Source organism: Coregonus lavaretus (assembly GCF_964263955.1).
Source record: "Coregonus lavaretus genome assembly, contig: HAP1_SCAFFOLD_499, whole genome shotgun sequence".
Taxonomy (NCBI): domain Eukaryota; kingdom Metazoa; phylum Chordata; class Actinopteri; order Salmoniformes; family Salmonidae; genus Coregonus; species Coregonus lavaretus.
The window spans coordinates 232,501-350,000 of NW_028161407.1; the positions used below are offsets into that span (position 1 = coordinate 232,501).

At 44.5% G+C, this 117,500-nt stretch overlaps 5 protein-coding genes across 11 annotated transcripts in view; all 5 read left to right on the forward strand.

The window, feature by feature from the left end:
• Nucleotides 1-15,357, forward strand: part of fip1l1b (FIP1 like 1b) — a 36,527-nt gene extending 21,170 nt beyond the window's left edge. For 3 of the 6 annotated variants that reach the window (XM_084195284.1, XM_084195288.1, XM_084195286.1), the window contains 7 exons: nucleotides 198-249; nucleotides 603-658; nucleotides 1,477-1,500; nucleotides 9,352-9,438; nucleotides 11,243-11,363; nucleotides 14,052-14,312; nucleotides 14,757-15,357. In XM_084195284.1, the coding sequence (XP_084051410.1) occupies nucleotides 198-249; nucleotides 603-658; nucleotides 1,477-1,500; nucleotides 9,352-9,438; nucleotides 11,243-11,363; nucleotides 14,052-14,312; nucleotides 14,757-14,898 (743 nt within the window). In that variant the 3' untranslated portion in view covers nucleotides 14,899-15,357. Of the gene's footprint in view, nucleotides 1-197; nucleotides 250-598; nucleotides 659-1,476; nucleotides 1,501-9,351; nucleotides 9,439-11,242; nucleotides 11,364-14,051; nucleotides 14,313-14,756 lie in introns of all 6 variants that reach the window. The other 3 variants (XM_084195283.1, XM_084195287.1, XM_084195285.1) reach the window with 1 other exon arrangement.
• Nucleotides 15,358-29,865: 14,508 nt separating this feature from the next.
• On the forward strand, nucleotides 29,866-76,479 carry LOC311120716 (protein NLRC3-like; the record flags this gene model as incomplete). The annotated part of the gene is made up of 10 exons (XM_084195294.1): nucleotides 29,866-29,981; nucleotides 68,619-68,785; nucleotides 68,925-70,806; nucleotides 70,890-71,063; nucleotides 73,295-73,468; nucleotides 73,548-73,721; nucleotides 74,247-74,420; nucleotides 75,292-75,338; nucleotides 75,475-76,030; nucleotides 76,452-76,479. 10 exons carry the CDS (start codon nucleotides 29,866-29,868, stop codon nucleotides 76,477-76,479), a joined length of 3,492 nt encoding a protein of 1,163 aa, XP_084051420.1.
• On the forward strand, nucleotides 30,242-37,612 carry LOC311120704 (protein NLRC3-like; the record flags this gene model as incomplete). Its single annotated transcript, XM_084195276.1, has 8 exons — nucleotides 30,242-30,404; nucleotides 30,536-32,327; nucleotides 32,411-32,534; nucleotides 33,406-33,455; nucleotides 35,474-35,647; nucleotides 36,002-36,175; nucleotides 36,875-36,921; nucleotides 37,050-37,612. Exons 1-8 carry the CDS (start codon nucleotides 30,284-30,286, stop codon nucleotides 37,610-37,612), a joined length of 3,045 nt encoding a protein of 1,014 aa, XP_084051402.1. The 5' UTR covers nucleotides 30,242-30,283.
• LOC311120711 (NACHT, LRR and PYD domains-containing protein 1 homolog) lies at nucleotides 40,806-45,805 on the forward strand (the record flags this gene model as incomplete). The annotated part of the gene is made up of 5 exons (XM_084195289.1): nucleotides 40,806-41,066; nucleotides 41,226-41,351; nucleotides 41,517-41,649; nucleotides 43,328-43,357; nucleotides 45,519-45,805. The coding sequence occupies exons 1-5, from the start codon at nucleotides 40,833-40,835 to the stop codon at nucleotides 45,803-45,805; spliced, it is 810 nt and encodes a 269-aa protein (XP_084051415.1). The 5' UTR covers nucleotides 40,806-40,832.
• A 1,611-nt stretch (nucleotides 76,480-78,090) lies between the features above and the next one.
• Nucleotides 78,091-82,595, forward strand: LOC311120709 (NACHT, LRR and PYD domains-containing protein 1 homolog). Of its 2 annotated transcripts, none has more exons than XM_084195281.1 (7): nucleotides 78,091-78,361; nucleotides 78,706-78,965; nucleotides 79,125-79,250; nucleotides 79,415-79,547; nucleotides 79,633-79,662; nucleotides 81,828-82,110; nucleotides 82,510-82,595. In XM_084195281.1, the coding sequence occupies exons 1-7, from the start codon at nucleotides 78,271-78,273 to the stop codon at nucleotides 82,514-82,516; spliced, it is 930 nt and encodes a 309-aa protein (XP_084051407.1). In that variant the 5' UTR covers nucleotides 78,091-78,270; the 3' UTR covers nucleotides 82,517-82,595. The 2 variants fall into 2 exon arrangements, with proteins under 2 accessions (XP_084051407.1, XP_084051408.1); XM_084195282.1 differs by having other exon boundaries at nucleotides 79,418-79,547.
• The last annotated feature ends 34,905 nt before the right edge of the window (nucleotides 82,596-117,500 follow it).

Consider the following 117,500-nt stretch of genomic DNA (forward strand, 5'->3'; position numbering starts at 1 on the left):
GATATCATATTCATAATGTGGTATAGACTCAACAGTTACAATGTATCAGTGTGGTTATATCATATTCATAATGTGGTATAGACTCAACAGTTACAATGTATCAGTGTGGTGATATCATATTCATAATGTGGTATAGACTCAACAGGTACAATGTATCAGTGTGTTTGTCTTGATGGTAACACTGTGTGTGTCTGCAGGTTTCCCCCCTCCCAGCGGCCCCCCTCCCTCTCTCATCCCCACTTTGGACAGGTAAGACCGCTCCACAGCTCCACCTTGTAGACATGACCCCTAGATTGACCCCTAGCCTCCCCCCCCTCTATGTACTTGTAGAGATCTAAGGCTGCGTTTACACAGGCAGCCCAATTATGATCTGTTAACCAATTATTTACAACAACAAAAAGCTGATCTGTTAAATAGCATTAGCACATTGACTGGAAGTCTATGGGTATCTGCTAGCATGCTAATGCTATTTAACATTGGCTCCCGAAATATCCATTTAATATGATTGATTGGATCAATATGTAATTGTCGTCTAAAGTATAGGATGATATGATAATGAGGACTTTGATATATTGAACTTTCTTTTTTTTTTTTTTTTGCAGTGGCCATCCAGGTGGATATGATGGACGTCCCGTTCCACCATACCCCTTCCCCACAGGTAGGGGGCGACAACACACCTATCACTTTCAATCTATATTATATTATATAAATCTGTCCAAAATGGCTCACTATGTAGTGCACTACTGTTGACTAGGGTCCTATGGGAATTGGGCACCATTTTCGGATGAGGCCTCACTCTCAATCACTTTCAATTAATAATATGTTGTTATTATATTAAATTGTATTAAATCAATCCATTTGCCTCATTTAGAAACATATAGACTGAGTCCCAAATGGGACCCTATCCCTGGCCTATAAAATGCACTTGTTTTAAGCAGGGCCCTTAGGACTGTGGTCAAAAGTAGTGCACTATATAGGGAATAGGTTACCATTTGGGAAGCAACGTTTTATTGATATTAGGCGCCAGTATTGCAATACTCGTTAGTATCGTGGCAAGGAAACCGAACACGAAGCGGTTTTAACTTCTTTAGGAAAACAGCCCTGATGTTGGAAACAAACATCATGTTGTCATCCAGAGTCACATTTATTTATTTTCTAAGCTAAAGCTCAATATTTTACATCCAGCGGGTTGTTAAAGGACCAAACAGTTTAGTCTACTTCCTGTTTTTGCTCTGGAAAAAATATTACGATACTGGTATCGTCCCGGCCCTAATTGATATGGGAAGTATTGTAATTCCATGTGTAAGGTTTTTAGGTGGGTACACAAAGGTTTTTAGGTGGGTACACACTGAAATGCACACACACACACACACACACACACACACACACACACACACACACACACACACACACACACACACTGAAATGTACACACACAATATTGTAATAATCTCATCATTGTTTATTGTCCCTCAGGTGGCTTCCCTCCTCCTATGACAGGTATATCCTCTTCCTCCTCCTCACTACAGTATATCCTCCTCCTCCTCACTACAGTATATCCTCCTCCTCCTCACTACAGTATATCCTCCTCCTCCTCACTACAGTATATCCTCCTCCTCCTCCTCACTACAGTATATCCTCCTCCTCCTCACTACAGTATATCCTCCTCCTCCTCACTACAGTATATCCTCCTCCTCCTCACTACAGTATATCCTCCTCCTCCTCACTACAGTATATCCTCCTCCTCCTCACTACAGTATATCCTCCTCCTCCTCCTCACTACAGTATATCCTCCTCCTCCTCCTCACTACAGTATATCCTCCTCCTCCTCACTACAGTATATCCTCCTCCTCCTCACTACAGTATATCCTCCTCCTCCTCACTACAGTATATCCTCCTCCTCCTCACTACAGTATATCCTCCTCACTACAGTATATCCTCCTCCTCCTCACTACAGTATATCCTCCTCCTCCTCACTACAGTATATCCTCCTCCTCCTCACTACAGTATATCCTCCTCCTCACTACAGTATATCCTCCTCCTCCTCCTCACTACAGTATATCCTCCTCCTCCTCCTCACTACAGTATATCCTCCTCCTCCTCCTCACTACAGTATATCCTCCTCCTCCTCACTACAGTATATCCTCCTCCTCCTCCTCACTACAGTATATCCTCCTCCTCCTCACTACAGTATATCCTCCTCACTACAGTATATCCTCCTCCTCCTCCTCACTACAGTGTATCCTCCTCCTCCTCCTCACTACAGTATATCCTCCTCCTCCTCACTACAGTATATCCTCCTCCTCCTCACTACAGTATATCCTCCTCCTCCTCACTACAGTATATCCTCCTCCTCCTCACTACAGTATATCCTCCTCCTCCTCACTACAGTATATCCTCCTCCTCCTCCTCACTACAGTATATCCTCCTCCTCCTCCTCACTACAGTATATCCTCCTCCTCCTCCTCACTACAGTATATCCTCCTCCTCCTCACTACAGTATATCCTCCTCCTCCTCCTCCTCACTACAGTATATCCTCCTCCTCCTCCTCCTCACTACAGTATATCCTCCTCCTCACTACAGTATATCCTCCTCCTCCTCCTCCTCACTACAGTATATCCTCCTCCTCCTCCTCACTACAGTATATCCTCCTCCTCCTCCTCACTACAGTATATCCTCCTCCTCCTCCTCACTACAGTATATCCTCCTCCTCCTCCTCACTACAGTATATCCTCCTCCTCCTCCTCACTACAGTATATCCTCCTCCTCCTCCTCACTACAGTATATCCTCCTCCTCCTTACAGTATATCCTCCTCCTCACTACAGTATATCCTCCTCCTCACTACAGTATATCCTCCTCCTCCTCCTCACTACAGTATATCCTCCTCCTCCTCCTCACTACAGTATATCCTCCTCCTCCTCCTCACTACAGTATATCCTCCTCCTCCTCCTCACTACAGTATATCCTCCTCCTCCTCACTACAGTATATCCTCCTCCTCCTCCTCACTACAGTATATCCTCCTCCTCCTCACTACAGTATATCCTCCTCCTCCTCCTCACTACAGTATATCCTCCTCCTCCTCCTCACTACAGTATATCCTCCTCCTCCTCACTACAGTATATCCTCCTCCTCCTCACTACAGTATATCCTCCTCCTCCTCACTACAGTATATCCTCCTCACTACAGTATATCCTCCTCCTCCTCCTCACTACAGTATATCCTCCTCCTCACTACAGTATATCCTCCTCCTCCTCACTACAGTATATCCTCCTCCTCCTCACTACAGTATATCCTCCTCCTCCTCACTACAGTATATCCTCCTCACTACAGTATATCCTCCTCACTACAGTATATCCTCCTCACTACAGTATATCCTCCTCCTCACTACAGTATATCCTCCTCCTCCTCACTACAGTATATCCTCCTCCTCCTCCTCCTCACTACAGTATATCCTCCTCCTCCTCACTACAGTATATCCTCCTCCTCCTCCTCACTACAGTATATCCTCCTCCTCCTCCTCACTACAGTATATCCTCCTCCTCCTCACTACAGTATATCCTCCTCCTCCTCACTACAGTATATCCTCCTCCTCCTCCTCACTACAGTATATCCTCCTCCTCCTCACTACAGTATATCCTCCTCCTCCTCACTACAGTATATCCTCCTCCTCCTCACTACAGTATATCCTCCTCACTACAGTATATCCTCCTCCTCCTCCTCACTACAGTATATCCTCCTCCTCCTCACTACAGTATATCCTCCTCCTCCTCCTCCTCACTACAGTATATCCTCCTCCTCCTCACTACAGTATATCCTCCTCCTCCTCCTCCTCACTACAGTATATCCTCCTCCTCCTCCTCACTACAGTATAACCTCCTCCTCCTCCTCACTACAGTGTATCCTCCTCCTCCTCCTCCTCACTACAGTATATCCTCCTCCTCCTCCTCACTACAGTATATCCTCCTCCTCCTCCTCACTACAGTATATCCTCCTCCTCCTCCTCACTACAGTATATCCTCCTCCTCCTCCTCACTACAGTATATCCTCCTCCTCCTCCTCACTACAGTATATCCTCCTCCTCCTCCTCACTACAGTATATCCTCCTCCTCCTTACAGTATATCCTCCTCCTCCTTACAGTATATCCTCCTCCTCACTACAGTATATCCTCCTCCTCCTCCTCACTACAGTATATCCTCCTCCTCCTCCTCACTACAGTATATCCTCCTCCTCCTCCTCACTACAGTATATCCTCCTCCTCCTCCTCCTCACTACAGTATATCCTCCTCCTCCTCACTACAGTATATCCTCCTCCTCCTCACTACAGTATATCCTCCTCCTCCTCACTACAGTATATCCTCCTCCTCCTCCTCCTCACTACAGTATATCCTCCTCCTCCTCACTACAGTATATCCTCCTCCTCCTCCTCCTCACTACAGTATATCCTCCTCCTCCTCCTCACTACAGTATATCCTCCTCCTCCTCCTCACTACAGTATATCCTCCTCCTCCTCCTCACTACAGTATATCCTCCTCCTCCTCCTCACTACAGTATATCCTCCTCCTCCTCCTCCTCACTACAGTATATCCTCCTCCTCCTCCTCACTACAGTATATCCTCCTCCTCACTACAGTATATCCTCCTCCTCACTACAGTATATCCTCCTCCTCCTCCTCACTACAGTATATCCTCCTCCTCCTCCTCACTACAGTATATCCTCCTCCTCCTCCTCACTACAGTATATCCTCCTCCTCCTCCTCACTACAGTATATCCTCCTCCTCCTCCTCACTACAGTATATCCTCCTCCTCCTCCTCACTACAGTATATCCTCCTCCTCCTCCTCACTACAGTATATCCTCCTCCTCCTCCTCACTACAGTATATCCTCCTCCTCCTCCTCACTACAGTATATCCTCCTCCTCCTCCTCACTACAGTATATCCTCCTCCTCCTCCTCACTACAGTATATCCTCCTCCTCCTCCTCACTACAGTATATCCTCCTCCTCCTCCTCACTACAGTATATCCTCCTCCTCCTCCTCACTACAGTATATCCTCCTCCTCCTCCTCACTACAGTATATCCTCCTCCTCCTCCTCACTACAGTATATCCTCCTCCTCCTCCTCACTACAGTATATCCTCCTCCTCCTCCTCACTACAGTATATCCTCCTCCTCCTCCTCACTACAGTATATCCTCCTCCTCCTCCTCACTACAGTATATCCTCCTCCTCCTCCTCACTACAGTATATCCTCCTCCTCCTCCTCACTACAGTATATCCTCCTCCTCCTCCTCACTACAGTATATCCTCCTCCTCCTCCTCACTACAGTATATCCTCCTCCTCCTCCTCACTACAGTATATCCTCCTCCTCCTCCTCCTCACTACAGTATATCCTCCTCCTCCTCCTCCTCACTACAGTATATCCTCCTCCTCACTACAGTATATCCTCCTCCTCACTACAGTATATCCTCCTCCTCACTACAGTATATCCTCCTCCTCACTACAGTATATCCTCCTCCTCACTACAGTATATCCTCCTCCTCACTACAGTATATCCTCCTCCTCACTACAGTATATCCTCCTCCTCACTACAGTATATCCTCCTCCTCACTACAGTATATCCTCCTCCTCACTACAGTATATCCTCCTCCTCCTCCTCCTCACTACAGTATATCCTCCTCCTCCTCCTCCTCACTACAGTATATCCTCCTCCTCCTCCTCACTACAATATATCCTCCTCCTCACTACAGTATATCCTCCTCCTCCTCCTCCTCACTACAGTATATCCTCCTCCTCCTCCTCCTCACTACAGTATCTCCTCCTCCTCACTACAGTATATCCTCCTCCTCACTACAGTATATCCTCCTCCTCACTACAGTATATCCTCCTCCTCACTACAGTATATCCTCCTCCTCACTACAGTATATCCTCCTCCTCACTACAGTATATCCTCCTCCTCCTCCTCCTCACTACAGTATATCCTCCTCCTCACTACAGTATATCCTCCTCCTCACTACAGTATATCCTCCTCCTCCTCCTCACTACAATATATCCTCCTCCTCCTCCTCACTACAGTATATCCTCCTCCCCCTCCTCACTACAGTATCTCCTCCTCACTACAGTATCTCCTCCTCCTCCTCACTACAGTATATCCTCCTCACTACAGTATATCCTCCTCCTCACTACAGTATATCCTCCTCACTACAGTATATCCTCCTCCTCCTCCTCACTACAGTATATCCTCCTCCTCCTCCTCACTACAGTATATCCTCCTCCTCCTCCTCACTACAGTATATCCTCCTCCTCACTACAGTATATCCTCCTCCTCACTACAGTATATCCTCCTCCTCACTACAGTATATCCTCCTCCTCACTACAGTATATCCTCCTCCTCCTCCTCACTACAGTATATCCTCCTCCTCCTCCTCACTACAGTATATCCTCCTCCTCCTCACTACAGTATATCCTCCTCCTCCTCACTACAGTATATCCTCCTCCTCCTCACTACAGTATATCCTCCTCCTCCTCACTACAGTATATCCTCCTCCTCCTCACTACAGTATATCCTCCTCCTCCTCCTCACTACAATATATCCTCCTCCTCCTCCTCACTACAATATCTCCTCCTCCTCCTCACTACAGTATATCCTCCTCCTCCTCCTCACTACAGTATATCCTCCTCCTCCTCCTCACTACAGTATATCCTCCTCCTCCTCCTCACTACAGTATATCCTCCTCCTCCTCCTCACTACAGTATATCCTCCTCCTCCTCCTCACTACAGTATATCCTCCTCCTCCTCCTCCTCACTACAGTATATCCTCCTCCTCCTCCTCACTACAGTATATCCTCCTCCTCACTACAGTATATCCTCCTCACTACAGTATATCCTCCTCCTCCTCCTCACTACAGTATATCCTCCTCCTCCTCCTCCTCACTACAGTATATCCTCCTCCTCCTCCTCCTCACTACAGTATATCCTCCTCCTCCTCCTCACTACAGTATATCCTCCTCCTCCTCCTCACTACAGTATATCCTCCTCCTCCTCCTCACTACAGTATATCCTCCTCCTCCTCCTCACTACAGTATATCCTCCTCCTCCTCCTCACTACAGTATATCCTCCTCCTCACTACAGTATATCCTCCTCCTCACTACAGTATATCCTCCTCCTCACTACAGTATATCCTCCTCCTCACTACAGTATATCCTCCTCCTCCTCCTCACTACAGTATATCCTCCTCCTCCTCCTCACTATAGTATATCCTCCTCTTCCTCCTCACTACAGTATATCCTCCTCCTCCTCCTCACTACAATATATCCTCCTCCTCCTCCTCACTACAGTATATCCTCCTCCTCACTACAGTATCTCCTCCTCACTACAGTATCTCCTCCTCCTCCTCACTACAGTATATCCTCCTCCTCCTCCTCACTACAGTATATCCTCCTCCTCCTCCTCACTACAGTATATCCTCCTCCTCCTCCTCACTACAGTATATCCTCCTCCTCCTCCTCCTAACTACAGTATATCCTCCTCCTCCTCCTCACTACAGTATATCCTCCTCCTCCTCCTCACTACAGTATATCCTCCTCCTCCTCCTCACTACAGTATATCCTCCTCCTCCTCCTCCTCACTACAGTATATCCTCCTCCTCCTCCTCCTCACTACAGTATATCCTCCTCCTCCTCCTCCTCACTACAGTATATCCTCCTCCTCCTCACTACAGTATATCCTCCTCCTCCTCACTACAGTATATCCCCCTCCTCCTCCTCCTCACTACAGTATATCATCCTCCTCCTCCTCCTCCTCACTACAGTATATCCTCCTCCTCCTCCTCACTACAGTATATCCTCCTCCTCCTCCTCCTCCTCACTACAGTATATCCTCCTCCTCCTCACTACAGTATATCCCCCTCCTCCTCCTCCTCACTACAGTATATCATCCTCCTCCTCCTCCTCCTCACTACAGTATATCCTCCTCCTCCTCCTCACTACAGTATATCCTCCTCCTCCTCCTCCTCCTCACTACAGTATATCCTCCTCCTCCTCCTCCTCACTACAGTATATCCTCCTCACTACAGTATATCCTCCTCCTCCTCCTCACTACAGTATATCCTCCTCCTCCTCACTACAGTATATCCTCCTCCTCCTCCTCACTACAGTATATCCTCCTCCTCCTCCTCACTACAGTATATCCTCCTCCTCCTCCTCACTACAGTATATCCTCCTCCTCCTCCTCACTACAATATATCCTCCTCCTCCTCCTCACTACAGTATATCCTCCTCCTCCTCACTACAGTATATCCTCCTCCTCCTCCTCCTCCTCCTCACTACAGTATATCCTCCTCCTCCTCCTCACTACAGTATATCCTCCTCCTCCTCACTACAATATATCCTCCTCCTCCTCCTCCTCACTACAGTATATCCTCCTCCTCCTCCTCACTACAGTATCTCCTCCTCACTACAGTATCTCCTCCTCCTCCTCACTACAGTATATCCTCCTCCTCCTCCTCACTACAGTATATCCTCCTCCTCCTCCTCACTACAGTATATCCTCCTCCTCCTCACTACAGTATATCCTCCTCCTCCTCACTACAGTATATCCTCCTCACTACAGTATATCCTCCTCCTCCTCCTCCTCACTACAGTATATCCTCCTCCTCCTCACTACAGTATATCCTCCTCACTACAGTATATCCTCCTCCTCCTCCTCACTACAGTATATCCTCCTCCTCCTCCTCACTACAGTATATCCTCCTCCTCCTCCTCCTCACTACAGTATATCCTCCTCCTCCTCCTCACTACAGTATATCCTCCTCCTCCTCCTCCTCCTCCTCACTACAGTATATCCTCCTCCTCCTCCTCCTCCTCCTCCTCACTACAGTATCTCCTCCTCACTACAGTATCTCCTCCTCCTCCTCACTACAGTATATCCTCCTCCTCCTCCTCACTACAGTATATCCTCCTCCTCCTCACTACAGTATATCCTCCTCCTCCTCACTACAGTATATCCTCCTCCTCCTCACTACAGTATATCCTCCTCCTCCTCACTACAGTATATCCTCCTCCTCCTCACTACAGTATATCCTCCTCCTCCTCACTACAGTATATCCTCCTCCTCCTCACTACAGTATATCCTCCTCCTCACTACAGTATATCCTCCTCCTCCTCACTACAGTATATCCTCCTCCTCCTCACTACAGTATATCCTCCTCCTCCTCACTACAGTATATCCTCCTCCTCCTCACTACAGTATATCCTCCTCCTCCTCACTACAGTATATCCTCCTCCTCCTCCTCCTCCTCCTCACTACAGTATATCCTTCCACACTACTATAACGTCTGTCTCTGTCTCCAGGTGGCTACCCTCCTCCTATGCCAGGTGCAGTGTCTCCATGGCCTCCTATGATGGACCAATCTAAACAGTGGGACTACTACCCTCCAGGTAAACCAGTCTAAACAGTAGGATTACTCCCCTCCAGGTAAACCAGTCTAAACAGTGGGACTACTCCCCTCCAGGTAAACCAGTCTAAACAGTGGGACTACTACCCTCCAGGTAAACCAGTCTAAACAGTGGGACTACTACCCTCCAGGTAAACCAGTCTAAACAGTGGGACTACTCCCCTCCAGGTAAACCAGTCTAAACAGTGGGACTACTACCCTCCAGGTAAACCAGTCTAAACAGTGGGACTACTACCCTCCAGGTAAACCAGTCTAAACAGTAGGATTACTCCCCTCCAGGTAAACCAGTCTAAACAGTGGGACTACTCCCCTCCAGGTAAACCAGTCTAAACAGTGGGACTACTACCCTCCAGGTAAACCAGTCTAAACAGTGGGACTACTACCCTCCAGGTAAACCAGTCTAAACAGTAGGATTACTCCCCTCCAGGTAAACCAGTCTAAACAGTGGGACTACTCCCCTCCAGGTAAACCAGTCTAAACAGTGGGACTACTACCCTCCAGGTAAACCAGTCTAAACAGTGGGACTACTACCCTCCAGGTAAACCAGTCTAAACAGTGTGACTACTCCCCTCTCTAGGTAAACCAGTCTAAACAGTGGGACTACTACCCTCCAGGTAAACCAGTCTAAACAGTGGGACTACTCCCCTCTCTAGGTAAACCAGTCTAAACAGTGGGACTACTACCCTCCAGGTAAACCAGTCTAAACAGTAGGATTACTCCCCTCCAGGTAAACCAGTCTAAACAGTGGGACTACTCCCCTCTAGGTAAACCAGTCTAAACAGTGGGACTACTCCCCTCTAGGTAAACCAGTCTAAACAGTAGGATTACTCCCCTCCAGGTAAACCAGTCTAAACAGTGGGACTACTCCCCTCCAGGTAAACCAGTCTAAACAGTAGGACTAATCCCCTCCAGGTAAACCAGTCTAAACAGTGGGACTACTCCCCTCTCTAGGTAAACCAGTCTAAACAGTGGGACTACTACCCTCCAGGTAAACCAGTCTAAACAGTGGGACTACTCCCCTCCAGGTAAACCAGTCTAAACAGTAGGACTAATCCCCTCCAGGTAAACCAGTCTAAACAGTGGGACTACTCCCCCCCTCCAGGTAAACCAGTCTAAACAGTGGGACTACTACCCTCCAGGTAAACCAGTCTAAACAGTGGGACTACTACCCTCCAGGTAAACCAGTCTAAACAGTAGGACTAATCCCCTCCAGGTAAACCAGTCTAAACAGTGGGACTACTCCCCTCCAGGTAAACCAGTCTAAACAGTGGGACTACTACCCTCCAGGTAAACCAGTCTAAACAGTGGGACTACTACCCTCCAGGTAAACCAGTCTAAACAGTGGGACTACTACCCTCCAGGTAAACCAGTCTAAACAGTAGGACTACTACCCTCCAGGTAAACCAGTCTAAACAGTGGGACTACTACCCTCCAGGTAAACCAGTCTAAACAGTGGGTCTACTCCCCTCCAGGTAAACCTAAACAGGAGCGTGTATAGACAATGTATTACTTTAATGTGATCAGCGGTAGATCTGAGTAATAGCAGATCTGATTGAGCTGACATATGCAGCGGTTACCGTGAATGTGGTCTCTGTAAACACAGGAACATTGCCTTTAAAAGGGTCATAGCCGACAAAGCGTGATCAGATTGAATCCCAGCCTTACTCTCTGTTAGTCAGCACCTGTCAGCTAATGTTTTTTTTTTTTACTAGTGACCAATAATCAATCAATCAATAACCAATCAATCAGTCTGACCTGATGTTCTTTCCTCTACTAATTCCCACCAGGACCAGGACCAGGACCCAGACTGGAGGACAAGAGGGAGAAGGGGAGAGAGAGACCCAGGGAGAGACCACATGAGAGGGAGAGGGAGAGAGAGCACAGCCCCTCCGCTATGGCTTACAACAGGTTAGTCAAGGACACAGTGACTACGGGTTAGTCAAGGACACAGGGACTACGGGTTAGTCAAGGACACAGGGACTACGGGTTAGTCAAGGACACAGTGACTACTGGTTAGTCAAGGACACAGGGACTACGGGTTAGTCAAGGACACAGGGACTACGGGTTAGTCAAGGACACAGTGACTACTAGTTAGTCAAGGACACAGGGACTACGGGTTAGTCAAGGACACAGGGACTACGGGTTAGTCAAGGACACAGGGACTACGGTTTAGTCAAGGACACAGTGACTACGGGTTAGTCAAGGACGCAGGGACTACGGGTTAGTCAAGGACACAGGGACCACGGGTTAGTCAAGGACACGGGGACTACGGGTTAGTCAAGGACACAGTAACTACGGGTTAGTCAAGGACACAGTAACTACGGGTTAGTCAAGGACACAGTAACTACGGGTTAGTCAAGGACACGGGGACTACGGGTTAGTCAAGGACACAGTAACTACGGGTTAGTCAAGGACACAGGGACTACGGGTTAGTCAAGGACACAGGGACTACGGGTTAGTCAAGGACACAGTAACTACGGGTTAGTCAAGGACACAGGGACTACGGGTTAGTCAAGGACACAGTAACTACGGGTTAGTCAAGGACACGGGGACTACGGGTTAGTCAAGGACACGGGGACTACGGGTTAGTCAAGGACACAGTAACTACGCGTTAGTCAAGGACACGGGGACTACGGGTTAGTCAAGGACACAGTAACTACGGGTTAGTCAAGGACACGGGACTACGGGTTAGTCAAGGACACGGGACTACGGGTTAGTCAAGGACACGGGGACTACGGGTTAGTCAAGGACACGGGGACTACGGGTTAGTCAAGGACACGGGGACTACGGGTTAGTCAAGGACACGGGGACTACGGGTTAGTCAAGGACACTGTGACTACGGGTTAGTCAAGGACACAGTAACTACGGGTTAGTCAAGGACACAGGGACTACAGGTTAGTCAAGGACACAGGGACTACGGGTTAGTCAAGGACACAGTGACTACGGGTTAGTCAAGGACACAGGGACTACAGGTTAGTCAAGGACACAGTGGCTACGGGTTAGTCAAGGACACAGTGACTATAGGTTAGTCAAGGACACAGGGACTACAGGTTAGTCAAGGACACAGTGGCTACAGGTTAGTCAAGGACACAGTGACTATAGGTTAGTCAAGGACACAGTAACTACGGGTTAGTCAAGGACACAGTAACTACGGGTTAGTCAAGGACACAGGGACTACAGGTTAGTCAAGGACACAGTGGCTACGGGTTAGTCAAGGACACAGTGACTACGGGTTAGTCAAGGACACAGTGACTACTGGTTAGTCAAGGACACAGTGACTACTGGTTAGTCAAGGACACAGTAACTACGGGTTAGTCAAGGACACTGTGGCTACGGGTTAGTCAAGGACACAGTGGCTACGGGTTAGTCAAGGACACAGTGACTACGGGTTAGTCAAGGACACTGTGAGACATGAAGCCAAGGTCAGTGTTCTGCTAACTGTATATCTTCCCCCACTGTCCCTGTCCCCATACCGGGCTCCAACCAGTGGTCCTCTGCTCGCAAACACAAGTGACCGCATTCCTTGACAACGCACAAACCAGCTGAGCTATAGAAAAATATTGAATTCGATTGCTAGCTGTGGATTGCGCTCACGGCACGTTCTTAACTCCGTTACAAGGGCCCTATAAAATCTGGAGACCGCGGACGGGATCACAGAATCCAGACGACAAAACTGAATTCAACAATATTTAAAAAATGTATTCTGCTAAATATATTGAACATTTAAATTAATTAGCCCAAGTTTATCAGAAGATATTAGCGGAGTGCATCAGTGATTCGTATTTCAACTGTCTGAAGAAGAATTATCCGTCTGTGTGTGAGGTGCATACGTAAAAATGTATGCACACATGACTAAGTCGATTTGGATAAAAGCGTCTGCTAAATGGCATAGTATTATTATATTATTATAGGTGCATGCAGCTACCATTTTATGTAGCCGTTAGCCATGATGCTAATGAAAAATATTCTGGTAGTTGGAAAGTTTTTCTCCCAAAAAACTCTCAATTAAATGTTAGCTACAAAAGTAGCCTGTGCTTACCTGGCAGAATCATATCATGATTTATTTGCATCAATCCAGTGCCGATTTGTTTAGCAAACTCTACTATCACATGGGCGCTACAAAAACACAGCTAACAACAGCCTCTTGCTAGGTGGGCAATGGAATTAAAGGATAACTACAACCCAAAAAAATACAATAGAAAAACATGACCAGACCTGAAACGTGCTCTCCTGATGTGGTTTAAGCATTGTTGTGGACTTAGAACAATCCAATTGAGTTGTTGTTCTATTAAAGTGTGGTTTTTGAGAGAACCTGAAACTGAGGTAAACTGAAACCTGGAAAAACAGAACAGAACGGAGAACACAGAATATGAGAAGAAACAGATTTTCACGGACCCTACGTTACACATGTACACGTTAACACACAAACACACATTCAGACGCATGCATGGTCACACACTATCTCTTCCAGTTTCACATATTCTCTACCATGAGAGAACAACATCTGTTTAACAACGACCAACAGATTGAACAGTGAGATGAGTTGTTTCAATCAAGAAAAGCCGATTTTTTTATAATCATGTCTGGTCTCCATAGTGACGAGGAGCGGTACCGCGGTTACCGTGAGTACCAGGCGGAGCGTGGCTATAGCAGCGGTGACCGTGGCGGCGGTGACCGTGGAGGCGGTGACCGTGGAGGCGTTGACCGCGGCGGCGGTGACCGTGGAGGCGGCGACCGTGGCAGTGGTGGCGGAGGGGGAGAGCGTCACAGAGAGAGGTCGAGCCGTGAGAAGGAGGAGAGACACAGAGAGAGAAGACACAGAGAGAAAGAGGAGGGGAGACACAAGTCATCACGCAGGTACGTTACACACACACACACACACTATTTCACCTCTTTGTTGTCTCTCTGAATCAGAATAACAACTGTCTTCCTTTCCTCCCCTCTCTCTCTCCTCCCCCTCTCTCCTGTCTCTCTCTCTCCTCCTCCTCTCTCCTGTCTCTCTCTCTCCTCCTCCTCTCTCCTGTCTCTCTCTCCTGTCTCTCTCTCTCCTCCTCCTCTCTCCTGTCTCTCTCTCCTCCCCCTCTCTCCTGTCTCTCTTCCCCTCTCTCCTGTCTCTCTCTCCTCCCCTCTCTCTCCTCCCTCTTCTCTCTCCTCCCTCTCTTCTCTCCTCTCTCCCCCCTCTCTCTCCCTCCTTCTCCCTCTCTCCTCCCTCTCTCCCCTCCTCCCCTCCTCCCTCTCTCCCCTCCTCCCTCTCTCTCTCTCCCCTCCTCCCTCTCTCTCTCTCTCCCTCTCTCTGAGCAGTAGCAGCAGGAGGAGACATGATAGTGAAGAAGGAGACGGTCACAGGAGACACAAACACAAGAAGAGTAAGAGAAGCAAGGAGGGCAAAGAACCTGGTGATGACCTGGGAGGAGACCAGGAGAACCAGGACACCATGGAGTGATGGAGAGAACACCCTCCTCCCCTCTCTGTCTCTCTTCATCTCTCTATCTCTGTCTACCTGGGAGGAGACCAGGAGAACCAGGACACCATGGAGTGATGGAGAGAACACCCTCCTCCCCTCTCTGTCTCTCTTCATCTCTCTATCTCTGTCTACCTGGGAGGAGACCAGGAGAACCAGGACACCATGGAGTGATGGAGAGAACACCCTCCTCCCCTCTGTCTCTCTTCATCTCTCTCTCTCCCTCTATACATCTCTTCCTCTCTCCATCCCTCCCTCAGAGCACTGCTGTAGTTGATCATGCTCAGAGATTGTTGTTGTTTACCTGTTCCCTTCGTAGTCATGATGATCATAAACGACCCTCATCTTCTTCTGTCATTTATTTTCGTCCATCTTGTTTCTTTACTAAACACCTCGCTGAAAGATGTCAAATTGTTGAATAAAAAAACAAGCTTTTGATAACTTCTGTGTGTTGGGTGGTCAGTGTGTGTGTGTGTGTGTGTGGCTGGGTGGTGTGTGTGTGTGTGTGTGTGGCTGGGTGGAGTTTGTGTGTTGTCTTTGCTCTTACTTCCACTGACTGATAGAGGGTTAATTACAGCGCTGCTCAGGGGCTTGTGGGTTAACTAGACTGATAGAGGGTTAATTACAGCGCTGCTCAGGGGCTTGTGGGTTAACTAGACTGATAGAGGGTTAATTACAGCGCTGCCCAGGGGCTTGTGGGTTAATTAGACTGATAGAGGGTTAATTACAGCGCTGCTCAGGGGCTTGTGGGTTAACTAGACTGATAGAGGGTTAATTACAGCGCTGCTCAGGGGCTTGTGGGTTAACTAGACTGATAGAGGGTTAATTACAGCGCTGCTCAGGGGCTTGTGGGTTAACTAGACTGATAGAGGGTTAATTACAGCGCTGCTCAGGGGCTTGTGGGTTAACTAGACTGATAGAGGGTTAATTACAGCGCTGCTCAGGGGCTTGTGGGTTAACTAGACTGATAGAGGGTTAATTACAGCGCTGCTCAGGGGCTTGTGGGTTAACTAGACTGATAGAGGGTTAATTACAGCGCTGCTCAGGGGCTTGTGGGTTAACTAGACTGATAGAGGGTTAATTACAGCGCTGCTCAGGGGCTTGTGGGTTAACTAGACTGATAGAGGGTTAATTACAGCGCTGCTCAGGGGCTTGTGGGTTAACTAGACTGATAGAGGGTTAATTACAGCGCTGCCCAGGGGCTTGTGGTTTAACTAGACTGATAGAGGGTTAATTACAGCGCTGCTCAGGGGCTTGTGGGTTAACTAGACTGATAGAGGGTTAATTACAGCGCTGCTCAGGGGCTTGTGGGTTAACTAGACTGATAGAGGGTTAATTACAGCGCTGCTCAGGGGCTTGTGGGTTAACTAGACTGATAGAGGGTTAATTACAGCGCTGCTCAGGGGCTTGTGGGTTAACTAGACTGATAGAGGGTTAATTACAGCGCTGCTCAGGGGCTTGTGGGTTAACTAGACTGATAGAGGGTTAATTACAGCGCTGCTCAGGGGCTTGTGGGTTAACTAGACTGATAGAGGGTTAATTACAGCGCTGCTCAGGGGCTTGTGGGTTAACTAGACTGATAGAGGGTTAATTACAGCGCTGCTCAGGGGCTTGTGGGTTAACTAGACTGATAGAGGGTTAATTACAGCGCTGCCCAGGGGCTTGTGGGTTAACTAGACTGATAGAGGGTTAATTACAGCGCTGCTCAGGGGCTTGTGGGTTAACTAGACTGATAGAGGGTTAATTACAGCGCTGCTCAGGGGCTTGTGGGTTAACTAGACTGATAGAGGGTTAATTACAGCGCTGCTCAGGGGCTTGTGGGTTAACTAGACTGATAGAGGGTTAATTACAGCGCTGCTCAGGGGCTTGTGGGTTAACTAGACTGATAGAGGGTTAATTACAGCGCTGCTCAGGGGCTTGTGGGTTAACTAGACTGATAGAGGGTTAATTACAGCGCTGCTCAGGGGCTTGTGGGTTAACTAGACTGATAGAGGGTTAATTACAGCGCTGCTCAGGGGCTTGTGGGTTAACTAGACTGATAGAGGGTTAATTACAGCGCTGCCCAGGGGCTTGTGGGTTAACTAGACTGATAGAGGGTTAATTACAGCGCTGCTCAGGGGCTTGTGGGTTAACTAGACTGATAGAGGGTTAATTACAGCGCTGCTCAGGGGCTTGTGGGTTAACTAGACTGATAGAGGGTTAATTACAGCGCTGTTCAGGGGCTTGTGGGTTAACTAGACTGATAGAGGGTTAATTACAGTGCTGTTCAGGGGCTTGTGGGTTAACTAGACTGATAGAGGGTTAATTACAGCGCTGCTCAGGGGCTTGTGGGTTAACTAGACTGATAGAGCGCTGCCAGTGACACCAGTGTTAGTAACAGACATAGGAAGGCATAGAGACTACATAAGGTGACATAGTGCTATATAGTGAGACCAGGTACTTAGACCAGGTGTTAGTCAGACAGTCAGAGACACAAAAAGAATACATCGAGACTACATTAGAAGCCATAAGGGATACATAGACTACATTAGAAGCAGTAAGGAATACATAGACTACATTAGAAGTCGTAAGGGATACATAGACTACATTAGAAGCCATAAGGGATACATAGACTACATTAGAAGCCATAAGGGATACATAGACTACATTAGAAGCAGTAAGGAATACATAGACTACATTAGAAGTCGTAAGGGATACATAGACTACATTAGAAGCCATAAGGGATACATAGACTACATTAGAAGCCATAAGGAATACATAGACTACATTAGAAGCCATAAGGGATACATAGACTACATTAGAAGACATAAGGGATACATAGACTACATTAGAAGCCATAAGGAATACATATACTACATTAGAAGCCATAAGGAATACATAGACTACATTAGAAGCCATAAGGGATACATAGACTACATTAGAAGACATAAGGAATACATAGACTACATTAGAAGTCGTAAGGGATACATAGACTACATTAGAAGACATAAGGAATACATAGACTACATTAGAAGCAGTAAGGAATACATAGACTACATTAGAAGTCGTAAGGGATACATAGACTACATTAGAAGCCATAAGGGATACATAGACTACATTAGAAGCCATAAGGGATACATAGACTACATTAGAAGACATAGACTACATTAGAAGCCATAAGGGATACATAGACTACATTAGAAGCCATAAGGAATACATAGACTACATTAGAAGCCATAAGGGATACATAGACTACATTAGAAGTCGTAAGGGATACATAGACTACATTAGAAGACATAAGGAATACATAGACTACATTAGAAGACATAGACTACATTAGAAGCCATAAGGGATACATAGACTACATTAGAAGCCATAAGGAATACATAGACTACATTAGAAGACATAAGGGATACATAGACTACATTAGAAGACATAAGGGATACATAGACTACATTAGAAGCCATAAGGGATACATAGACTACATTAGAAGCCATAAGGGATACATAGACTACATTAGAAGCCATAAGGGATACATAGACTACATTAGAAGCCATAAGGGATACATAGACTACATTAGAAGCCATAAGGGATACATAGACTACATTAGAAGCCATAAGGGATACATAGACTACATTAGAAGCCATAAGGGATACATAGACTACATTAGAAGCCATAAGGGATACATAGACTACATTAGAAGCCATAAGGGATACATAGACTACATTAGAAGCCATAAGGGATACATAGACTACATTAGAAGCCATAAGGGATACATAGACTACAGTTAAAGTTGGAAGTTTACATACACTTAGGTTGGAGTCATTAAAAGTTGTTTTTCAACCACTCCATACATTCTTTGTTAACAAACTATAGATTTGGCAAGTCGGTTAGGACATCTACTTTGTGCATGACACAAGTAATTTTTCCAACAATTGTTTACAGACATATAATTTCACTTATAATTCACTGTATCACAATTCCAGTGGGTCAGAAGTTTACATACAGTAAGTTCACTGTGCCTTTAAACAGCTTGGAAAATTCCAGAAAATGATGTCATGGCTTTAGAAGCTTCTGATAGGCTAATTGACATCATTTGAGTCAAGGTGTACCTGTGGAGGTATTTCAAGGCCTACCTTCAAACTCAGTGCCTCTTTGTTTGACATCATGGGAAAATCAAAAGACCTCAGAAAAATAATTGTAGACCTCCACAAGTCTGGTTCATCCTTGGGAGCAATTTCCAAATGCCTGAAGGTACCACGTTCATCTGTTCAAACAATAGTACGCAAGTATAAACACCATGGGACCACGCAGCCGTCATACTGCTCAGGAAGGAGACGCGTTCTGTTTCCTAGAGATTAAGGTACTTTGGTGCGAAAAGTGCAAATCAATCCCAGAACAACAGCAAAGGACCTTGTGAAGATGCTGGAGGAAACAGGTACAAAAGTATTTATATCCACAGTAAAAACAAGTCCTATTTCGACATAACCTGAAAGGCCGCTTAGCAAGGAAGAAGCCACTGCTCCAAAACTGCCATAAAAAAGCCAGACTACGGTTTGCAACTGCACATGGGGACAAAGATCGTACTTTTATGAGAAATATCCTCTGGTCTGATGAAACAAATATATAACTGTTTGGCCATAATGCCATCGTTATGTTTGGAGGAAAAAGGGGGTAGCTTGCAAGCCGAAGAACACCATCCCAACCGTGAAGCAAGGGGGTGGCAGCATCATGCTGTGGGGGTGCTTTGCTGCAGGAGGGACTGGTGCACTTCACAAAATAGATGGCATCATGAGGAAGGAAAATGATGTGGATATATTGAAGCAACATCTCAAGACATCAGTCAGGAAGTTATAGCTTGGTCGCAAATGGGTCTTCCAAATGGACAATGACCCCAAGCATACTTCCAAAGTTGTGCCAAAATGGCTTAAGGACAACAAAGTCAAGGTATTGGAGTGGCCATCACAAAGCCCTGACCTCAATACTATAGAACATGTGTGGGCAGAACTGAAAAAGTGTGTGTGAGCAAGTTACACCAGCTCTGTCAGGAGGAATGGACCAAAATTCACCCAATTTATTGTGGGAAGCTTGTGGAATTGGCCACACCTAATGTTTTTGCCAGCTCTCTGATGGGTTTGTTTTACTTTTTCAGCTTTATGATGTCTTGCTTCACTGGCAGTGACAGCTCTTTGGACTTCATATTGAGGGTTAACGGCAACAGATTCCAAATGCAAATGCCTGAAACTTGAAATCAACTCTAGACCTTTTTATCTGCTTCCTTGTAAATGAACTAATGTGGGAATAACACGCACCTGGTCATGGAACAGCTGAGCAGCCAATTGTCCAATTACTTTTCAGTTCATATTCATTATTCAAAATGTCAACTCCAACATGCTGTGGTAGACAGCTGAACTACTAATAACTTGGTCAATGTCCAAATATCTATGGACCTGACAGTAAGTATTCAGACCCTTTACTCAGTAGTATGTTGAAGCACCTTTGGCAGCGATTGCAGCCTTGGGTATGACGCTACAAGCTTGGCACACCTGTGTTTGGGGAGTTTCTCCCATTCTTCTCTGCAGATCCTCTCAAGCTCTGTCAGGTTGGATGGGGAGCGTCGCTGCACAGCTATTTTCAGGTCTCTCCAGAGATGTTCGATCGGGTTCAAGTCCGGGCTCTGGCTGGGCCACTCAAGGACACTCCAAGACTTGTCCCTGAAGCCACTCCTGCGTTGTCTTGTCTGTGTGTTTAGGGTCGTTGTCCTGTTGGAAGGTGAACCTTGGCCCCAGTCTGAGGTCCTCTGGAGCAGGTTTTCATCAAGGATTTCTCTGTACTTTGCTCCTGTCGTCTTTCCCTCGATCCTGACTAGTCTCCCAGTTCCTGCTGCTGAAAAAGATCCCACAGGTTTCCTCCAGACGTGACGCTTGGGAATCTTGTTTCTCATGATCTGAAAGTCCTGTCGTGCATTTTACTGAGGAGTGGCTTCCATCTGGCCATTCTACCATAAAAGCCTGATTGGTGGAGTCCTTCTGGAAGGTTCTCCCATCTCCACAGAGGAACTCTGGAGCTCTGTCAGAGTGACCATCGGGTTCTTGGTCACCTCCCTGACCAAGGCCCTTCTCCCCCGATTGCTCAGTTTGGCCGGGCGGCCAATACATAAAGGCTACATTACAAGCCATAAGGGATACATAGAGACTACATAGGCATACATAAGGAATACATAGGGTGACATGGGTAGTGTGACCATGCTGGAGGTGTGTTACTGTATTCTACAGTCTTCTATCAGGGTAGTGTGACCATGCATAACCTGCATATTTGCAGTGTTGACCCTTCTTTTTCAAGACCTCTGCAATCCGCCCTGGCATGCTGTCAATTAACGTCTGGGTCACATCCTGACTGATGGCAGGCCATTCTTGCATAATCAAATCAAATCAAATCAAATTGTATTGGTCACATGCGCCGAATACAACAGGTGCAGACATTACAGTGAAATGCTTCCTTACAGCCCTTAACCAACAGTGCATTTATTTTTAACAAAAAAAGTAAAAATAAAACAACAACAAAAAAAGTGTTGAGAAAAAAAGAGCAGAAGTAAAATAAAATAACAGTAGGGAGGCTATATATACAGGGGGGTACCGGTGCAGAGTCAATGTGCGGGGGCACCGGCTAGTTGAGGTAGTTGAAGTAATATGTACATGTGGGTAGAGTTAAAGTGACTATGCATAAATAATTAACAGAGTAGCAGCAGCGTAAAAAGGATGGGGTGGGGGGGCAGTGCAAATAGTCCGGGTAGCCATGATTACCTGTTCAGGAGTCTTATGGCTTGGGGGTAGAAGCTGTTGAGAAGTCTTTTGGACCTAGACTTGGCACTCCGGTACCGCTTGCTGTGCGGTAGCAGAGAGAACAGTTTATGACTAGGGTGGCTGGAGTCTTTGACAATTTTGAGGGCCTTCCTCTGACACCGCCTGGTATAGAGGTCCTGGATGGCAGGAAGCTTGGCCCCAGTGATGTACTGGGCCGTACGCACTACCCTCTGTATTGCCTTGTGGTCGGAGGCCAAGCAGTTGCCATACCAGGCGGTGATGCAACCAGTCAGGATGCTCTCGATGGTGCAGCTGTAGAATTTTTTGAGGATCTGAGGACCCATGCCAAATCTTTTCAATCTCCTGAGGGGGAATAGGCTTTGTCGTGCCCTCTTCACAACTGTCTTGGTGTGTTTGGACCATGATAGTTCGTTGGTGATGTGGACACCAAGGAACTTGAAGCTCTCAACCTGTTCCACTACAGCCCCGTCGATGAGAATGGGGGCGTGCTCAGTCCTCTTTTTTTTCCTGTAGTCCACAATCATCTCCTTTGTCTTGGTCACGTTGAGGGAGAGGTTGTTGTCCTGGCACCACACGGCCAGGTCTCTGACCTCCTCCCTATAGGCTGTCTCATCGTTGTCGGTGATCAGGCCTACCACTGTTGTGTCATCGGCAAACTTAATGATGGTGTTGGAGTCGTGCCTGGCCATGCAGTCATGGGTGAACAGAGAGTACAGGAGGGGACTGAGCACGCACCCCTGAGGGGCCCCCGTGTTGAGGATCAGTGTGGCAGATGTGTTCTTACCTACCCTTACCACCTGGGGGCGGCCCGTCAGGAAGTCCAGGATCCAGTTGCAGAGGGAGGTGTTTAGTCCCAGGATCCTTAGCTTAGTGATGAGCTTAGAGGGCACTATGGTGTTGAATGCTGAGCTGTAGTCAATGAATAGCATTCTCACGTAGGTGTTCCTCTTGTCCAGGTGGGAAAGGGCAGTGTGGAGTGCAATAGAGATTGCATCATCTGTGGATCTGTTGGGGCGGTATGCAAATTGGAGTGGGTCTAGGGTTTCTGGGATAATGCTGTTGATGTGAGCCATGACCAGCCTTTCAAAGCACTTCATGGCTACAGACGTCAGTGCTACGGGTCAGTAGTCATTTAGGCAGGTTATCTTAGAGTCCTTGGAGTTTGTCAGAATTTGTGGGTTTTTGTTTGTCCACCTGCCTCTTGAGGATTGACCACAAATTCTCAATGGGATTAAGGTCTGGGGAGTTTCCTGGCCATGGACCCAAAACTCAGATGTTTTGTTCCCCGAGCCACTTAGTTATCACTTTTGCCTTATGGCAAGGTGCTCCATCATGCTGGAAAAGGCATTGTTCGTCACCAAACTGTTCTTGGATGGTTGGGAGAAGTTGCTCTCTGAGGATGTGTTGGTACCATTCTTTATTCATGGCTGTGTTCTTAGGCAAAATTGTGAGTGAGCCCACTACCTTGGCTGAGAAGCAACCCCACACATGAATGGTCTCAGGATGCTTTACTGTTGGCATGACACAGGACTGATGGTAGCGCGCACCTTGTCTTCTCCGGACAAGCTTTTTTCCGGATGCCCCAAACAATCGGAAAGGGGATTCATCAGAGAAAATTACTTTACCCCAGTCCTCAGCAGTCCAATCCCTGTACCTTTTGCAGAATATCAGTCAGTCCCTGATGTTTTTCCTGGAGAGAAGTGGCTTCCTCGCTGCCCTTCTTGACACCAGGCCATTCTCCAAAAGACTTTGCCTCACTGTGCGTGCAGATGCACTCACATCTGCCTGCTGCCATTCCTGAGCAAGCTCTGCACTGGTGGTGCCCCGATCCCGCAGCTGAATCAACTTTAGGAGACGGTCCTGGCGCTTGCTGGACTTTCTTGGGCGCCCTGAAGCCTTCTTCACAACAATTGAACCTCTCTCCTTGAAGTTCTTTATGATCCGATAAATGGTTGATTTAGGTGCAATCTTACTAGCAGCAATATCCTTGCCTGTGAAGCCCTTTTTGTGCAAAGCAATGATGATGGCACATGTTTCCTTTCAGGTAACCATGGTTAACAGAGGAAGAACAATGATTTCAAGCACCACCCTCCTTTTAAAGCCTCCAGTCTGTTATTCTAACTCAATCAGCATGACAGAGTGATCTCCAGCCTTGTCCTCGTCAACACTCTCACCTGTGTTAACGAGAGAATCACTCACATGATGTCAGCTGGTCCTTTTGTGGCAGGGCTGAAATGCAGTGGAAATGTTTTTTGGGGATTAAGTTCATTTTTATGGCAAAGAGGGACTTTGCAATTAATTGCAATTCATCTGATCACTCTTCATAACATTCTGGAGTATATGCAAATTGCCATCATAAAAACTGAGGCAGCAGACGTTGTGAAAATTAATATTTGTGTCATTCTCAAAACTTTTGACCACGACTGTACACTATATATCTATAGCGATTTTTCTGTTGGTCTGTGTGTCGGTTGTTCGGTCGGTCGGTCCGTCAGTATGTTTTTGTCTGTCTGTCTATATTAATTCCCAGTCTGTGTGTCTGTCTGTATTAATTATCTCTCTCTCTCTTTATAGAGCTCTGTCCAGAATTCTGTCCACTACTGGCCTGCCATGCAGACTCTTAAAGGGACCTGTTGGTCTTTATGTAGATACAGTCCCAGTGATGATGAGGATCACATATTATCTCATTGAGAAGGTGGATGTTGGTAATGTTCAGTGGGGAATCTGGTAGACTGGATTACTGTAAAAGTACTATGAGACATTTTAAAGGCGCTATGGAATAACTATCTTTAAAGTAATGACTCGGGACGACGGTTGTAATATGAAAGCTTATTTGAATAATACTTCACGTTACATTTGACCACTTTAGATTCTACAAAACTATCAAAGAAAGTTGCTAGCGAAAGCCAGGCTTATCACTTGTCACTTGCTCATAAGTGGAGCATTTTCGTTCTCACTTCCACTTCCTGTCGCAAAGCATTCTGGTAATTGCAGTCTAAGACGCAATATGCAGAAATAGCTCCACCATTTGCATTGTCGCTAGATTTCAGATGGTTCATCTAAACAAGTCATGCAGAGTATAGAGAATCATTGTACCATCTGAACCACTGAAATATATTTTCAATAAAACCCATGTTTTTATTTAGTTTCAGCTGTTTGAAGCTAAAACAAAACCGAGAGTAAAAAAAAAAGCCTAAACTAAAGTTACGGACGTGAAGCAGAGAAATAGCACACGTATCAGACTGGCTTTCAACCAGAAGACAGATCTATAACTGACGTGAATTTTGGTCGGGTCGCCCACAAAGCTACATATTGCGCTTTTAATTAGTTCGTGAGGAAGAGAATTCCAGACCGACATTGAGAAATTAATTTGGCAAATTACCTGGGTGTCTTGGATGTTGGAAATGTTAAAGGTACAGTTGGAAATCTGGTGGACTGGATTACTGGAAAGTACCATGGCTGTGTTTTCACAGGAAGCCCAATTATATATATATATTTTTTTTTTCACTCATTGGTCTTTTGACCAATCAGATAAGCTCTGAAAAAGATCCGATGTGAAAAGATCTGATGTGATTGGTCAAAATATCAGAATTGTGCTGCCTGTGTACACGCAGCCTAGGAAACCTTTTGAATGGCATTATTCTAGGTGAAATAGGCCCCACACACCACAGGAGGCTGGTGAAGGGAGGACGGTTGATTAAAAATGGCTGGAATGGAGTGAAAGGAATAGAAACCATATGTCTGATGTGTTTGATACCATTCCATTCATTCTGTCCTCCCCAATTGAAGATCCACCAGCCACCTGTGCCATACACACTCACGTTGTACAGCTGATGTAGGCCTACAAAAATGTGTTAATTTGAATCATGTTATTCTGGCTCATCCTTTTTCAAAGCTCTCCTCCAGGGCCCCCAGGAGGTGCATGTTTTAGTTTTTGGTCCTAGAACTAACACCTTAGATTTAACTAATTAACTTTATCATCAAGCCCTTGATTGTTTTTGTATCGGGTGTGTTAGTGCTAGGGCCATTTTACATTTACATTTTTTACATTTTAGTCATTTAGCAGACGCTCTTATCCAGAGCGACTTACAGGAGCAATTAGGGTTAAGTGCCTTGCTCAAGGGCACATCGACAGATTTTTCACCTAGTCGGCTCGGGGATTAGAACCAGCGACCTTTCGGTTACTGGCACAACGCTCTTACCCACTAAGCTACCTGCCGCCCTATTTTATGTTGTATCTACCTGCCCAGGGACTACAGTTGAAAACTAGCTAGCTGGCTAAATCTGACACCTTTACTGAAATGTTGATTGATGTGCAGCATCCCGGTCAAATACATTTTCAATAAATGAAATGAAGAGGAATGGAATGTATTTATGAGTCTGTGAGTTGGTCTTTAATAAGTGTGATTAGTTCAATGTAACATCATATACAGTGAGAGAAAAAAGTATTTGATCCCCTGCTGATTTTGTACGTTTTCCCACTGACAAAGAAATGATCAGTCTTAATCATAATTTTAATGGTAGGTTTATTTGAACAGTGAGAGACAGAATAACAACAAAAAAATCCAGAAAAACGCATGTCAAAAATGTTATAAATTGATTTGCATTTTAATGAGGGAAATTAGTATTTGACCCCTCTGCAAAACATGACTTAGTACTTGGTGGCAAAACCCTTGTTGGCAATCACAGAGGTCAGACGTTTCTTGTAGTTGGCCACCAGGTTTGCACACATCTCAAGAGGGATTTTGTCCCACTCCTCTTTGCAGATCTTCTCCAAGTCATTAAGGTTTCGAGGCTGATGTTTGGCAACTCGAACCTTCAGCTCCCTCCACAGATTTTCTATGGGATTAAGGTCTGGAGACTGGCTAGGCCACTCCAGGACCTTAATGTGCTTCTTCTTGAGCCACTCCTTTGTTGCCTTGGCCGTGTGTTTTGGGTCATTGTCATGCTGGAATACCCATTTACGACCCATTTTCAATGCCCTGGCTGAGGGAAGGAGGTTCTCACCCAAGATTTGACGGTACATGGCCCCGTCCATCGTCCCTTTGATGCGGTGAAGTTGTCCTGTCCCCTTAGCAGAAAAACACCCCCAAAGCATAATGTTTCCGCCTCCATGTTTGACGGTGGGGATGGTGTTCTTGGGGTCATAGGCAGCATTCCTCCTCCTCCAAACACGGCGAGTTGAGTTGATGCCAAAGAGCTCCATTTTGGTCTCATCTGACCACAACACTTTTACCCAGTTCTCCTCTGAATCATTCAGATATTCATTGGCAAACTTCAGACGGGCATGTATATGTGCTTTCTTGAGCAGGGGGACCTTGCGGGCGCTGCAGGATTTCAGTCCTTCACGGCGTAGTGTGTTACCAATGTTTTCTTGGTGACTATGGTCCCAGCTGCCTTGAGATCATTGACAAGATCCTCCCGTGTAGTTCTGGGCTGAATCCTCACCGTTCTCATGATCATTGCAACTCCACGAGGTGAGATCTTGCATGGAGCCCCAGGCTGATGGAGATTGACAGTTCTTTTGTGTTTCTTCCTTTGCGAATAATCACACCAACTGTTGTCACCTTCTCACCAAGCTGTTTGGCGATGGTCTTGTAGCCCATTCCAGCCTTGTGTAGGTCTACAATCTTGTCCCTGACATCCTTGGAGAGCTCTTTGGTCTTGGCCATGGTGGAGAGTTTGGAATCTGATTGATTGATTGCTTCTGTGGACAGGTGTCTTTTATACAGGTAACAAACTGAGATTAGGAGCACTCCCTTTAAGAGTGTGCTCCTAATCTCAGCTCGTTACCTGTATAAAAGACACCTGGGAGCCAGAAATCTTTCTGATTGAGAGGGGGTCAAATACTTATTTCCGTCATTAAAATGCAAATGAAATTATTACATTTTTGACATGTGTTTTTCTGGATTTTTGTTGTTGTTATTCTGTCTCTCACTGTTCAAATAAACCTACCATTAAAATTATAGACTGATCATTTATTTGTCAGTGGGCAAACGTACAAAATCAGCAGGGGATCAAATACTTGTTTCCCTCACTGTAATATGCATTGTAATCAGTCTGTTTTGGGGTTTGCAGAGTCATTGTATATCATTGGTTACCCATCCTATCATGTTACCACACAGATATGACCGTCTAGCGTCCTTCTGCCAAACCTGGGTGTTGTCACAGGGCCCTCTCTTGGTAACACCTGCAAAATATCACTAAATCAAATCCTGAAATAAAAGAATAAAAACCCACTTTTACCATATAGAATATGAATTTATGGGCTGAATACTTGTATTAAGTGTATGAAGACTTTATATGACGTAAATATGAACATATAATATAAAAACCTATACGTGTTGAACGCGACGACCGTGTTGAAATAGGAAGCTGTCTACATTTATAAGGAAGTAGTCTACATTATATAAGGAAGTCGTCTACATTATATAAGGAAGTAGAAGAACGGTCGAAGAAAGAGGTTTGTAGCATTCTTTTACAATTGAATGTAGAATGTAGCATTCTTTTACAATTGAATGTAGAAAAGTGTTTTTGAGAAGTTAGACTATTATAGAGAGGTGATTTAGGGGGTAAAACATCCGCAGAATTGTAAAGTTATTACAATACTGATTTTAACTTTCAAGATTGATCATTTTAGGCTTATATGTTGATTCATATTGATTAGCCTAATCAATATGATCCGATGTGATGTTATAGGCTATGAGGTAGGGAATGATTGTTATAGGCGATTGATACTACATTATCGTGATTACTATCCGCGTGATCCCCAAGACGGTCGAAACGTTCCGTTCTTTCAAATCCTGAAAGAAGACGTGCGTCGGAACACTGTTGCTGAAGAAACTAGTCCGTCTCGTCAAGTCGGTCAAGTAAAAGTGACATGCAACAATGGGCATATAAACTATGTAAATGTTGACTAAATCAGTGTTTCCCAAACTCGGTCCTGGGACCCCCAAAAACCAACACGTGCAACCAGGGGGGCCACGGGACTGAGTTTGGGAAACCATGGACTAAATCAAAGTTAAGTTGAAAAATATTTCTGGTGATGCAGATCTGAAAGAGGGGCGGTGGTCCGTTTTGGTCACTGCAGGTGCGCTCGATATAGCTTGATCGGCGCCCCGATGCGCATTGAATCGTTGTCGACTTACCTTTTCTCTGAATGCAAGTCCCGGTGCACCGGGCGAGAAACTGTTCGCACCTCAAATGAACCCAAGCAGTGCATCGGTGTATTCACTAAACGATACGGGGAGGGACCTACCTGAATTTGAAATCTCCTTGTCGTTTACCTACGGTTTGTACGGTGTGAACTATTGACCCCAGCTCAGGCTCAATCAAACTTTTCCATCTTTGGACATTTTCCTGCATAACAAACGTGTCACCATGTAGGCTACTACTAAACCAGAACAAGAAACAGTGGTGTGTAGGCTGTATTCTCTTAAAGGGTTAGGAAGAAATACCTGTCAATGTCTGTAATGTCTTTTAGTTGTGTTTGGACCCCAGGTGTTATGGAGTCAGCTAATGGGGATCCAACCAGGTAGACTAGCTGTTGTTATGGAGTCAGCTAATGGGGATCCAACCAGGTAGACTAGCTGATGTTATGGAGTCAGCTAATGGGGATCCAACCAGGGAGACTAGCTGTTGTTATGGAGTCAGCTAATGGGGATCCAACCAGGTAGACTAGCTGTTGTTATGGAGTCAGTTAATGGGGATCCAACCAGGTAGACTAGCTGTTGTTATGGAGTCAGCTAATGGGGATCCAACCAGGTAGACTAGCTGTTGTTATGGAGTCAGCTAATCGGGATCCAAATCAAATTAATAACATATTGGACTGTGCATGTTTAAATGCAACATGAAGTCTCTGTTTGAACTCTGACCACAGACAGTAAAAGTGTTGTCATTGTTAATGTTCGGAAATATTGACTGTTCTGTTATTTCTTAGTGTAGCTAAGTGAGCAGTGACTCGAAAATGAGTCTCTCTGGGGAGAGAGAGGAGGAGACCACTGCCTCTAAAATGAGTCTCTCTGGGGAGAGAGAGGACGAGACCACTGCCTCTAAAATGAGTCTCTCTGGGGAGAGAGAGGAGGAGACCACTGCCTCTAAAATTAGTCTCTCTGGGGAGAGAGAGGAGGGGACCACTGCCTCTAAAATGAGTCTCTCTGGGGAGAGAGAGGAGGGGACCACTGCCTCTAAAATGAGTCTCTCTGGGGAGAGAGAGGAGGAGACCACTGCCTCTAAAATGACTCAAGACACCAGTTCTAAAAGGTAAGAGATTAATTGTAAAATATACAGTTCTCTTAAAAATATCAAACTAATGAAGAGAAAAGTGTTCACAAATTACATCAAATGTAGGCCTATATCATTCATTTAAAAGGCCAAACACAGATTTACCAATTGCAGACTGTAGCTTTATAAAGAAACATCAGGACTTCTATGAGTTCAGCTATACACTTGTTGAAATGATGTAGATGAGGTACTGATGGGATATTGATGAGGTGATCTGCCTCCCTGTTTTGTTCAGTGTCCAGAAGCCCAGAGCAGAGTCACCTGCCCCCAGCCTGCTATCAATGAAGAGTGATCAGCCACCTGCTTTCAGCCAGGAACCATTACCAGATGACAATAAGGAAGTGGAGAGTTTGGACAGTGAGGATGCATTAAAGATCACACACAACCTTCTGGACAGAAGAAGTAAGACTGTGTTTCATACAATATTACAAAGAACGGGACAAAGGCCGCTCTAACACACACACACACACACACACACACACACACACACACACACAAACTTATGAGTCCCAACTCTCATTGTTTTCCTACAGGTCATACTCTTCTGACAGTCCAACAAGACATTAAGGCTAAACTGAAACACAAGTATCAACACATATCTGAAGGAATTGGAAACCAAAGTCTGTTAAAGGACATCTACACAGAGCTCTACATCACAGAGGGTGGAAGTGGAGGGGTCAATAATGAACATGAGGTGAGACAGATAGAGATGGCATCCAAGAAACAAACCACACAAGAGACACCAATCAAATGCAACGACATCTTCAAGCCTTTAGCTGGACAAGACAAACCTATCAGAACTGTGCTGACAAAAGGAATCGCTGGCATTGGAAAAACAGTCTCTGTGCAGAAGGTCATCCTTGACTGGGCAGAGGGAAAAGCAAATCAGGACGTTCATTTCATGTTTCCTCTTCCTTTCCGTGATCTGAACCTGAAAAAGGACCAATACAGTCTGATGCAACTTCTTTCCCACTACTTCTCAGAGCTGAAAGAGATTGACAACATTGAAGATGCTGAAACCAAAACTGTTTTCATTTTTGATGGTCTGGATGAGTGTCGACTTCCTCTAGACTTCAAAAACAATGAGAGGTGCTGTGATGTCACGAAGCCAACCTCAGTGGACGTGCTGCTGACAAACCTCATCAAGGGGAATCTGCTTCCCTCTGCTCTCCTCTGGATAACCTCACGGCCTGCAGCAGCCAATCAGATCCCACCTGAGTGTGTTGACCAGGTGACAGAGGTACGAGGGTTCAATGATCCACAGAAGGAGGAGTACTTCAGGAAGAAAATCACAGATCAGAATCTGGCCAATGAAGTCATCACCCACATAAAAACATCAAGGAGCTTCCACATCATGTGCCACATGCCAGTCTTCTGTTGGATATCAGCCACTGTCCTTGAGATGATGCTGAAAGAGGCAGAGAAGGATGAAGTCCCCAAAACTCTGACCCAGATGTTGACACACTTCACGCTCATCCAATTCATTGTGAAGAACAGAAAGTACAACAAAGTCACAGAGACAAACCCAAAGGAACTGTCTCAGTCAGACAAAGAGATGATCCTGAAACTGGCAAAGCTGGCTTTCCAACAGCTGCAGAAGGGCAACCTGATCTTCTATGAGGAGGACCTGAGAGAGTGTGGCCTTGATGTCACAGAGGCATCAGAGTACTCAGCATTGTGTACAGAGATCTTTAAAGAAGAATCTGGGCTGTACCAAGAGAAGGTCTACAGCTTTGTGCATCTGAGCATTCAGGAGTTTCTAGCAGCAGTGCATGCTTTAGAATCATGTCTGGACAAGAAGGAAAATGTTTTTTCCACCACTAGTGAGGATGAAGATGAGGAGTCAATCCAGTTGTCTGACTTACACAGGAGAGCAGTGGACCAGGCCTTGAAGAGTGAGAATGGACACCTGGACCTGTTCCTCCGCTTCCTTCTGGGTCTCTCACTGGAGTCCAATCAGAATCTGTTACGAGGCCTTCTGACACAGACAGGAAGTACAACACAGAGCAATGAGGAAACAGTTGAGGAAACAGTCTGGTACCTTTCAGACAAGATAGAGGAGGAACGTTCACCAGAAAGGATCATCAACTTGTTCCACTGTCTGAATGAACTTGGTGCCAACTCTCTAGTTGAAGAAATGCAAACCTCCCTGCGATCAGGAACTCTTTCAGAAACAGAGCTAGAACCTCACCAATGTTCAGCCCTGGCCTACCTGTTACTGATGTCAGAGGAGGTGCTGGAGGAGTTTGACCTGAAGACATACACCACATCAGAGGAAGGTTATCAGAGGTTGCTGCCGGTAGTGAAAACCTGCAAGAGAGCACTGTAAGTTCTGTTATTGAGTTGCTGTTTACAGTATCATTATTCTGAAGGATTTGTATATCTAACAGATGATCTCCTCTCTCCAGACTGGCTGGCTGTAAACTCACATATAAATCCTGTGAGACTCTGGCCTCAACTCTGCAGACACCAAACTCCCCCCTGAGAGAACTGGACCTCAGCTACAATAACCTGAGAGACAGAGGAGTGAAGCTGCTCTGTGTTGGACTAACCAGTCCACTCTGCAACATACAGACACTAGTGTGAGTTAAATATCTTCAGTATGACTTATTATGTGGATGCTTTAAACATTATTTGAACGACTTAGTAAATATGCAGAAACATACATAAAATGTGATAAATATATCAAACTAAGGTAAATGTCTTGAGTGAGTTAGTATGTTTTTGACGTTGGTTAAACATGTGTCCTTCTGTTATTGTCTTAATGCATCTCATTATTCTTAAAGCTTTGCATATTTAACAGTGTATCACTATATCTCCTCTCTCCAGACTGGCTGACTGTAAACTCACATATGAATCCTGTGAGACTCTGGCCTCAGCTCTGCAGACACCAAACTCCCCCCTGAGAGAACTGGACCTCAGCTACAATGACCTGGGAGACAGAGGAGTGGAGCTGCTCTGTGTTGGACTAACCAGTGCACTCTGCAACATACAGACACTAGTGTGAGTTAACTATCTTCAGTATCCACTGTGAGTGTTTATATATTATGTATGTAGTTAGTATGTGTATGTTTTTAACATTATTTGAACGTCTTAGTAAATATGCAGAAACATACATAAAATGTGATAAATATATCAAACTAAGGTAAATATCTTGAGTGAGTTAGTATGTTTTTGACGTTGGTTAAACATGTGTCCTTCTGTTATTGTCTTAATGCATCTCATTATTCTTAAAGCTTTGCATATTTAACAGTGTATCAACATATCTCCTCTCTCCAGACTGGCTGACTGTGAACTCACATATAAATCCTGTGAGACTCTGGCTTCAGCTCTGCAGACACCAAACTCCCCCCTGAGAGAACTGGACCTCAGCTACAATGACCTGGGAGACAGAGGAGTGGAGCTGCTCTGTGTTGGACTAACCAGTCCACTCTGCAACATACAGACACTAGTGTGAGTTAAATATCTTCAGTATCCACTGTGAGTGTTTATATATTATGAATGTACTATATACTGAACAAGAATATAAACGCAACATGCAACAATTTGAAAGGTTTTACTGAGTTACAGTTCATATGAGGAAATCAGTCAATTGAAATAAATTCATTAGGCCCTATTCAATGGATTTCACTTAAATGGGAATTCAGATATGCATCTGTTGGTCACAGATACCTTAAAAAAAATAAGTATGGGTGTGTATCAGAAAACCAGTCCGTATCTGGTGTGACCACCATTTGCCTCATGCAGCGCGACACATCTCCTTCACATAGAGTTGATCAGGCTGTTGATTGTGGCCTGTGGAATGTTGTCCCACTCCTCTTCAATGGCTGTGCGAAGTTGCTGGAAACTGGAAGATGCTGTCGATCCAGAGCATCCCAAACATGCATGTCTGGTGAGTATGCAGTCCAATGGAGAACTGGGACATTTTCAGCTTCCAGGAATTGTGTACAGATCCTTGCGACACGGGGCCGTGCATTATCATGCTGAAACATGAGGTGATGGCGGCGGATGAATGGCACGACAATGGGCCTCAGGATCTCGTCACGGTATCTCTGTGCATTCAAATTGCCATCGATAAAATGTGATTGTGTTCGTTGTCCGTAGCTTATGCCTGCCCATACCATAACCCCACCGCCACCATGGGGCACTCTGTTCACAACGTTGACATCAGCAAACCGCTCGCCCACACAATGCCATCACAACGCCATACACGCTTTCTGCCATCTTCCCGGTACAGTTGAAACCGGGATTCATCCGTGAAGAGCACACTCCTCCAGTGTGCCAGTGGCCATCGAAGGTGAGCATTTGCCCACAGAAGTTGGTTACGACTCTGAACTGCAGTCAGGTCAAGACCCTGGTGAGGATGACGAGCACGCAGATGAGCTTCCCTGAGACGGTTTCTGACAGTTTGTGCAGAAAGTATTTGGTTGTGAAAACCCACAGTTAAATCAGCTGTCCTGGTGGCTTGTCTCAGAACATCCTGCAGGTGAAGAAGTCGGATGTGGAGGTCCTGGGCTGGCGTGGTTACATGTGGTCTGTGATTGTGAGGCCGGTTGGATGTACTGCCAAATTCTCTAAAATGATGTTGGAGGCGGTTTATGGTAGAGAAATTAACATAAAATTCTCTAGCAACAGCTCTGGTGGACATTCCTGCAGTCATCATGCCAATTGCACGCTCCCTCAAAACTTGAGACATCTGTGGCATTGTGTTGTGTGACAAAACTGCACATTTCAGAGTGGCCTTTTATTGTCCCCAGCACAAGGTGCACCTGTGTAATGATCATGCTGTTTAATCAGCTTCTTGATATACCACACCTGTCAGGTGGATGGATTATCTTAGCAAAGGAGAAATGCTCACTAACAGGGATCTAAACAAATTTATGCACAACATTTGAGAGAAATAAGCTTTTGTGCGTATGGAACATATCTGGGATCTTTTATTTCAGCTCATGAAACGTGGGACCAACACTTTACATGTTGGGTTTATATTTCTGTTCAGTATAGTTAGTATGTGTATGTTTTTAACATTATTTTAACATTTTTGGGACATATTCAGAAACCTACATAACATATATAAAACTAAGGTAAATATCTTGAGTGAGTTAGTATGTTTTTAACATTGGTTAATCATGTGTCCTTCTGTTATTATCTTAATGCATCTCATTATTCTTAAAGCTTTGCATATTTAACAGTGTATCACTATATCTCCTCTCTCCAGACTGGCTGGCTGTGAACTCACATATGAATCCTGTGAGACTCTGGCTTCAGCTCTGCAGACACCAAACTCCCCCCTGAGAGAACTGGACCTCAGCTACAATGACCTGGGAGACAGAGGAGTGGAGCTGCTCTGTGTTGGACTAACCAGTCCACTCTGCAACATACCGACACTAGTGTGAGTTAACTTTCTTCAGTATGACTTATTATTCGGATGTTTTAGACATTTGTTAATCATGTGCTCTTCTGTCCTCTAGTCTAGGTCAGTGTGGTCTGACAGAGGGTTGCTGTTCAGATCTGGCCTCAGTCCTGAGTTCACCCAACTCACAACTGAAACAACTGGAGCTGAGAGACAATGACCTGCAGGACTCAGGAGTTACACTGCTGTCTGCTGGACTGGAGGATCCAGACTGTAAACTACACACACTGGGGTAAGTACAGCTGTTTCAGTCAGGTCGATACTGAGCTGAGTTACACTGCCCTCTGCTGGACTGGAGGATCCAGACTGTAAACTACACACACTGGGGTAAGTACAGCTGTTTCAGTCAGGTCGGTACTGAGCTGAGTTACACTGCCCTCTGCTGGACTGGAGGATCCAGACTGTAAACTACACACACTGGGGTAAGTACAGCTGTTTCAGTCAGGTCGGTACTGAGCTTAGTAAAACAAATACTCTGAACATCTGATGTTTCATCACAATGTTTGTCATGGACAAATGTATGGGTGTCCTACAAGATGATTGACACCAGTCCACCAACCTAGACAGCTGTTGTGTCTCTCTGTAGGCTGTCTGGCTGTCTGGTCACAGAGGAGGGCTGTGCTGCTCTGTCTTCAGCTCTGAGGTCAAACCCCTCCCACCTGAAAGAGCTGGACCTGAGCTACAATCACCCAGGAGACTCTGCAGGGGGACTGCTTTCAGCTGCTCTGGTGGATCCCACAGATAAACTGATGAAGCTGAAGTAAGTCAGAATAGATGTCCTAATAGTGTGAGCAGCGGTTGTGTCCTATGAAGTGTAGTAGGTTCAGTAACATGAGGACATGATGGTAGAATTAAGGGGACGTTTACCCAGCAGGCTTAGCACTCCAACACAGCATACATCATCACCACATGAATACTCTTCTTCTGCATCTCTGATATCCTGTTGGAATTGTACTCTGTTCTGTATGCAGTAGGTAGGATAGAATACCTGTATGTCTCTAGTAATGAATTGTACTCTGTTCTGAATGCAGTAGGTAGGATAGAATACCTGTATGTCTCTAGTAATGAATTGTACTCTGTTCTGTATGCAGTAGGTAGGATAGAATACCTGTATGTCTCTAGTAATGAATTGTACTCTGTTCTGTATGCAGTAGATAGGATAGAATACCTGTATGTCTCTAGTAATGAATTGTACTCTGTTCTGTATGCAGTAGGTAGGATAGAATACTTGTATGTCTCTAGTAATGAATTGTACTCTGTTCTGTATGCAGTAGGTAATATAGAATACCTGTATTTCTCTAGTAATGAATTGTACTCTGTTCTGTATGCAGTAGGTAGGATAAAATACCTGTATGTCTCTAGTAATGAACTTGGATAGTGCACCAGAACACAACAATATGGTTTAAATGTGGACTGCTTTATTAGGTCTTTGTCAGTCAATAACCTGTTTCTCCTACAGTGTGGATCATGGTGGAGAGTTCAGGCTGAAATCAGGGCTGAGGAAATGTAAGTCTCTTCAATCCTAATTAACTACATATTCAGAACTATAGTAACTAATCAATACTTGTTCTCTACCTACAAAACAACATTTTATATGAAGATGTGGTTTGATTAAACTCTCCTTTTGTCTACAGATGCCTGTCATCTCACCCTGGACCCAAATACAGCAAACCCAAACCTGATACTGTCTGAGGGGAACAGGAAGGTGACATTGGTGGAGGAGAAGCAGCATTATGAAGACCATCCAGACAGATTTGACCGTCATCCCCAAGTTCTCTGCAGAGAAGGCTTATCTGGATCTCGTTATTACTGGGAGGTGGAGATGGATGGTGACATGGCTCACATTGGTGTGGTGTACAAAGGAATGCAGAGGAAGGGAAAGGAGAAGGACAGTAGGATTGGATACAATAGGAAGTCCTGGTGTTTATTCTGCTATGACAGTGGATATAACTTTTACCATCCTGGAGTCGGCAGATCCATCCCTGGTCCTGTTTCTAACAGAGTTGGAGTGTATCTGGACTGGCCAGCTGGTACTTTGTCCTTCTATAGTGTGTCCTCCTCTGGTACACTGACACACCTTTACACAGAACACAGCACATTCACTGAACCCCTCTATCCTGGGCTTGGGTTTGGGTTTGGGGTTTCCTCCTTCTCAATGACCCTGTGTCAGATAGATGACCAACACATTCAAAGGTGAGTCATAGCAATGTTTAATCATGTGTTTTCCTCTGGAATCATTCCTACAATTAGATTAGTATTGGTGTGTTTTAATGTGTTCTGTTGGACCTACAGACAGTTAGATTAGTAGTAGTGGTGTGTTTTTAATGTGTTCTGTTGGACCTACAGACAGTTAGATTAGTAGTAGTGGTGTGTTTTAATGTGTTCTGTTGGACCTACAGACAGTTAGATTAGTAGTAGTGGTGTGTTTTAATGTGTTCTGTTGGACCTACAGACAGTTAGATTAGTAGTAGTGGTGTGTTTTAATGTGTTCTGTTGGACCTACAGACAGTTAGATTAGTAGTAGTGGTGTGTTTTAATGTGTTCTGTTGGACCTACAGACAGTTAGATTAGTAGTAGTGGTGTGTTTTAATGTGTTCTGTTGGACCTACAGACAGTTAGATTAGTAGTAGTGGTGTGTTTTAATGTGTTCTGTTGGACCTACAGACAGTTAGATTAGTAGTGGTGGTGTGTTTTAATGTGTTCTGTTTGACCTACAGACAGTTAGATTAGTAGTGGTGTGTTTTAATGTGTTCTGTTGGACCTACAGACAGTTAGATTAGTAGTAGTGGTGTGTTTTAATGTGTTCTGTTGGACCTACAGACAGTTAGATTAGTAGTAGTGGTGTGTTTTAATGTGTTCTGTTGGACCTACAGACAGTTAGATTAGTAGTAGTGGTGTGTTTTAATGTGTTCTGTTGGACCTACAGACAGTTAGATTAGTAGTAGTGGTGTGTTTTAATGTGTTCTGTTGGACCTACAGACAGTTAGATTAGTAGTAGTGGTGTGTTTTAATGTGTTCTGTTGGACCTACAGACAGTTAGATTAGTAGTAGTGGTGTGTTTTAATGTGTTCTGTTGGACCTACAGACAGTTAGATTAGTAGTAGTGGTGTGTTTTAATGTGTTCTGTTGGACCTACAGACAGTAACTCATGATACCGGGTGACATCACATCTCTAAGGGCTTTCATGAAGATAAGCAATGTCACCTGTAATGTCACCATCAGTATTGACTTCATGGAAGTTGACAGGGTGTTATGTCACATTTGGCAATGCACCCTACATAGGGAGTGGTTCTGTCACCCTTTATACACCCTTTGTATTGCTTATGAAGACTGTATGTATGCTATATAAAGCCTTTATAAGTTGTATTTAGTTTAATCACAGTCTATCCATCTGCTTTCCCAACAGCAGAGACCATGGTGGAGAGTGTTGTATCAAGCCTGGACCTGAGAACACCAGAGACCATGGTGGAGAGTGTTGTATCAAGCCTGGACCTGAGAACACCAGAGACCATGGTGGAGAGTGTTGTATCAAGCCTGGACCTGAGAACACCAGAGACCATGGTGGAGAGTGTTGTATCAAGCCTGGACCTGAGAAATGTGAGTGTTAAAATATAATTGTTTTTCAATCAAAATACTTTTAAAACGCTCATTATACTTGAGTCCCAGGCAAGGAACACAATCATGATCTATTTGGTCAAAACAAACTTAAAGGTAGAGTCAGCAATATGATGTAGATGCACAAAGTAAACATCATAGTGGGTACATTTCTACAACATCTAAGAGTGTTGGAGCGCGATGCTAAACTTCTCTGTTTTGGTCCCGTGGCTACCACGCTGTAAGAGAGTGAAGAGAACCCGTGCACATGGGCAGCTACTGTGTGAGACTTTGTGAGAGAGAAGTCAGGCATCTTGCTCATCACAATATCTGCGGTGCTGCTCGTACAACATCATTTAGCTGACTCTACCTTTAAGCTCTCATCCTGGGATCTACCAGAAATCAGGCCCCCAACATCTCCAAAACATGGACCAGAACCATGTTGTTTCCTGCTTCCACAAACATTCATTAATATAACACTGTGTGCTAATGAGACTGTTGCTCACTTATATACATTTTTATTACAAGTCTATTTAATAATTATTAATTCATTATTACATGAGATTGTCCATTTTAAATAACAACTACTTTTGACTTCAGGGATTCCTCAGAGGTGTAAGACTTGTGACCATGTTGAGGTAAGTCATAATGTCAATTCTTACTTTTACATACCTTCAGGAGTCAGGCACAGTCTGAAAGCCAGGTGTGTACTGACCAACCATTCATACTGGGATATAGACAGTCCTGTGTTCTGCTTTAGTAATATAAACACAGTCTGAAAGCCAGGTGTGTACTGACCAACCATTCATACTGGGATATAGACAGTCCTGTGTTCTGCTTTAGTAATATAAACACTGTCTCAAAGCCAGGTGTGTACTGACCAACCATTCATACTGGGATATAGACAGTCCTGTGTTCTGCTTGTAGGAATGCAGGATTTTAGCTGTTGTCGTATTTTGTCATTAGACAGTTGAATTGGATCAATCCCCAGCATTCCATGTAACATTTAATAAATACATTAGATTAGTTACTTTGATTAATGGGCCAGTTTCCCGGACACAGATTAAGTCTAGTCTTGGACCTTAAAGGACTTTCTATTGAAGCTTCCATTGATCATGCTTTAAGTCCAGCACTAGACTCTATCTGTGTCCAGGAAACTGGCCCCATATGTATAACTGAGATGCTTGCCCTTGTTCAGGACTCCACACACTGGCTTCAGATTGAACCCTTGACTTCCACTGTCCAGGGAGTGACAATCTTCAGGTAAAATAACTACTTTTAACATTTCATTCCGCTTGCTAGTGTATTTCCCCATTACCTTTGGGAATAGGCTTCTAATCCAACCTCTCCATTTGACGATTGACCCGCTCTACCATATCTTGTTGTTGCCCTCAGGCACAGGACACCCAAAGGGCGTTATGAGTGCACAGTGTCTGGGCTCCGCTGGGTGTGTGACGGAGATGTCATTCTGAAGTATCAATTCAGGAACTGGTATCCCTACAGTCACCTTCTGAAAGACATGCAGTACGGACAAGGTGGTCCATTGCTGGACATCACTATGGAGTTCGGTGAACTGGAGGAAGTTCATCTGCCACACTTTGTCTGTTTAGGTAAAACCATATTCACATAGTATTCAGAAAGACATTTCCATGTAACTGAGTTTCACTTCCTGAATGAATGAATGAATATTCTGGGAGTTTGAGTTTACTGTGATCTGATACTGCATATTCTTTGTGTTTTAGTTGGATGAATAATACAATATTTGTCTTTCTGTCTCCTTTTTATTGTGTTGTTCAGGGACCAACCCTTCCCTGAGGAATGAGATGAAGATTCTTCATGTAGAGGAACATGGAGTGTCTGTTGAGGAAGTGCATGAGGTCACCAGATTCCATGCTAAGATTCTCCATCCCAAGTTCTCAGTTATCTCTGTTATACTGAGCTATATCTTTACGCGGAACATAGATGTCCACTGTGAGCTGATGCTCTATATGACAGTGAAAAAGGAAACACTAATTCCACGCCTATACCTGTTCCCCAGTAACCCCAGCCAAATACAGGTGAGGTACCATTATTTTATAGGTGACCTTAACTAAGCAGTGGTACGGTTTATGTTGACACTCATAACATGAAGATAATAGTGTGTTGCTAGTTTTCTGAATAATGTTTGAATAAGACTATACATTGACTGGCTGTGTATTCCATGCCTTGTTTCGCAGGCTGTGGAACAACAGGAAAAGTCTCAAGGGTCTTCAAGGGTTCTCATCTCAAGACCAGAGCAGGCCTTCAAACTGAATAGTTACTTCAGACTGAACATTCCCTGTTCTACCTACATCAATCCACAGGTACAGTTTTAGTAGACTAAGAACATGAATCTGACATTTAAGTCACATTTCTATCCATTGCTCTCTCTCGCTCGATGGCTCTCAATTCAAATGGCTTTATTGGCATGGGAAACATATGTTTACATTGCAAGCAATCTCTCTCTCGTTCTCTCCATCTCTCTCCAGAAGATTCATCTCATACATAGAGACTCCACACCAAGCTTTTTCAAGGCGGTTGTGAAAATGACAGGGGTTGACATTGAGATGGAGTTATTCGGTGATGATGAGAGGATAGCATGGAAAGAAGTGGTATCACAAGGTAGGAGCATACAGTGGGGCAAAAAAGTATTTAGTCAGCCACCAATTGTGCAAGTTCTCCCACTTAAAAAGATGAGAGAGGCCTGTAAATTTCATCATAGGTACACGTCAACTATGACAGACAAAATGAGAAAGAAAATCCAGAAAATCACATTGTAGGATTTTTTATGAATTTATTTGCAAATTATGGTGGAAAATAAGTATTTGGTCAATAACAAAAGTTTCTCAATACTTTGTTATATACCCTTTGTTGGCAATGACACAGGTCAAATGTTTTCTGTATGTCTTCACAAGGTTTTCATACACTGTTGCTGGTATTTTGGCCCATTCCTCCATGCAGATCTCCTCTAGAGCAGTGATGTTGGGGCTGTCGCTGGGCAACACGGACTTTCAACTCCCTCCAAAGATTTTCTATGGGGTTGAGATCTGGAGACTGGCTAGGCCACTCCAGGACCTTGAAATGCTTCTTACGAAGCCACTCCTTCGTTGCCCGGGCGGTGTGTTTGGGATCATTGTCATGCTGAAAGACCCAGCCACGTTTCATCTTCAATGCCCTTGCTGATGGAAGGAGGTTTTCACTCAAAATCTCACGATACATGGCCCCATTCATTCTTTCCTTTACACGAATCAGTCGTCCTGGTCCTTTGCAGAAAAACAGCCCCAAAGCATGATGTTTCCACCCCCATGCTTCACAGTAGGTATGGTGTTCTTTGGATGCAACTCAGCATTCTTTGTCCTCCAAACACGACGAGTTGAGTTTTTACCAAAAAGTTCTATTTTGGTTTCATATGACATTCTCCCAATCCTCTTCTGGATCATCCAAATGCACTCTAGCAAACTTCAGACGGGCCTGGAAATGTACTGGCTTAAGCAGGGGGACACGTCTGGCACTGCATGATTTGAGTCCCTGGCGGCGTAGTGTGTTACTGATGGTAGGCATTGTTACTTTGGTCCCAGCTCTCTGCAGGTCATTCACTAGGTCCCCCCGTGTGGTTCTGGGATTTTTGCTCACCGTTCTTGTGATCATTTTGACCCCACGGGGTGAGATCTTGCGTGGAGCCCCAGATCGAGGGAGATTATCAGTGGTCTTGTATGTCTTCCATTTCCTAATATTTGCTCCCACAGTTGATTTCTTCAAACCAAGCTGCTTACCTATTGCAGATTCAGTCTTCCCACCCTGGTGCAGGTCTACAATTTTGTTTCTGGTGTCCTTTGACAGCTCTTTGGTCTTGGCCATAGTGGAGTTTGGAGTGTGACTGTTTGAGGTTGTGGACAGGTGTCTTTTATACTGATAACAAGTTCAAACAGGTGCCATTAATACAGGTAACGAGTGGAGGACAGAAGAGCCTCTTAAAGAAGAAGTTACAGGTCTATGAGAGCCAGAAATCTTGCTTGTTTGTAGGTGACCAAATACTTATTTTCCACCATAATTTGCAAATAAATTCATAAAAAATCCTACAATGTGATTTTCTGGAATTTGTTTTCTCAATTTGTCTGTCATAGTTGACGTGTACCTATGATGAAAATTACAGGCCTCTCTCATCTTTTTAAGTGGGAGAACTTGCACAATTGGTGGCTGACTAAATACTTTTTTTCCCCACTGTATGTCAATCATAACTTTGTACTTTTGTAACAGATGCTATTTAGAGTGATATAACCTCATTTTGTTTATCTTTCAGATGAATACATCACTGCCACCCATTCAACAAGTAAGTAAACATGAGTTACAGTGCATTCGGAAAGTATTCAGACCCCTTGAATTGTTCCACATTTTGTTACGGTACAGCCTTATTATAAAATTGATTAAATTGTTTTTTCCCCCTCATCAATCTGCACACAATACCCCATAATGACAAAGCAAAAACAGGTTTTAGAAATTTTTGCAAATGTGTATGTATAAAATAAAGTCACATTTACATAAGTATTTAGACCCTTTACTCAGTACTTTGTTGAAGCACCTTTGGCAGCGATTACAGCCTCGATTCTTCTTGGGTATGATGCTAGAAGATTGGCACACCTGTATTTGGGGAGTTTCTCCCATTCTTCTCTGCAGATCCTCTCAAGCTCTGTCAGGTTGGATGGGGAGCGTCGCTGCACAGCTATTTACAGGTCTCTCTAGAGATATTAGATCGGGTTCAAGTCCGGGCTCTGGCTGGGCCACTCAAGGACATTCAGAGACTTGTCCCGGAGCCACTCCTGCGTTGTCTTGTCTGTGTGCTTAGGGTCGTTGTCCTGTTGGAAGGTGAACCTTCGCCCCAGTCTGAGGTCCTGAGCGCTCTGGAGCAGGTTTTCATTAAGGATCTCTCTGTACTGCTCCATTCATCTTTCCCTCGATCCTGACTAGTCTCCCAGTCCCTGCCGCTGAAAAACATCCCCACAGCATGATGCTGCCACCACCATGCTTCACCGTAGGGATGGTGCCAGGGTTCTTCCAGATGTGACGCTTGGCATTCAGGCCAAAGAGTTCAATCTTGGTTTCATCAGACCAGATAATCTTGTTTCTCATGGTCTGAGAGTCCTTTAGGTGCCTTTTGGCAAACTCCAAGCGGGCTGTCATGTGTCTTTTACTGAGGAGTAGCTTCTGTCTGGCCACTCTACCATAAAGGCCTGATTGGTGGAGTTCTGCAGAGATGGTTGTCCTTCTGGAAGGCTCTCCCATCTCCACAGAGGAGCTCTGGAGCTCTTTCAGAGTGACCATCAGGTTCTTGGTCACCTCCCTGACCAAGGCCCTTCTCCCCCGATTCCTCAGTTTAGCCGGGCGGCCAGCTCTAGGAAGAGTTTTGGTGGTTCCAAACTTCTTCCATTTAAGAATGATAGAGGCCACTGTGTTCTTGGAGACCTTCAATGCTGCAGAACTGTTTCGGTACCCTTCCCCAGATCTGGGCCTCGACACAATCCTGTCTCGGAGCTCTACGGACAATTCCTTCGACCTCATGGCTTGGTTTTTCCTCTGACATGCACTGTCAACTGTGGGACGTTATATAGACAGGTGTGTTCCTTCCCAAACATGTCCAATCAATTAAATTTACCACAGGTGGACTCCAATCAAGTTGTTCAAACATCTCAAGGATGATCAATGGAAACAGGATGCACCTGAGCTCAATTTCAAGTCTCATAGCAAAGGGTCTGAATACTTATGTCGATAAGGTATTTCTGTTTTGGAATATTTTTATTCTGTCTATTTTGTATTCTTCTTTTCACTCTGTCATTTAAGTCATTATTGTGGAGTCACTACAATGTTGTTGATCCATCCTCAGTTTTCTCCCATCACAGCCATTGAACTCGTTAACTGTTTTAAAATCACCAATGCCTCATGGTGACATCACTAAGCAGTTTCCTTCCTGTCCTGCAGCTCAGTTCAGAAGGACGACTGTATCTTTGATGTGTCTGGGTGGTTTAATACATCACCCACAGGATAATTATTAACTTGACCATGCTTAAAGAGATAATAAATGTCTGATTTGTTATTGTTACCCGTCTACCAATCACTGCCCTTCTTTTATGAGGCTTTCAAAAAATATATACTTGAATCTGTGCTTGAAATGCAATACTTGACTGAGGGACCTTACAGATGTTGAATGTATGGGGGACATGTCCACTTTGACATTAGATTATTCTGAGTAGATTGTTGATAAAACATTAATAAGGGCATCTATTTTCAATGACTTCTCAATAAACCTAATACGAAAATATGTTATTTCAATTTGTTATTTTAAATTGACTGACTTTAATTGGAATTGACCACAACCCTGGAGTCGGCTCTATACAATAAATGACTATCAGAGGAATGATAACTGGAGAGACTGGAAGATGTAGAAACAGCTGCTGTTAACCCTAAAGCCATATTAATTTAATTGACCCCCCCTTCAGCATTAACAGTCCCTGACATTCCTGCTGAGGAGTTTCTGAAGAAACACTGGGCTAAACTAATTCAGCGAACCAAAAACTCAATGCCAATAGCAGATGATCTGTGGTCAAAGAACATGATTGGTGAAGAAGAGCACTCCAGAATAACAGCTGAAACAACTGAACAGGACCGAATGAGAAAACTACTGAAAGCAGTCATCCCCAAAGGACCAGAAGTGACGGGAGCTTGTCTCAAAGCTCTCGTTGAACATGAAAACCATCTTGTTAAGGACTTGAGTGAATCTGGGTAAGACAGTTTTCATTGCTCCCTCCCTTGAATATGTGTAATGATTAAATATAGGTCCAATAAAAACACAGCTACCCAGATCAAAGAGGAACTGTTTTTCCAGAATGGAAGCATGTTTTAGTGTTTCTGTCTGTAATAAATGACTGTTATCTTATTGTAGTTACATCATAGGACCATCATCACATCATTATCTCAGGTGGAACTCCTCCTTCTCCTCCATACTTTCTGATCTCTCTCTTCCCTTCTCCTCCATACTTTCTGATCTCTCTCTTCCCTTCTCCTCCATACTTTCTGATCTCTCTCTTCCCTTCTCCTCCATACTTTCTGATCTCTCTCTTCCCTTCTCCTCCATACTTTCTGATCTCTCTTCCCTTCTCCTCCATACTTTCTGATCTCTCTCTTCCCTTCTCCTCCATACTTTCTGATCTCTCTCTTCCCTTCTGCTCCATACTTTCTGATCTCTCTTCCCTTCTCCTCCATACTTTCTGATCTCTCTCTTCCCTTCTCCTCCATTCTTTCTGATCTCTCTCTTCCCTTCTCCTCCATACTTTCTGATCTCTCTTCCCTTCTCCTCCATACTTCTCGATCTCTCTCTCCCCTTCTCCTCCATACTTTCTGATCTCTCTCTTCCCTTCTCCTCCATACTTTCTGATCTCTCTCTTCCCTTCTCCTCCATACTTTCTGATCTCTCTCTTCCCTTCTCCTCCATCCTCTTTCTTGTAGAACCTAATCCGAAGACGCTGAGGCCTGTCTCCTAGTCTGTGGACTAAGACACTTCTTTACCTAATCCGAAGACGCTGAGGCCTGTCTCCTAGTCTGTGGACTAAGACACTTCTTCACCTAATCTGAAGACGCTGAGGCCTGTCTCCTAGTCTGTGGACTAAGACACTTCTTCACCTAGGAATGTATTTTGTGTGTGTGTGTCTTTGTATATACTGTGTGTGAGTTGGTCTCTGATTACTGTGATTAGTTCATTGTAACGTCATATACTATACATTATAATCAGTCTGTTTTGGGTTTGCAGAATCATTGTATATCATTGGTTTTCCATCCTATCATGTTACCACACAGATGTGACTGTCTAGCTCAGCGGTTCCCAATCTTTCCCATTCTGGAGACCATCAAATCACCGTCCAAAGCTCTTGAGGACCACCATTCGCCGGAGTCGCTGTTCTTTTTTCACATCAAATATATTGCTGGTCAAATTCTATCAATAGATGTGAATGTAACAAAGCCTGTAAAGGTCTATTATTATAAACTAGTTGCATTGTGAAAAGGAATGTAAAATTGCTTATAATACCATTAATACTCCCAACTGTTATTATTTTTGAATAATAAAATACTACAATCTAAAAAGTAATTGAGGACCACCTGCACCACCCCCCAAGGACCACAGGTTGGGAACCACTGGTCTGGAGTCCTTCTGCCAAACCTGGTTGTTGTGTCACACTGCCCCCTCCTGGTAGCACTGCAAAACATCACCTTTTTAAATTAAAGAATGTAATTTCAGTTTTACTAGATAGAATCTTAACTTATAGGCTGAATACTTGTATTAAGTGTATGAAGACTTTACATGAACCTATGGGTGTTGAATCCTCCCACTGTGTTGAAACAGGAAGTCCATTTATAATGAAGTAGAGGAACGGGTCTACCTCTTATTGTAGATCAATGATGATAGTGATTTTTTTTATACTGAAATTCGTAACATTTAATTAGGAAATGTTAGCAGACTTAGAATGTTGTTTAACAATATGAAAAAAGCAATAAAGTCCATCGCCTTTATAGCACAAATAATATTATAGCATCGACATTTGTTAACAGCATTAAAAGTAATGATTACTAGATAGTTGTGAGATTGATCAATATAAATGTTGGCTTGAGAGTGTTCAGCCCCATGACCACGATCAGTGCCAAGTGGTGGAATAAGGGAACTGCTTGTCAAGCGTAGAACGGGGAAAATATACTGTATGTTGAAAATGTGTTTAATTGTGAGAGTAATAATGACATTATTTTATTTATTTAATTGTATTGACATTGTGAATTCATGCAACGGCTTGACAGGCTAAATATAATTTGACCACATCGGTGCATTTGTAACGATAATAATCCATATAAAGTACAGTCATTTGTTAAATTAGAGGTACGTGTGAAAGTGAAACTATTGTGTAAATCCTATAAAAGACTGAGATAATGGAAATCCAATGAGAGATGGCTGATCTGCTCTGTTGGAAGATCTGGCACCGCTGCATTTCACAGAGAGCACGTTTTTAGAGACAGGTGGGACATTTTTAGCAGAAAGTACAGATTGGCTCATCAGATATCGTTTCCCAAAACCAATCTTATAGGATCTTTGAGAGGATGTAAGACCTACTTTAGAAAGGCAAACCCATGCCATTCGGGTGCGCGTCAAAGTGTTATCCATCCTCGGGTTTTTGGCAACAGGGCACTTTTCAGCCGAAGCTTGCCGATCGGCCAGCGGCATCTCACATCCCTCGATGAGCCAATGTTTTGGATGCAATCATCAGCAAAACGTACTGTAACATACAATTTCCACCATCGCGCAACAGGTTGAGGGGTTTCTTTGCCATCAATGGGTTCCCAAATACGAACGGAGAAATAGACGGCCCCCACATCGCCATAAAAGCACCATCCCAAAACGAGTTCAACTAGGCTATGTGAACAGAGAAGGCGTCTACTCTTAATGAGCAGGTGATATGTGATGTTAGGTGCAAAAGACGCTGTTGAATATAGTGCCCAGGTGGAAAGCACGACTTGTTCATTCTGCAGAACAGCAATGTTGCCGATCCGCCTACAGGGGGAGCTGTTCAGGATGGATGGCGTATTGGTGAGTATTGCCTACTGCTAGTGTCAGATATTGAATTCAATCAAAAGGTTTTATTTGTCTCACTCAGTTGTGGTTTGATTAGTAAAAATAAAAAGCATAGCTACAAAGAGAGGACCATTAGAACACTTCAAAGTATATTTGTCATCGCTAAAGCAACTTGAAATGTTCTAATGGTCTCTTTGTAGCTAGGTTTTTAGTTTTACTCATCAAACCACAAAGGTTTTATTTGTCTCACTCAGTTGTGGTTTGATGAGTAACAATGAGCGTTATAACTCCACGTGAAATACGCCCATCATTCACCCTTCATGGTGACAATAACGCCCTTATTTGCTGTATAGTTGGGAAGTATTGGAATTAGGCCCAGACAGTATATCTAAAGAACATATCCATGGCGAACTTCAAATGTCTTTGGAGGTGTTGGCAGAATGTTTTATTTTACAGTGACATTTGCTGTAGTTTTATCTGACCGTTTCTGAAAGACAAAAACAATTGCAAATAGTTGTGGACCTGTAAACAGATCGTTTGAATGAAGTAATGTTTTGCATTCACTTTTTCCCGAAACTAAATATGCTTCACTGCCCACAAATTCGGAAACGTTGTCTACTCGTAAATATAAAAATAAACTAGAGTTTATTGGTAGCCTACACACTTCAATACAAAAGATCAGCTGTCTGTTCACCTGTTACATTCTGCTGTATGTTATAAATCGCGCCGCGCACCCTGTCATCTGCATAGAGCAAACACTTTAAATAATAGCCTCTCTGATAGGCCCAATTAAATGAGAAATGCGCATGGTAATTTGTTGTATGGCTACATCGGGAATATGAACTCATCATGGCCAGAAAAGGTGAGGAATTTATTATGCAATGATTATGATAATGTATTATGTTCATAAATGAAATATTGTCTACGCAAGAAATGTCACATTACATCATTCAGACGTCGCCTACAAACGTCAATGGAAAAGGTGAATCGTCTGTTCTAACGTTAAACTGCGCTTCGGATCGGATCGCATAGAGCAAAATAGGCTGCTGGAAATACTGTAGCTGATCTATTTACTACTGTGAAGTGGGTCCTATTAACTGAGAGATGGGAAGAATGGTAGCCAATCCTAACTTGTTATAGGCCTATAGGCTATTTTGCGAGTATAGGCTTTATTCTGCAATAACAGGAATTATATGCCTATTTCTAATTATTTTAGAATGGATTTTCACTAACGGCAAATGATTCCATCTTGTTATTAATCTTTTATTGTTATGAATAAGCGTGTCCATCATATCCCACATTTCCACAAAATACTAATCTACTTGCCTTCCTGCAATGCAATACTTCAACCACTAGAAACTGTGAATACGCATGGTCTAAAGTTAGCGGGAAAGTGAGCGTGTGTCTGTGTGTCTTCTGTCTGTGTGTCTTCTGTCTGTGTGTCTTCACATATTTCTATATTTCTTAATTCCATTCTTCTACTTTTAGATTTGTGTGTATTGTTGTGAATTGTTAGATACTACTGCACTGTTGGAGCTAGGAACACAATCATTTAGCTACACCCACAATAACATCTGCTAAATATGTGTATGCGACCAATACAATTTCATTTGATTTAAATAATGACAATTCATTATTGAAAAATATATTGAGAATTGTTGGTAAACCAATACATAGTCAGGGTTGGGATCAATTCCCAGTCAATTCAGGAAGTAGACTGACATTCTAATTCCAATTCTCCTCAATGCTTTTCAATGAAGACAATTTGGATTTGGAATTTGGTTTACTTTCTGACTGGACTGGAATTCAAATGGAAGTAACTTCAACCATGTACATAGTCACTATGAACATATAGACCTTAATGATATTTTTAGTAAAAGTGAAATATTGTGTTTTTTATTCTGTAGTGTTTAAATCTCTCTGTGTGTGTCTGTGTTTGTGTATATGCTTTAGTGTGTGTCTGTGTGTGTGTGTGTGTGTGTGTGTGTGTGTGTGTGTGAGAATTGGTGAGATAATGAATAAATAATGAGTTAATTTGTATCACATTATTCTAGGTCAGTGTATTCCAACCTCTCCTCTGGGATCCCTAAGGATCACATTACTCTAGGTCAGTGTATTCCAACCTCTCCTCTGGGATCCCTAAGGATCACATTACTCTAGGTCAGTGTATTCCAACCTCTCCTCTGGGATCCCTAAGGATCACATTACTCTAGGTCAGTGTATTCCAACCTCTCCTCTGGGATCCCTATGGATCACATTAGTTGATTTTGCCCTAGAAGTAACACACTTGATTCAACTAATGAACTAATTATCATCAAGCCTTTGATTAGTAGAATCAGATGTGTTGGTGCTAGGGCAAAAATATGTATTTAGTATTTATTAAAATGTTTATCTACCTGCCCAGGGACTACAGTTGAAAACTAGCTAGCTGGCTAAATCTGGCACATTCACAGAAATGTTGAATGATGTGCAGTATCACTGTCAATTACATTTTCAATAAATGAAATTAAAAGGAATGGAATGCATTTATGTGTGTGTGTTTCTGTGAATGTGTTTCGGTCGATCTCTGTGTCTGAATGTGTCTTTGATAAGTGTGATTAATTCAATGTAACTTCACATTATAAATAGTCAATTTTTAAATTCATATGCTATACATTACAATAAATAATTTTGGGGGGTTTGCAGAATCATTGTATATCATTGGTTACCCATCCTATCATGTTACCACACAGATATGACCGTCTAGCGTCCTTCTGCCAAACCTGGGTGTTGTCACAGGGCCCTCTCTTGGTAACACTGCAAAACATCACTAAATCAAATCCTGAAATAAAAATCCACTTTTACTAGATAAAATATGAATTTATGGGCTGAATACTTGCATTAAGTGTATGAAGACTTTACATTACATAAATATATACTATAAACCTATGCGTGGTGAACCCGCCCACTGTGTTTAAATAGGAAGTACATTTATAAGGAAATAGAGAAAGAAATGGACACTATCGGTCGAAGAAAAATGCTTCTGAGGTTTGTAGCGTTTGTCGTATATGAAGATTATGAAGTTGTTAATGTTTTTAAGTGGAATCTGAGAGGAGGTTTATTTTAGTTCAAAAGTAGCCATTTGTAGGGTGACGCCCCAGGGGAGACAGGTGATTGGACAGCAGAGGGAGCAACCCATATTTTTGCATTCCTTATAAGTATATGCTGGAGGAAGAGGGGGTTAGAAACAGACAGATTATTTTGGGACCCTGTTTCTCCAGACACTGCAGGTCTGTAAACTTATGCTGAAATCTTGTGATATGAATAAAACTTGTGATCAAAGTTCAGTATAAGCGGACTCCTTTGTTTGACAGCAATAATTACCAGCATCGACGCGATACGACAAATGGGGGCTCGTCCGGGATTGGTCTGCATCGTCCTTGTGTTCCATTCATGAGCCACGAGGTGACTCCCGCTATAAGGTGAGATTCCTCACAAAGTTTGGGCATTAGTTGTTTGGCTGGCTTATGGATGTGCGCTGGTGAAGGTGTACCATGTAAATTACTTGGGTGTGTGCTGATGTGGTGTTATTGCTGTCGACTAGGGGTCTGTCATAATTATTCTAAAATTTTAGAGCAATCGATGGTAGTGAATGAGGCAGATATTGAAGGCAGATATAATACAAGGCAGATATTGAAGGCAGATATTAAAGGCAGATATACGTATACAAGTTAGGACATTGTGGATTTGATAAGCCCTCAGCGAGGCGACCGCTAGGGTGGGCCATAAATCCTAATAACGCATTCGGTGTGATTAGGTCAGTCTGGGACTGGGGTTTGGAATATACATTTTATTGCATGTTACCGCTGAGCTGGTGGTTGACGAAGCATTTGTCTGAAGTAACCTCTCATAGAATATCCATAACTCACGGCAGCCTAAAGTTAGTTATAAAAGAAAAATAATTTAAGGCGCAATGTCGGGTACATTGTTTTCATGCCACATGGTGCATACAGGCTAATGCTAATGCTAAATGCTATCTGCTGCATGCTAACATGTGACCTTAGAGGTCCACTGCGATGGAATAAAGCCTCTTAAATTATGTTTGTGTGTGTGTGGAATTCAGGTTCTATGCTTTGTTAGTTCTGTTAAATGTTGTTTGAGGAGAAAACGGAGTTACAGCAGGACTGTTAACTGTGTGTTTGGGTTGGGGAGAGAACTGATAATTTCCCTTCCACGGTGAAATCGTATTTTTGAATGTATTGCGCCTGCGTGTGATTTTACTACACTAGATTACGACACGTGTGATGTTACGGCACTAGATTATGACACGTTTGATTTTACGGCACTAGACTACAACACGTTGGATTTTACTAAACTACAACACGGGGGATTTTGGGTAAATGGGTCATACTTCTGTTGGACTGTGCTGCAGGGGGAGACAGAGACACAGACGAGAGACAGACAAAGAGAAGAGATTTGAACATGAATGGAATCTTCTAGTTGTTAAAGCGGCTGTTGGTTAAAGATGAAACTGTTTTTGTGACTTATTGAATTGATAAATGAGAGAGAGATGTTGACGGATTAAAAATAAAAATAATTAGATAAATAAATAAAATAAAAATGTTCTTGAGCTATTTGAATGCGATTCCTGAGTTGATTCTTAGAGCGAATGTGTTACGCTTTGGTTCAACCCAGCACTCAGAGAAACAAACACGACTAAGGGAGTGGAGGAAACAAAAATTCTTTTAATAAAAGTTCAATTTGTCTTAGTCCAAAAAAACAACTGAAGAAAAGGAACAGAGTGGGCTAGTCGGCTCCGGAGGAAGGAGAGGCTGAGGCAGGCAGGCAGGCAGGCAGGCAGGCAGGCACGAAGGCAGGCAGGCAGGGAGGTATGTCTGAACTGAAGACAAAACAAACGACAGGTTAAGGAGAGTAAAAAGCCAGGCTGAAGACTAAGATAATATAACTTTACTGGTGAGCCAAGTTACCGCTCTAGTAAGAATAACGATCTGGCGCCGGTGGAGAGCCATGCCCAGGAATTAGTAGTGCAGGTTGATGAGAGAATAGGATGCAGCTGCGTAGGCAGGAATCACTGGAAACAACCCGCAGCTGCACAGGAGAGGCAGATCCTGAGCACGCCCCCTGATCCACTCCAGACACACCCACATAAAGGGGACAAACACACATACAGATACAACAGACAAAGAGGGGACAAAACAAGGAGGAAGGGAAACAGAAAAGGGAGAGACAAGCTGCCCACATAACAGTACCCCCCCCCCTCAATGGTCGCCACCTGGCGACCCACCAGGCCTGTCAGGGTTGTCGTGATGGAAGTCCGTGATCAGCTGAGGATCCAACACAAAACGCTTAGGGACCCAAGACCTCTCCTCTGGTCCATAACCTTCCCAATCGACTAGGTATTGGAGACCCCTACCCCGCCTCCGAGAGTCCAGGAGCCTACTGACGGTGTAGGCCGGATGGTCGTCAATGAGGCGAACAGGTGGAGGTGGATCAGCCGGCGGACACAGGTTTCAGTTGGGAGACGTGGAAAGTAGGGTGTATCTTCATGGCTGAAGGCAACTTCAAACGAACCGCAGCGGGGTTAATGATGGACTCCACCACAAACGGACCCAGGTACCGAGGAGACAGCTTGCGTGATTTGGTACGAAGAGGTACGTTCTTTGATGACAGCCAAACCTCTTGACCAGGATGAAACACAGGTGCGGGAGTCCTGCTCCTATCCGCTGTCGTCTTGTTCCTGTCGGTGGTCCGAAGCAATGCTTCCCGAGCGTCGCTCCACACTCTCTGGCAGCGGCGGAGGTTCTCCTGAACCGAAGGAACAGCCAATTCCTTCTCCTGAGCAGGAAACAGAGGGGGTTGATAACCCATGGTAACCTCGAAGGGTGAAAGACCGGTGGTAGAGGTGGTGAGGGAGTTGTGGGCGTACTCTATCCAAGGCAGATGTTTGGCCCAGGATGATGGATGTTGAGCAGCCACACAACGAAGGGTTGCTTCGAGGTTTTGATTGGCTCTTTCTGTTTGACCGTTGGTCTGGGGATGAAACCCTGAGGACAGACTAACGGAAGCACCCAAAGCAGAACAGAAAACCTTCCAAACACGGGAAGTAAACTGTGGGCCTCTATCAGATACGATGTCCACAGGTATTCCATGGGGACGAAATACATGTTGGACTAGGAGGTCCGCTGTCTCACTGGCAGACGGTAATTTTGGTAATGCTATATAGTGGACAGATTTAGAGAATCTGTCCACAATGGTAAGTATAGTATCATTACCTTCAGACTTGGGTAGGCCGGTGACAAAATCCATGGCAATGTGGGACCAGGGACGGCTGGGAACTGGGAGGGGTAGCAGCAGCCCCGAAGGGGACTGATGGGAGGCTTTGCCCCGAGCACAGGTTGAACAGGCTGCCACAAAAGCCCGAACGTCAGTTTCCATTGAAGGCCACCAAAAATGTCTCCTAAGCAGCATCAACGTGCGTCTCATCCCAGGGTGACCAGCAAAACGGGAGGTGTGAATCCACTGCAACACCTGAGACCGGACCGTCTCGGGAACAAAGAGTAGGTTGGGAGGTCCATCACCCGGTCCCGGGTCCGTGGCAAGTGCAGTCTTCACAAGAGACTCGATCTCCCACTGTACTGCCGCCACGACGCATGAGGAAGGCAGGACTGCCTCAGGCTCGCTGGTCTCCGAAGGGTCAGCAAACTGGCGGGACAAAGCATCTGGTTTAACATTTCTTGACCCCGGTCTGTATGTAAGAATAAAGTTAAACCTACTAAAAAACAGGGCCCATCTGGCTTGGCGTGAGTTGAGTCTCTTAGTGGCTTGGATGTAAGCCAAGTTTTTGTGGTCTGTCCAGACCACAAACGGCAGTTCAGCTCCATCCAGCCAGTGCCGCCATTCTTCCAGTGCTAGCTTGACCGCCAGCAGTTCCCGGTTTCCAACGTCGTAATTCCGTTCTGTGGGTGACAATTTCTTGGAGAAAAAAGCACAGGGGTGAAGCTTTTGGTCAGTGGGGGAGCGCTGGGAGAGGACTGCTCCCACACCTGAGTCCGACGCGTCCACCTCCACAACAAACTGCAGAGAGGTATTGGGGTGTATCAACACGGGGGAGGTGGAAAACAGTTCCTTCAAAACCCCTACCGCCTGCTCCGCCTCAGGGGACCACAGAAAAGGGACTTTTGGGGATGTGAGTCTAGTAAGGGGTGCCACCACTTTACTAAAACCCTTAATGAATCTACGGTAGAAGTTAGCAAAGCCCAAAAATCGTTGAAGTTGCTTACGGGTGGTGGGTGTGGGCCATTCCGTCACTGCCCGGATCTTCTCGGGGTCCGCCTTCACCTGCCCGCTCTCAATGATGAAACCAAGGAACGATGTAGACTGTTTGTGGAACTCACACTTTTCTGCTTTGACGTACAGGTTGTTCTCCAAGAGCCATTGAAGGACTTGACGGACGTGTGACTCATGCTCCTCGGGTGACTTGGAAAAAACAAGAATATCATCCAGGTATACAAAGACAAAACGGTTCAAAAAATCCCTAAGAACATCGTTCACCATGGCTTGGAAAACAGCAGGGGCGTTTGAGAGCCCAAAGGGCATGACCAAATACTCAAAATGTCCCAGTGGAGTGTTGAAAGCGGTTTTCCACTCATCTCCCTTTCGGATTCGGACAAGGTGATAAGCGTTCCTGAGGTCGAGCTTGGAAAAAACTGTGGCGCCATGCAGAGGTTCAAAAGCTGAGTTGATGAGTGGAAGGGGATACTTGTTTTTAACAGTTATGTTGTTTAAACCCCTGAAATCGATACAGGGGCGTAACGACTTGTCTTTCTTTTCCACGAAAAAGAACCCTGCACCCAAAGGAGACGACGAGGGACGGATTATGCCCGAGGCCAGAGAATCCCCAATATACTGCTCCATTGCCTCTCTTTCCGGTCGGGACAGATTGTATAAGCGACTAGAGGGCAAGGGAGCACCAGGAAGCAGTTCAATAGGGCAATCATAAGGCCTATGTGGTGGTAGAGACAGAGCCTTGTCCTTACTGAAAACCTCCGCTAAGTCATGGTATTCTTTGGGGACAGATGACAGATCGAGAGGAGCTGAGGGATGAGTTGGGTTACACTTAGTGGGGGGAACCGCTGATCTAAGGCACTCTGAATGGCAGTTAGTGCTCCAACTGAGAATGGTGTGACGTGTCCAATCAATTTGTGGGTTGTGAAGAGCCAACCAGGGGAAGCCAAGGATTAGGGAGGTAGCTGAGCCAGACATAACTCTTAACTGAATGCTTTCACAATGATTGCCAGAAATCACTAGGGAAACGGGGGAGGTTTGATGAGTTATCTCCGCAAGGAGGCGCCCATCAAGGGCTGTGACCCGAATGGGGGTAGGTAGTGGCTCCATGGGGATACGAGCTTGTGTAACGAACTGGTGGCTAATAAAGTTGTCTTCTGCACCTGAGTCTATGAGAGCTGAGAGTGGCAGGGAATGACTCTGGAAATGTAAGGTTACAGGTACTTGTAATCGGGGAATGACGGGTTCCGGATCTAACTCTGGGCTCGTAAGTAGACCCACCGTTACGAGCGAGCCTTGTCTTTTGGGTCGCTTAGGGCATGTAGCCAGAATGTGTGTGGCGTCTCCACAGTACAGGCACTCACCTGCCAGGAGGTGCCGTTGCCGCTCTGCTGGAGGTAGTTGAGCTCGACCCACTTGCATTGGTTCCTCCTCTGTGCTCGGGATGGGATCAGGAACAAGAAGCTGCCGGCTCCGGGGAGGCGAGACTCGAGTGGTTGAAGGCTGGGGAACTCGTCCTCCTAGATGTGGCCGACCGCCTCTCTCCCGACACCTCTCCCGCAACCGGTTGTCTAGCTTAATGGACAGGGAAACGAGAGAATGTAAATCATGTGGCTCATCACGAGCAGCCAGTTCATCCTTAATGGCTTCATTCAAACCGTTTAGAAATGCTCCTTGAAGTGCCACATTGTTCCACTTGGAGTCCGCTGCCAACGTCCAGAACTCAATAGAGTACTCTGCCACACTGTTAGAACCCTGCCTCAAATTAAAAAGTATCTTGGAGGAATTACCCACATGGTCAGGATGGTCAAAAACAGTCTTCAATTTAGCAGAAAAATCAGCAAAAGTCAATCCAGTCAAAGTTTGATCTGGGCACACAGCCTCAGCCCAAACCAGAGCTCTCCCTCTTAACAGCCCCAGAACATAATGTACCTTAGAGGAATCAGTAGAAAACGACAGTGGTCTCTGCCGAAAAATCAAGTCACACTGAAGCAAAAATCCCTGGCACTTGTCCAATTCTCCATTGAACGGTTCAGGCGACGTGACAGGGGGTTCCCGACGGAACGAAGCCTGCATAATGTCCGAGGAAACAACTTGGGGTGCATCAAACTGGGGGTCAGAGAGAGATGGAGAACTGATAACAGACAATTTAGAGACTTGTGTAGTTAACTGAGTCACCTGGTTCAGCAGTTGATGATTATCTTCCACAAGAGTCCGAATCAATTGGTCATGCTGTCCTAGCAACGTTCCTTGAGCCTGGATAGCTTGTTGGAAGCTGTCTTCGTTTGCCCCGTGCTGTTTCTCTGTTGGGTCCATGGCCAGATCGTTCTGTTACGCTTTGGTTCAACCCAGCACTCAGAGAAACAAACACGACTAAGGGAGTGGAGGAAACAAAAATTATTTTAATAAAAGTTCAATTTGTCTTAGTCCAAAAAAACAACTGAAGAAAAGGAACAGAGTGGGCTAGTCGGCTCCGGAGGAAGGAGAGGCTGAGGCAGGCAGGCAGGCAGGCAGGCAGGCAGGGAGGTATGTCTGAACTGAAGACAAAACAAACGACAGGTTAAGGAGAGTAAAAAGCCAGGCTGAAGACTAAGATAATATAACTTTACTGGTGAGCCAAGTTACCGCTCTAGTAAGAATAACGATCTGGCGCCGGTGGAGAGCCATGCCCAGGAATTAGTAGTGCAGGTTGATGAGAGAATAGGATGCAGCTGCGTAGGCAGGAGTCACTGGAAACAACCCGCAGCTGCACAGGAGAGGCAGATCCTGAGCACGCCCCCTGATCCACTCCAGATACAACAGACAAAGAGGGGACAAAACAAGGAGGAAGGGAAACAGAAAAGGGAGAGACAAGCTGCCCACATAACAGAATGTGACTGGAGGAATATTGAATGCTGGAAATAACTCAGTGATTGCATAAACTACTAAAATCTTGTCTGTTTCTATGCTCTTTTGTCATATGAGAGGAAATAGGAACGATGGGACAGAGGAGAGAGAGAGAAAGAAAGAGAGGTGCTGACGTGTACATCACGTGACAAGGGGAGGATTGAGTCAAAACGTTTTGATGCGGTTGTCACGATCGTCAGGAACAGATGAGGACCAAGGCGCAGCGTTGCAGGCAAACATACTCTTTATTTAGCGTCAAACGACCAAAACGATATCGTGACAGTTCACGGTCTAACACAAACCGACTGGAAACAAAATCCCACAAACACGAATGAAAAACAGACTGTTTAAATATGGCTCCCAATCAGAGACAACCAGCAACACCTGACACTCGTTGCCTCTGATTGGGAGCCACTCTGGCCAACATAGAAATAGCACCCATAGAAACAAAACACATTGATCTACACACCCTGGCTCAACATAACAGTGTCCCCAGAGCCAGGGCGTGACAGTACCCCCCCCTAAAGGCGCGGACTCCGACCGCGTCAACCAAATACCACAGGGGAGGGACCGGGTGGGCACTCCGCCTAGGCGGCGGATCCGGCTCCGGGCCTGATCCCCGCTCCCTCTCCAACCCCCCAAAGTACCCCTGGTCCGGTCTGGCCCCGCTGGCCGGAGCTGGACTGCACACTGGTGGAGCGGATTGCTCTAGCTCCGGCGTGAAGCAGCTGACCCGTGCTGAACCAGGCACCAGTGGAACAGGCACGGGCTGTGCCGGACTGACGACGCACACCACTGGCTTGGTGTGGGGAGTAGGAACGGCCCGAGCCGGGCTGACGAAACGCACCCCTGACTTGGTGCGGGGAGCAGGAGCGGGCCGAACCGGGCTGACGAAACGCACCACTGACTTGGTGCGGGGAGCAGGAACGGGCCGAGCCGGGCTGACGAAGCGCACCACTGACTTGGTGCGGGGAGCAGGAGCGGGCCGAACCGGGCTGACGAAACGCACCACTGACTTGGTGCGGGGAGTAGGAACGGGCCGAGCCGGGCTGACGAAGCGCACCACTGAGTTGGTGCGGGGAGCAGGAGCGGGCCGAACCGGGCTAACGAAACGCACCACTGACTTGGTGCGGGGAGCAGGAACGGGCCGAGCCGGGCTGACGAAGCGCCCCACTGACTTGGTGCGGGGAGCAGGAACAGGCCGGACCGGACTGGCGACGCACACCACTGGCTTGGTGTGGGGAGCAGGAGCGGGCCGGACCGGGCTGGCGACGCACACCACTGGCTTGGTGTGGGGAACAGGCACGGGCCGTGCCGGACTGACGACGCACACCACTGGCTTGGCGTGGGGAACGGGCACGGGCCGTGCCGGACTGACGACGCACACCACTGGCTTGGTGTGGGGAGCAGGAGTGGGCCGGACCGGGCTGGCGACGCTCACCATAGGCTCGGTGCGGGGAGCAGGAACAGGCCGGACCGGGCTGGCGACGCGCACCACAGGCTCGATGCGAGGAACAGGAACAGGCCGGACCGTACTGGGGACACACATCACTGGCCCTATGCAGGGATCAGGAACGGGCCGGACCGGACTGGTAACACACACCAGTACCTCTCGCCGTGCCTCCACACTTTCCCTCTCCTCTGTGACCAGTGGCCCCCTTAACCTGGCGGCCTCCCTTGCACACCCGCTGGACCGCTCCATCGCGGCCTCCTGCTGCCCCGTCGTCCCCGGCGTGAGCCCCCCCCTAAAAAAATTCTGGGGGTCTCTCCTCCCCGTGGGCCAGGCCTCTATAGTTCTCGCCCAACTCTCGCTCTTCTGCCTCCAACTCCAGCCATTCTGCTCTTCATTAGGCTTGACCCAGTCGAGACTCTTCCTCCACTGTTCCCAAGTCCACCCTCTCTGCTCTTCACTCGGCTTGACCCAGTCGAGGCTGCCACGGAGATCTGCTAGGGATTTCCCTGGCGATGGCTCCTCGACTCGCTGCTTGGTCCAGTTCTGGTGGGATTTTCTGTCACGATCGTCAGGAACAGATGAGGACCAAGGCGCAGCGTTGCAGGCAAACATACTCTTTATTTAGCGTCAAACGACCAAAACGATATCGTGACAGTTCACGGTCTAACACAAACCGACTGGAAACAAAATCCCACAAACACGAATGAAAAACAGACTGTTTAAATATGGCTCCCAATCAGAGACAACCAGCAACACCTGACACTCGTTGCCTCTGATTGGGAGCCACTCTGGCCAACATAGAAATAGCACCCATAGAAACAAAACACATTGATCTACACACCCTGGCTCAACATAACAGTGTCCCCAGAGCCAGGGCGTGACAGCGGTTCTGTTTACAAAATCTTCCCCTACAGGATATTTGATGTTATGACAATTTCACAGAGGCTTGGCAAAATACTTATTCATTAAAAATTGCATTTTGGAGTTTCTGTGCATCACTTGGGTTGATTAGGGTTGTGTTGGGAATCGAGGACTGACATTATTCTGTAAAATTAAGATAATTGGGTGTTTATAAAGCAAGGGGGTTTATGGGTATTGTAGTCTGAAGTTGACTTGCATTTACTTTCCGGATGGGTTGTGGTAAGATAGCCACTAATTGATAAATTGGTAAAATAGGATATAGAAATAAAAAATTGTTTTAGATTATTCATAATTTTTTAATTGATTTTTTTAATTGATTTTTTATTTTAATTAAAAATATTGTTAAAAGGGGTGACTGTTATTCTTGGTTACATTCCTACACCAAGAGGGGAAGGGATTTCAAACTAGGCTAAAAGGTGTTTAGTCGTTTGCCAAGTCTGTGTGTAAAGAAGTCAGAAGCAGGTGGGGACTTCCCAATCACATATTCTAAAAATTGGTGGTAAAGGATTTTGTGAATAAATCAGTGGAAAAAGGTTTTTAAAAAGTTAGGAGAAAAGATTAGATTACAAAATTAAGAAAACTAAGATTGAAGAAACTCTAGGGTAGTAAGCTAAGTTTCAAAGTTAGTAGTAAGAGAGAGAACAGTGGTGAAGGACATTTTAGAGTTTAGTGGGAAGATAGATATGGTAGGAGTTTAGATCTGTTAGGAGCAGATGCATTGAGAAAGTATGCATTGCTGAATGATAAGAGAAGATTAGGGAGAATATATGTGTACTTATCTAGTGCAAGCATTAAAATTTGTTCCGGTTAAGAATTATTGGTTAAAAGGCTATGTAATTCGTAAAGTGGAAGAGTTGAAGTCTGTTGAAGCTTCCACAGTCACCAAAGGAGTTCAGGAGAAGTATATTACAGTAGCCACTCCAACAGTAAATAATACACAGAGGATATTGGTAGCTTTCCCACTAGAAGTAGTTAAGGGTGTTAATACATCAACTAAATCAACTACTTTAATGGTATCTTTGGAAGGGATTAATGATGCGACGGCAATGGCAAATGTAGGAAGTATGACACCGACACCGACAACAACTTTTCTGAAATTAAAGGGGGTAGCAAGAGGGACTCAGGAGTTTATGGTACGGATGGAGAGTGCTGTCAATGATAGTAAGGATAGGGTTAAAATAGGAGAGCAGATAGTGGTAGAGAACAATATAGATTCATCTGAAATAGTGAAGGATACTATCATGGAGGTACAGGATGAGGTCTTTGATTTTAATGACAGACAAGGAGAGGTATCTGATCAGTACCGCTCGTTAGGGAAGAGAGAAACTAAATGCATGTGGTTTGATTCTTCTGTTGTGAAAATTAAAGATGGATGGGCAGGTAGGAATCTTTGGTTCCAGCAGCTCATTCTGTAAGATCAGTGAGGAATCTTGAGGGTCCATGTCTGTTGAGAATTCCAGCACCAGAGACGTGGGGTTCCATTTTAGAGACGGTCGCTCGACCTCTATCAAGTATGTATCAATCTTATACTTTGTCATAGCTATTGTATCAGCAACAATCAGTAACAGATAAAATAATGTCGTTGTCAAAACATTTGTTTAAGCCTAGGTTTAAGTGTTCTTGGTTAAATGAATTACCCTATGGGAATTTGTTAGATGGGAAGGAAAATCAGGTAACAGCGAACCCTGAAGCATTGGAGGTGAAACCAGTGAGGGCTAAAAGTTGTTTTTGTTCTAATAAAATATATGATGTAAGGGGTATGTTTATGGGAATATCAGATTGTGATGATTATATGATGACCTTAAGGGTAGTAATGAGAAATATAATGTTACTTTTTATGTTCCAGTTAGTAAGAAGAGCAGGACTTTGATGGTTAAAAGATTAGCTTTTGACTGACAATGTGACTATTGGGAATTTTAGAGATATTTGGAGGGTTTGTGGTGATAAAGCGTATATATTCTTACCCTATGGATAAACAGGATGTTGTTACATGTCAACGTTGAAGCTTCCATATGAGGTTTCTACCATTAAAAGAGGGGTAGCACCGGACACAGATAAATCTGAATCTAGGTTTGGAAATAGGGTGAAAAGGGACATGGCGACATTTCATAGTATTGATAATATTACCTATACTTTGATTCCAGATAGTTATAGATGCATTGAAGACTATAAGGGATGCGTTTGGTAGATCTGAAGGAGCTGGATGGTCAGCGAAGACTTGGTTGCAAGATCAGTTAGGCCCAGTGGGAGCAGTGATGGATTAGATTTTAATGGCAGTTTTGATGGCACTGTGTGTGATGTTTGTAATTTGTTACTGACCTTTGAGAAAGCTATGATATTGAGATAGGTTGGAGTAGTGATGCCTGGAGACAACACTCAGATGCCGTTGTTGACTGTTCCTGATCTGGATGAAGAGGGACAAGTGGGACTGGATGGAGTATTGATGATAAATATCCTTTTTGATTTTTTGATCATTTTTCAATTTTTTTTTCAATATTAGTGTGATTTTAGTATGATGTTATGAATCAAAGGGGGGAAGTGTATGAATGAATCACATTATCCTATTTCATTATTCTATCATTTATATTGATTCATACATCATTTACATATAATTTTTATATTCTTAGTTGATATTGATGTTTAATTTGAAAGTGTTGTTTTGCAAAAGATACTGTTTGGTCTTTTCTTTTCTTCCAGAAGCATTTGGGGGAATATGTAGAGATTGAAATACTCAAACAAGGACAATATGAAGGGACAATATGAAAGGAGAATGACTGGAGGAGATGGAACAAGGAAGGGGTGGAAAGGTTCCGATTCCATCATCAACAATGCATTGGAAGAGGAGACTACGGAGGAGATGAAGTGTAGTGGACTACATTCCAGTGTCTGCAATGAAATATAGACATATTTGCATGTGTAATACATCATTTGTGTCATTTTCTTAGGTATTAATTTTTGTAGAATGATATTTGATGTTATTGGATACATGTGGGGATCTTAGATGTTTTTGTTTATTTCGTGAATGCTTAGGGACAGGGAGTCTAGGCAGGGATAGAGGTCCACGGTAGGGTCCGATGGGTTGACCAGCCTGAGAGTGGACATTTTTTGGATAGTATTTTGTTTGCAGGGGCTTACATGTGTATTTAATTGCATCATAGTTTCAAATGCATTGATAAAGATTTATGAATTCATCGGGAGTACCTAGGTGGTTGCCTGGGGCAGAGGGACCATGAGAGAATTTTACTGTCTTGATTGATGGATGGATATCTGGAAAGATGGCTGCCAGACAGTTTTTCGCTCTCACACTCCATAAAGATTTGTTCATATTTCATAGTAATGTATTCACACTCCATAAACATTTGTTCATATTTCATAGAAAGGTATTTACACTCTAGAGAAAAATGTTTTTTTGGTTTAATGTTAAAGATACTCAATAAGATAAATTGTTACTTGTCATAATCCTATTCTGTTTGTTTTCGAGACTTTTAGTTCGTCTCGAAGGGGGGAATGTAGTGTATTAGGATTATGTCTTTGTTAATGGTTTTTAAGTAGAACTGAAAGAATGTTTATTCTAGTTCAAAAGTAGCCATTTGTAGGGTGACGCCCCAGGGGAGACAGGTGATTGGACAGCAGAGGGAGCAACCCATATTTTTGCATTGTTTATAAGTATATGCTGGAGGAAGAAGAGGTTAGAGCAGCCATTGCAATCTGGGACGTTGCTCTCCGGGTGATCTCGACACCTGTAACTCATGCTGAAAGCTTGTGATATGAATAAACTTATGATCAAGGTTCAGTATGAGCGGACTCCTTTGTTTATCAGCAATGACTAGCAACTTTTACTCGATACTACAAGGCTTTAGGTCTAAAGGTCGAGACAATAAGAAGACACAGTGGGAGAATAAATTCAACCACACCTTTGTTTTATCACAAAACCAGAGAGCAACTTCTGTCCGGTTAAGTCCACAAAGCATATTCTATGTAACAGACAGTTACATGACCTACATCATGCTCAAGCAAGTTAATGTTTCCGATCACTAAACAACTATTGATTTAGAACCACAGAGAGTTACCGCAAGTTGTAAATGCAGTGTAGTCACCTCTGTTAAGGTGTGTGTGTCTGTGTGTGTGTGTGTTAGAGAGAGAGACAGATCCTATGTCAATAAGCTCTAAGGTCCTATGTTACTACACAGTGTATAGAGTACATACTCTCAAATGACACCCTTTTCCCTATATAGTGCACTACTTTTGATATTGCATTATGCTCAATCTCCACCTCTCCTCCCTCCCCCCCTCCCTCCCTCCCTCCCTCCCTCCACCTCTCCCTCTCTCCACCCCTCCTTCTCTCCACCTCTCCTCCCTCTCTCCACCCCTCCTTCTCTCCACCTCTCCTCCCTCACTCCACCTCTCCCTCTCTCCCCCCACCTCTCCCTCTCTCCTCCCTCCCTCCCTCTACCTCTCCCCTCCCTCCACCTCATGTCCCAACATAGGTAGTATAAGGAAGTAGAGGAAGAAATGGACCTTACAGGTAGAAGACAAAAACATCGGAGGTTTGTAGCTTTCTTTTACAATTTAATGTAGAAAAGTGTTCTGGAGAAGTTAGGCTATCATAGAGAGACAGATGATTTAGGGGTAAGACATCTACAGAAATGTAAAGTTAATACAATACTGATTTCAACTTTCAAGAATGCTAATTTTACTGTACATTGGTGTTGATTCATATTGCTTAGCCTAATCAATATGATCCAATGTGATGTGATGTGATAGGCTACAGGGCTATGAGGTAGGGTATTATTGGTAAAGGCGATTGACATCACATTATCGTGATTATTATCCACATGTCGAAACTGCGTTAGAAAGACGTGCATCGGAATTATGTATAGCTGTCACTAAAGAAAATAGTCTGTTTCGACAAGTCAGTCAAGTAAACTGACGTGCAAAAATAGCATAGAAACTATTTAAATGTTGGGATAAATCAAAGTTCAAGTTGAAAATGCTTTCTGGCGACACGGATCAGAAAGGCTGTGGTCCGTTTTGCTCAGTGCTGTACGCTTCATATAACTTGGCCAGCGCACTGTTGCGTAATGTTCCGCATCGTTGTCGGCACACCTGAATACAAGCCCGGGTGCAAAGGGCGAGATAAACTGTTGGCACCTCATGTGAAGTCAAGCAGTGCATGGGTGTATTCACTAAGGGCACTATTCCAACTTATGAAATTACGCCTTTCCTACGCACTGCTCATAGTTTCTATTCAGACTTTACCTTATTAAGTTGCATAACGGGCTTTGCAGGCGTGGTTCCCTTGCGTGCGCTGAATAAATGTATTTCAACCGCTGAAAACACTCCCACTTGCTTGGTAGATTTAAAAATACTCTGATTTTGTAGATTATTTAGGCACATTTTAGGGTTAGGAAAGTATGTATGAATCATTCAAAAAAATTGGTTTGGAGAACCTTTACACACTAAATATATTGATTAATAAAAAATACAGTGGTTTGATTCATCCTGAAAGTTGTCATATTCAAGTTCAATCCATAAAATATTGGAAGGTGGAAAAAAGTGTACAATAGGGGTTGAATAGGGGGGTCCTATACATTTACCCTAATTCTCACTAATCACGGAACTGTATGAAACCGGTTCAGTCGTCGTGAACCGTGAACCAGGCTACAGGTTTAACCTGCTACGTGTGATCTGAGTTCCATAATGATTCAAACAGGCTACATGTCCTAAATTCTTGCACAACGTTAGCCTAATGCTAACAACCCTCAGGAACAACTGACGTGACAGAGGAAAGAAAGGGAAACAGAATGGAATGATGCAAAATGGAAGCTACAAATTGAAGAAAACAGTTATAAATGTATGTGGGTTTTACTGACGGTGGTTCTCGATAGTGGCTGATTTTTAACATGATACAACTTGTAAAATAAACGGAGAAAAGCCCGGGCATAGCCTAATGCTAAAATCAAAGGACAAATGCTCGCAGGCTTCCCTTGTCTTCAATGCTACGGGCAACAATGTCATACTCGTTTGGACCAGACAGCATCAGATAGATGGCCTACACATAGAGAGACAGAGGGGCGCTGTTTAGCTCGCTCGGATGCTTTCTCCTGTGAGATACATTCAGCCTCTTGGGAATGAAAGGACAATTATGAAGCAAAGAGAGACGAAAGATACATTATAGCCTGGCTTCCTTTGGTATAGAATAAATACCTGTCAACTATTTTAACTGTATGTAATGTCTACTTGGTAAATGTTTATAATGTCTGTCAATCTAAGCTGTAACGTATTTTTTGTTGTGTGTACCCGAGGTAGACTAGCTGTCGTTATGGAGTCAGCTAATGGGGATCCAACCAGGTAGACTAGCTGTTGTTATGGAGTCAGCTAATGGGGATCCAACCAGGTAGACTAGCTGTTATTATGGAGTCAGCTAATGGGGATCCTACCAGGTAGACTAGCTGTTGTTATGGGGTCAGCTAATGGGGATCCAACCAGGTAGACTAGCTGTTGTTATGGGGTCAGCTAATGGGGATCCAACCAGGGAGACTAGCTGTTGTTATGGAGTCAGCTAATGGGGATCCAACCAGGTAGACTAGCTGTTGTTATGGAGTCAGCTAATGTGGATCCAACCAGGTAGACTAGCTGTTGTTATGGAGTCAGCTAATGGGGATCCAACCAGGTAGACTAGCTGTTGTTATGGAGTCAGCTAATGGGGATCCAACCAGGTAGACTAGCTGTTGTTATGGAGTCAGCTAATGGGGATCCAACCAGGTAGACTAGCTGTTGTTATGGCGTCAGCTAATGGAGATCCAACCAGGTAGACTAGCTGTTGTTATGGAGTCAGCTAATGGGGATCCAACCAGGTAGTCTAGCTGTTGTTATGGAGTCAGCTAATGGGGATCCAAATCAAATTAATAACATATTGGACTGTGCATGTTTAAATGCAACATGAAGTCTCTGTTTGAACTTTGACCACTGACAGTAAAAGTGTTGTCATTGTTAATGTTACTTCAGCAATGTTCGGAAATATTGACTGTTCTGTTATTTCTTAGTGTAGGTAAGTGAGCTGTGACTCAAAAATTATTATCTCTGGGGAGAGAGAGGATGGGGTCCACTGCCTCTAAAATGTGTCTCTCTGGGGAGAGAGAGGAGGGGACCACTGCCTCTACAATGAGTTGCTGCAGTTATCAGAGGTAAGAGTTTAATTGTATAATATACAGTTCTCTTAAAAATATCAAACTAATGAAGAGAAAAGTGTTCACAAATTACATCAAATGTAGGCCTATATCATTCATTTAAAAGGCCAAAAACCAATTTACCAATTGCAGACTGTAGCTTTATAAAGAAACATCAGGACTTCTATGAGTTCAGCTATACACTTGTTGAAATGATGTAGATGAGGTACTGATGAGATATTGATGAGGTGATCTGCCTCCCTGTTTTGTTCAGTGTCCAGAAGCCCAGAGCAGAGTCACCTGCCCCCAGCCTGCTATCAATGAAGAGTGATCAGGCACCTGCTTTCATCCAGGAACCATTACCAGATGACAATAAGGAAGTGGAGAGTTTGGACAGTGAGGATGCATTAAAGATCACACACAACCTTCTGGACAGAAGAAGTAAGACTGTGTTTCATACAATATTACAAAGAACGGTACAAAGGCCCCTCTAACACACACACACACACACACACACACATACACACACACACACACACACATGCACTTATGAGTCCCAACTCTCATTGTTTTCCTACAGGTCAAACTCTTCTGACAGTCCAACAAGACATTAAGGCTAAACTGAAACACAAGTATCAACACATATCTGAAGGAATTGGACACCATGGAAGTCTGTTAAAGGACATCTACACAGAGCTCTACATCACAGAGGGTGGAAGTGGAGGGGTCAATTATGAACATGAGGTGAGACAGATAGAGATGGCATCCAAGAAACAAACCACACAAGAGACACCAATCAAATGCAACGACATCTTCAACCCTTTACCTGGACAAGACAAACCTATCAGAACTGTGCTTACAAAAGGAATCGCTGGCATTGGAAAAACAGTCTCTGTGCAGAAGGTCATCCTTGACTGGGCAGAGGGAAAAGCAAATCAGGACGTTCATTTCATGTTTCCTCTTCCTTTCCGTGATCTGAACCTGAAAAAGGACCAATACAGTCTGATGCAACTTCTTTCCCACTACTTCTCAGAGCTGAAAGAGATTGACAGCATTGAAGATGCTGAAACCAAAACTGTTTTCATTTTTGATGGTCTGGATGAGTGTCGACTTCCTCTAGACTTCAAAAACAACGAGAAGTGCTGTGATGTCACGAAGCCAACCTCAGTGGACGTGCTGCTGACAAACCTCATCAAGGGGAATCTTCTTCCCTCTGCTCTCCTCTGGATAACCTCACGGCCTGCAGCAGCCAATCAGATCCCACCTGAGTGTGTTGACCAGGTGACAGAGGTACGAGGGTTCAATGATCCACAGAAGGAGGAGTACTTCAGGAAGAAAATCACAGATCAGAATCTGGCCAATGAAATCATCAAACACATGAAGACATCAAGGAGCCTCCACATCATGTGCCACATGCCAGTCTTCTGTTGGATATCAGCCACTGTCCTTGAGATGATGCTGAAGGAGGCAGAGAAGGATGAAGTCCCCAAAACTCTGACCCAGATGTACTCACACTTCACGCTCATCCAAATCATTGTGAAGAACAAGAAGTACAACAAAGCCACAGAGACAAACCCAAAGGAACTGTCTCAGTCAGACAAAGAGATGATCCTGAAACTGGCAAAGCTGGCTTTCCAACAGCTGCAGAAGGGCAACCTGATCTTCTATGAGGAGGACCTGAGAGAGTGTGGCCTTGATGTCACAGAGGCATCAGAGTACTCAGCATTGTGTACAGAGATCTTTAAAGAAGAATCTGGGCTGTACCAAGAGAAGGTCTACAGCTTTGTGCATCTGAGCATTCAGGAGTTTCTAGCAGCAGTGCATGCTTTAGAATCATGTCTGGACAAGAAGGAAAATGTTTTCCCCCCCAAAGCAGTCACTAGTTATGGTGATGATGATTCCTCTGACGATGACTATGATGAAGCAGCCACTCCAACCCTACTCCAAAATGTCATCACACAACAGTACAGAGACATGAAGTCAGACCCGTTGTATGACTTAAACACGAGAGCAGTGGACCAGGCCTTGAAGAGTGAGAATGGACACCTGGACCTGTTCCTCCGCTTCCTTCTGGGCCTCTCACTGGAGTCCAATCAGAATCTGTTACGAGGCCTTCTGACACAGACAGGAAGTACAACACAGAGCAATGAGGAAACAGTCGAGAGAACAGTCAGGTACATTTCAGACAAGATCAAAAGGGAATCCTCACCAGAAAGGATCATCAACTTGTTCCACTGTCTGAATGAACTTGGTGCCAACTCTCTAGTTGAAGACATGCAAACCTCCCTGCGATCAGGAACTCTTTCAGAAACAATACTAAAACGTGACCAATGTTCAGCCCTGGCCTACCTGTTACTGATGTCAGAGGAGGTGCTGGAGGAGTTTGACCTGAAGACATACACCACATCAGAGAGAGGTTATCAGAGGTTGCTGCCGGTAGTGAAAACCTGCAAGAGAGCACTGTAAGTTCTGTTATTGAGTTGATGTATACATTATCATTATTCTGAAGGATTTGTATATCTAACAGATGATCTCCTCTCTCCAGACTGGATCACTGTGACCTCACATATGAATCCTGTGAGACTCTGCCCTCAGCTCTGCAGACACCAAACTCCCCCCTGAGAGAACTGGACCTCAGCTACAATCACCTGGGGGACAGAGGAGTGAAGGTGCTCTGTGTTGGACTAACCAGTCCACTCTGCAACATACAGACACTAGTGTGAGTTAAATATCTTCAGTATCCACTGTGAGTGTTTATATATTATGTATGTAGTTAGTATGTGTATGTTTTTAACATTATTTGAACGTCTTGGTAAATATGCAGAAACATACATAAAATGTGATAAATATATCAAACTAAGGTTAAATGTCTTGAGTGAGTTAGTATTTTTTTGACATTGGTTAATCATGTGTCCTTCTGTTATTGTCTTAATGCATCTCATTATTCTTAAAGCTTTGCATATTTAACAGTGTATCACTATATCTCCTCTCTCCAGACTGTCTGGCTGTAAACTCACATATGAATCCTGTGAGACTCTGGCCTCAGCTCTGCAGACACCAAACTCCCCCCTGAGAGAACTGGACCTCCGCTACAATGACCTGGGAGACAGAGGAGTGGAGCTGCTCTGTGTTGGACTAACCAGTGCACTCTGCAACATACAGACACTAGTGTGAGTTAAATATCTTCAGTATCCACTGTGTGTGTTTATATATTATGTATGTACTGTATACTGAACAAGAATATAAACGCAACATGCAACAATTTGAAAGGTTTTACTGAGTTACAGTTCATACGAGGAAATCAGTCAATTGAAATAAATTCATTAGGCCCTAATCAATGGATTTCACATAAATGGGAATTCAGATATGCATCTGTTGGTCACAGATACCTTAAAAAAAAGTATGGGTGTGTATCAGAAAACCAGTCCGTATCTGGTGTGACCACCATTTGCCTCATGCAGCGCGACACATCTCCTTCACATAGAGTTGATCAGGCTGTTGATTGTGGCCTGTGGAATGTTGTCCCACTCCTTTTCAATGGCTGTGCGAAGTTGCTGAAAACTGCCGGGAACTGGAAGACGCTGTCGTACACGTCGATCCAGAGCATCCCAAACATGCATGTCTGGTGAGAATGCAGTCCTTGGAAGAACTGGGACATTTTCAGCTTCCAGGAATTGTATACAGATCCTTGTGACACAGGGCCGTGCATTATCATGCTGAAACATGAGGTGATGGCGGCGGTTGAATGGCACGACAATGGGCCTCAGGATCTCGTCACGGTATCTCTGTGCATTCAAATTACCATTGATAAAATGCGATTGTGTTCATTGTCCATAGCTTATGCCTGCCCATACCATAACCCCACCGCCACCATGGGGCACTCTGTTCACAATGTTGACCTCAGCAAACCGCTTGCCCACACAATGCCATCACGACGCCATACACGCTTTCTGCCATCTTCCCGGTACAGTTGAAACCGGGATTCATCCGTGAAGAGCACACTTCTCCAGTGTGCCAGTGGCCATCGAAGGTGAGCATTTGCCCACTGAAGTCGGTTTCGACGCCGAACTGCAGTCAGGTCAAGACCCTGGTGAGGATGACGAGCACGCAGATGAGCTTCCCTGAGACAGTTTCTGACAGTTTGTGCAGAAATTATTCGGTTGTGAAAACCCACAGTTAAATCAGCTGTCCTGGTGGCTTGTCTCAGACCATCCTGCAGGTGAAGAAGCCGGATGTGGAGGTCCTGGGCTGGCGTGGTTACATGTGGTCTGTGATTGTGAGGCCGGTAGGATGTACTGCCAAATTCTCTAAAACGATGTTGGAGGCGGTTTATGGAAGAGAAATTAACATAAAATTTTCTAGCAACAGCTCTGGTGGACATTCCTGCAGTCATCATGCCAATTGCACGCTCCCTCAAAACTTGACACAACTGTGGCATTGTGTTGTGTGACAAAACTGCACATTTCAGAGTGGCCTTTTATTGTCCCCAGCACAAGGTGCACCTGTGTAATGATCATGCTGTTTAATCAGCTTCTTGATATACCACACCTGTCAGGTGGATGGATTATCTTAACAAAGGAGAAATGCTCACTAACAGGGATCTAAACAAATTTATGCACAACATTTGAGAGAAATAAGCTTTTGTGCGTATGGAACATATCTGGGATCTTTTATTTCAGCTCATGAAACGTGGGACCAACACTTTACATGTTGGGTTTATATTTCTGTTCAGTAAAGTTAGTATGTGTATGTTTTTAAAATTATTTTAACATTTTGGGACATATCCAGAAACATACATAACATATATAAAACTAAGGTAAATATCTTGAGTGAGTTAGTATGTTTTTAACATTGGTTAATCATGTGTCCTTCTGTTATTGTCTTAATGCATCTAATTATTCTTAAAGCTTTGCATATTTAACAGTGTATCACTATATCTCCTCTCTCCAGACTGTCTGGCTGTAAACTCACATATGAATCCTGTGAGACTCTGGCTTCAGCTCTGCAGACACCAAACTCCCCCCTGAGAGAACTGGACCTCAGCTACAATGACCTGGGAGACAGAGGAGTGGAGCTGCTCTGTGTTGGACTAACCAGTCCACTCTGCAACATACAGACACTAGTGTGAGTTAACTTTCTTCAGTATGAGTTATTATGTGGATGTTTTAAAAATGTGTTAATCATGTGCTCTTCTGTCCTCTAGTCTAGGTCAGTGTGGTCTGACAGAGGGTTGCTGTTCAGATCTGGCCTCAGTCCTGAGTTCACCCAACTCACGACTGAAACAACTGGAGCTGAGAGACAATGACCTGCAGGACTCGGGAGTTACACTGCTGTCTGCTGGATTGGAGGATCCAGACTGTAAACTACACACACTGGGGTATGTACAGCTGTTTCAGTCAGGACGGTACTGAGCTGAGTTACACTACCCTCTGCTGGACTGGAGGATCCAGACTGTAAACTACACACACTGGGGTAAGTACAGCTGTTTTAGTCAGGTCGGTACTGAGCTGAGTTACACTGCCCTCTGCAGGACTGGAGGATCCAGACTGTAAACTACACACACTGGGGTATGTATAGCTGTTGTAGTCAGGTCGGTACTGAGCTTGTGGTCCTCTGTAGCTCAGCTGGTAGAGCACGGCGCTTATAACGCCAAGGTAGTGGGTTCGATCCCCGGGACCACCCATACACAAAAATGTATGCACGAATGACTGTAAGTCGCTTTGGATAAAAGCGTCTGCTAAATGGCATATTATATTATATTATTATATTATTATAGTAAAACAAATACTCTGAAAATCAAATGTTTCATGACAATGTTTGTGTCATGGACAAAATTATGGGTGTCCTACAAGATGATTGACACCAGTCCACCAACCTAGACAGCTGTTGTGTCTCTCTGTAGGCTGTCTGGCTGTCTGGTCACAGAGGAGGGCTGTGCTGCTCTGTCTTCAGCTCTGAGGTCAAACCCCTCCCACCTGAAAGAGCTGGACCTGAGCTACAATCACCCAGGAGACTCTGCAGGGGGACTGCTTTCAGCTGCTCTGGTGGATCCCACAGATAAACTGATGAAGCTGAAGTAAGTCAGAATAGATGTCCTAATAGTGTGAGCAGTTGTTGTGTCCTATGAAGTGTAGTAGGTTCAGTAACATGAGGACATGATGGTAGAATACAGGGGAAGTTTACCCAGCAGGCTTAGCACTCCAACACAGCATACATAATCACCACATGAATACTCTTCTTCTGCATCTCTGATATCCTGTTGGAATTGTACTCTGTTCTGTATGCAGTAGGTAGGATAGAATACCTGTATGTCTCTAGTAATGAATTGTACTCTGTTCTGAATGCAGTAGGTTGGATAGAATACCTGTATGTCTCTAGTAATGAATTGTACTCTGTTCTGTATGCAGTATGTAGGATAGAATACCTGTATGTCTCTAGTAATGAATTGTACTCTGTTCTGTATGCAGTAGGTAGGATATAATGCCTGTATGTATCTAGTAATGAATTGTACTCTGTTCTGTATGCAGTAGGTAGGATAGAATACCTGTATGTCTCTAGTAATGAATTGTACTCTGTTCTGTATGCAGTAGGTAGGATAGAATACCTGTATGTATCTAGTAATGAAGTGTACTCTGTTCTGTATGCAGTAGGTAGGATATAATACCTGTATGTCTCTAGTAATGAATTGTACTCTGTTCTGTAGGTAGGATAGAATACCTGTATGTATCTAGTAATGAATTGTACTCTGTTCTGTATGCAGTAGTTGGATAGAATACCTGTATGTCTCTAGTATTGAATTGTACTCTGTTCTGTATGCAGTAGGTAGGGTAGAATACCTGTATTTCTCTAGTAATGAACTTGGATAGTGCACCAGAACACAACAATATGGTTTAAATGTTGACTGCTTTATTAGGTCTTTGTCAGTCAATAACCTGTTTCTCCTACAGTGTGGATCATGGTGGAGAGTTCAGGCTGAAATCAGGGCTGAGGAAATGTAAGTCTCTTCAATCCTAATTAACTACATATTCAGAACCATAGTGATATAGTAACTAATCAATACTTGTTCTGTACCTACAAAACAACATTTTATATGAAGATGTGGTTTGATTAAACTCTCCTTTTGTCTACAGATGCCTGTCATCTCACCCTGGACCCAAATACAGCAAACCCAGACCTGATACTGTCTGAGGGGAACAGAAAGGTGACAAGGGTGGAGGAGAAGCAGCATTATGAAGACCATCCAGACAGATTTGACCGTCATCCCCAAGTTCTCTGCAGAGAAGGCTTATCTGGATCTCGTTATTACTGGGAGGTGGAGAGGGATGGTGACATTTCTCACATTGGTGTGGCGTACAAAGGAATGAAGAGGAAGGAAGTGGAGGGTGACAGTTGGATTGGACACTGCAGGAAGTCCTGGTGTTTATTCTGCTATGACAGTGGATATGACTTTCACCATGCTGGAGTCAGCAGATCCATCCCTGGTCCTGTTTCTAACAGAGTTGGAGTGTATCTGGACTGGCCAGCTGGTACTTTGTCCTTCTATAGTGTGTCCTCCTCTTGTACACTGACACACTATTACACAGAACACACCACATTCACTGAACCCCTCTATCCTGTGTTTGGGTTTGCGGTTTCCTCCTCCTCCTCAGTGAACCTGTGTCAGATAGATGACCAACACATTCAAAGGTCAGTCATAGCAATGTTTCATCATGTGTTTTCCTCTGGAATCATTCCTACAATTAGATTAGTAGTAGTGGTGTGTTTTAATGTGTTCTGTTGGACCTACAGACAGTTAGATTAGTAGTAGTGGTGTGTTTTAATGTGTTCTGTTGGACCTACAGACAGTTAGATTAGTAGTAGTGGTGTGTTTTAATGTGTTCTGTTGGACCTACAGACAGTTAGATTAGTAGTAGTGGTGTGTTTTAATGTGTTATGTTGGACCTACAGACAGTTAGATTAGTGGTGGTGGTGTGTTTTAATGTGTTCTGTTGGACCTACAGACAGTTAGATTAGTAGTAGTGGTGTGTTTTAATGTGTTCTGTTGGACCTACAGACAGTTAGATTAGTGGTGGTGGTGTGTTTTTAATGTGTTCTGTTGGATGTACAGATGTTTCCTCTCCTATGTCTCACTGTAGTGTCAGTTTCACTCTAACCACAAGAGGGCATCAGAACCTGTTAAAATGATACCTGGTGACTTCACGTCTCTAGGGGCTTTCATCAAGATAAGCAATGTCACCTGTAATGTCACCATCAGTATTGACTTCATGGAAGTTGACATAGTGTTATGTCACATTTGGAAATGCACCCTACATAGAGAGCTGTTCTGTCACCCTTTATACACCCTTTGTATTGCTTATGAAGACTGTATGTATGCTATATAAAGCCTTTATAAGTTGTATTTAGTTTAATCACAGTCTATCCATCTGCTTTCCCAACACCAGAGACCATGGTGGAGAGTGTTGTATCAAGCCTGGACCTGAGAACACCAGAGACCAGATATGTGAGTGTTAACTGATAATTGTTTTAAAATCAAAATACGATTAAAGCGTTCTTGAGTCCCAGGCAAGGAACACAATCATGATCTATTTGGTCAAAACAAACTTAAAGGTAGAGTCAGCAATATGATGTAGATGCACAAAGTAAACAGCATAGTGGGTCAATTTCTACAACAACTAAGGGCGTTGGAGCGCGATGCTAAACTCCTCTGTTTTGGTCCCGTGGCTACCACGCTGTAAGAGAGTGAAGAGAACCCGTGCACCTGGGCAGATACTGTGTGAGAGAGAAGTCAGGCATCTTGCTCATCACAATATCTGCGGTGCTGCTCGTACAACATCATTTAGCTGACTCTACCTTTAAGCTCTCATCCTGGGATCTACCAGAAATCAGGCCCCCAACATCTCCAAAACATGGACCAGAACCATGTTGTTTCCTGCTTCCACAAACATTCATTAATATAACACTAATGTGTGCTAATGAGACTGTTGCTCACTTATATAGATTTTTATTACAAGTCTATTTAATAACAATTAATTAGTTATTACATGAGATTGTCCGTTTTAAATAACAACTACTTTTGACTTCAGGGATTCCTCAGAGCTGTAAGACTTGTGACCATGTTGAGGTAAGTCATAATGTCAATTCTCACTTTTACATACCTTCAGGAGTCAGGCACAGTTTGAAAGCCAGGTGTGTACTGACCAACCATTCATACTGGGATATAGACAGTCCTGTGTTCTGCTTTAGTAATATATACACAGTCTGAAAGCCAGGTGTGTACTGACCAACCATTCATACTGGGATATAGACAGTCCTGTGTTCTGCTTTAGTAATATAAACACAGTCTGAAAGCCAGGTGTGTACTGACCAACCATTCATACTGGGATATAGACAGTCCTGTGTTCTGCTTTAGTAATATAAACACAGTCTGAAAGCCAGGTGTGTACTGACCAACCATTCATACTGGGATATGATTAAGCCTAGGCCTGGACCTTAAATAACTTTCTATTGAAACTTCCATTGATCATGCTTTAAGTCCAGCACTAGACTCAATCTGTGTCCAGGAAACTGGCCCCATATGTATAACTGACATGCTTGTCCTTGTTCAGGACTCCACACACTGGCTTCAGATTGAACCCTTGACTTCCACTGTCCAGGGAGTGAAAATGTTCAGGTAAAATAACTAATTTTAACATTTCATTCCACTTGCTAGTGTATTTCCCCATTACCTTTGGGAATAGGCTTCTAATCCAACCTCTCCATTTGACGATTGACCCTCTCTACCATATCTTGTTGTTGCCCTCAGGCACAGGACACCCAAAGGGCGTTATGAGTGCACAGTGTCTGGTCTCCGCTGGGTGTGTGAGAGTGATGTCATTCTGAAGTATCACTTCAGGAACTGGGAACCCTACAGTCAACTTCTGAAAGACATGCAGTACGGACAAGGTGGTCCATTGCTGGACATCACTATGGAGTTAGGTGAACTGGAGGAAGTTCATCTGCCACACTTTGTCTGTTTAGGTAAAACCATATAGACATAGTATTCAGAAAGACATTTCCATGTAACTGAGTTTCACTTCCTGAATGAATGAATGAATATGGTCCTCTGTAGTTCAGCTGGTAGAGCACGGCGCTTGTAACGCCAAGGTAGTGGGTTCGATCCCCGGGACCACCCATACACAAAAATGTATGCACGCATGACTGTAAGTCGCTTTGGATAAAAGCGTCTGCTAAATGGCTTATTATTATTATTATATTCTGGGAGTTTGAGTTTACTGTGATCTGGTACCGCATATTCTTTGTGTTTTAGTTGTTTGAATAATACAATATTTGTCTTTCTGTCTCCTTTTTATTGTGTTGTTCAGGGACCAACCCTTCCCTGAGGAATGAGATGAAGATTTTTCATGTAGAGGAACATGGAGTGTCTTTTGAGGAAGTGCATGAGGTCACCAGATTCCATGCTAAGATTCTCCATCCCAAGTTCTCAGTTATCTCTGTTATACTGAGCTATATCTTTTCGCGGAACATAGATGTCCACTGTGAGCTGATGCTCTATCTGACAGTGAAAAAGCAAACACTAATTCCACGCCTATACCTGTTCCCCAGAAACCCCAGCCAAATACAGGTGAGGTACCATTATTTTATAGGTGACCTTAACTAAGCAGTGGTACGGTTTATGTTGACACTCATAACATGAAGATAATAGTTTGTTGCTAGTTTTCTGAATAATGTTTGAATAAGACTATACATTGACTGGCTGTGTATTTCATGGCTCGTTTCGCAGGCTGTTGAACAACAGGAAAAGTCTGAAGGGTCTTCAAGGGTTCTCATCTCAAGACCAGAGCAGGCCTTCAAACTGAATAGTTACTTCAGACTGAACATTCCCTGTTCTACCTACATCAATCCACCGGTACAGTTTTAGTAGACTAAGAACATGAATCTGACATTTTAAGTCACATTTCTATCCATTGCTCTCTGTCGCTCGATGGCTCTCAATTCAAATGGCTTTATTGGCATGGGAAACATATGTTTACATTGCAAGCAATCTCTCTCTCGCTCTTTCCATCTCTCCAGAAGATTCATCTCATACATAGAGACTCCACACCAAGCTTTTTCAGGGCGGTTGTGAAAATGACAGGGGTTGACATTGAGATGGAGTTATTCGGTGATGATGAGAGGATTGCATGGAAAGAAGTGGTATCACAAGGTAGGAGCATATGTCAATCATAACTTTGTACTTTTGTAACAGATGCTATTTAGAGTGATATAACCTCATTTTGTTTATCTTTCAGATGAATACATCACTGCCACCCATTCAACAAGTAAGTTAACATGAGAGTTACAGTTCATTCAGAAAGTATTCAGACCCCTTGAATTGTTCCACATTTTGTTACGTTACAGCCTTATTATAAAATTGATAAAATCGTTTTTTCCCCCTAATCAATCTACACAAAATACCCCAAAACAGGTTTTTAGACATTGTTGCAAATGTATATATATAAAAAAACCTGAAATATCACATTTACATAAGTATTCAGACCCTTTACTCAGTACTTTGTTGAAGCACCTTTGGCAGCGATTACAGCATCAATTCTTCTTGGGCATGATGCTACAAGCTTGGCACACCTGTATTTGGGGAGTTTCTCCCATTCTTCTCTGCAGATCCTCTCAAGCTCTGTCAGGTTGGATGGGGAGTGTTGCTGCACAGCTATTTTCAGGTCTCTCCAGAGATGTTCGATCAGGTTCAAGTCCGGGCTCTGGCTGGGCCACTCAAGGACATTCAGAGACTTGTCCCGAAGCCACTCCTGCGTTGTCTTGTCTGTGTGCTTAGGGTCGTTCTCCTGTTGGAAGGTGAACCTTCGCCCCAGTCTGAGGTCCTGAGCGCTCTGGAGCAGGTTCATCAAGGATCTCTCTGTACTTTGCTCCATTCATCTTTCCCTCGATCCTGACTAGTCTCCCAGTCCCTGCCGCTGAAAAACATCCCCCCAGCATGATGCTGCCACCACCATGCTTCACCGTAGGGATGGTGCCAGGGTTCTTCCAGATGTGACGCTTGGCATTCAGGCCAAAGAGTTCAATCTTGGTTTCATCAGACCAGAGAATCTTGTTTCTCATGGTCTGAGAGTCTTTTGGTGCCTTTTGGCAAATTCAAAGCGGGCTGTCATGTGCCTTTTACTAAGGAGTGGCTTCCGTCTGGCCACTCTACCATAAAGGCCTGATTGGTGGAGTGATGCAGAGATGGTTGTCCTTCTGGAATGTTCTCCCATCTCCACAGAGGAACTCTGGAGCTCTTTCAGAGTGACCATCAGGTTCTTGGTCACCTCCCTGACCAAGGCCTTCTCCCCCGATTGCTCAGTTTGGCCGGGCGGCCAGCTCTAGGAAGAGTTTCGGTGGGTCTAAACTTCTTCCATTTAAGAATGATAGAGGCCACTGTGTTCTTGGATACCTTCAATGCTGCAGAACTGTTTCGGTACCCTTCCCCAGATCTGGGCCTCGACACAATCCTGTCTCGGAGCTCTACGGACAATTCCTTCGACCTCATGGCTTGGTTTTTGCTCTGACATGCACTGTCAACTGTGGGACCTTATATAGACAGGTGTGTTCCTTCCCAAACATGTCCAATCAATTAAATGTACCACAGGTGGACTCCAATCAAGTTGTTCAAACATCTCAAGGATGATCAATGGAAACAGGATATACCTGAGCTCAATTTCAAGTCTCATAGCAAAGGGTCTGAATACTTATTTCGATAAGGTATTTCTGTTTTGGAATATTTTTTTATTCTGTATATTTTGTATTCTTCTGTTCACTCTGTCATTTAAGTCATTATTGTGGAGTCACTACAATGTTGTTGATCCATCCTCAATTTTCTCCCATCACAGACATTGAACTCGTTAACTGTTTTAAAATCACCAATGCCTCATGGTGACATCATTAAGCAGTTTCCTTCCTGTCCTGCAGCTCAGTTCAGAAGGACGACTGTATCTTTGATGTGTCTGGGTGGTTTAATACATCACCCACAGGATAATTATTAACTTGACCATGCTTAAAGAGAGATTCAATGTCTGATTTGTTATTGTTACCCATCTACCAATCACTGCCCTTCTTTATGAGGCTTTCTAAAAGATCCCTGGTCTTTGTATATAGTTGAATCTGTGCTTGAAATGCAACACTTGACTGAGGGACCTTCCAGATGTTGAATGTATGGGGGACAGGCCCACTTTGACATTAGAGGATTCTGAGTAGATTGTTGATAAAACATTAATAATCTATTTTCAATGACTTCTCAATAAACCTAACAGGAATAATTATTATTTCAATTTTCTATTTTAAATTGACTGACTTTAATTGGAATTGACCACAACACTGGAGTCGGCTCTATACAATAAATGACTATCAGAGGAATGATAACTGGAGAGACTGGAAGATGTAGAAACAGCTGCTGTTAACCCTAAAGCCATATTAATTTAATTGACCCCCCCTTCAGCATTAACAGTCCCTGACATTCCTGCTGAGGAGTTTCTGAAGAAACACTGGGCTAAACTAATTCAGCGAACCAAAAACTCAATGCCAATAGCAGATGATCTGTGGTCAAAGAACATGATTGGTGAAGAAGAGCACTCCAGAATAACAGCTGAAACAACTGAACAGGACCGAATGAGAAAACTACTGAAAGCAGTCATCCCCAAAGGACCAGAAGTGACGGGAGCTTGTCTCAAAGCTCTCGTTGAACATGAAAACCATCTTGTTAAGGACTTGAGTGAATCTAGGTAAGACAGTTTTCTTTGCTCCCTCCCTTGAATATGTGTAATGATTAAAATATAGGTCAAGTAAAAACACAGCTACCCAGATCAAAGAGGAACTGTTTTCCAGAATGGAAGCATGTTTTTGTGTTTCTGTCTGTAATAAATGACTGTTATCTTATTGTAGTTACATCATAGGACCATCATCACATCATTATCTCAGGTGGAACTCCTCCTTCTCCTCCATACTTTCTGATCTCTCTCTTCCCTTCTCCTCCATACTTTCTGATCTCTCTCTTCCCTTCTCCTCCATACTTTCTGATCTCTCTCTTCCCTTCTCCTCCATACTTTCTGATCTCTCTCTTCCCTTCTCCTCCATACTTTCTGATCTCTCTCTTCCCTTCTCCTCCATCCTCTTTCTTATAGAACCTAATCTGAAGACGCTGAGGCCTGTCTCCTATTCTGTGGACTAAGACACTTCTTCACCTGATCTGAAGATGCTGAGGCCTGTCTCCTAGTCTGTGGACTAAGACACTTCTTCACCTAATCTGAAGACGCTGATGCCTGTCTCCTACTCTGTGGACTAAGACACTTCTTCACCTAATCTGAAGCCGCTGAGGCCTGTCTCCTATTCTGTGGACTAAGACACTACTTCACCTAATCTGAAGACACTGAGGCCTGTCTCCTAGTCTGTGGACTAAGACACTACTTCACCTAATCTGAAGACGCTGAGGCCTGTCTCCTAGTCTGTGGACTAAGACACTACTTCACCTAATCTGAAGACGCTGAGGCCTGTCTCCTAGTCTGTGGACTAAGATACTACTTCACCTAATCTGAAGCCGCTGAGGCCTGTCTCCTATTCTGTGGACTAAGACACTACTTCACCTAATCTGAAGACGCTGAGGCCTGTCTCCTAGTCTGTGGACTAAGACACTTCTTCACCTAATCTGAAGACGCTGAGGCCTGTCTCCTAGTCTGTGGACTAAGACACTTCTTCACCTGATCTGAATATGCTACAGCATGAAGCTGGCTAGACAAAGACACTTCTTCACCTCGTCAAGCCAGTGCTACAGCATGAAGCTGGCTAGACAAAGACACTTCTTCACCTCGTCAAGCCAGTCCTACAGCATGAAGCTGGCTAGACAAAGACACTTCTTCACCTCGTCAAGCCAGTGCTACGGCATGAAGCTGGCTAGTCAAAGACACTTCTTCACCTCGTCAAGCCAGTGCTACAGCATGAAGCTGGCTAGACAAAGACACTTCTTCACCTCGTCAAGCCAGTGCTACAGCATGAAGCTGGCTAGACAAAGACACTTCTTCACCTCGTGAAGCCAGTGCTACAGCATAATGCTGGCTAGTCAAAGACACTTCTTCACCTCGTCAAGCCAGTGCTACAGCATGAAGCTGGCTAGACAAAGACACTTCTTCACCTCGTCAAGCCAGTGCTACAGCATGAAGCTGGCTAGACAAAGACACACCACCACATTGACATCTTGACCTTCCTTAGATCCTTTATGGGATTGCAACTCACTCTGTCTGAAGGAAGGAAGGGAGGAAATGGCCTCACTAAAGGGGATACCTGAGAGGGCAGAGAAGGCATGTGACATCATCGACATGGTGTTGAGAAAAGGAACTGAGTCATGTTCCAGGATGATAAACCTTCTTGGGAAGATGGACTCTCTGTCTTTGTACACAGCTTCAGAACTACAGTTGTAGCCAACCCCTGGGTGTGGGGAGACCAGGCAGAATAGACAGCCAGGGTGGTTCAACATGGTCTTGTTGTCTGTTGCTTTAATTCAGGCTCCCGAAAATGTACAGAAAATGTCAATCAAACATGACCACTATAATAGCAATAAACTAACCAAAGGTCCAGCCACACAGCCTCTCTCCTTCTGCAGCCTCCTGGAGGTGTGGATCTTCTAGCAGGAGGGTCAGTTAGTCCTCCACTAGGTACCTAGCTGGACCCCTATCTAGCAGGAGGGTCAGTTAGTCCTCCACTAGGTACCTAGCTGGACCCCTATCTAGCAGGAGGGTCAGTTAGTCCTCCACTAGGTACCTAGGTATGGACCCCTATCTAGCAGGAGGGTCAGTTAGTCCTCCACTAGGTACCTAGCTGGACCCCTATCTAGCAGGAGGGTCAGTTAGTCCTCCACTATGTACCTAGTTGGACCCCTATCTAGCAGGAGGGTCAGTTAGTCCTTCACTAGGTACCTAACTGGACCCCTATCTAGCAGGAGGGTCAGTTAGTCCTCCACTAGGTACCTAGCTGGACCCCTATCTAGCAGGAGGGCCAGTTAGTCCTCCACTAGGTACCTAGCTGGACCCCTATCTAGCAGGAGGGTCAGTTAGTCCTACACTAGGTACCTAGCTGGACCCCTATCTAGCAGGAGGGTCAGTTAGTCCTCCACTAGGTACCTAGCTGGACCCCTATCTAGCAGGAGGGTCAGTTAGTCCTCCACTAGGTACCTAGCTGGACCCCTATCTAGCAGGAGGGTCAGTTAGTCCTCCACTAGGTACCTAGCTGGACCCCTATCTAGCAGGAGGGTCAGTTAGTCCTACACTAGGTACCTAGCTGGACCCCTATCTAGCAGGAGGATCAGTTAGTCCTCCACTAGGTACCTAGCTGGACCCCTATCTAGCAGAACATGTTGATACAACTCTGTCTCTCTCTCACACCAACACACCTACCTACCTGATGTCTGTGTATTTTAAACTTTAGATTTTAAATTTCATTGTATACGCATTGTAAGCATGTATTGTATACGCATTGTAAGCATGTATTGTGATGTTATTGGAATTTACTTACTGTATTTGCATACTCACTGTGAATGTGTCCGGGAAAATGGCTCTGAGAATTTGGCATTCAACTTAAAACCACAGAAATGTATTTTATGAATATATTGTACAGTGTTGGCCTGATAGAGGTTAATGAGAGGGGCTGGATATCAACACAACCACCTCAGTCTATCAGCAGTTTTCTCAGTGAGAGCACATTGACCATTGACAGACATAAGGAGCTGTGCAACCTCTCACCCCTTTACCAATGACTTGAGAGTGGCTGAAGGACATATAAGGAGCTGTTCAACCTCTCTCCCCTTTACCAATGACTTGAGAGTGGCTGAAGGACATATAAGGAGCTGTTCAACCTCTCACCCCTTTACCAATGACTTGAGAGTGGCTGAAGGACCAATCAGCCCCCATCTATACACAATGTTTACTAAATGTTTTATAACGTTGTATTTTTCTATGTGTATCTACCTGCCCAGGGACTACAGCTAAACTAGCTAGCTGGCTAAATCTGGCACATTTACAGAAATGTTGATTGATGTGCAGTATCCCTGTCAAATACATGTTGTACATGTCAATTAAAAGGAATGTATTGTGACTTAGAATGTTGTTTAACAATATGGAAAAAAGCAATAAAGTCAACCGCCTTTATAGCACAAATAATATTATAGCACTGACATTTGTTAACAGCATTAAAAGTAATGATTACTAGACAGTTGTCATGGTAACAGCAGTAATACAAATAACATTATTTATGATGCTACTATTAATAATAATAATAATAATAATAATAATAATAATAATAATATTATAATAATCAATTTTAGAAAACACTTTAAAATCCCATCGTTAATTAGATTAGATGAGTTTATTAGTCACATGGAGAGGGACGCAAAATCTTGTGCTCTGACAGCGCAGGTGGGGGCAGGGTAAGAGTCTGTTGGGTGGTGAGGGCAGGGTAAGAGTCTGTTGGGTGGTGGGGGCAGGGTAAGAGTCTGTTGGGTGGTGGGGGCAGGGTAAGAGTCTGTTGGGTGGTGGTGGGGGCAGGGTAAGAGTCTGTTGGGTGGTGGTGGGGGCAGGGTAAGAGTCTGTTGGGTGGTGGGGGCAGGGTAAGAGTCTGTTGGGTGGTGGGGGCAGGGTAAGAGTCTGTTGGGTGGTGGGGGGGCAGGGTAAGAGTCTGTTGGGTGGTGGGGGCAGGGTAAGAGTCTGTTGGGTGGTGGTGGCAGGGTAAGAGTCTGTTGGGTGGTGGGGGCAGGGTAAGAGTCTGTTGGGTGGTGGTGGGGGCAGGGTAAGAGTCTGTTGGGTGGTGGTGGGGGCAGGGTAAGAGTCTGTTGGGTGGTGGTGGGAGCAGGGTAAGAGTCTGTTGGGTGGTGGTGGGGGCAGGGTAAGAGTCTGTTGGGTGGTGGTGGGGGCAGGGTAAGAGTCTGTTGGGTGGTGGTGGGGGCAGGGTAAGAGGCCGTTGGGTGGTGGTTGGGGCAGGGTAAGAGGCCGTTGGGTGGTGGTGGGGGCAGGGTAAGAGTCTGTTGGGTGGTGGTGGGGGCAGGGTAAGAGTATGTTGGGTGGTGGTGGGGGCAGTGTAAGAGTCTGTTGGGTGGTGGTGGGGGCAGGGTAAGAGTATGTTGGGTGGTGGTGGGGGCAGGGTAAGAGTCTGTTGGGTGGTGGGGGTAGGGTAAGAGTCTGTTGGGTGGTGGGGGCAGGGTAAGAGTCTGTTGGGTGGTGGTGGGGGCAGGGTAAGAGTCTGTTGGGTGGTGGGGGCAGGGTAAGAGTCTGTTGGGTGGTGGGAGCAGGGTAAGAGTCTGTTGGGTGGTGGTGGGGGCAGGGTAAGAGTCTGTTGGGTGGTGGGGGCAGGGTAAGAGTCCGTTGGGTGGTGGTGGGGGCAGGGTAAGAGTCCGTTGGGTGGTGGTGGGGGCAGGGTAAGAGTCTGTTGGGTGGTGGGGGCAGGGTAAGAGTCTGTTGGGTGGTGGTGGGGGCAGGGTAAGAGTCTGTTGGAATGGAAATCCAACTATCTAGTAATCATTACTTCCTCGTTTACCCTACCCTTATTAATAGTAGCATTATAAATAATGTTTTACTGCTGTTACCATGACAACTATCTAGTAATCATCACTTCCTCATTTACCCTGTCCTGTTGTGTTCTAAAATACTATTCTGATACAACCCCCCAAACAATACTAACAATACTACCTACATTCGGGTGCACGTCAAAGTGTTATCCATCCTCGGGTTTTTGGCAACGGGCACTTTTCAGCCGGAGCTTGCGGATCGGCCAGCGGCGGCATCTCACATCCCTCGATGACCCAATGTTTTGGATGCAATCATCAGCAAAACGTACTGTAACATACAATTCCCACCATCGCGCAACAGGTTAAGAAGGGTTTCTTTGCCATCAATGGGTTCCCAAATACGAACGGAGAAATAGACGGCCCACACATCGCCATAAAAGCACCATCCCAAAACGAGTCCAACTAGGCTATGTGAACAGAGAAGGCTTCTACTCTTAATGTGCAGGTGATCGGTGATGTTATGTGCAAAAGACGCTACTGACTTTAGTGCTCAGGTGGAAAGTACGACTTGTTCATTCAGCAGAACAGCAATGTTGCCGATCCGCCTACAGGGGGAGCTGTTGAGGATGGATGTCGTATTGGTGAGTATTGCCAACTGCTAGTGTCAGATTATGAATTCAACCAAAAGGTTTTATTTGTCTCACTCAGTTGTGGTTTGATTAGTAAAAATAAAAAACATAGCTACAAAGAGAGGACCATTAGAACACTTCAAAGTATATTTGTCATCGCTAAAGCAACTTGAATTGTTCTAATGGTCTCTTTGTAGCTATGTTTTTAGATTTACTCATCAAACCACTAAGGTTTTATTTGTCTCACTCAGTTGTGGTTTGATGAGTAACAATGAGCGTTATAACTCCACGTGAAATACGCCCATCATTCACCCTTCATGGTGACAATAACGCCCTTATTTGCTGTATAGTTGGGAAGTATTGGAATTAGGCCCAGACAGTATCAGTGGCGGCTGGTGAAAAATATTCTCGGTGGGGCTGTGCCATACTTTTTTTTTCCTGTAACCATCGCGATATATTTTAACACAAACTGCAGGACAGCAGTGCTCAGTGAAACATTCAGTAATTATTTAATGCCAATATTAAAAAGTTGAGGCATTCTTACACAAAAACATATTGCACAAACCCAAGCCTTTCATTTGCATTTAAAGTGAACTTTTTACCATTGGTAGTAAACAGGCAACGCAACAGGCATGCTGTCAGAACAGAGTGGAAAGTGGACAATAACATGAAATTATTATAAAGTTTATAGGAAATCTTACACTGTATAAAAGGATGTATAATATAGAAATGGATATCAAGTGGATGAACTCAAACCTTTGACTGGAAGAATAGCATACAGTATTTTATGATCATACTAAATGTGACTAATTGTTAATGTGCTCCAGAACTGCAACAATTAATTGATACAAAACAACATATATACAGTAATATTAGCAAAGACACTATTAAGACTTTCTAGAGTACCATATATAACTGGATTTTTTATGCTAAGGTCAACTATATACAAAGAAACATGCGGCCAGAGCTGCTCTGTGTGTGTGTGTCTGTCATCTTATTTGTACAGGAATTTTGCCCGTCTGTCCTTCTGAGTGGCAAACCTCTCAATGACCCTTTGATTAAAGTCAGGAATGTCCCTGACAAGTTTCTTCTCCATGGAGAGCATGGCCAGAGCGTTCAGGCGATCCTGTGTCATGCTGTTTCTCAGGAAGGTCTTGATCCTTTTCAGTGTAGAGAAGCACCTTTCTGACTCAGCAGTTGTCATGGGTGTGGTGATGAGGATCTTGAGGAGGCTGGCAGTCTCTGTGAAAGTGCTCTGAAGGTTGTTCTCCATGAAGAACTGGTACAGGGGCACTGCACCACTACAAGCCTTGAACTCACTGTTCTCATAGATGAGGGACAGTTCGGTTTTGAGCTTGGCCTTGTTCAACATGGGGTACGCCTCCACGGTTGTTTCAAGCGCTGTATCGGGGAACTTCACACTGTGTTGTGGGAACAACTCTCCGTGCAATAGTGTTGCGCTGATGAGGTGCTGGGTGAAGGAGAACCTCTCTTTGGCATGACTCAGGATGGTATCACATACCTGTAAAAGATACATCATCAGCTTTAATTTGCAATTAAGCTATTTTGATGCAAGTGATCCTGACTGACACATGCCTATGTCCAACTCAAGTATATGATTACCAAGGTGCTGATTGTTCAGGGTTTTGGCTACATACTACCAGGCCTGAAAAAAGTTCTATGGGGAAACACTGACAATTACATCACAACTTACCTCTATAGCCAACCTCTGTTGTTCTCCTGGTCCCAGCATCCTCCGTCGCTTGATGGGCTGTTGCTGCTCGTCAGATGCGCTGTCCCCACACAAAGAGGGAATTGAGGCCCTGGGTCCAAAAAATAAAGTTTAATTTGATAACTTGCAATCAGACTTCTTAGCTCACTGTAATTCCCCCTCAACACACAACCAGTGACTTTTATATATATATATATATATATATATATATATATATATATATATATACAGACAGACAGACAGACAGACAGACAGACAGACAGACAGACAGACAGACAGACAGACAGACAGACAGACAGACAGACAGACAGACAGACAGATAGTGTGTATATACACACAAACTATGTCTAGTAACTGCTTTTAACCTGTGATGTACATAATTAACTGATGTTATTACGTTTTAAAGCCTTTTTCTATTACATTTGTGAGAGGGATGCAACATAATTTTGTTCTGCTGTGCACTTAGCAATAAAGTTAATCTTCAATAACAACTAGGCCTCTTCTAGAAATTGACCTGGTGGACACCTGAATAATTATTACAAACTGTGTAGTACTTTCCTGCATTATTATCAACGTCTGATTGTGTCTTTTTGGACAAACACTTGTTCTCGTGGTCGAGTAACAACAACTGCGCTCCTTGAGTGACGGGGTGGTACTTGGTGAGAGAGGGAGAGAGACGACCCAAATTGCGGAGTAAACTAGAAAAACGGACGTTACACATGGCGGAGTGGCATTACCACATTTAACAAACCAAACATTGAAATACCGTTATAGAAGGTAAAGTAAAAACCCAAACTGGTCTGTGCATCAATACCGGTATATAGTAATATATAGGCAACATACCGTAAATCTGTATCAATTATGTATCAGTTTTACATGTGACCCATATCAAATTTGCGCATTCACACTGAAGGAGCACACAAATGCAATGCTCATTTGGCGTGATTGTCGTGGTAACACAGGTGAAAAAAAATCCTGAATGGTATCCTAATTGCAGCCATTTTGGTTAGGGAGAAATACAAACAACTCTACTGCCATACATTCCAATTAGACTGAAGGCATACAGTTGTGTCCAAATATATTGGCACCCTTGGGCTTTTCTTAAATAATTCCCTATTTCTTCTAAAATCAGTTGAAATTTGAGAGGAAAAAATGGGTCTCCACACCTTTAATTATATTTCTGTAAACTTAAGTTTACAATTGTAATTTAGAAAATATAGACAAATGTCATGGACTAAATTATTGGCACCCTGGAGCTAGTACTTGGTTGCACAGCTTTTGGCCAAGATAGCTGCCAACATATGCTTATTGTAGACATCAATGAGCTTGCTGCACCTTTTCTGCTGGCAATTTGGCCCATTCTTCAGCAGCAAACTGCTGTAATTCTTCAATGTTTGAGGGTTGCACTCCACCAACTTCTTTTTTCAGATCTTGCCAAAACTAATGTGGTCCCGTGTAGCTCAGTTGGTAGAGCATGGCGCTTGCAACGCCAGGGTTGTGGGTTCGTTTCCCACGGGGGCCAGTATGAAAAAATGTATGCACTCTTAACTGTAAGTCGCTCTGGATAAGAGCGTCTGCTAAATGACTAAAATGTAATGTAAATGTCTTCTCTTTCCTTTTAAAATACTAAAACAAATATAATTGTGACGGCTCTATGATAATCACTCACTTTGATGACCAGACACATTTAGGCTTTTAAACTGTTGTAAGTGAACTATTCATCTTTCTAACAGCATCTTTATCAGCCAATAGTAAATATAGTTATTTACCTGATTGTTAGCATGCTTTCTGTGAACCTCTGGACAAGTGCTTTAATGAAGACAGGGTCGATGTTCCTCTTCTGCAGCTGGCTGAAAAGCATGTCCACATTTGGCATGATCTTGTGGAACAGTGCCAGGAAAAAACAGAAAGCCTCGTCTTCGAGCATCCTCACAAAGCCCCCCGCCTCTCTGACAGTCGGGGCATCAAAGTTCCCAGAGTCTCTGATGGTCTGGAAACACGTTAGGAGGTCATCCCTGTACTCGTACACAGTGTTTACAGCGCGACTGTGGAAGTTCCACCGTGTTGTAGAGGCTCTGGGGAGTCTATGCGCAACCACTTCGTCAAGCACGGTGGTTCGCTTGGGAGACCTGGAGAAGAAAGCAGAAAATCCTGCAAGGTCGGAAAAGAAAGTGCCGATCCTGGGGATGCGTGAAGTTATTAGGTTGGGTGGTGGACTCAGGTGCAGAGACGGACACACGGACAAAGAGAGTAAAATTAGGATGTAGTTTATTCAACGTGTATTGGCAGAGAGAAGTAGTCAGGGTGGAATAGCTTCAGGCTGGGGTAGGAGCTGAGTGGGATGGAGAGCCAGTAGTCCTGAGAGCTGGATAACGAGGATATCAGGCAACAGAGGAGCAGGTAGCGGCGTGGGAATGGCAGGCAGGCAGGCAGGCAGCAGGAACAGACGAGATCACTGGAAGTGTAGGAACGAACTGGCGCTGGAGAGGTGTCCAGCCCGGGTAGATATCTGCTGCTTGATTGGTGCCAATGAGCTGCAGCTTGATGTAACTGCTCTGGTGATAGAATGGCCACGCCCGCTGACCTAGAACCTCTGACTGCACAGCAGGGGGAGACAGACACAAACAACACACACAGGGGAGAAAAGGGAAAGGAACACCAACAGGAACAGGACCAACAGAGCCGGACCGTAACAGTACCCCCCCCTCAACGGGCGCCACCCGGCGACCCACCCGGCTTGTCAGGGTGGTCCCTATGGAAGTCATTCACTAGCTGAGGATCCAGAATAAAACGTCTGGGAATCCAGGACCTCTCCTCGGGACCGTATCCCTCCCAGTCCACCAGGTACTGAAACCCTCTACCACGCCTCCGGACGTCCAGCAGTCTCCGAACCGTGTAGGCTGGATGGTCGTCAATAATGCGCGGTAGCGGAGGGGGATCCGCCGGCGGACACAAAGGACTGGAGGAGACCATCTTCAGCTGGGACACGTGAAATGTAGGATGGACTCTCATGGCCTGGGGAAGCTTCAACCGAACAGCCGAAGGGTTGATGATGGATTCGACCTCAAAAGGACCCAAATATCGGGGCGACAGCTTACGGGAGTCAGTGCGCAGGGGAATGTTGCTGGAGGAGAGCCAGACACGCTGACCAGGCTGGAACTGTGGAGCGACTACCCTGTGCCTGTCCGCCACCCTCTTATTCCTCTCTTCTGTCCGTAGAAGGGCCTCACGGGTGTCCACCCACACCTTGCGGCAGCGACGAAGGTTATCCTGAACTGACGGAACGGCTAACTCCCTTTCCTGAGACGGGAACAATGGCGGTTGGTACCCCAAAGCCGCCTCAAATGGTGAGAGGTCCGTGGCAGATGAGGTGAGGGAATTGTGGGCATATTCGACCCACGGGAGATGTTTGGCCCAGGTGGACGGGTTCTGGGATGTCACACAGCGTAGAGCAGCCTCCAGGTCCTGGTTAGTCCTCTCAGTCTGGCCATTGGACTGGGGATGGAAACCTGATGAGAGACTGACAGAGGCACCCAGAGCCGAACAAAACTCCTTCCATACCCGAGAAATAAACTGTGGACCTCTATCGGACACTATGTCCACAGGTATTCCATGGGGACGGAATACATGTAGGACAAAGAGGTCGGCTGTCTCACTGGCAGATGGTAATTTTGGTAATGCAACAAAATGGGCAGATTTAGAGAATCTGTCCACGATGGTGAGTATAGTGTCATTACCCTCAGACATAGGAAGTCCAGTGACGAAGTCCAAGCCCACGTGAGACCAAGGGCGACTCGGGACAGGGAGAGGCCGCAGCAGGCCCGAAGGAGCCCTGTGGGAAGCCTTATTTTGGGCACAGATGGAACAGGCCGCCACGTACTCCCGGACGTCAGCCTCGGCGGATGGCCACCAAAAGTGCCTCTTGAGTAGCGATAGTGTACGTTTCATACCAGGGTGGCAGGAGAAGCGTGAGGTGTGGATCCAGTTGAGCACTTGCGGCCGCACGGCTGCGGGAACATAGAGAAGGTCGGGAGGCCCATCGGCCGGTCCAGGTTCCAACTCTTGTGCCGATCGGACGAGGGACTCGATTTCCCAATGAACAGCCGCCACCAAACAGGAAGCGGGCAGAACAGATTCAGGATTGCTGGAGTCTTCAGTGTCTGTAAACTGGCGAGAGAGAGCATCAGGCTTGACATTACGTGTGCCAGGACGATATGTTAAGATAAACTTGAACCTGCTGAAGAACAGAGCCCATCTGGCCTGACGGGAGTTCAGCCTCTTGGACGACTGGATGTAAGCCAGGTTCTTGTGGTCCGTCCAGACTATGAAGGGTTGCTCTGCTCCGTCTAGCCAGTGCCTCCATTCCTCCAACGCCAACTTGACAGCAAGCAACTCCCGGTTACCCACGTCGTAGTTCTTCTCAGCAGGGGTCAATCTCTTGGAGAAAAAAGCCACCGGATGGAGCTTCTGGTCCGTGGGGGAACGTTGTGACAGGACAGCCCCCACCCCCGAATCCGAGGCGTCCACTTCCACAACAAACTGCAAACTAGTGTCTGGATGAATAAGAACAGGTGAGGTGGTGAACAGTTTCTTCAATGTACTCACGGCTGACTCGGCCTCAGGCGTCCACAGGAATGGCACCTTAGGGGAGGTGAGCTTGGTCAGGGGGGCAACCACTCGGCTGAAACCCCTGATGAAGCGGCGGTAGAAGTTGGCGAAACCCAGGAAGCGTTGTAGCTGCTTCCGAGACGTGGGTGTGGGCCACTCCACAACCGCTCTGATCTTCTCAGGGTCTGGTGACACTTGTCCCCGCTCGATGATAAAGCCCAAAAAGGGGACGGACTGCCGGTGGAACTCACATTTTTCTGCCTTCACATACAGTTTGTTTTCCATGAGGCGTTGGAGAACCAGACGGACGTGGGAGACGTGTTCATCCTGTGACTTAGAGAATATCAGAATGTCATCCAAATAGACAAACACAAAACGGTGTAGAAAATCCCTCAACACATCGTTCACCATGGCCTGAAACACTGCTGGGGCGTTAGTGAGACCGAATGGCATGACTAGGTATTCAAAGTGTCCGAGAGGGGTATTAAACCCAGTCTTCCATTCGTCTCCCTGCCTGATCCTAACGAGGTGGTAAGCGTTCCGTAGGTCGAGTTTGGTAAACACAGTGGCACCATGAAGGGAGTCAAATGCTGAGTTGATGAGAGGCAGGGGGTATGTATTTCTGACTGTGATGTTATTAAGTCCTCTGTAGTCAATGCAGGGCCGTAAAGTTTTGTCCTTCTTCTCAACAAAAAAGAACCCAGCACCAACAGCGGACGATGAGGGACGAATGATGCCAGAGGTTAGGGAGTCGCCTATGTAGGTTTCAATAGCTTCTCTCTCAGGACGGGACAGATTGAAAAGCCGACTGGACGGCAAAGGCGCTCCAGGCAGTAACTCAATAGCGCAATCGTATGGCCTATGAGGTGGTAATGAAAGTGCCTTGGACTTGCTGAATACCTCGGCCAGGTCCCGGTACTCCTCCGGGACTGAAGAGAGGTCTGGGGTTTTGACAGGGGAAGCAGGGGAGCCGACCGAGGGCGGAATAGCCGACCCAAGGCAAACAGAATGGCAGTGAGTGCTCCAACTGTGTATCTTGTGGTTTTGCCAATCAATATGGGGGTTGTGAAGGCTAAGCCAGGGAAAACCGAGGATAAGGGGGGAGGCCGAGGAGGAGACTACTTTGAACTGGATGGTTTCTTTGTGATTGCCGGACAGCATGAGAGAAACGGGGACAGTTTGGTGGGTGATGTTGGCAAACTGATGGCCGTCAATAGCGGTTACTGTTATAGGCTTAGGCAGGGGCTTAACAGGGATCTCAGCCTGAGTAACCAGGCTAGCGTCAATAAAACTATCCTCAGCACCAGAGTCGATGAGAGCAGTTAGTGGGAGAGATAGATTCCTGAACTGGACTGTAACTGGGATCACTAGACGGGGTGCTGTGGGCATTGAGTCTGGTATAACACTCGCAAGTACGCCCACTTTTACCTGCGAGCTTGGTCTTTTTGGGCGAATCGGACAGTTAACCAGGAAATGAGTGCGGTCCCCACAGTACATGCACTCACCAGCCCGTATGCGCCGTTCCTTTTCGACATGGGACAGACGAGCACGGCCCAGCTGCATGGGCTCGTCTAGTTCCGTGGAGGGATCCGCTGAGGTGTGTGGTCGGTGTCCGAGTGGTGGTGTAGCTCGGACTGCAGAACGCGAGGGAGCCCCGTTAGAGGGGTGGACCCGACCGCCCCTCTCCTGTCTCCGCTCCCGTAGCCTGTTGTCTATTCGTGTAGCAAGGGAAACGAGAACATGAAGGTTAGCAGGCTCATCACGAACAGCTAGTTCATTCTTAATTGTGTCACTTAGACCGTTAACAAACGCTCCCTGAAGAGCTTCGTCGTTCCACTTGGAATCGGCTGCCAAGGTCCAAAAATCAATGGCGTATTCAGCCACGCTACCCGTGCCCTGTCGTAGCTTCAATAGTCTCTTTGTGGCGGTTCCGGCATAGTCCGGGTGATCAAACACCACTTTCAATTGAGAGGAAAAATCGTCAAACGACAGGCTGGTAATCTGCTGAGTAGAACAAGCCGCTTCTGCCCACATCAAAGCTTTGCCCCTCATTAACCCCAGTGCGTAATGTACCTTTGAGGATTCCGTGGCGAAAGACAGGGGCTTCTGTTGGAACACCAAGCGGCACTGAAGCAGGAACCCACGGCATTTGTTCAAATCCCCGGTGAAAGGTTCGGGTGCAGTTGTAGGGGGTTCCCGAAGGACAGGAGCGGAAGCCGAGCCTGGAGCCACTGTAGGAGGAACAGGCGGAGGAGAAGCAGAGGGAGAAAGGGTAGTGAGTGTTACCAGGTTAGTTACCTGAGAGGTGAGATGAGATACTTGATCCAACAACTGCTGGTTGTTATCCAATAGAGTCCGGATGAGTTGGTCGTGTTGTCCCAATAGTACTCCTTGTGAATGGAGGGCGTGTTGTACGCCATCACCCGTTGTTTCATGTGGCATCTCTGCTGAGTCCATGTTTGGCCAGTTCGTTCTATTAGGTTGGGTGGTGGACTCAGGTGCAGAGACGGACACACGGACAAAGAGAGTAAAATTAGGATGTAGTTTATTCAACGTGTATTGGCAGAGAGAAGTAGTCAGGGTGGAATAGCTTCAGGCTGGGGTAGGAGCTGAGTGGGATGGAGAGCCAGTAGTCCTGAGAGCTGGATAACGAGGATATCAGGCAACAGAGGAGCAGGTAGCGGCGTGGGAATGGCAGGCAGGCAGGCAGGCAGCAGGAACAGACGAGATCACTGGAAGTGTAGGAACGAACTGGCGCTGGAGAGGTGTCCAGCCCGGGTAGATATCTGCTGCTTGATTGGTGCCAATGAGCTGCAGCTTGATGTAACTGCTCTGGTGATAGAATGGCCACGCCCGCTGACCTAGAACCTCTGACTGCACAGCAGGGGGAGACAGACACAAACAACACACACAGGGGAGAAAAGGGAAAGGAACACCAACAGGAACAGGACCAACAGAGCCGGACCGTAACAGAAGTAGCCTGCTGCATGATGAGGTTCAGCTGATGTGCATAGCAGTGGACGTAGTGCGCATTTTCGTACACATCCACTATTTTACGCTGCACTCCGCCGGTGGCTCCCCTCATCACACTTGCTCCGTCGTAAGCCTGGGCAATAAGTTTGGCCTTTTGTCCATGTGAGAGTATGGTGCTGAGCCTCTCCAGCAGCGCTGTAGCGATGGTGTCGGCGGTTGCGTTCTCGATCAAAATGAACTCTAAAAAACGCTCTTGGACGTTACTTTTAGCATCGATGTAGCGTATCACAAGCACCAACTGGCAGTGGGTGGAAACGTCAGTCGTCTCGTCAGCTTGAATGGCGATAAAATCAGCACTCTTTACTTCCTCCAGGATGTAATCCTTAAGCACTGACAACATACAGTCCAACAGCTCGTTCTGTATCGTCTTTGACGTGCCCTTAAAAACGGTAGCTGTCTTCAGGTGCTCCTCCAGCACACTGTCGAGGGAGGCAACAAAATCCACTAAGCCCCGGAAAATGCCGGGGTTGTCCGAGGAGTCAGTCTCCTCGTGCCCACGCAAGGCCAACTCAAAAGCCCCACAGAACTTCACACAATCGATAATTTTGGATAGAATGTGCCTGTTTTTATCCACCTCCTCATTGTGTTTCCTCACCGCAATCCTGTGGCCGTCATCCAGCTGCGTAGCAATGTTCACCCTTCCTAATACAGCTAGCTTTACAGAGTTGTCCATGTGTGCCCTGGTGTTCTCATGTTTCTTTACCTTCTCTGACAGGTGCTTCATATCCCTCACTCCGGTACCTGTCCATGCTGAATCTGACCCCGTCGTTTTAAAAAGCAAGCACGGAAAGCAAAATAAAGCATTAGCATCAGTGCACCCAGCTAGCCAAGCCTTCCTGGTGTACCAGCTACGGGAGAAGCCGCGCATATACTGCTTCCCTTTCTCGCTAGCCTGCTGTCTGATTGAGAGGTCAGGTTGATCTGGGCCCAGCTCTTTCACCCGAACTTTCTCTGACAAAGTTCTCCTCTCAAACGGATCTTGGAGGAGAGATTTCACCGAGTTAGGGTTGGGTCTTGGAGGAGTAACGTTTGCGTTCGCCATTGTCGTCTAGTAAAAATGGCGCCACTGGAGCCCGGTCCTTATTTTATCAGGGGCGAGCTTGGGGCGATAAAATAATCGCCCTCCTTGGATTCGAATTAAAATCGCTGATTAGCTACATTTTATGTCATACATTCATATCTTAAATTAGCAATTGGCTTAACTGCTACGTAGACCCGCCTCCTCGGGGCACTTTCTGTATCGCCCAGAGCTGACGAGGCGTTTGACAGGCAGAGGAAAGGTTGCGAATATGATTTTCTATCATATCTTACACATATTACTGTGTGCATTCCATATTTCAAACACACAAATATTGACATACTGATGTTTTTATTATTATTATTATTATTTTTATTTTTTTATTTTTTATTTTTTTAAAAATAATAATTTTATTTAAGGGGGCGGCGCCCTAGCGCCCTCTATCGGCCAGCCGCCACTGTGGGGTTGAGATCTGGAGACTGGCTAGGCCACTCCAGGACCTTGAAATGCTTCTTACGAAGCCACTCCTTCGTTGCCCGGGCGGTGTGTTTGGAATCATTGTCATGCTGAAAGACCCAGCCACGTTTCATCTTCAATGCCCTTGCTGATGGAAGGAGGTTTTCACTCCAAATCTGACGATACATGGCCACATTCATTCTTTCCTTTACACGGATCAGTCGTCCTGGTCCCTTTGCAGAAAAACAGCCTCAAAGCATGATGTTTCCACCCCCATGCTTCACAGTAGGTATGATGTTTTTTGGATGCAACTCAGCATTCTTTGTCCTCCAAACACGACGAGTTGAGTTTTTACCAAAAAGTTCTATTTTGGTTTCATCTGACCATATGACATTCTCCCAATCCTCTTCTGGATCATCCAAATGCACTCTAGCAAACTTCAGACGGGCCTGGACATGTACTGGCTTAAGCAGGGGGACACGTCTGGCACTGCAGGATTTGAGTCCCTGGCGGCGTAGTGTGTTACTGATGGTAGGCTTTGTTACTTTGGTCCCAGCTCTCTGCAGGTCATTCACTAGGTCCCCCGTGTGGTTCTGGGATTTTTGCTCACCGTTCTTGTGATCATTTTGACCCCACGGGGTGAGATCTTGCGTGGAGCCCCAGATCGAGGGAGATTATCAGTGGTCTTGTATGTCTTCCATTTCCTAATAATTGCTCCCACAGTTGATTTCTTCAAACCAAGCTGCTTACCTATTGCAGATTCAGGCTTCCCAGCCTGGTGCAGGTCTACAATTTTGTTTCTGGTGTCCTTTGACACCTCTCCCTCCCTCTCTCCCTCCCTCCACCTCTCCCTCCCTCCACCCCTCCCTCCCTCCCTCCCTCCCTCCCTCCCTCCCTCCCTCCCTCCCCCCACCTCTCCCTCCCTCTCTCCCTCCCCCCACCTCTCCCTCCCTCTCTCCCTCCCCCCACCTCTCCCTCCCTCTCTCCCCCCACCTCTCCCTCCCTCCCTCCCTCCCCCACCTCTCCCTCCCTCCCTCCCTCCCTCCCCCCACCTCTCCCTCCCTCCCTCTCTCCCTCCCCCCACCTCTCCCTCCCTCTCTCCCTCCCCCCACCTCTCCCTCCCTCTCTCCCTCCCCCCACCTCTCCCTCCCTCCCTCCCTCCCTCCCTCCCCCCACCTCTCCCTCCCTCTCTCCCTCCCCCCACCTCTCCCTCCCTCTCTCCCCCACCTCTCCCTCCCTCCCTCCCTCCCCCCACCTCTCCCTCCCTCTCTCCCTCCCCCTCTCCCTCCCTCCACCTCTCCCTCCCTCTCTCCCTCCCCCACCTCTCCCTCCCTCTCTCCCTCCCTCCACCTCTCCCTCCCTCTCTCCCTCCCCCCACCTCTCCCTCCCTCTCTCCCTCCCTCCACCTCTCCCTCCCTCTCTCCCTCCCCGCACCTCTCCCTCCCTCTCTCCCCCCACCTCTCCCTCCCTCCCTCCCTCCCCCCACCTCTCCCTCCCTCTCTCCCTCCCCCCACCTCTCCCTCCCTCTCTCGAGAGAACGAGAGGTGGGGTACATCGAGAGAACGGGTTCAGAATATAAAAAATACTCGGATTTTGTAGATTATTTAGGCACATTTTAGGGTTAAGAAAGTATGTATGAATCATAAAAAAACTGGTTTGGAGATGCAAAAATTATGCCAAATTTAAGCTTCCCTCCCTCCCTCCCTCCCTCCCCCCACCTCTCCCTCCCTCTCTCCCTCCCCCCACCTCTCCCTCTCTCCCCCCACCTCTCCCTCCCTCCCTCCCTCCCTCCCTCCCTCCCTCCCTCCCTCCCCCCACCTCTCCCTCCCTCCCCCCACCTCTCCCTCCCTCTCTCCCTCCCCCCACCTCTCCCTCCCTCTCTCCCTCCCCGCACCTCTCCCTCCCTCTCTCCCTCCCTCCACCTCTCTCTCCCTCCCTCTCTCCCTCCCCCCACCTCTCCCTCCCTCTCTCCCTCCCTCCACCTCTCCCTCCCTCTCTCCCTCCCTCCCCCCACCTCTCCCTCCCTCCCTCCCTCCCTCCCTCCCTCCCTCCCCCCACCTCTCCCTCCCTCTCTCCCTCCCCCCACCTCTCCCCCCACCTCTCCCTCCCTCCACCTCTCCCTCCCTCCCTCCCCCCACCTCTCCCTCCCTCTCTCCCTCCCTCCACCTCTCCCTCCCTCTCCACTATTCCAATTTATGAAATTACGCCTTTCCTACGCACTGCTCATAGTTTCTATTCAGACTTTACCTTATTAAGTTGCATAACGGGTTTTGCAGGCGTGGTTCCATTGCGACCGCTGAATTAATGTAATTCAACCGCTGAAAACACTCCCACTTGCTTGCGTTTTCAGTACATATATTTTAAGCCATTAAGGACGGTGTACCTTTAATTAGATTTTTTTCGACAGACTAGAATACATCGAGAGAACGGGTTCAGAATATAAAAAATACTCGGATTTTGTAGATTATTTAGGCACATTTTAGGGTTAAGAAAGTATGTATGAATCATAAAAAAACTGGTTTGGAGATGCAAAAATTATGCCAAATTTAAGCTTCAAATTGAAGAAAACGAACACTAAAGTGACAGTTATAAATGTATGTGGGTTTTACTGACGGTTGCTGTCGATAGTGGTTTATATTTAACGGTGGTTCTCGATAGTGGCTGATATTTAACATGATACAAATGGCAAAATAAACGGAGAAAAGCCCGGGCATATCCTATAATTAAAACATTCCGAAGCTCATACATCAACTCGGCAGGTTCAGCCCTACAGAAGCCTAAAGCTTGGGGGTCCAAATTGCATCCACGCCTATTATGAGGTCACACCAGTAGAGGTGCGTGAGTAAAATCACTGTTAATTCATATGCCTTGTGACCGTGAAATAGACTGTAGGCCTAAAGGCCGAGACAATAAGAAGACACAGTGGCAGAATAAATTCAACCACACCTTTGTTTTATCACAAAACCGGAGAGCAACTTCTGTCCAGTTAAGTCCACAATGCATATTCTATGTAACAGACATGACCTACATCATGGTCAAGCAAGTTAATGTTTCCGACCACTAAACAACTATTGATTTAGAACCACAGAGAGTTACCGCAAGTTGTAAATGCAGTGTAGTCACCGCTGTTAAGGTGTGTGTGTGTGTGTGTGTGTGTGTGTGTGTGTGTGTGTGTGTGTGTGTGTGTGTGTGTGTGTGTGTGTGTATGTGTATGTGTGTGTGTGTGTGTGTTAGAGAGAGAGAGAGACAGATCCTATGTCAATAAGCTCTAAGGTCCTATGTTACTACACAGTGTATAGAGTACGTACTCTCAAATGACACCCTTTTCCCTATATAGTGCACTACCTTTGATATTGCACTATGCTCAATCTCCACCTCTCCCTACCTCCCTCCACCCCCTCCATCCCTCCACCCTCCCACCCCCCCACCTCTCCCACACTCCTCCCTCCCCCCACATCTCCCTCCCTCCACCTCTCCCTGTCTCCTCCCTCCCTCCCTCCACCTCTCCACCTCTCCCTCCCTCCCTCCCTCCACCTCGCCACCTCTCCCTCTACCTCTCCCCTCCCTCCACCTCATGTCCCAACATAGGAAGTATCAGGAAGTAGAGGAAGAAATTGACTTTACAGGTAGAAGACAAAAACATCAGAGGTCTGTAGCTTTCTTTTACAATTTAATGTAGAAAAGTGTTCTGGAGTAGTTCGGCTATCATAGAGAGACAGATGATTTAAGGGTAAGACGTCTGCAGAATTATAAAGTTAATACAATACTGATTTCAACTTTCAAGAATGATGAGTTTAGTCTTATTTATAAATCAAATCAAATTGTATTGGTCACATGCGCCGAATACAACAGGTGCAGACATTACAGTGAAATGTTTACTTACAGCCCTTAACCAACAGTGCATTTATTTTTAACAAAAAAAGTAAAAATAAAACAACAACAAAAAAAGTGTTGAGAAAAAAAGAGCAGAAGTAAAATAAAATAACAGTAGGGAGGCTATATATATACAGGGGGGTACCGGTGCAGAGTCAATGTGCGGGGGCACCGGCTAGTTGAGATAGTTGAAGTAATATGTACATGTGGGTAGAGTTAAAGTGACTATGCATAAATAATTAACAGAGTAGCAGCAGCGTAAAAAGGATGGGGTGGGGGGGCAGTGCAAATAGTCCGGGTAGCCATGATTAGCTGTTCAGGAGTCTTATGGCTTGGGGGTAGAAGCTGTTGAGAAGTCTTTTGGACCTAGACTTGGCACTCCGGTACCGCTTGCCGTGCGGTAGCAGGGAGAACAGTCTATGACTAGGGTGGCTGGAGTCTTTGACAATTGTATATTGGTGTTGATTCATATTAATTAGCCTAATCAATATGATCCAATGTGATGTGATGTTATAGGCTACAGGGCTATGAGGTAGGGTATTATTGGTAAAGGCGACTGACAGCACATTATCGTGATTATTATCCGCGTGATGAAACAACGTTAGAAGACGTGCATCGGAATTATGTAAAGATGTCACTAAATAAAGAAAATAGTCTGTTTCGACAAGTCAGTCAAGTAAAAATGACGTGCAACAATAGCATAGAAACTAAATAAATGTTGGGATAAATCAAAGTTCAAGTTGAAAATGCTTTCTGGCGACATGGATCAGAAAGGTGGTGGTCCGTTTTGCTCACTGCTGTGCGCTCGATATAACTTGGCCGGCGCACTGTTGCGTAATGTTACCCACTGGTTCAATCGTTGTCGGCACACCTTTCTTCTGAATACATGCCCCGGTGCAACGGACGAGATAAACTGATCGCATCTCATGTGAACTCGAGCAGTGCATGGGTGTATTCACTAAGGGCACTATTCCAATTTATGAAATTACGCCTTTCCTACGCACTGCTCATCGTTTCTATTCACACTTTACCTTATTAAGTTGCATAACGGGTTTTGCAGGCGTGGTTGCCTTGCGTGCGCTGAATAAATGTAATTCAACCGCTGAAAACACTCCCACTTGCTGGCCAACAGATTTTCTGGTGGAGTTTTCATTAAATAGCGTTTTCAGTACATATATTTTAAGCCTTTAAGTACGGTTGTCGTATCTGATGAGTGGTGGCAATTATTGCTGTCAACAAAAGGAGTCTGCTCATACTGAACGTTGATCATAAGGTTTATTCAGACCACAAGCTTCAGCATGAGTAACAGACTCGCGAGGTCTGGAGAGCAGTGTCCTCCCATTCTAATGGCTGCTCTGACGTCTTCCTCGCCTAACCCCCTTATTTATAAACAATGAAACTGACCTCTTCTGGCCAATCCCCAGTCTCCAAGACACTTCCGGTCTGCTGGATGTGACGTTACACCCAAAACATTCCCTCTTGCTACCAAAAATCAACATTCTTTCAGTTCCATTTAAAAAACATTTAACACCATCGTATTGTCAATACACTACATTCCCCCCTTTCGAGACAACCTAAACGTCTCGAAACTAAACAGAATAGGATTATAACAAGTAACAATTTATCTTATTGAGTATCTTTAACCTTAAACCAAAAACATTCTTCTCTAGAGTGTAAATACCTTTCTATGAAATAACTGTTTATGAAGTGTGAATACATTACTATGAAATATGAACAAATCTCTATGGAGTGTAAGAGCGAAAAACTGTCCGGCAGCCATCTTTTCAGATATCCATCCATCAATCAAGACAGTAAAATTCTCTCACGGTCCCTCTGCCCCAGGCAACCACCTCGGTACTCCAGATAACCTCATAAACCATGTAAATGCATTTGAAAGTATGATGCAACTAAATACACATGTAAGCCCCTGCAAACAAAATCCTATCCAATAACATCCATTGTACGGCTGGTCAACCCATAGGACCGTACAATGAAACTCTCCCTTCCTAGCCTCTCTGTCCCTAAACATTCACGAAATAAACAAAAACATCTAGGATCCTCCCATGTATCCAATTACATCAAACATCATTCTACAAAAATTAATCCCTGAGGCTATTACACAATTATGTATTACACATGTCTATATTTCATTGCCGACACTGGAATGTAGTCCACTACACTTAATCCCCCTGTAGTCTCCTCTTCCAATGGACTGTTGATGATGGAATCAGCCACACCCTCCTTGTTTCATCTCCTCCAGTCATATTGTCCCTTCATATTGTCTTTGTTTGAGTATTTCAATCTCCACATGTTCCCCCAAATGCGTCTGGAAGAAAAAGAAACGACCAAACAGTATCCTTTGCAAAACAACACTTTCAAATTGACCATCAATATCAACTAAGAATATAAACTGATATATAAATGATGCATGAATCACATAAACCTATTCCCCCCTTTGATTCATAAATCATACCAACATTACCCCAATATTGAAAAAAAATAATTTGAAAAATCATCAAATAATCAAAAATGATATTTATCCATCAGTAGTCCATTCATCTTCCTCCAGATCAGGAACTGTCAACACCGGCATCTGAGTGTTGTCTCCAGGCATCATTCTCCAACCTATCTCAATATCATAACTTTCTCAAAGGTAAGTAACAAATTCACAGTGTTATCAAAGCTGAAACTAAAATCTGACCCATCACTGCCCCTACTGGCCTAATTGATCTTGCAACCAAATCTTCTCAGATCTCCCAAACGCATCCCTTATAATGCATCTATAACCCCAGTGATATTATCTGAACTATCTGGACTCAAAGTATAACTAATATTTATCAATATGATCTTCCCAAATGTTACACCATACCATGAATAAAGTCCCCCCTTCTCCCTTAGACTTATCCTTCAATGATAGGCTTGAAGCCTATGCCATGTCCCTTTTCATCCTATTTTGAACTCTAATTTCAGATCGATCTGTGTTCGGTGCTACTCCTCTTTTAATAGTAAAAGCCTCATATGGAAGCTTCAACGTTGACATTAACAACATCCTATCCATCCCTAATGTAAGAATATATATATATGCTTTATCACCCCCAAACCCCTAAATATCTCTAAAATTCCCCATAGTCACATTGTCAGTCAAAAGCTAATCTTTTAACCATCAAAGTCCTGCTGTTCTACTACCTGGTCCACAAAAATTACATCATATTTGTCATCTCTAACCTTATGTTCATGCTTATCCAAAGTTATCATATAACATCACACTCTGATCTTCCCATAAACATACCCCTTACCTCATATGTTTTATTAAACAACTTTTATCCCTCAATGTTTCACCTGAATACTTCATGGTTCCGTTGTTACCTGATTTTCCTTTCCCATTTAACAATTCCCATAGGGTAATTCATTTACCCAAGAACACTACTTAAACCTAGGCTTAAACCACTGTTCTGACAACGATATTATTTTATCTGTCAATGACTGTTGCTGATACCACAGTCATGACAAAGCATAAGACTGACCCATACCTGATAGAGGCCGCGCGACCGTCTAACACGTTTGGTGCTGGAATCCTCAACAGACATGGACCCTCAAGATTCCTCACTGATCTTACAGAATGAGTTAATCTATCTCTAATTTCCACAACAGAAGAACGAGCGGTACTGATCAGATACCTCTCCCTGTCTGTCATCAAAATCAAAGACCTCATCCTGTATCTCCATGATGAATCTATATTCTCTCTACTACTCTCTGTTCTCCTATTTTAACCCTATTCGTACTATCATTGACAGCACTCTCCATCCGTAACATAAACCCCTGAGTCCTTCTTGCTAACCCCCTTTAATTTCAGAACAGTTGTTGTCGATGCCATACCCCCTACATCGTATCATTAATCCCTTCCAAAGTTACCATTAAAGTAGTTGATTTAGTTGCTGTATCAACCCTAATTACTTCTAGTGCAAAAGTTCCCATTATCCTCTGTGTATTATCTACTGTTGGAGTGACTACTGTCCATTCAGTTCTACTCCTCCTGAACTCCCTCAATGACTGTGGAGGCTACAACAGACCTCAACTCTTCCATTATAAGCGTTACTTTATGAATTACATAGCCCTTTAACCAATAATTCGTAACCGGAACAAATTCTAATGCTTGCCCTAAATAAGTACACATATATTCTCCCTGACCTTTCTCTGTAACCTTACGCCAAATAAGTGAACAGTCACTCCTAACCTCTTCCACTTCATATCGTTGTACAAACTATCCCTCCTTTGACTAGGTGCAACAGCTTCTACTCCTGGTCCTGATAACAATACTTATTCTCCATAATTATCTCTCCATATGGGAGGAACGTCCCCATCCTAAACCCTAATAAGTATTTTTCCCTAACATTGGTGCTGTATTGGTTCCCTTATAATCAAATGCGATATATTTATGGCTTTAATAACTATCCATGTTGAAAGAGTTAAATTGCTTCTCCCTGTTGTTCTAATAGACTGAAGTGTTAATGTCCTTATTTACTCCTAGTTTTCCCCAGTTTTCCCCTAAGACTTTGAACTCTTTACTTGTAATTCCATCTATCACCACTAGTGTAACTTTTTCCCCAAATCTCAGTCCTATCTCTAAATCCCTGACTTTCAAACCTTTGATTATAACAAATACACCTATAATTACCTTGATCTTCCTACTCTACAGTGTCATTCACCATTGTTCTCTCTCTCTCTTACTACTAACTTTAAAACTTAGCTTACTGTCTCAGAGTTCCTTCAACCCTAATCTACTCCTAACTTATTTTAATCTAATCTTTTCTCTCATAACATTTAAAACCTTTTCCCCTGATTTTCACAAAATCCCTTACCACTAAATTTTTGGAATATGTGATTGGGAAAGTTCCCCACCTGCTTCTGACTCATTACACACAGACTTGGCAAAACGTCTAAACACATTTTAGCCTAGCCTGAAATCTCTTAGTGTAAGAATGTAACCCAGAATAAACAGTCCCCCCTTTTAACTTTGTAGATGTTTAACCTCTTTAGGCTGAACCCAGATAAGTTTTCCCCTATTCACTATCCCTTCTAATGGTCGGTTGTTTCAACTGTTAGCTATTTTCTCTTCTTCTCTAATCGATGCTCTCAGCAATGCACCCCCCTTCCGGATCTCCTAGGTACTAACAGGTGATCTTCACTTGCTCCTTTGTCTTCCTCTGTTGTTTTCTCCCGTTCTTGGGATTAAAAATGTTCTCCCCAGGTTTTCTCCTTGTCTCTTCTGTATCTTCAGCTGTGTTACTTCTAAACTATTTGCTTTATCCAGGCATGATAAGCATCGGTCTATATCTCTATTTCTTCTTTGCTAGTCATTGTAGGATAAAATCCTCTTGAACATAAAACACCTTTAATCTCCAAATCTTCATCGCTTTCTTCATCAGAACTCGAATCTCTTGTCTCCTTCGTTTCTCTCTTGCCAACTTCCTTCTGATCACAGAGTCATATCCACCCATGCATGACCTCTTCATCATCACTCATCTTCATCGTCGTTTCTGCTTGTATTCGTCTTCATCTCTGAATCAACAATCACCCTGCTGGATGATCACTGAAAGCTTCCTTCTCATAAGGTGGGTGTCTTTCTTCTGAATCCGTATGTGAGAAAGGTGTACTAACATCTGCCATTAGTCTCTCCTAACACTACCTTAGTTAAATAATTACTATTTTAGTCAATTTTCCCCTATATCAACCCTTTTAAATTCCTTTATTGTGAACTATGTTATTCTAGACTGTATAGCCTAAGGCTTCCCCCCCCCTAATTATTAATATAACCCTAAACAACTCCAAATAAATCCTGAATAATTAAACCCAATTTTTATTCCTATATCCTATGTCACCAACTTATCCATTAGTGGTGGCTATATTACCACAACCCATCAAATGCAAGTAAATGAATTTAGTCAACTTCAAAGCAATCCCCCAAAAACAAAGCCTCTAACCCTTCAATACTACAACTCCCATCAAACCCCAGTGATACACAGAGCATCCAAAATGCAATTTTTTATGAAATAGTATTTGCCAAGCCTATGTGAAATTGTCATAACATCCCATATTTTGTTAGGATGATTTTGTGTACTAGCCTGATCTGATCCTCTAGTCTGCCTCGTCACACCTTGTCACGTGACGCACACGTCAGCCCCTTCTCTCTCTCTCCTCTCGTTCCATGTTCCTCTCATATTTCAAAAAAACATAGAAACACACAAGATTTCAGCAGTTAATGCAATCACTGAGTATTTCTAACCATTCAATATTCGTTCGTTCTACATTATTCACTCTAAGACTAAACTCAGAATTAAATAGATCGCTCAAAAACATTTTTTTTTAGTTTAATCCGTTATTTAATTATTTAATTCAATTTATTATAATCCGCTACCATATATCTAATTTATAAATTCAATAGGTTACAAAACAAGTTTCATCTTTAACCAATCGCAGTTTAAACTAGAATCATCGTGTTAGAATTTCTCCTCTGTCTATTTTCCCTTGCAGGGGAACGCCAAATGGGACCTATGACCTGTACCCACCATTTTGTTTTGTAAGCTCAACCTCATGTCGTAGTTTTTAGCCCCATAAAATCAACACGTGTCCTAATCTCGTGTCATAAACTCCCCCTTTCTGTAGGGTAGTATCGCAAAATTAAACGCATGCGCACAACCATTCAAAAATCCCTTTTCACCGTGGAAGGAAGATTTTCTATACTCTCTCCCCAAACAGACAGAATAACACTCCAGCTATAACTCCCGTTTCCCCCTTATAGTCAAACAACATTTAACAGCGCTCACAAAACATATAACCTGACTTAAACACAGAGACAAATTTAAGAGACTTTAATCCATCGCAATGGAATCTCTAAGGATACGTTAGCATGCAGCACGCAACACAATCAGCCTTTAGCCTTAGCATTTAGCCACGATGTACCATGTAGCATGAAACACACTCCCATTTAGCCTTGACATCAGCCTTAGCCTCTAGCTAACTGCAGCCTATTACACAGAAACATACCCTGCACTGCCCTATCAATTTTAACATATTTATCCTACCGTTTTTGCTACCGGGACTAATGACCATTACACCGAGAAATCAGACCCAATCAAACACCCCGTCGGACGAGAGTCAAATCATAATTACAATCAGATAAACCCCATGAATCCGAGCTCTCTTTAAGAAAAAAGAAACCCACCGTCCACCCATTCTATCGTGTAAACGGATTTGTCGGCCCGACATCTAAAATGGCCCCCACTGGAGGTCTTAAAGCGGTACAGTGCCCTAAAGAATGCGCATATCTGAATTTACCAACCATTGTCACCCGTTACCAATGAAATATACACTTTCAATACTTAAATCCTACCGTTTAATGCTCTACATTCCAATTAACTGCCGTTTCCGATGGAATAAATTTTAGCAGACTCCAGTCGACCAGCAATAACACCACCGAGGCCAGGTCATAATGGAACATCTCTCCAGTGTACACAAGTCATATCCAATCTAACAAACTCTGAAGCGGTAAGAACACTCACCCTTTTTCGGCCATGCTTCAGAGAGAGTTAGCCCGGCGATTGACTGAAACAAGGAAGAGACGCAAACCCAGCCCCACGTTGGGCGCCATTATGTCGTATCTGATGAGTGGTGGTAATTATTGCTGTCAACACAGAGTCCGTTATGCTGCATTGTGTGAGAGGCTTTTATTAAAATCACGAGTTTACAGCATAGGTACAGACCCGCGATGTCCGGAGAACGGCTCCCCAGATTGCTATGGCCGTTCTGACGTCTCATCGTTTAACCCCTATTTATAAACAATGCAAAAAGAGGGGTGACTCCCTCTTCTGGCCAATCACCAGTCTCCCCTGGGGCATCACCCTCCAAACGCTACATTTGAACTAAGATCATAAAACAACATTCTTTGTTCCTCCAAAACATTTAACAAAGGCATAATCTTCAGATACGATAGTGACAATAACGACCTTATTTGCTGTATAGTTGGGAAGTATTGGAATTAGGCCCAGACAGTATATCTAAAGAACATATCCATGGCGAACTTCAAATGTCTTTGGAGGTGTTGGCAGAATGTTTTATTTTACAGTGACATTTGCTGTAGGTCTATCTGACCGTTTCTGAAAGACAAAAACACTTGCAAATGGTTGTGGACCTGTAAACAGATCGTTTGAATGAAGTAATGTTTTGCATTTACTTTTTCCCGAAACTAAATATGCTTCACTGCCCACAAATTCTGAAACATTGTCTACTCGAAAAAATAAAAATAAACTACAGTTTATTGGTAGCCTACACAATTCAATACAAAAGATCATCTGTCTGTTCACCTGTTACATTCTGCTGTATGTTATAAACCGCGCCGCGCACCCTGTCATCTGCATAGAGGAAACACTTTAAATAATAGCCTCTCTGATAGGCCCAATTAAATGAGAAATGCGCATGGTAATTTGTTGTATGGCTACATCGGGAATATGAACTCATCATGGCCAGAAAAGGTGAGGAATTTATTATGCAATTATTATGATAATGTATTATGTTTATAAATTAAATATTGTCTACGCAAGAAATGTCACATTACATCATTCAGGCGTAGCCTACAAACGTCAAGGGAAAAGGTGAATCGTCTGTTCTAACGTTAAACTGCGCTTCGGATCGGATCGCATAGAGCAAAATAGGCTGCTGGAAATACTGTATCTGATCTATTTACTACTGTGAAGTGGGTCCTATTAAATGAGAGATGGGACGAATGGTAGCCAATCCGAACTTGTTATAGGCCTATAGGATATTTGGCGAGTATAGGCTTTATTCTGTAATGATCATGGAAATGAAATAAAAACAGGAAATATATGCCTATTTCTAATTATTTTAAAGATACATCGATTTTCGCTCTTTCACTAACAGGAAATGATTGCATCTTGTTATTATATTTAGCAAGACCTACCTGTTGTTTTGTTCTGAATAAGAGTCTCGTCATATATTCCCCATCTGCACAAAGCTACTAGGCTACGTTTGCCTTCTTAATATGCAAGACTTCAACCACTAGAAACTGTGCGCACGCATGGTCTAAAGGTTGCGGGAAGGTGAGTCTGTCTGTCTGTCTGTCTGTCTGTCTGTCTGTCTGTCTGTCTGTCTGTCTGTCTGTCTGTGTGTCTTCACATATTTCTATATTTCTTAATTCCATTATTTTACTTTTAGATTTGTGTGTATTGTTGTGTATTGTTAGATACTACTGCACTGTTGGAGCTAGGAACCCAAGCATTTCACTACACCCACAATAACATCTGCTAAATATGTGTATGAGACCAATAACATTTGATTTGATTTAAATGGCCCCTGGGTGTGAGAATTCATTATTGAAAAATATATAGAGAAATGTTGGTAAACCAATACATAGTCAGGGTTGGGGTCAATTTCATTTAAGTTCATCATTGGTTACCCATCCTATCATGTTACCACACAGATATGACCGTCTAGCGTCCTTCTGCCAAACCTGGGTGTTGTCACAGGGCACTCTCTTGGTAACACCTGCAAAACATCACTAAATCAAATCCTGAAATAAAAATCCACTTTTACTAGATAAAATATGAATTTATGGGCTGAATACTTGCATTAAGTTTATGAAGACTTTACATGACATAAATATATACTATAAACGTATACGTGGTGAACCCGCCCACTGTGTTGAAATAGGAAGTACATTTATAAGGAAATAGAGAAAGAAATGGACACTATTGGTCGAAGAAAAATGTTTCTGAGGTTTTAGCGTTCTTTTACAATTGGATGTAGAAAAGTGTTTTGTAAAAGTTAGGCCATCGCAGAGAGAGGTGATTTAGGGGGTAAGACATCCGCAGAATTGTTAACTTATTCAAATACTGATTTCAACGTTCAATATGGATCATTTTAGGCTTACTTACATAGTAATAATAATAATATAATGCCATTTAGCAGACGCTTTTATCCAAAGCGACTTACAGTCATGCGTGCATACATTTTTGTGTATGGGTGGTCCCGGGGATTGAACCCACTACCTTGGCGTTAGAAGCGCCGTGCTCTACCAGCTGAGCTACAGAGGACCACATAGTCGCTGGATCATATTGATTAGCCTAGTCAATATGAATCAATGTTATATTATAGGCTACAGGGCTATGGGGTAGGGTATGGGCGATTGACTGCACATGATCGTGATATTAGCTTTGCGCTCTTTCAATTACTGGAGAAAGACGTGTATCAGGTAAACTAGTTTCTTTGAAAAAAAAAGTCCGTCTCGTCAATTCGGCCAAGTAAAAGTGACGTGCAGCAACGGGCATTGAAACGTTTTTTTTCTTCCCGAGTTCCAAGTTGTTTTGACCACACTGAAGTCGAAAGTCGGAGAGTTCCCAGTTGTTTTGACCACACTGAAGTCGAAAGTCGGAGAGTTCCCAGTTGTTTTGACCACACTGAAGTCGAAAGTCGGAGAGTTCCCAGTTGATTTGAACGCACTGAAGTCGAAAATCATCATCAACTTGCTGTAGTCACCTCTGTTAAGGTGAGGTGTTGTAAATGTAGTGTAGTCAGTCTGTTAAGGTGAGGTGTTGTAAATGTAGTGTAGTCAGTCTGTTAAGGTGAGGTGTTGTAAATGTAGTGTAGTCACCTCTGTTAAGGTGAGGTGTTGTAAATGTAGTGTAGTCACCTCTGTTAAGGTGAGGTGTTGTAAATGTAGTGTAGTCAGTCTGTTAAGGTGAGGTGTTGTAAATGTAGTGTAGTCACCTCTGTTAAGGTGAGGTGTTGTAAATGTAGTGTAGTCACCTCTGTTAAGGTGAGGTGTTGTAAATGTAGTGTAGTCAGTCTGTTAAGGTGAGGTGTTGTAAATGTAGTGTAGTCAGTCTCTTAAGGTGAGGTGTTGTAAATGTAGTGTAGTCAGTCTGTTAAGGTGAGGTGTTGTAAATGTAGTGTAGTCACCTCTGTTAAGGTGAGGTGTTGTAAATGTAGTGTAGTCACCTCTGTTAAGGTGAGGTGTTGTAAATGTAGTGTAGTCAGTCTGTTAAGGTGAGGTGTTGTAAATGTAGTGTAGTCAGTCTCTTAAGGTGAGGTGTTGTAAATGTAGTGTAGTCACCTCTGTTAAGGTGAGGTGTTGTAAATGTAGTGTAGTCACCTCTGTTAAGGTGAGGTGTTGTAAATGTAGTGTAGTCAATTGATGATAGTATTATTATCAACCTACAGTGTATCATTTCTACAAATTCTAAACCAGAACGTGGCCATGCTTCCATGAGCCACTAGTGGGTGCTAAAGTTCAGCAGTAGCATTGGTATCAAATGTGAGGTGTCACTTTGCAGGAATACCAGTTACGCTTCATTCACACTATAGGGCCGTTCTGGCTCCGGTGTTTTCTTTGCTCTTCAGGGTTCCAGCAGCTATGGTGGATGTGTAACCAGGCCAGCCTAGTACAACTCAGCTTGGCTCGGTTTGGCCTCCTAGTGGGAATCAGGCATTAGGGCAACAAGCAACAAGGGAAGAACCTCCTCCATCACCTTCCTGTCAGCATGTTAAAGGGAAAACAAATACAAGAAACATCACCTTTAACCAAAAAGCTTTTTCTTTTAGTTATCCTAACTTTTTAAGATAACTTTTTTTGCTTTTTTTTAAAATCATATTTTATCTATTTCTTCTTCGAGAGAGGGGGAAAAAAAGGGATGTTTTAAAAAAAAAGGGATGTTTATATTATAACCAAACCATTTGATTATTTTTGCACCTCTTTGTAGCTTTTAACTCACAAGGGTCTTATTCCAGCATTATAACCAAGCATCCCTTAGTAAAGAGTCATCCCAAATGCTACCCTATTCCCTATAGTACTCTTTGTGTATTAAAGCGATGGTGGTGATTGTTGCTATGAAAAGAGCCCGATCCTCCTAACCTTGAACTGAGGTACTACATCATATATAAAGACAGTAGCAGTGTATTATTAAACCACACTCTATGTTAGAGGTAACGTTGAATATATTGATCCAAGCACATTTTACGGTGCGTTGTTGTTGTGTTCGACTTCCTCCTCCTCCTCCTCCTCCTCCTCCTCTTCCTCCTCCTCCTCCTCCTCCGTGCATGTAACGTTTATGTATCGTTATGTGTGTCTGAACACGTGCCAGCGTACACTTGGGTGACCGTCCCAAAATGGCACCCTATTCCCTACATAGTGCACTACTTTAGACCAGAAATGAAGCACTATAGTTGGGGGATAGGGTAGCATTTGGGGCAAGGCCTTGGTAATGTGCCTGTAATGTAGGTGCTGTATCTTTAATCTTACATTCAAATGTTTAGACTTTTTACATTTTGTTCAACATGTATTTATCATTATAATTCTCTTCTTCACTTACAGTATGAAGGCCGTTTGAGGTTATATTATTTATCATATTGCTATTTCCTTGTCTTCCATTTTCAATGTGTTTTTTCATTTCATTCAGTGTCTTGTTATTAGTTTTCATTCTGTGTCTATAAGTTATATAATTTTCCTTGAGAGAGTGACAACTTTTGCTCAATCACACTGTTCTAATCGTTGTGTTATAATGGTTATAGTGCGGTTATGAACAGTGTTACGTCACAAGGCTTTAAGGTGAAAGACAGACGTTACTTTTTCATTGTTTTTGCTGTTTTGTTTTCCCCCTCTATTCTGTTCTGTTGTCAATCAGAAGTTAGGCCTTTGGTTAAGTTGCGTTTTTTCAAAAAGGGATGTTTTTTGCATTTTCCCCAAAAATAGATACTGTGAACGGAATCATACATTTGCAATGTGTTGTCAGATAGTATGGTTCATTTTAACAGTAGAATAGAGTAAAGATATGTCCAGGGTGGTATAGTGTCAGTGTTACCACTATGCGTTAACACTGTGAATGTCAGTGGCGTGAACCCCGTTATCGCCATCTAGTGGACAGCATTGCAGTAACAGTACCGAGGAGATGTCCAATGAATAATGACTGAGGAAATGGGAAATGTTTAATATTTCGTTTGTTCTACATGTTGTGTTTCAATAGCTTGCTCACAAAACACGTACACAACGAATAAAGTGCCTGAGCAATATGACAACCAGAAATCCAGGCTCTGTCGTAGCCGGCCGCGACCCGGAGACCCATGGGGCGGCGCACAATTGGCCCAGCGTCGTCCAGGGTAGGGGAGGGAATGGCCGGCAGGGATGTAGCTCAGTTGGTAGAGCATGGCGTTTGCAACGCCAGGGTTGTGGGTTCGATTCCCACGGGGGGCCTGTATAAAATACTAAAATGTATTCACTAACTGTAAGTCGCTCTGGATAAGAGCGTCTGCTAAATGACTTAAATGTAATTATTTTATTTATTTTATTATATTGACATTGTGAATTCATGCAACGTCTTGACAGGTTAAATATAATTGACCACATCGGTGCATTTGTAACGATAATAATCCATATAAAGTACAGTCATTTGTTAAATTAGAGGTACGTGTGAAAGTGAAAATATTGTGTAAATCCTATAAAAGACTGAGATAATGGAAATCCAATGAGAGATGGCTGATCTTGCTCTGTTGGAAGATCTGGCACCGCTGCATTTCTCAGGGAGCACGTGTTTAGAGACAGGTGGGACTAGGATCTTTGCGAGGATTTAAGACCTACTTTAGAAAGGCAAACCCATGCCATTCGGGTGCGCGTCAAAGTGTTATCCATCCTCGGGTTTTTGGCAACGGGCACTTTTCAGCCGGAGCTTGCTGATCGGCCAGCGGCATCTCACATCCCTCGATGAGCCAATGTTTTGGATGCAATCATCAGCAAAACGTACTGTAACATACAATTCCCACCATCGCGCAACAGGTTAAGAGGGGTTTCTTTGCCATCAATGGGTTCCCAAATACGAACGGAGAAATAGACGGCCCCCACATCGCCATAAAAGCACCATCCCAAAACGAGTTCAACTAGGCTATGTGAACAGAGAAGGCTTCTACTCTTAATGTGCAGGTGATAGGTGATGTTATGTGCAAAACACGCTATTGAATATAGTGCCCAGGTGGAAAGCACGACTTGTTCATTCTGCAGAACAGCAATGTTGCCGATCCGCCTACAGGGGGAGCTGTTGAGGATGGATGGCGTATTGGTGAGTATTGCCTACTGCTAGTGTCAGACATTGAATACAACCAAAATGTTTTATTTGTCTCACTCAGTTGTGGTTTGATTAGTAAAAATAAAAACATAGCTACAAAGAGAGGACCATTAGAACACTTCAAAGTATATTTGTCATCGCTAAAGCAACTTGAATTGTCCTAATGGTCTCTCTGTAGCTAGGTTTTTAGTTTTACTCATCAAACCACTAAGGTTTTATTTGTCTCACTCAGTTGTGGTTTGATGAGTAACAATGAGCGTTACAACTCCACGTGAAATACGCCCATCATTCACCCTTCATGGTGACAATAACGCCCTTATTTGCTGTATAGTTGGGAAGTATTGGAATTAGGCCCAGACAGTATATCTAAAGGAAATATCCATGGCGAACTTCAAATGTCTTTGGAGGTGTTGGCAGAATGTTTTATTTTATAGTGACATTTGCTGTAGTTTTATCTGACCGTTTCTGAAAGACAAAAACAACTGCAAATTGTTGTGGACCTGTAAACAGATCGTTTGAATGCAATAATGTTTTGCATTCACTTTTTCCCGAAACTAAATATGCTGCCCTGCCCACAAATTCTGAAACATTGTCTACTCAAGATTAAAAAATAAAAATAAACTAGAGTTTATTGGTAGCCTACACACTTCAATACAAAAGATAATCTGTCTGTTCACCTGTTACATTCTGCTGTATGTTATAAACCGCGCCGCGCACCCTGTCATCTGCATAGAGCAAACACTTTAAATAATAGCCTCTCTGATAGGCCCAATTAAATGAGAAATGCGCATGGTAATTTGTTGTATGGCTACATCGGGAATATGAACTCATCATGGCCAGAAAAGGTGAGGAATTTATTATGCAATGATTATGATAATGTATTATGTTTATAAATGAAATATTGTCTACGCAAGAAATGTCACATTACATCATTCAGACGTAGCCTACAAACGTCAACGGAAAAGGTGAATCGTCTGTTCTAACGTTAAACTGCGCTTTGGATCGGATCGCATAGAGCAAAATAGGCTGCTGGAAATACTGTAGCTGATCTATTTACTACTGTGAAGTGGGTCCTATTAAATGAGAGATGGGACGAATGGTAGCCAATCCGAACTTGTTGTAGGCCTATAGGATATTTGGCGAGTATAGGCTTTA

Excerpts from the sequence above, each read along its gene's own strand:
- LOC311120709 (XM_084195281.1), top strand. The coding sequence starts at position 78,271 with ATGCAGTACGGACAAGGTGGTCCATTGCTGGACATCACTATGGAGTTA. Across the intron at positions 79,548-79,632 it reads GAAAGAAGTGGTATCACAAG|ATGAATACATCACTGCCACC; the intron begins GTAGGAGCATAT and ends TTTATCTTTCAG. Across the intron at positions 79,663-81,827 it reads CACTGCCACCCATTCAACAA|CATTAACAGTCCCTGACATT; the intron begins GTAAGTTAACAT and ends CCCCCCCTTCAG.